We start from the raw sequence: 144179 nt of genomic DNA, 5'->3' as shown, positions 1-144179 counted from the left end.
GATAAATCAGTGGACTCCAGTGTGAGCAGTGATTGTATTGGTATTGCTATTAATAGTATTTTACTGTCAGACTATCAGGCAGATGTCTCTTCTCCCATTATTTTTGGTCCTGAAATGCATAGTCCACTAAAATTAGAAGAACCAAAATGATTGCTAAATCAAGGGAAAGTAAATAAAAAATCAAGGAGTTCTTGGTGGCTTTGACTCAGCTCTGTGATATTACAGTCCTGCTCCTTTTTGTTTATTAGAAGTACAGGAGAAAACTTAATTGCCCAAATGTCTCCTGTGGCATTAGGATATTCCTGAACTTTATGGGCCAGGGAATGTATTCAACCCTTATCTGTTGATAATGACACACAGAGAAATAGCTAAGCATTTCTAATTGCATTAAACCACTGCATTATCCACCCTAAAGTGGGGGACAATAATATAAATCTAAAGAACTGCTAGAAAGTGTGTGTCATACACAGTCATGTAAATGTAAATCTTCTTGTCTTTCTTTTTGTATATTTAATGAAATGTTGATGGTAAACACCAGTTATTAATCATCAGTTTTCATGAACACCCAATTTTATAGTCTGTATGAGAACACACTGATCTTGCCTCCAGCCTGGATGGTTTCAGGGTTTGTGTCTTATTATTAGATTAAAAATGCATAGCTTAAAATTGAGTCTGATAGAAGAACCTGAATTATTTTTGAGCACTTAAAATATACTGGACCACAATTTCCTGAGTTTCAAACTTCACTAAGTTCATACATTTCCCAACTCCCTTGAGGAAGAATGAAAACAAAAAGCCCCAGATTCATCCTGGCTTACTGCAGGCATAAGCAAGAGGTGCCCACTTCAGGGAGTTGTCAGTCTAAATCTCCCATGTATTCTGGAAAGAGAATTTAAAAAAGAAGTTATCTCCATGAAAGCAATGCTGTCTATCCACCTTATACACGATGGATTCCACCTGACTCCTTGAGGGGAAGTGGAGTCCTCTCAGCTCCTGCCTTACATTCAATCACTCAGCTAAGTTCCCACTGGATATAATGAAACTGGGCCAATGAAAGTGGAGTTTGTTGGACATAGCAAGAAACATCCACAGATATAGCTACTTTCCTAGTAAAGATGAGGGAAATCAATGGTTACCAGACCCAGGCTGTATGTGCTGCTGCATTCTTCAGACTAATTTTGGTCTGGGACATCTAGAACCTCCCCTAGGACCTATCAGAGGGCAGAAACGCTCAGTAAGTAGTCTGTGTACAGTCATCCTTTGGTGAGCAAGCAAAGGTAACAGTGTGGACATGTTTGTTCTGTGCCAGCCAGAGTACTAAAGGATAACTTTAGACACAGGTATTTTACTAGAGTTGATTTAACAGCGGCTTGGATTAGCCCCAGCTGCCTCCAGACATCCCCTAACCAATGCCAGATGCAGATATTTTCAAGCTTCTCTTTTGTTAAAATCAGTGCAATAACAGCATCTCATTTAAAAATGTGGGCAGCACTTTTGAGAGATTTTCATTGGCATGTCACCGGGTTATGATCTCCTTGTGATTTAAATGTTCTGATTGTTTTTATTTAAACCAAACAATTTACGTCTGTCTTTGTGACCTTGCCAAAGTAAACATTCCAGGGAAGAGGAAGGGTCACAGTTTGACAGACTGGCTTGCACGGCCATAGGAAATAGCTCTCAAACAGACAAACCTGACTTAGAGAATTGTTTGATTTCAATCAAATGGAAGCCTGCACTAGAAAACAGATCTTGATGCTTAATATAATGTCTAAATTAGAAAGGAAAATAATAAAGAATGCCCTAGTCTATTCTTCAGGGAATAGGATTAAGAATCCATCACCACTATACATATTTAGAGAAAGAAAAGTTTTCTGAATGACTGTAAAAATACCAATGAAACTCTACCACACCTCCATGCCATATGAAAGTCAATCAATGAATGTAAGTCAAAATGACTACTGCTAATGAGCTCAGTGGAAATATAGCTATGAACACTTGGGATGTGTAAGAACTGTAAGAAAGATCATGGGTCAAGCATTAAAAACTGCTGTTTTTTTTAAAATTATATCTGATGCCACAATGTGGGTGGTCTATAGTTTAGAAATGTTAAATCACATTCCAAGACCACTCAAACCCTCACATCATGTAGATCTTTATCTCTAAAAATTGTATCCTAATTAAGAATAACTTGAAACATATGCATCCAAAATTACAGATTGTTTTTTAAAACAATGGCTGTACCTTGCCCAATTATCCCATGTAAAATAAGGATGAGTTAGCAGTTTCCTGCTCTGTTACTCAAATAGAGCCCATCTTTCCCCACATTGCCTTCTGTAGCTCTGTCTCATGCTCAGATTGTTGGACTTTTTGTGCTTTCTCTCACAATTATTCAGTAACATTCACTAGCATCATCAGTTAAACCCAAACATAAACAGTCTTCCCTAATTTCTGAAACAACACAAGTTTCTCTGACATTTAAAAAATATATAAAATTTAAATTCCATTTTTATATTGACAAATGTGACCAGTTTTGTAGTTCTTTCATTTATTTTTCCTCAAAATTATCAGTTGACATTTTCAGACAATTAAAATTAAAGCTTAGTTATTATTGTTTTATTTTGAATAATTTTCTTATAGCCATGACTGTCTAAAGTTCTTCAGAAGGCTTTGTTTTCTTTAGAACTCTTTTTTTTCAAGAGTATTGAAATAATAAAAAGAAACTATTTCTTTTTTGTTGGTTTTGTATCTCAGCAGCCGCTCAAATATCAGAGCATTCCAAGCAGACCTCATTTCATATGTAAATTAATTTGTCTGATCTTCATTTATTCCAAAAATCTTGGGAAGAACTGAAACTGAATCATAATGTCTCATCCCTAGGCTTCACATAGCTTTTAATTTATGTCTTTCTAGCATCCTATGAACCAAGCAAAATATAATCACGTGTCTGATTTGCATTCTGAATTGCACAGTATTCTTACTACTGTAGTAAAATCTTCCTGTATTTTACCTAACGATTGCTACAACAGAAAAGTTATATAACACAGAAGTAGTTTTTGAGAATTGGGAGCAGAACCAAGTTTTTTCCCCACACCAGTTCTGTGCTGTAACCACAACACCACAATTATGTCTTCTCCTTTTTGTTTTTTCTAGGACCAGAGGTCCCTATTAAGAAGAATGGAGAGAATGCAAGGCTCACTGGCAAATAGTTTCAAAATGTTTAGGGTGGAGGAGAAAATGCAATCTGAACCTCCGTGCCAAACCCTCTACTCATTCAACTGGTACATGAAGGGAGACAAAGAGGACTGTGATGGACTCCACAGTCAGTTCACTAGGAAACAAAACTGAAGAAACCTTCTCTTCTGAGAGTCCCAGTTGGGTTGAGGTTTTGCTGCTTGGAAAGGTTTCTGTAGAGTTCAGGAACCTGCAAGCTTTGTTCCATGGGCTTAGGGACTTCATAACCTTAAATTCCATCACTATTTTACTGTCTTGTAAAACACACTTAGGCATTTCCAAAGGTGATGGGGAATATAACAGCTTTTGTGCCTGGTACCGTGCACTTTTAGATAGATACATCCTTTTATTTATCTTTCAGTTTTGTCTGATTCAACTGGGTACCTCACTGTTGCTGCAAAGGCATGTGTGCAAAACCTCATATCACACAGGACTGGCCTTTGGCCTCTCCTGGGGGAAGGAAAATTCCCTTTCCCAGGACATTCAGTGGACGTTTTGCTGTGCTGAGGCAGCATCAACTCAGTCCATGCTCAGGAGCTGCCTACTCTTCTAATATGGGTTTAAGATGCATCCCCAGATGGTTTGGCACTTGATTTAGAAAAAAAAATGTGCATATGTACAGGGATATAGGTTTCAAAAGACAGCATCTAAATGTACAAAGAGCTGTTTGAGGCCTGAATTTCCTCTTGAACTTAGTTCAGGACTTCCTAGCTTCCATAGCCAGGGTTCAGATTAAATGATTGAATCACCCTTTCTGCATTTCAGTACTAAATGGGAAAAGTACTCTGGGATAAGAACACAATCATAGAAAACCTTAGGTCAGAAAGGACTCCTGGAAACATCTAGTGCCACTCCTTTGCTGAAATCAAAGCTAACTTCCAATCTGGATGAGGCAGCTCAGAGCCTGATTTAGGGTTCAGTCACGGTCTGAACGTCCCCAAGGCTGGAGCTTCCACCATCTCCGTGAACCTTTCTTCCAGTGTTTAACTCCACTCATGGTGATTTTTGGTTTTTTATGTTCGTGTCTTCCTTATATCCTAACTGAAGAACAAGGAGTTTCCAATGATCAGGAAGACAAGTGGTGTTCATGAGAAGGGGCTGATGAGAGGGATTAGATAAATGGAGTGCAGAGAAAAGACTTGAAGCGCTGCTTGATAATGGAAACAGCCATTTGTATCAGCACTCTGGGATCCTAAGAGAAATGTCAAAACAAGAATGAAAGCAGTGGAGGATTCAGGGAATCATCCTGCCTCTCAGTAGCCTCTGAGCCTATTTTTTCACATGAAAAAATTGATCACAAGGTGAGCTTTTCAAAGCTTTCATACTTCTCAGTCTCACAATAATGCTCCAATTATCAGAATCTTAATTACCAAAATAAACTACAGGGGGAAAAAAAAATTCAGCATTCCATTTTTAGCTGCAGGCAGCTGCAGCTGGGCATGATTATAATAGCAATGATTAGTTGCCCATGGAAATTTCAATGATGTTTGCGAATCAACTTCCCCAAGTTTACATTTGAAGATTATTGAGAACAATATGGTCAGTTGCTCAGTGGGCTCAAGCAGTTAGAGGTTCCCTACAGGTGTCTTCCCAGAATCTCATCATCCAAGTTTTTAAAAAGCAATCGTTTCATCGCTTCTCATCATCTGTCTAATGATGTGGGCTTACATGAGCTCTTCAAACACAGTCAAATGATCTTCCATTTTCTATGCAATCTCTTTATGGCACATGGATTTCATTTGGTATTTCAGGGAGAGCATTTCCAGCAGATATCCAAACACAGCTGAAATGTTATTGAAATCTTTCCCTCCTGAAATACAGAGAACAACTATCAACCCAGCACATCAGTGTCATTTAGATTACTGGTGATACACTTCAAACTGCTGGGTCTGTGGAGAAGCTCACATTAATCTGTAATGCAGAGAACTTTAGGGAGATTATTTTAATGCAGCACGACCAATTAATTAACAACAGAATGACCTTAGTAATTCACATCACACAGGATAATTGATACCATGAAATCATGCCTCTGAAGGGGTATTAAAGCACAGCTCCTCTGTACTCAGTGACAGCAGAAATGCAGAGACATCACCACAAACTGATCTACAGGTGAAAGTTGCATCAGTCTAGCTGCTAATGTGAAGCCACACCTGGATCATTAAAGTAATCCCAAAGGCTCTGTGAGTATGCATTTCAGCAGCAGAATTGCTTACTTTAGACTGTCTTATGACAGGCTCTAAAAGGAGTATTTTTGGAATAGCTCTTACGCCAAAGCTATCCCAAAATAAAAATCTCCGCCGTGAAGTAAACCATACTCTGTATGACACCCCTTAAGTCCCTTTTAAACACCTCTGTCAGGCAATCAGCACTCCTTTTCATATTTCTGTCAAGGTCCAGCTGCTTTGTAGCTTGGTCTCACACTCTTAGCCACATTTCCACCTCCAAGAGACTCCTCTGGGAAGCTTTTGACCAGCTGCTGAGGAAAAAAGGGCTTTGTCAAAATGAAGAACTGCTTATTTACTCAAACAGCTGCCAGAGGAGAGAGTTAGCCCAAGAGTGAAGCATCATCAAGTCTAACTAAAGTTCACAATCTCCTCGCAAGTTTTAGGTGCTCCTTGTTGACTCAGAGCCAGGTTCATTGCCTGAAACTTCTTCATCCTCCTTTGCTTCTCTTGGGTTTACACAAAACAGCTCTTTTTCTGCCTCCCCTATGCCAGCTCTGGCTTTCCCCAAAACTGTCCATAAAAATGATTTGTAAAGTGCTCGTTTAGTTTTTGATCTTAGACCCATGAATTGTAGAAAAACCCAACATGTCTGTGTACTTGGCTGCAGACAGATAAATATGCACTTCCCCTAAGCCTTCTTTGTTCTTTCAAGGTCTTCTGATATTTTCTTTGAAGATATATTTTATCTGTCCTCTTTTCATTTCTGACTGCTTTTACCAACAACCCTTTGTCTTTGTTCTTTGCAGCTATATAAACAATACCAAGTAGGTAAATTGAAGGATATATTCAGTAGTTAAAAATTAACCAGACATCTCTATCATCTGTGAACTCTTACTAAACACTATTCCAAAAGCTGGCTCTGGGTTGAAATAATTATGGTACTTTGAAAACAAAGTAATTATTTCCAATTAAATCCCTTTATTGTGCAATTAGAGTGCCATATGGAAGAGTTTTTGTCTTCAAGACAGCTAGAAGACATCTGAAGGACTGTAAAGACACTGGTTCATTCCCCTATGGAGGCAGGAGGAAATTTTCTCTGGGACAAGCCTAACCCACAATATAGGAAAGATATAAGGCTGTTAGAGAGCATTCAAAGAAGGGCTGCAAAGATGGTGAAGGGTCTGGAAGAGAAGCCACAAGAGTTGCAGCTGAGGTCACTTAGATTGTTTAGCCTGAAGAAGAGACTGAGGGGAGACTTCATTGCAGCTACAACTTCCTCTGAGGGGAAGAGGAGGGGCAGAACTGATCTCATCTCTGTGGTGACAGTGACAGGACCCGAGGGAATGGCCTGAAGTTGTGTCAGGGGAGGTTTAGGTTAAATATGAGAAAAAAGTTTTTCAGCCAGAGAGTGTTAGGGGACTGCAACAGGTTCTCCAAGGAAGTGGTCACAGCACCAAGCCTGGCAGAGTTCAAGCATTTGGACAATGTTCTCAGGAACATCCATGGTGTCATACTGGGGATGATTCTGTGCAGGGCCAGGAGCTGGACTCAATGATCTTTGTGGGTCCTTCCAACTCAGGATAGTGGAGGTTTCTGTGATTCATCTGTTCACAGCCTTTTACAGCCTCAGGTAGCAGTACAACTGGGAGGAATTAAATCTGTTTCAAATACATTAGCACTCCCTTTAAGCTCCTCTGAGAGAAAAGTCACAACTTCTATTTCAATGTTCCCAACTTCCAGACTGCTTTAAGACACTAATGATACAAAACAACCTGACATCTGCTTCTGACTGGTAAAAGGTGAGTAGGAGCCTGACAATTTTGTCATTCTACAGTTGAAGAGGTTAAGAATAGAAATCCTGAAAAAAGAAAAACTGACATGCACAAACCTAATAAGTTTTACTGTCCTTTTCCAAGAAGAATGGGAGGAAGAATCCACCAATTCCGCCACAAATGGGTAAGAGTGAAGGAAGGAGAAATAATGAAAAACTACTAACTCCCCACACCCAAATTAGCTCATTTCCATGCTAATAGTTCCCAGGTTTCATGCTTTGCTGCAGATGTTGGCTGTGCAGGAGGATCTGAGCAGCCAGGTCTGGTGGAAGGAGTTTGGAGGGGCAACTGTGAACATTAGCAGATGGTCCTTGATGGGAAGGGGTTATCTCACATCAAAGCAGCTCTGTCCTGCCACGCACCTGCTTCAGTCCAATTAGTCTGCTGTGCCTTGCATTTCCTAGGTAAGTATCTGAGGTTCTTCTAGACTTATTTTTATCTTTCAGGATCTGAACTGAGCAGGCCATTAAAAATAATGATCTCAAATATGGACTACAGCTGCTTCTATATCTCATTAGGTGTTCAATGCAGAAGTTACAAATGGTTTTCCCTGCCCTTTTGCAGGGTTTTCCCTGCCCTTCTGGGTGAAACCTTGTTGACTGTGCCAGTGTACATCTTACAGCTGTATGGGGTTTGCATGCCAAGCTTTGGTAAGGTGGGGGGGGGTCACTGGGGTGGATTCTGTGAGAAGCTGCCAGAAGCCTCTTTCATGTCCAGTAGAGCCAATCTCTGGTGGGTCCAAAGATGGATGTGCTGTTGGTTGAGGCTGGGACAATCAGAAAGGGTGGCAAGGCCTTCATGATAACATAGTGAAGAAGAAAGATAAAGTTATTGTGCAGTTGTAATTGTGGCCAGAGAAGAGTGGGATGAGAACAAGTGAGAGGAACACCAAGGTCAGTGAGGAAGGAGGGGGTGGAGGTGCTGCAGGGGAGCCAGGATTGCTCTGTAGCCCCTGTGCAGCTCATGGTGAGGCAGCTGTGCCCTGCAGCTCATGGAGATCCACAGGGATGCAGAGATCCCCCTACTGCCCATGGAGCAGACCCACACCAGAGCAGGGGGATGCCTGAGAGGAAGCTGTGACCCTGTGGGAGGCTCGTGGAGAGAGGAGCCCAGGCTGGAGCAGCCTGTCCTTGCAGGACTGCTCCCCATGCAAGTGACCCATTCAAGGGGCACCCTTGCCCATGGAATGGACTCATGTTGCAGCAGTCCCAGGGAGATGTTGCTTGGGAGATGGAGCCATGTTGGAGAAGCTCATGGAGCTGTCTCCTGTGGGAGGCACCCCACAGTGCAGCAGAACAACTCCTCTGCCTGAGCAGCAGGAGAAACAACTTGTGATGAACTGACCATAGCCCCCATTCCCTTCTCCTTGCACTGCTGGGGAAGGAGGTAGAGCTGGGAAGGAGGGAGGGGTGAGGGAAAGGTGTTCTGAAGATTTTATTTCACTTGTCATTATCCTGCTCTGATTTGTTACTAATAAGCTCAATTATTATCTCCAATTTTGAGCCTGTTTTGCCAATGACAGTATTTGGTGAGAGATCCCTCCTAGTCCTTATCTGAACTCATGAATCTTTTGTGATATTTTCTCTCCCCTGTCCACCTGCAGAGGAGACTGAGTGAGAGGTTTTAGTGGGTGCTTGGCATCACATCACAATTGTCCAGTGCAAATGCAGTTTGCTTGTATGCACCTTTGTGTATTGAGCATGTGGCATCAGACATGATGAGCTGAGGGAAGAACTTCATCAAAAGCAAGTCCCACAGTCTGTGATCAATTCTTACCCCTGCTCCAGTGCACTAGGCTGTTAAAAACTGCTTACAGACTTTTTCCAGTCTTGCTCCACTTATATTATACACTTTCAAATTATTATTGCAGACAACTTTTTTTTTTTTATTTATGGTCATCTTTCAAAGTTTATCATGAAGAGATTTTAAAATTACAGGCTACATTAATACAGTTTTCTCCTCAATAGAACATCTTGTGGCATACTTTATAGTTCTTTGTTCCTTTTCCCTCTGTCTCAAATGAGCTTTAACAAAGAGAACTCAAAACTAGTCATGGTCTACAAAATCTTTCATCAAGGGAAGACTGATTGAGAGTTTTGCATTTTTTTTTTTTTTTGAGACGTTTAACTTTGGGATAATTGTGCTACTATGGATTAGACTGGATTATTAATTCCATTTTACCGTTCCTGATGCTAAGATTTTCAAAGAATCCTATCTTAAACAAGATTATTCCGAGTCCTAAATGAGAAACTTACTTCAAAATAACTTAGTAGAAGCAAATTTGGGCTACTGAAGTAACTAATTTTTATTTTTTTTAATATTTTCTGATTTCTGGAGAACATTCTAGCTTTTTATGGAAAATTGAGGAAAATTAAAAACTCTTGGTTCTAAAGAGCTGCTGTAATGACTCATGATGATTATAGTTTAAGTGCACTGCTCTCCTTTCTGGACAAGTTTATCTGTCAGCATCCTGGTTTCCACAGTCAAGAAGGTATTGCCAATGTAACACGGCTGTTTCTGAAAATGGGGATTAGGACTATAGCACCCAAACAAGCATGAGGCTGAAACACATAACTGGGTTCATTTTAGTCATTAAAAGCAGGGCAAAATGGAATAAGAAGTCAATTATGTATAGGCAGAGAGAAGAGGAGGCTACTTAATAACAAAACTTTTCCTTCAATCTTATCTCTGACTTGAAAATCTGACATGTAGAACAATATCTGCTAAGTTTCATTGTCTTCAGGAGGATGAGTGTGGGATTGAGTTTGCATTTGGCACCTGGAAACAGAAGCTCTTTCTTTCAAAGAGAGGAAATAAACAGTGTGGAGGATTTTTTGATTGCAGCTGAGTCAGAAAAGTTTCTAGATTTCTGTCAAAACAGACGTCTTAAAGGCACTGCAAGAGCTGATGCCAAAGTGGTATAAACTTGGAGACATATTCATTCCATCTCTCTTCCAGTCTGAGGTTCAGCCTTAGATATTCTTGTAAGACTGTATTTCCCAGCTTGGGCAAGGAGACTGATAGCGGGGCTTATGCCTTTGAGCTCAGGCTGCACATCATTTCAGAATAAAGAAAAAAAACTTTCAGTAAGCAGCTGAAAAGAAATATTTGGATAGTTTGGGCTGAGCTAGAGTTTCTACCATTTAAAATTCATGGTATGCTTAACTGTGGTTTCCTTAATCCTATGCAGTAGTGAAATTTGTGGTAGCTAAACTGGTCCTTGTTTTGTCTGGGTTCCTCTGCCCACTAGGCAGCCTGGTTGGGGTAGGTGGCAGAGATCACAGAATCACAGGATGTTCTGACTGGGAAGGAAGCTACAAGCATCATGGAGTCTGATTCCTTTGTTTGCTCCAGCCCTGTAGGGGGAATTGGAAGCTGTGCATAGGGAGCCCTGATGATGTTCCCACCATGGTGGGTGACATGCCAGCAGGTCACCACACATAAGCTGCCATCAGCAAGACACCTGGAAAGGGACTGAGTCAAGTCAAGGATGTTTCTGACCAAACAGCCCATTCTCCAACACAGCTCCAAGCAGCTCTGACAGAACCCAAGAGGGAGAAAAGCAAGAAATAATTCCTAAAAACAAGTTTATTCTAGCTATATGTCATGAAGCACTCAAACAAGAACATTCTCTTGCCTTCTTTGTGCAGCCCTTCCTCACCCAAAACCTTCCTTCCTTCTTCTGTGCTCCCAGGCCTTTATGAGAGCCAACAACTTTCCTTCTACAATTGCTCTTCTTAATGCAAAGAGGTCTCTTTCCCTGTTGGCAGTCTCATTTCTCTGAATAGAGAAACATCACCCTTTTCTTCCTTAAAAGTATGAGGCAGAAATGCAAGAAATTTATTCCATTTTCCCTGGACACTCATTTAATCCTCACAGCCCACTTCCCAGCACTTAAGTGTAGCTTTTACCTGCAACCCATCAAGCTAGGAAGGAAATATGTAGGTTCAGGTCTCATTTAGCCAAAGGGTCTCTTGAATGTTGCCTCTGCCTTGGTAGTTCAGATTCTAAGAACCAGCCTCCTCAAATAAATGGGAGAATGTAACTCTGACATAGATATTTTCACTTTTCTAATCTGCTGGCTTGAAAATCTGCCTCTGGTGTTTTTAGGATTCCACAGCTCTGATGAATCCACATACTAGATTATTCTACACATTTGCTGGTCATCCAACTAAAGTTATTATTACTGTACATTAGAATTATGCATTTATATTTCACCCTTGTCATTGCAGTGAAATCAAAGACCTAATACAACGCAGCTTCAGCCTTTCCAATTGTTGTGGGGACAGCAAACACCTCTGATGTCAAAGCTATATTTTAGGAAAGACACTGTAGGCATAAATAATCCCTGTTGTTTTTACCAAGCTTAATGGCATGAACCTTATAAATTCTTCTATCTCTAGTCCATCCAGCATTCCCCAGGTTATACTGTACTTTTAAGGGAAAAAAAAAACCCATAAAGGTCATTCAGTTTTTCTGAGGCAGCTTCTCTAATATAAATGGAAAATTTGTGAGGGCACACAGCAGGTTTTCCTATATCTAAAGGACTCAGAGAGAGAAGTGGTTTCCAATAAGACATTATCAAAATCACCTTGGTAGTCTTTACTATCTGTATGACATGAATCAGGAGCATGGGTGAATGAAAGCTGCATTCTAAGGGCCAGAGTGGATGACACTGAGGTATTCACCTGCAGCTCCTGGTACTCACCACTTCAGTGTGACACAGTCACCAGTGGCTGGGAAAGAGGGGATCGCTCTGGCTGGGTCTGTCTCATGCTCTAGTTACAGCAGATATTTGTATAAATGGTTTGTGCAAATGGCTCCACACTTAGTGGGTCAGACAAAGACTTTTCCAGCACCTGTGTGATGAGGGGCCCACAGCACTTCTGAAGACATAGCTTTAAATCTACTCTGCATCATATAGAATACAGACTAGGAGATTAATTCCCCTTATTTCAGAGGAGTAACTGAACCATTAGATCCCTGCTAGCAATATCTTTGAAACCATTTCTCATTTTGACAAGAAATGTCAATAAACCTTTTGTTGGAATAGTTTTATGAGAAAAGTAATCTTTTGCCAAACGTGACTGGCACTGCTCTTTTGTGCTAGCTCCAGTTCCTGTCTTGGGCAATACTTGTCATGCTTTTCTGATACTTCCTCACTTATGATCACGTTTTTCAGTGGTTTGAACCACACCTTCCTCAAATTCCTCTCCTAGTAAAAGGACAGTTAAGTCTGGAGTTTTTCATTTTGGCTTTTTTAGTGTGAAGTATGCTACAAGAACATATGGCTGGCTTCCTTCTCTTGAGAAGCCCTTAACACTGATTTCTCCCAAGGGACAAAGATGTTCCAATCTGACAGTGCCTCCATCCTCCAAGGTGCTATCACTGCTGTTCTCTTCCTCTGCTTTTCTGGACTCAGACAAGAATCAATGCATTACTCAGGATCCCCTTAAAGGGAAAATTTCCCTGTGTGCTTGGTCCCACCACATCATCAGCTGCCAAAGATGACATGAATAGAAGGTAACACCTACTACATGATCCTGGGCTGAATTAGAACTAAACAGTGAATGACCCTCCTTAGTACACTTCTGTGGGAAATGCCATTCCAAATTAAAAGCAGGAGGCAAAATAGAAGTTCTCTCCTAGATTAAGATTTACCCCAGTGGGTCATTCCCACAGTGTACAGTGAGGAGCCAAGCTGAAACACAGATGTAAAAGTCACAGGCATTTCCTGATGTCACTTTGGAATATGAGGGAAAATTGACTTTTCTTCTTACTTTGCAAAGATGTAGTAAAACTCTTCTATCTTTGAAGCACCCTTTTCATTGGTTATGGGCACTGCCTGTATGGGACACCTAATTCACAGTGTCCAAGCAAATGAGTTTCAGAGCACAGAGTGACAGCAATGGTGTTAATCATTCAAGGATATCAATGTCAGGACTTTATAGTTTCAGGCACCTGGAGTTCAGCATATCAGTGATACCCCATGGCTGTATAAAAATAAATTGGGAGACAATCTGTTAATGTGAATTATATATTGACTCATTGGGTGAAAGCAGTGCTTCCCAGGAAAATACAGCAAAGTAAGATGCTTGCAAGCTTTTCTTTACTGAGAAAACCAGAACAGGTGTCAGTGGACTCACTTGGCAACAAGTGAGTTCACAAGAGCAAAAGGATTCAACACTGCCATTCAGCAGCCTTTGTTCTGGCACTCCTGAGAAGCCACTGCAGCAAATGAGAGGCAGTGAAGAGAGGTCCAGCTCAATGGTCATTTTTTCTGCCCCAAGATGCAGCAAGAAAGTACATTGAGAAAATAAATTGAGAAAATACACTGCACTCTGAAGGGTGAATTCTGCCTGCTGAGTATTAAATTCCTTCCAGGCAGGGATGGGTGACTATGTGGGTCTGGCCTTATTCCAAGCAGAACTGGAGAGAAGTGGTTGAACTTCTGCCAGCTTCTCTCTTTGCTGAGTCAAGAGAGTCTCAATGAGATAAGAACATGGCCTTGTATGTTCATATGTTCACTTCATACAAAACACTGAGTTCTGCAAAAATAAAAAGCATTATGAGAGCAAATGTACGCCACCTATGACTCTGAGCTGTTGAAATATAGAAAGGTGAAGGGCTAAATTTCAACTGTTGAGAGCCTGTCAAGGATAAAAAATAATTCCTTCCTGTTTTGCAGAAATAGCTGAAATTGAGCTGCTAGAATCTGATGTTTCTTTAAAAGGAAATTAACTTGTCCCCCCCCGCCACGCGCTATATGTACAATTTAAATTAACACAGAATAAATGAAGTTTTGAAATGCAAATGTGAAAATGAGTCAAGAGTACATTATAAATAAAGTTTACATATGGTGATGACAAGTGTCATCACATTTAAGCAACATCCACCACACTCTTCAGAAAATCACTAATGCGGTTTGAATGCCTTCTTTCTTTAGTGAAATATGCATCAGTCAGATAGAAATACCTAAATAGCAATATCCTCTACAGTTATAAAACATTAATACTTGCTTTGCTTCTTTACTATTCTTGTAACACTGTTCTTTACTATTTTTTAAGAGACGACATTTGAAGGCAGCACCTTAAAACAACCAAACAAGTGTTTCAAGCTTTCCTGCTGGTTACATTCCCTGCACCTCAGATCAATGTCTCATAACCCTTTCTGGAAGATTTCTTGATATACATGTCCCAAAACTGGTGCCCATCCACCAAAGCCATCATCAGCTCTTTATTGGCTTTGATGCCCTTCTCCCAGGGCCTCTCCAACCTCTGTCCATGACTCAGGATCCTATCCCAGCCCATCTCAGGAACATCAGCCCCCAACAAGGTCATAACATGCCAGTCCTCAGGTCCACAGGCTGATGTCCCAGCCTCAGAGCATCTCTGTCCCCACAGGAGTGCCTGATGACCTGGGATGGGGCTCACAGCCCCACCAGGGGAATGTTCTCTGTACCCATCCCCCCAGAGAGTCTGTCCCTCACAGTACTCAGCTATGACCTTACCAGTATTGAACAGAGTGGAAAAGATTATTCTGCAAGAATACCTTTCTGCTTATGCACTGCAATGTTTGTTTTCCCTGCAACAACATGACATTGTTGGCTCAATTTCAGTAGCCCCCAGATAATTTCTTGCAGAACTGCTACTTAAGCAGCTGTTCCCCATCATGTGCCAGTGGAACTGATTATTTCTGCTTGTATGCAGGGCCTTCCACTTGCCCCTAGTGAATTGCATCTTCTGTTCTTTTCCTTGTTTTTCTTGTCCATATCTTGAATTAGACAATATTATTTTTAAATCTGGTTATGCCCTTCAACTATAGGTGCTATTGTTAGTCCTGGTACTTAGTAAGTACAGCGTGTATTCCATCACACAGGCTTTTAACTCTGGTAGACGTTTTAAAGCGTAAATAATGCAGTGCCACTGAAGTTAAAAAGAGTCGACAATCTATAAACACAGACAAAATGCTCCACCAGGATTTTTGTTAAGAGTTTCTGCATATAGATGGCTAAAATATGGAAGCTGAATGACCAGGAGTACATTTGCTGTTGGAGTGGTATTGGATAACTCTCAGTTCAAATCTGGAAAAAGACCTCAGTTGTCTACCTTGAATTTGTGGCACTAAAGCTTCACCACTTTGACAGCCTTCTGCTTCTGTAAAAATGATGAAAGATACTGTCTTTCCCCCTATTAATTAAATATTTCCTCGCCATAATTCCTGAAGAGATCTCAGAAGAGGTCAAGTGCTATATAACGACCATTGCTTTACACAGTGGTCACTGGTTCTTCACTATGTCTCAGTGGAGCATCCCATCCTGGGCTGCAAAACCATTGGAACTGGAAATTTTTTGTTGATATACATTTAACAGAAGAGTTATGCAATGAGGTTGTATTCACAAGCTGAATTCAAAGAAAAAATCATGTTCAAAAGCTTAGAGCAATCAAACACACTGGGCTTTCATTTCCGTGGCATCTCTCACTTTATGATGTGAACCCTTTTGGAGTAACACTTGGGGTCAACAGGCACCAGTACCCCAGAGTTCCTTTACTGCTAAAACAAAATGTCTGAGATGCTGTATGCTGGAAACATCCACTGGAAATGTCTTGATTAGAGATATGCCAAAGAAACTTAGAGCAGAATGTGGTGCAATGTGGAATTTCTTCCTTAAAAAACACTGGAATTTAAGATATTTTGCCTCCCATTATTATTCCAGAAGAAATAATTTTATGTACTTTCTCATATAACTGAGAGCAGCCACAACTATCCCCTGTGTAAGTTATTGATGGCACCATTGTAAATAATATTAATCACAATAACCTTACCTATAGCTTGATTCACATATGGAACTATTCAATTTGGATTTAGAGCCCTGTAGGTGTCATAGGCATTCTCTGTGCTTGTGTCCTTGAGAAGATATTTGGATGTTTTGTTGGTCCCTGTATTACCTGGCAATGAGACTGTGTTCTCCTTGGCTCTAAGTAACCTCACCATGTTGAAAGCAGAGTAGATGCAGGCTTTAAGATTGCCATTGCCTTTTCTTTTCATGTAAGAGAAGATGAAATTAATCTCACATGTAGTGTAGACCACCTACAGAGGATTCTTAAATCTTCACCAAAAACCTGCCATTGCTATCAAAACAAAATCAGATTTAATCTTCTACAGCAAATCCTGCAACACTAGAAAATGACAGGTTTTGGTGATTTAGAGAAATTCAATATCAAAGAGATAGCTCAATCATGAGTCTATTATCCTCCCCCTACGCCAAGCAAGATGATAGTGAATGTAAAAACAAGATAATGGAATGGAGAAACAAGTACTCTGCTGAGCCCATATCATTAATTGTATCATTTCAGAGAATGACTAAAGATTGCCATGAGTCAACGATTCCTCCTAAACATTTTGTCTAAGCACACCTACCATCCCAGCTTGACTGGCAACGAGCAGATTATCATGCTTCAGTTATGATGGCAGCTCAGTTTGAACTAAATCACTATTAACAGCAGCACACCAGGCTTCAGTGCTCTCTCTGCCATACAACCAGCTACTTAAAGTGTTATTTTGCACACTCTCCATTTCCTAATGCAAAAAACCTTCATAAAGAGGATAAGAGAGTGAGGGACAAGAGTTGTGTAGGGAAAAGAGCTGCCTAGGAATCCAATTGAATTAAACTCTGTGTTTATCTGCAGGCCAGCCAACTGGAGTCCTACACGTTCACATATGCAAAGTATCTGATGAAGCAATGTTTCAAAAACATTGTCTTCCAAAAACCTGCCTGGCACCCTGTCAACTCATCAAAGAGCTGCCTGAGAACTCAGCTCAGAGGTCTGATTCTAAGATGACATAGTGAAAGTCTATTTTGCCCCAGACTCCCAGCATTTTTGTAGTTTTACCATCCTTGAACCCCAATACACCTGGAAACCCAAGTGACAGTCCCAGGGCTTCCAGCTTCCTTGATTTGTGAAACAGGGATGCAAAGAAAGGACTTCTCAAGAGCCTAATAATTGGATTCATAATTTATTTAAAAACTGAACAGAATTCGTTCCCCCCAGGCAGAAGAAGGAGGACAAAAAAACCAAAAGGAATTTCCTTTCCCTTGGAAATATTAAGGTTTCTAGGTTCTGTTCCTGTTCCAAGGTTTAATACATGCACACTAGCACATACATACACAACCCTGACAGACTTTCCCCTCTTTGAAGTGGCTGACAGGGGGATTTCCTTTTAGGATATGTCTTATACTGCAGTAACTGCAGGATACTGATCAGGATGGATTTAAAATCTCATACAATGTAACATTTCCCTATTTGAAGCCTAATTAGATTTATTGTATACATCCACAGGAAACATCCCCCTCCATCCTGTAACAAGTAAAACACTTTGAGATCTAAATGTTAAACCCCCTAAAACAAGCTAAGAATTATTTTTTGATTGAAAAAGTTATACAGAATAGCCTTATGTGTGCTTTTTTATAGTTTTAGATTCTTTCATATGTCTCAAATTCAAGTATCCTTTCTAGTATCAATTTCAGTTGTAGTTTCACCAATCAGGCTATCACTCCTAGCACTTGCTGCTTCAAGAAAATAAAGAATAAAATGGCTGTAAATGGATTGTCTTCTGTGTATTATAAAGTTTTTACTTTAGAGGTGAATTTAATATTAATTTCCTTTTAACTTTTGTTGCAATTAACATGCAAATGAAAGGTCTTTTGTATTAAAAGGGAAAAAAATCCCTCCTTCAAAGGAAGCCCATAAAGTATCAAGAACCATCTACTGCTGTGTAAAAATATGATCCATTCAGGAGTGTAGGTGCTTCAGGGATTTAACAGCAAGAGAGGAGAGTGATGGCGTGCACAGGAGAGAGAGATGAGCCAAGAAACAGCTGTTCTCTAATACCTGGTTGGGAAAGAGTGAAAGAACTGGGGAAACATCTGGGTGGTCCAGAGGGAAATGTGAAGGACAGTAGTTTACCTAAACTCAACCAACCAAAAAACAGAAACACCCAACAATACTATCATCCACAGAAAAAATTGAAAGAACCATTTGAAAATGGAAAACTTAAATTCGCTGTCTTAAAAATGTGGGTTTCTTCTAAGACCTAAACATTTCCACTGCTTTTAAATTTCCTGTATATACAGGCCTCTTTTTTTAGTACAAAACAGCTATTCCTGGTCAGCAGCAGTGCCCAAAATGTCTCGAGTAAGAGATTTGTAGTGGTCACAGCTGCTAATTCATTTTCAAAACCTGAGCAATAGCTGGGTGGGTGAGGGAGGAGTAGACCTGGAAGAGAAAGGAGGAACACTCAGCTCCAACCATTGCTTAAAAGGTGCATTAATAATCTCAAATCCCTTATTTCTCTTCATAAAAAATCCCTATGCTTCTGACCTTTTTATGTGGATATGTGTATCTGTGAATGAAGGGAGAGATAAGAAATTTATTTGCATGTGAGGGAACTGCTGCTTCACAGAATGGGGAAGCAAAAAATTGACATATCTTGCTGCCTCTGACAATTTTTTAAATTTTTTTTTTGGGGGGGTTTCTTTTTATTTATTTCCCCTGTTTTTTGGCATCACTGGGCCATGCAATAATTTAGCTTCATTGTAAAAAAATTTAAAATATTTAATTTATATTTTTACCATATTGTTACAATTTTCAATCCGTTCTCTCATATCCTGTGCTTGTTTTTGTACAGACATCATATTGGGATATGCATTCATCTGAGGAAAGTGATAGACAGGGTTTTTAAAAGACTCAATCAGTGCCAGAAGTTTTTTTTTCTTTTTTTTAATTCTTTTTTTTTCCACGTAGTATTAGAGTATCTAAATTGTTGAATTGTTGCCAAGAAGAGGAAAAAAAAATGAAGGAGCTATGGGAAAAAAACCCCAACCCACCAAACAGGCACTTTCAAGTTAATTTTTTCATATTCTGTCAATTCTATCACTACTCAAGTTTCTCCTTTCAGATACAGTGGCTTTCTGTCAATTGTTTGCTTTCCCTTTCTTGAGTTATTTTTTTCAAATATTTATTTAAATAAAAAGATTCATAATAACACAAGTGTTCCTTCATAATGTGTTGGATATGAAGCCACCTTTATTGGAGAACCCTAGAGAGCTTTGCAGAGCATGGTGCCAGGTTTGCAATCCTGAGGACATAAATAATCCCACTAAAGTGAATGAGATCATTATTTGCATGATTAAATATCATAACATTAAACTGTACATAAATGCTACTGCTGTGGGTAGAGAGGGGGAAGGAGGAGTGTGACATAAACTTTCAGGTGACAGGAGAGGAATGAATTCTGCCTGATTTTTCATCCTTCAAAAGCCTTCTAGTGACAGTATTATTTTTAAATGGCTTTTAGTGATTTTGTGACACTGCCAAGTCATTTAGCTCTATTAAAATAAAAAAAAAAAATAAAATAAAGAGCTCCAATAGCAGCAAAAACTGAATAATGCACGGTATTAATCTAGTGCCAGCTGAGTTTGGGACTTACAGGACTTTCTGTGTGCGTGTGAAATTACCTTGTTGGACCCCCAGCTCATCCAGCCTTCATGGCAGCCAAGGCTTTGGCAGGATCACCCCTCTCCTGCTCCCCAGGATGCTTAGGCTTCTTCCTTGCTCTGCAGAGCCCAGAGCATTGCTGCAGTGGGTGCCAATGCTCAGATCTTGTCCGTTCTGGATGACAAAGGTTATCCACTCCACAGAGGTGCCCAGAACTTCTGTGACTGGCTCAGAAATACCTGCCAGAAATGAGCACACCGTTACCTAAACACTGTGCACTGCTTTGCCATCACCACTGAACAGAGAGTAGGCTCACCAAACACACAGATGGCACAGAGCTGGGGAGGGCTGCTGGCATGGAGGAGGACAGGTTTAGTTTTCAACATGTTCTATTTCAAATCTGGCATGCACAGTGGAAAAAACAATGCATTCCAGTGAGGGCAAATGCAAGATACTTCATGTAGGCTGTTATGCACATATGGAGCAAGTGACACCTGCCCAGGCCTTGAGGACAGCAAAGTTTCAGTAGGCCATCAGTTCTGACTGAGCTTGTGAAGGGAGGACAGCAGATATGTCCTAGGATGTATAAACAGGAGTGCAGATCATAAAATGTGGTCCTGGATAGAAGACAACTTTCCACTGTAGGACCAAGTTGAGCTGTATGAATTTTACAAAAAAAAAAAAAAGTGAGAAGAAAGAAAAGAAGAGAACAAAATCATGAAACAAGAGTACATAATCCAGAACAAACAAAAAATATCAGAGATCTAGAAAATGTGACCCAATGTGGGGAAAAATGACAGAAATTATGTTATGAGAAGGGGAAGAGTGAGTGGATAGAAGAGACATTCATTAAATATGTATAGACTACTGCCAGGATAATCTGTTCTCCCTGTTCATGGTGGACAGGACAAGAAGTGATGTGCTTAGTGAATGCTGCAAGGAATGTTCAGGTTAGATATGAAAATGATAAGGATGGAGAAGCATAAAAATAGACTGCCTGGGGAGGTACAGAGCCTCTATCACAGGAAAAATGATGAGAGTTCACTCTGCCATGAGGCAAAGGAAACTGCTAGCACTGTGATTCAGTGCATATAGTAACATTAGAGAACAGGGATGTCCCTATCTTGGTTTCATCTTATCTCTTTTGAATGGGTGTCTCCTTAAACTACATTATATATTTGCTTCCTTTTCCTTTTATTTGTATTATTTGTATTGAGCAATCTGAACAAGAAAGATGGTTACTTTTTGTGCTCTGGGATAATAGCACTAGCAATTATAATTTCTTTCATGAAAGAAATATATAAGTTCTTGTATAAGATTTCTCCTCTTTTAGTATTGTTTTCATCTTAAAGTAATGCTACAATTCCCATGGGCTTTATCTAGGAGTAAGGATATGTGTCTCTATTACTATTGTGAAACCCTTATTAACCCTTTCCAGGTTATCAGGATCATGCTGAACCACAGGAAAGACCCATCTCTGTTCACAAAAATGCCACTCTTTCCTTATCTGGGCTCTGGAAAACAAGAATTTCCTCTGCTTATATCTGTACAAAACCTGCCTCACACATGGGACACAGACTTGGCTGGAGTTCACAAATCTATTGTAGTGTAAATACAGAAACAATAAGTGAAATCCTTCCTAAATCTCCATGTCTTCCTGATGATGATTATGATGATGATGATGATGATGATGATGATGATGATGATGATGATAATAATAATAATAATAACAATAAAAGGTGAATTAAGCTGGATGGGTGCCTATGGAGGCTCAAACCCATTGGAAGTCAGAACTCTGAGTGGAGTAGCACAGCTCCCTTCCAGGCAGAGTTCTGCCCACACTGCTGCTGTTAGAAGGCAGCTGCATATTTATCTCAAAGAGCTCAGCAGGCATCACTCCTGTCTTTTGAAACACAAACAAAACACCTCTCCCTTACTTTGCCATAGTCTAATGTGTAGACTGTATCTCCTTCAGCTGCTTCCAGCAGCATGGCTTCAGCTCCAAAACTGGAGATTTCAGCCTTTCCCCCGTTACAGGGTTCAGACACTTTAACAAGGTTTACTTTGGGCAGAGGAGGAATGGGAGAGAGAAAGATGGATACCTCTTCCTCTCCAGGCTGTGCCACCTTGCACAATGTGTCCAGGTTTGCTGGCATAGAGTGACTCCACGAGCAGAGGAGCAGGAACAATTTTATCTGCCAGCACGGGGAGTGAGGCTTTACATCCAGGCTCTGTGCATGGGACAGTTTCTGTTATTTCTACAGTGTCTTTAATGTAAATGCTGTCAGGATAGCATCATCAAACACTCACAACACGGGTGGTTAGAGCCACAGTCCTGGCAGTGACAGCACCTTTCTGAGAGGGTCTGAACTTGCTCAGGCAGAGGTGGAGGGGTTCTCCACTACCCTAGGTAAGTGTGCTCTCTCCAAACAAGGGTCGTCCTCGTAGAAAGACAGAGGGATGCCTGGCTGCAGGATCAGCTCTCACTGAGCGCTGTGGAGGGATGCACCTGTCAGGCAAGGCGGGACAGCCCGGGCACCTAAAGAAGACCAGCTCAGAGAAACCTGAGTGACTCTTGAAGGAGCCTCCTGGCACCAGGAGACCTGCTCTGCGGCACCCCCGCCCTGTCCCCCTCCCAGAGCCGCGGCTGCGGCTGCTTTAACCGGGCCGGGGGGGTGCTGGCAGCCCCGCCGACGTGGCGGGCATCAGCTGACCGTGCTGGGCTCTGCCTCCTCCCGGGCCGCCCGCAGCTCCGCTCCGGCGGCGGCGGCTCCGCCGTGCTCGTCCCGCGGCTCCGGGACAGCATCGCCGCCGCGGCTCCCGCAGCCCCGCGGGCACCGCGCTCCCTGCGCTTTGCCCTCGCCCCTTCCTCCCGCTGCTCCTCCTCCTCTTCCTCTTCCCCTCCGCCGGGGAAGCCTCTGAGTCGGAGCACTCCCTGCCCCGGCCCGAGGAGAAGTTGGGATACTCCCAACTGGCTTCCCAGAGCTCTGAGTTTAGGGCGGGATTTTAATTTTCCGGTCTTCCGATTTTTTTTAGATCTGGATTTTGATGTGATTTTCTTTCCCGCCTTCTTTATTTCTTTTTTCCCCTCCTTTTTTTTTTTTTTTTTTTTTTTTTTTTTCCCGTTGCCAAGCAAGCCGAGTGTCTGCGATGGATGGGAGCCCCGAGTCCCCTGCGGGCAGAGGCGCCCCGTGAGCCAGGGGCATGCCCCGCCGCCGGGGGAAAGCGGGCGGGCAGCCCCCGGCCGGCGGCTCTGGCGCCGTGACCGAGGATGCCCGAGACCTGGCCGCCTCTCCCCTCCTGCCCGAGCTCGCAGCGCTGCCGCTGACCGCAGCCGCGGGAATTACAGCAGCTCCCGGGCACCAGACCTCAGAGCGGAGCCCCGGGATCCCCGGAGAGAAGAGCTGCCCGCTGTGACCGGCTCTGCAAGGCGGCTGCCCCCACCTCTCCGTGCCTCCGGCCTCCGGATGGGGCCGAGGATCGCCCACCGGGCAGCGGGGCTGCGCCCGTAGATGCTCCGCTCCTCCCTGCTCCACCTCCTCTCCGGACCCGCGGCTCGGTTTCACCCCCGCGCACCGCCCCGAGGAGGGCGCGCACCGAGCCCGCTCCCGCTGCCGGCCGCGGCCGGGCTCCGCGGGATGCGGCTCCGCGGGGCTCCGCGGCAGCGGGCACGGGGCTCGGGCCGCCTGCGCTGAGCCGGCGCAGCCGCCCCCCGGACCCCGGCGGCCAACCAGCCCCGCCGCCAGCCGCACCGCCAGACCCAGGGACCTGCCTATAAATGTGATCCCCGCACCGCCGCCACCCGCCCTTCGACATCCCCTCCCTCCTCTCCCGCGGTTCCATCCCTCCCTCTGCTCCCCTCCCCAAAGACGGTGTGTGCCCCCCCCCCGCCCTTGTCCCCCCACCCCCCCGCCCGCCGGTGCTCTGCCCCCCGCCAGTCACCGCCATGGAGCTCTCGGAGGTGCGGTGCCTGAGCGACAGCGATGAACTTTACACCATCAACAGGACTCCCCCCGGCAGCGGCAGACCCCAGCGCCTGCTGTGGCAGACGGCCGTGCGCCACATCACCGAGCAGCGCTTCATCCAGGAGCACAGCAGCAGCAGCGGCGGCAGCAGCAGCGGCGGGGGCAAGGGCTTCAGCTCGGACGAGACCTGCTGCCCCAACCACCACCCGCACCCGCCGCACCACCACCACCTCCGGCGGCAGTCGGCCGGACGGAGTCTGGGCAGCGAGCGCCACAACAACGGAGGCACCAAAGTCTTCCCTGAGGGCACAAGCAGCAGCGGAGACTTGGGCTTTCTGCCCCTGGACTGTGCCCCCAGCAACTCCGACTTCTTCCTCAACTGGGGCTATACATATCGCGGGGTCATCTTCCCCACTCTCCGCAACTCCTTTAAGTCTCGGGACTTAGAGCGCCTTTACCAGCGCTACTTCCTGGGTCAACGGCGCAAGTCTGAGGTGGTCATGAACATCCTGGATGTGCTGACCAAGCTGACCCTACTGTTCCTCCACTTGACCCTGGCCTCTGCTCCCATGGACCCCATTAAGGGCATCCTCTTGGGCTTCTTCACTGGCATTGAGGTGGTGATCTGTGCCTTAGTGGTGGTCAGGAAGGACACGACCTCGTACACCTACCTGCAGTACAGCGGTGTTGTCACTTGGGTGGCCATGGCCACACAAATTCTGGCGGCAGGACTGGGCTGTGGCCTCCTTGGGGACGGCATTGGCTATGTGCTTTTCACGCTTTTTGCGACCTACAGCATGCTCCCGCTGCCACTCACCTGGGCCATCCTGGCTGGACTGGTCACCTCTGTCCTACAGCTCGTCATGCAGCTGGTTATCCCCAGGTTTGCCGTGACTTCCCTCAACCAGGTACTGTGGTGAGGGGAGGGTGGGAACAATTCCTCTTGCTCCGTCATCCTGAGTGAGAGGAGGTGTGGGGGGATGTCCCAAAAGATCCCTTCCCTTTTAATCAGGTGCTCAGAAGTTCATTACTTGGAGGGGAGATCATAGGCAAAAATCAACCTTCCTGTCTCCTTCAGTCTCCCATTGGCCATCCCAGTGTTTCACCTCAAGCTGGGAGTTGGGACACTTTCTAACCACCCTGTCCCCTCTGCTTGTATATTCACTACGTTGCTGTCCCTTGAAACAGCACTGGGGAGAGAAGTTCCTGGGGCAAGTGGGGAGGATGGGTCATTTATTATCGCCCTCCCTGACTTCCAGCAGTGGTTTGTGGTTTGAGATTACTCTTTTTGGCCAAACTCTCCCAGTGCTCCCGTTTTACTGCTCATGCGTTTTAACTCTGAGTCTGCTGGGGCAACTGGTACTTTTATATGTGAAGGGCAGCTTGATCTGAGCTATGGGAAAACAGGAGTGAAGCATGCTTCTCTTTTGCAAGGAGAAACCAGTGAAATCTCAGTGAAGCCAGAGCAAAGCTCCCTCGGGAGATTCGGTGTGAGATCCTAGGCTGTCTTAAAGGACACTAGGAAGCTTTTTCTGGTGGTGGTCAAACACTTGTACTGAATCCTTACAAGTGATGTCTAAGACAGAATGCTGGTTACATGGTGGAGTACAGTGTGGTGAAGACTGCTGAGAGACACTGGTCAGGAGGGGTCTGAGGGGCTGAAACCGGGTCTCACCTGACTTCACACTCAGATTACTTCTTCCACAGAAAAGTGAGAATGCACCAAACTCCCCATAGGAGAGAAAGGCAAGAAAACAGTGGGTACTGGGACAGCTTAATCCCGGAGATTCTTGCTGCTCCCTTTTCCCTCCCTTTCCAGACTGTCACAGCTCAGTGTTATCAATATTTCATAGCAGATTATTTGGCTTGCTCCACGGAATTGGGGAGAAAAGAGTGGAGATACTGTCAGATAATCGCAGCTGGCGGTATGTTATTTACATGAGTGTTGGGATGTGCACCTGGGAGGTGACTGATCTTGCACCTGAAAGTTTGATGACCATGATTCCTGGGACACATCTGCCTTTCTTAGACCCCGGTCCTCCTGAAACCCCTGCCCACCCCTGTCCACCCCCTTACTACATGCACTTGATAGCTGTGGGCTGCCTGACCTCACGTCCCAGTGATTTGGCTCACCCTGTTTTGGGAAAAGCTGCCACGGTGTGTTGTCCCTGGCTGAGCCGTGTGGATGTGATACGATCAGGCTGTGGCAGAGCTGTTGCCCAGCCCTGGTGATGTGCTGATGAATGAACTGCAGCCGCGCGCCATGTCCTACTCCCATGCACTGCTGGTACTGTTAGTGACGGGTCAAAAGCCGTGTGAGTTATGCTGATTTCTTAATTTACTTCCGTGTCCTCTCCTGGAGCTATGAGTAATGTGCTGCTATCTCATTACGCACCAGCATCACAGCTGTTTAGCTGCTACACACACACAACACACACATTTCCCACAGACATTTCCCAGGAGAGATATTAATATCTTCGTTTTGCAGCCAGTTGTGTGAAAGAACTGCCTTGGAGCGGTGCACAATGAGAGATTACCAGCCAGATGATTGCCTTCATGAACTACAAATATAAATCTCCTTAACAGGATCCGTGCAGCTTGTCACACGTCGGTGCTGATTTACACCGCCTCCCGCCTGCCCAGGGACCACTTAACATAGCTCGCAGGTCCAGCTCCTGCGGCAGAGGCCGGACCCTTCCCCTTCCCGGGCTGGCGCCCACTCTGCTGCCCGAGGAGCTCGGAGGGGTCGGAGCCGCTGTTTGCGGCGCGGGGGCAGCGCGGGGTGCGCGGGGCGCTGTCCGCCCGCCGGTGCTGAACGCGGCGCGGCGCGGCCCGGGGGCTCCCTCCAGCGGCCCAACGGGACCGAGCCCGCAGAGACCCTGCACGGACCGAGTCCGCAGGGACCCTGCACGGACCGAGCCCGCAGAGACCCTGCAGGGACCGAGTCCGCAGGGACCCCGCAGGGACCGAGCCCGCAGAGAACCTGCAGGGACCGAGTCCACAGGGACCCTGCACGGACCGAGTCCACAGAGACCCTGCACGGACCGAGCCCGCAGGGACCCTGCACGGACCGAGCCCGCAGGGACCCTGCACGGACCGAGCCCGCAGGGACCCTGCACGGACCGAGTCCACTAGAGACCCTGCACGGACCGAGTCCACTAGAGAACCTGCACGGACCGAGCCCGCAGAGACCCTGCACAGACCGAGTCCGCAGGGACCCCGCAGGAACCGAGCCCGCAGAGACCCTGCACGGACCGAGTCCACAGAGACCCTGCAGGGACCGAGCCCACAGAGACCCTGCACGGACCGAGTCTACAGAGACCCTACAGGGACTGACCCCGCAGGGACCGAGTCCGCAGAGACCCTGCAGGGACCGAGTCCACTAGAGACCCTGCAGGGACCGACCGTGCAGGGACCGAACTCACAGAGACCCTGCACGGACTGAGCCCGCAGGGACCCCGCAGGGACCCCGCAGGGACCGAGCCCGTCCGTGACCCCGCGGCCCCCGCCCTCCCGGGCCATCCCTCGCAGGGCGGGCCAGGGCTCGGGGCCCCTGATGCTCGGGCGAGGCACAGTCCTGCTTTGACACTTTCTAGTGTTGCACCATTTTCTTACCTTTGGGAGAGGATTGCTGAGCCCTCCCGACCGTCAGTGGATCGGGGCTTTTGCGGCTGATGAAGGATATAGGAATACTGTTTCACAGGTGAAGACAGAGAATTTAAATGACTGTGTCATCAAGGTTTTGTAGGAAATCTTTGGGCCAACAAATATTTCTTCCTCTTGCAGGCAAAACATTCTTTTTTATCACAAAGCTTATTTTCCAGGTAAAATACAGCATCTTCCTTTCAAAGAAGCCTTACTAGACTAAATGAACTATTTGATTATGTAGCAATATCTGTGAGCATCTTGCTGTGCTTCAGGATGCAGACAGATGCTTGCACTGGACAAAATTCATGAATTAAAGTATGCAATGAAAGAAAAAACAGATGATAAAACTCTGATCATGGTACAAATAATGGATTTTCTACCGATTTTTTTAAAATCAGAATTTCATACAGGGAAAATACTGAATTCAGTTCTAAATAGAAAAAAAAATAATTCTGGAGTCAATTTAGGACTGTACCCAATTCCATGGGCAAAATAGTTTTGATCCTCCTCTCAGTCACACAGGCATAAGTCAGCTATACATCTATCTAAACTCATAAAGTTGCAACAGTTTACACAAAAGTAAAATCAAGTGCCTCTATGTGTTTTCCCCTAACCTCTTAATTAAGTTTAATTTTCACTGATAAGTTTGTTCACAAGCAGGTCAAACCTCAGTAATGCTGCATGCAGTACTGCTGCCTGGTTCACTATTTGTTGTAGTTTTCATGCATTACCGTGAATACAAATAATTCTCTCTGTTTACCTCTTTCTCTTGCAGTAACACTTAAGATGTCACCTGGTTTTTCTTCCCTAGCATCCTAGAAAAAGGTGAAGGAGAAAGGCTTGAAGCTAGATTTTCTTATAGTAACAAGAACAAAACCCCAAAGATAGACTCACCAATTTAAATCCTGCTAAGTGCTGAGTGCTTCTGGGGAGATATGATCACTCTTAAACCCAACTGACTCCAGCTTGAAATGCTGAGGAATGTGCTGTTGCTCAGTTTGAGGGAAACCATGAAAAAGGGACCGATACCATGACTTAGGTAAAGGCTGCACTGATACCAGTTAAAGATTGGGTCAGGAAGCAAATGAGAAATGAAAGATCTTCCTGGTAAATAAGTGCAGTGCATGGATTTTTTTGCCTGGCCAGTTACCATGATGGGGGTAGTGTTTGTCTCTGACATTCCCCAAAATAAAAGTTTTATTTGTATTGCATTCATTTGTACTTTTTTACATAACAAAGTATGCAATCCAAAATTTTGAAGACCACATATGTATTTCAGGCATATGGGGAAGAACAAACAACTCAGAGCTCCTTTGTGTTATGTAACATAGGCAGATGATAATATAGACATGAATTTTGACAGACTTGAAATTATGTAAGCTAAACACATACTCTGGATTTTAATCCTCTGCCTTTTCACTCTTCATTCACATGAGCAAACTCCACCAGAGTCAGTAAGACTACTCTCATTACTAAATCACGTACGTAAGGGATACCTTAAAGAACTGAGTCCTACATTATGCATATTAAATAAAACTTTAAAAATACATTTAAAAATAACCTTGAAGTGGGTAATACCAGGACTGGGCAAGCTCATTCTTTTCCCTCTATCTTTCCAAGCCTGGGCAGTTCTCTGAATTTTTCCCCGGGTTACATTTTTTCCCAGATCCTCTCTCAGGATTATTAACAGAGGGAAAGACAGAGTTTATGAAGTCACAAGGAACCCTACAGAGATAAATCTGTGTAATCGTACAATGGAAACTGACAGCTTTTGCATGTGTATTTCAGCTACATGTTTTCTAGAATCTGATCTTAGATATCAGTATACGAGTATAAGCAAAACACACTAATTGCTTCAAAATTTCTCCTAAATGCTTGTGGAAAATCTATTCTACCTGTAAAATATAAGGACATTAGCTACCATTTGAGAAGCAGAATCAAACACTCAATCTTACTTCTCATGTTTGCTTTTGTAGCATTATTTGCTATGCATTTTTCTGCCGTAGTCTTTTGTGGGTGGCTTACAAAGTGAGTGTGTGATTTTAGACTGGATTACAAACTGCTTTCCTTTTATATCCTCCAATATCACCTGACCAGTATCAGTGGGTCACAGCTTAATTAGATTAACATTGGATACACTTCTCTCTGAAGCAGCTGCATCATTGTTGTGCTAAGTAGGGCAAATGCACTAAGTATATTTACAATTTGATGATTAATTGCTTCCAATATGAAGGAACTGAGGGAAAAACATGAATGAAACCTGCTTTCATCAGTGAATTTCAGCTTACAACAGTCAGTGTGCTTGTTCTCACTAAAACTCACCTCGCTAGATTTGATGTGACTTTTTTTTTTACTGCTGTCAGAACTTCTGGGTTGCTTTCAAGGGTTTGTTTATTGCTCATTTATTGTTTTTCATGGCCTAGAAAGAGGCATGTGCTCCAAAACAGCAACAGCTACTGCAAAATAATCACATACCAGAGCACTGCACTTACAGCTCACAGTTAACAGCAGATCATGTTTGAATGATCCTTATTAGCCTGTGCAGAAGTCTGAAGGGGATAAACATCTCCAGTTCAGCTTCTTACTGCACTCCTCAGCACTTCAATGAAGTCATGGGAACAGGAAAGAGAAGAAGGCAAAACCAGAACTGTTCAAGGGATTCATCATTTTCCAGAAGGCAGGGAAGGTGGAGGGTAGAACAACTTCTCCTTACCTATTTCTTATTTCCAGAATATCTGGCTATGCATGAGATAATCTAGAGTGTTTCACATAAAAGGCAATATCTAGTAAACATAAAATAAATTATCTTTTTAATTAATGCTTGGGTTGATGGAAACTCCAAACCTGAAAGTCCTTACTCAGCTCCTGCCTGGTGCTCCATTCCTGTAGTCACTTTGTCAACATTGTGTAGACACAACATATAAAGGTCTGGGCAAGTGGTGAGTGCCATGAGTGGGGATTGGGCTGGAAGGCAGCACCCACTGGGTGCTGGGTGCAAATTGGTGGCAAATTGCTCCTTTTCAAAGTGACAACCTGCCACAAGTGTGGTCCCCAAGGGATCAATATTGGGCTCAATTCTGTTTACTATCTTTATAAGTGATCTGGAAGATGGGATCAAGGGTACCCTCACAAAGTTTGTCCATGGTCCCAAACTGAGAAAGGAAAGGAGAAGCCACCCTGCAGGAAGATCTGGATTGTCTGGAAGAGTGGGCTAGAAAACCCTCCATAGAGGGAGGTCTATGAATTCCATAGAATCCTAAGAAGTTCAACAAGAACAAGCGTAAGGTGTTGCGTCTGAAAAAATGTAATCCAGGATTGCAGCCTGGAATCTGTCTGGCTGGGAAGTAGCTTTATGGAAAGGGGTCTGGAGGTCTTGGTGGACAACAAATTCAGAATGAGTGATGAGTGTGCTGCTGGGGCAAAGAAAGCCAGCAGGAGGCTGGGCTGCATCGACCAGGACATCCAGCAGAGATCAAGAAGTCATTTCCTCACTTTGTTCAGCACTTGCCTGGCCTGGAATACTGTGTTCAGGTTTGGTCCCAGCTATACAGGAAAGATGTTGGTTGGCTTGACAGAGTCCAAAAAGAAACCACAAAGATGAGCAAAGAAGGGGGAAGACTGACATATGGGGAGAGAGAGAGAACTGGTCTTGTTCAGCCTTGAAAAAAGGAGGCTTAGGGGAGACATTTTTACCCTCTAATATTTAAAGAATGACAACAAAGATCAGACTCCTTTTTTACAAAAAGATTTAAGAAAAAGATGAGGGGTAGTCTGTAAAAGTAACTCTTGGGGAGATCATGATTGGATACAAGATGAAAAATATTTGCAGTGAGAATAATCTCTCCAAGGAAGTGGTGGATTAACTGATACTGGACAATTTTAGGATTCATCTGGACAGAGTGCTGGGCCATCTTGTTTAAACTGTGCTTTTGCCAAGAAAGGCTGGACCAGATGATCCTAGAGGTCCCTTCCAACCTGATATGCTATGAGTCTGTGATTATAAGATCACATTTCTCTAAGTGTAGCCTTCTTGCCCTTGACTGTGCTTCTGTTCCCATGCATCCCATCAAGCACCTCAATAATTCTATGTTTAAGTTACCAGGCAGCCTACCCTACCCAGCATCCAAACACTGTTCTACTTGGAACACATTTTGCAGTTGTACTATGCACACAGCACCTGTCCAAACTCAGTAGAGAAGGTTATTGTGCTCTTCCTCTGTGTAACAAATGTGGTAATAAAAATATTCCTGGGACATGGTAGACCAAATCTTTTTCCCAAGAGGGGATTGAGGTCTGTTTCTCTCACCTCACCAGAGAGTTTCCAAAGCAAACCTTCCCTCATTCCTCACCTGTTCTTCTGTGAAGATTAAATTTTAAGATTCAAGAGGAAAAAAGAAAATTTTAAAAAATAATAATCCTGACTCTGTAACCAACTGCTTATGGAATTCATCACTGGAGGTGTCCTTGCTCAACATTTCAGTGTTTATATAATGTTGTTAAATCATTCCCTCAAGCACAGGTACCAATGAGGTAATTGTACAGTCTGATCTCCACTCTGACATAATGAATCTTGAACTTCTTTTTCAGAGTGCTGAAAAACCCAGGTATATAGGGGAAAACATCACAGTTATTCTCTAAATCCTAAGGGAAAATGAGGTTTTAGACATACTCCCTGCCCTCATAGTTCCAGTCTTTTGGCACACTGTGTGAGGATCTGTAAGGGTATGGTGGCATTCAACATAGGCTTCTGAATTAAACTGAAGTAGCTGTGTGTCTGCAAATGAGATGTTCGAGGACCCTGCTTTGTGGCTTATAAACCACTTTTTCTTCATCTTACCTTTCTTACAAAGACAAGTTCTGTCACTTGCTCTGTTCTTGGTGCAGTGCAGCTTGTACCTATCATGAGTGCAGAAGGAACTGTAGAGTTTCAGTCTGACCCAAGGAGGGAGACGAATGCAAATCACTGGGTTAGTGCTGCAGTGAATCTTGAACATTTTGCTAGCAGCCTCAGTCATTCAAACCAGGGATGGAAGAGACCTGGCTCATCAAAAGTGATAAAGCACAAAAAATCCTGAGGATCTGGCATTTCTTAAAAATTTTCTAAGGGATATTATTAAGACCTGATTTACAAGCTTCCAACAATTTAATTTAGATCCTTGATTTAAAGCCCACAGAATGTAACATAAAGAATCCCATGGATATTAGGATTTTTAGGTGAACCATGAGGATGACTTCTCAGGACTCTCTTTAGGGAAAGTTTTGCTCTGAATCCACAGTTCTTCTGAAAGACAACACAAATGTGGACATCCAGCTCCTCCAGGAATCTCTCTGAATGAGCTCTGTCATGCTTATCTCTCCAAACAGCCAGGTCTGCTGACAGAGATACCAGTGTGGTGCTGCTTAATCTAGAACAAAAACATCAGGAACTGTACACAGGATGAAATGCAAAGCCAGGCAGACATTGGCTGACAGAGAATGTCTCATCATACGAGTTGTATTTATTAGCAACTATTTTAAGAAGTGCTGCTATTTCATTTGCCAGCTTCTTCTGCTGCAGAGTTTCATGCAGTTAGCCCTAGAGGAGAGGGAAAGACTGTGGAGTTCATTCATTAACCATTGCTGCAGTCTGAGAAGCAGCTGAAGTATATCAGTGTGGAAAAATCAAAACTAACACAAGCCAATTTCTTTCCACAATCACAACAAATAATTTTATTTCTTCCAAATAGTCTGATGTTGGTGTTGTAGTTTTATATGATGCATTAGTTTTAATTGAGATAACAGGAGCTCCCAATATAAATGATGTCTGAGTTCAAAAATAAAATTATTTACCTTAATTTTATTTTTCAATTTTGATTTAATCATCACTTTCCAGTTTCATATTTTCCTCTATCTTTACTTTCCTTCCCCTAAAAATAAAATTCAGAAATCCTTCTTTAATGGAATTAATGGAAGCATTCAATAGTGTCAGAACCTTAATTTTGAAAATCAGTTTATGTCTTTGGGTGGATCCAATCTTCAGGCACTTTACTACTTCTCCTTTGTTCAAACTCTCCTGCTTCATTTACCTTAGAACTACTAAGGGATGGACCTATCTATTCTGCGTGCCTTGCACTAGGTCTACCTCAGTAGAAGGCTGGTTCATAAATCCATAACCATCCTCACAGTGCAAAGAAGAAATAATAAAAAAACAGGAAAATTAATCAGCACAGAAAAACTAAATTACATTATACGGTGTAACAGAGGTTATTTAATTCTGGAGATTGGATGATAGGTAAAGGAATTATTTAGACCTCAAGGAAGTTACTCAAATAATGGCATAAAATCTAGATATACACATTCTTTTATCCTATGATCCTCTCGTCATTTGGGAAAGTACCCCCAATGCTTATTAATAGTAATAACTTTCATAAGCATACTAGACAGGATTATAATTGGCATAGAAATCATCCCACATGCGCTCAGTATAATTTAATGTGCAGATATGCATGCTCTTTTAGAGGAAGGAGTAATATTCACCACAGATTTCAGCTAGGGATTGGGAATGAGGATTATACCCATTCCATCATTAAATTAATCATTGGTCTGTGGTGACCCACACATATCTTTATGCGTTTCGGAGCTTCATTTGATTTGAAAATTTGCCTTCCTCAGCTGCAGTAATAAGTGACTAATATGTTCAATTGCTTTGAGATTTTTGTGTAAAAACATTCCAACATCTTCAATGATGCATTAAAAGAAGAGTACTGCATTGGTTTCTTTCAGCCATGCACATTTTGGTTGAAATATGAATCCATTGAATATAGTGGGAATGCGTATTCTTTCTTTTAAAGACATAGTTCCACATCATTCTCTTCAGGGTTGGAAGGTATGTCCCATAAGGAGAAGTTAAGAACTCTGCTTTTGTCTAGTTTGGAGGACACTAAGGTGTGACCTTGCTGCTCTCTAACAGCTTCCTGAGGAAGGGAAGCGGGGAGAGACATGCTGAGCTCTTCTCCCTGGGATCCACTGACAGGACATGTGCATGGGAATGGTTCAAAGCTGGACCAGGGAAGTTAGAGAACGGACATTAGGATGCATTTCTCTACCCAGAGAGTGCTCAAACATAGGAATAGGCTCCCTAGAGAGGTGATCAATGCCCCAAGATTGTCAGTATATAAGAGGCATTTGGACTACCCTGAAATGGTCAGGCAGTTGGACTAGAAGGTTGCTGTAGGTCCCATGAAATGGAAATATTCTATTCTATTCTATTCTATTCTATTCTATTCTATTCTATTCTATTCTATTCTATTCTATTCTATTCTATTCTATTCTATTCTACCCCATTCCATTCCATTCTATTCCATTCCTGTAAATTGTGGTCTTGTATTTGTCTTTGTACTCCATTCCATTCCATTCCATTCCATTCCATTCCATTCCATTCCATTCCATTCCATTCCATTCCATTCCATTCTTCTACTTCAGCCTGATCATTGATGACTCTAACATCCACTTGTACTGAGAAGATGTGGTGTTGCAGTAGGTGTCTGGAGCACAGGTCTGATGAGGAGTAGCTGAGGGAGTTGGAGGTGTTCAGTCTGGAGCAGAGGATCCAGGGGAACTTTATCACTCTCTACAGCTGCCCGAAAAGAGGCTGTATCCAGGTGGGGGTAGGTCTCTTCTCCCAGGTAACAAGAGACAGGATGAGGGGGTGTGGCCTCAAATTTCCCCAGGAAAGGTTTAGCTTAGGTAATAGGAAAAATTTCTTCATCAAAAGGATTGTCAAGCACTGGAACAGGCTGTGCAGGGTAGTGGTGGTGTCACCGTCCCTGGAGGAATTTAAAAATCATGTAGATGAGACACTTAGGGAAATGGTTTAGTTGATTTACCAAAATATGAGTATTGGTCTAATACCCATACTCAACTGTGATGGACAAAGACTCTCTAACAATTTAAAGTTAGAAAGTGTATGTTTTTTCAGCATGTGGGGTAGCCCCCTAACATGTACAGCAAAATTACAGGTGGTCACAAAGTCTATTTATTGACAAAAGGTTCAAACAAATATATATTCATAATAACAGCTCCTCCCATCCTCCACTTCCTACGGTAATTAGCTTGAATAGCTATTAAGCATGCATGGTTGGCTTCTTGAATTAAGTCTAGGGTTGTTTTTGTGGGGAGGGATCTTAAAAGGAGGAAGTAAGGAGAGTCTTCCTCGCCCTGAACTCTCTACATTTTCTATCAATGACAACAGAAATGGTTTTTGGGGCAACTCCAATTTTTCCAAGACTGAGTTTCTGGTTGCATTTGTTTGTGTTCTTTGGACCTACCTACTAGTCTCATCATTCTCCATTGCAAGCACAGCTAAGCAAACATAAAATGACAGGCAATCAATTATTTAAGTTTCAGGTAACTATCTCAAACCCAGTTTCTTCTAACTTTTAACTAAAATCCTAATTTCTCTAAGATTACTGTTTCATAGTGATGGGCTTAGCAGTGCTGGGTGAACAGTTGGACTTGATGGTCTTAGAGGTCTTTTCCAACCTAATTGATTCTATGATTCATTGTAGTAACTTATTATTGAAACATTAAGGGTGTAGTATATATCAAAATGGTCTGAGAGATTTACAGTAGATTCTTCCAGGTCTGAAAGTCCTTGAGAGAAGCCAGTGAAAATTCTTTTTTGAGATTTAAGCAGAAGTTAAGTCATATGAAATTTGCCTAAGGGCTGTACAAGTTATACAGGTTGCTGTAAAACTTTTTCAGCATTCCAAAATGTAGCCAAATGCCACTCTGAGTGATGCTATGACAATTTACATGTTCTCTGTAACCCTGAGAGTAATAGCAGTTTGCTGACAACAACAATAGGAAGATAAGAATTTATTACACATATTTAATTTGTGCTAATGGAATTGCTTTTGTCTGCTGGGTTCCATTAGTCACCTGAGAGGCTGAAAGAAATGCCAGAAGTACACATGAAGTGTTTCCATTTTCTGTGTGATGGTACAGGATGGTAGGCCCCCAATAGTCTTCTTATAGTCTCAAGAGCTCTTCCTGCTTAGAAATTATTTTTCAGTGACTTATTACTTTCTTTCCTGTAAAAATGTACTTGTGTCTGGTTATTCATAAGGTGCATTTTCTGATGACAGCCACTCTACTTTGCTAACACTGCATGGTAGATAATCTAACACAAGCATTCAGTTACTTCAAATCTCATCAACAATCAAAACAATAAAATCTAAAAGGTTTAAGTACAGAACTCTCCAAGGCAATGTGACTTTGGAGAACAAGTGCAAAACAGTGCACCTTAACACATCAATTATTTTAAAATCAAGAAAATGTCTCATATACATAAAGATTGGTTTAAGTTGTTCAATGTCCCTTAGACTTTGTACAAAGACTGTTAAGGTAGTTCCTCCTTTCCTCTTCAAGCAGTTAACAGAACTTTGCTGGCCAGATTGCTTTCCATGATACCAGAACACGCTAACTTTCACACTGAGTTTACAAATTGTCTATCAAGTAAATTTATTAAAGAGCACTTCTGATGGCGTACAAGAAGGAGGAGGACTTAAGATCACTTCTGGTTTTCTTCTGCTATCCCAAGCTTCTGTAATTTGGCAGAGTAGGTTTTTTTTTTTTTTGCTTGACAGAGTAGTTTTGTTGTTTTTTTCTTTAACTAAAGGAAATGTATACATCTAGCAAGATTTCATATTTATATTTCTAAAGGTTCAGACCACTTCATGGATTTACATATATTTTTATTATATGATGCAAATACTCAGCAAAAACAGTGCTGTGAAATCTGATGCTTTATTCCTTTTTTTTTGTAACTTGCTTTCAGGCTCAGTAATTACATTTGCAAGTCAAAATAATATTTACTATGTCCCTAAAATTTGTGTATATCTGAAGATGTTTTATAGGTGCAATTTAAAAATGGGAAATATGCACACCATTAATTAAGAGATGTTTTTTCTAATTACTATCATTAAACTATAATCTGGAAATCAAACTGTCATATTCTGGCTAACAGCAACAGGGATTCAGCAGCTGCAGATTTTAAGAGAGCTTGAAAGATGTTTAGTCAAAGCTTAGTGGCCTTTACTACAGAATGACAATTCAAGGAATCTCAGACAATGAAGAAAGAAAATGCTAGAGCATCCTACAAATATGGAAATTATTTTAAAAATCCAAATCATAAACACATACATACACTAAAAACATAGATTTTCCTACAGACTTTATATAAAAACTTGTGGTCTCCAAAGCATGTAAGGATAGGTGGTCACTGAAATTATTCCCAGGATAGCCATCTGGCCTAAATCCCATTTTTCAGAGTGATCTAGGAACTTAAAAATATAGCAAGGTAGTGAGGGAGAATTTCAACACTTCAGAATCTCCTTAAATCACTTAAGTAGTTTTAAGAGAGTCTGGTGGGACTCGCTAACTCCCACCAAACTCAATAGAGTTATGTGCAGACAGCACAAAACTGGGAGGAGTAACTGATACACCAAATGACTGTGCTGCCCCTCAGAGGGACCTCAGTGGGGACAAATGGACTTCCAGGACCATCCTTAAGGCTGGAGAAGACCTCTAAGATCATCAAGTCCAGCTCTTAATCCAGCACCACTGTTCTCACCACTAAACCCTGACCCCAAGTGCCACTTGCTTTCTTAACAGTCCCAGTGATGGTGACTCCACCACTTCCCTGTGCAGCCTGTTCCAGTGCCTGGTCACCCTTTCAGTAGTAAAGTTTTTACTAATATCCAATCTAAAACTCTCTGGAAGAACTTGAGGCTATTTCCTGTTGTCCTGCCACCTACTTCCTAGAGAAGAGACTGACCCACACCTGTCTACACCCTCCTGTCAGGGAGCTGTAAAGAGAGATAAGGTCAACTTGCAGGGGATCCTGCTTGGAGGAAGATCTGACAACATGATCTCCAGAAGTCCTCTTCAAACTCATTGATTCTGTGATAGCAAGACTGGTATTGTTTCAAGAACAGAGATACAATGGTCTACTGAGGATCTGGAGGGCAGAACTAACATGGCAATCCAGACTGAACATGGTTACATGGCCATGTGCAAGGCACATCCTCTGTGATCACAGGGCGTGACCTGGTTTACACACTGTGCCTTCTGCACACACATCAGTCCATTCTAGCCTCAAGTCATAGGAGGGACTTGCAGGCCTGGGTCATAGAACCATGCAATCATTTAGGCTGACAAAGACACTTTGGATCATCAAGTTTTACCACAAACCTAAAATTAGAGAGTCCACCACATGTCATCAGATCTCATTTCTTCATGAGAGTCGTTCTATGGGTTTATCACCATCGTATGGTTCAAAGCTCAAAGCAGCAACGTTGCATTCCCCATCTAGACACATCAAGAACTGCCACAGCTCAAGGTTACAGCAAACATCAGGCACATGTTCACTCCATGCTTCTTTTGGGGAACAATTCTGTCTCCACATCCTAGATCTCTGTGATCGGCGCAATATTACAGGTGGAAGAGTTTGAACAGTGTTAGTAATCTTTCTACTACCCTACACGTCTTCTATCAGCAAAAAAAAATTCTTCCTGGGGCTTTCTCAGCAGTCTTAAATGCCAGAGAAAGCTGGAGGCAAGTTTACCCTCAGGCAATCAGTCTATCAAAGTTAGAGTAATGTTTTGAGCAACAGATACTATCTTTTAAAAATAATAAAAGCAGAAACCAACCTTCTCCCAAGAAAGTGCTGATGATCTTTAAACATACTGTTTCCAGTCGCAGTGGATCCTGCTTATTTTCACTGCTTCTGCAGGATAGATTACTCTAGAGTAAAGGAGAATGAAGAGACAGCTGTGACAACCTTCAAATATGGAAGGGGTTGCTACAGAGAGGAAGAAATCAATTGTTCTTTGTTTCATCTATGAGCCATCATGAGATGATGGGTTAAGTTACTCTAAGGAATAGTTACATTAGATTGCAGGAGAAACCTTGAAAAAACAACCTAATAACAATATCTTAAATAACCTCATTTTGCTTGGAAGGTTTCACCCTGAGGTATAATTAAACGGTTTAGAGAGACAATTTCTAGGAGTGATTTAGGTAATATCCATTACCCCAGAGCATGGGTTAAGTGACTTATCAAGGTCTCCTCATGCCCTACTTTCTATAATTAAATGATACTTGCTCTTAATTTTGACTATGATGCAAAGTGTTCTCATCCCCAGTTTCAAAAGAAATAAACCATTTCATATATGTAATGATTGCTGCCCTGAGGCTGATGGATTATTCTGAATTATTTTCATTTATGTAGCCTGAAATGTCACAGCTTCAGGTATTTATATTTGTGGTTTGCTACAGACGTGTTGGATCAAATATTAGCCATTAATATTGTTGATGGTCCAAGAAAATGACAGAATCTGATTGTCTCTTCCAAGACAATAACAACTGGTGGAGAGACTGTGCTGCCAATAAAACCATGTTGAAGACAAAAAACCAGAGAAGAGTGAATCTATTGATTGAATAAGGGCTATTTTTGCCCACTGAAAAGTATTTTTTAGGTCATCATCAGCTCATTTTACTTCACCTTTAATCTTTCTCATCTTATGTCATTAATCTGCTCTGATTTATTTATTTTCATGTATATTAATGCATATATATATTCAGAGGAGAAGTGTTATTTTAGATTGTCTATTGTATAAATGTGCATATACCACTTATTATAGATAATAAGAATTTTCCTGGTTGTTCCTGTTCTAAGCAAATATTTCAGTAATTGTGTGCATTAAAGATATGTCTCAGAAAACTTTGGGACTATTTAGGACTATTCCTAGATATGTGGTGCACTTGAAAATAATGGCAACAATATAGGAATACATAAGCAAATATAGAGATTAATTAATGCTTACTGAATAGTTGGTGCATCATTAAGAGATGGAAGAGTCCTGTCTCCAACTTTGCATCTAAACCCATCTTAAATTCTGGGCATGCTCATGGAACATTTTGTCTCTTTCAAGTTTCTCCATGTGTGACACCCACAACTGGATCATTGGACTTGAGGATGCTTTCTGTCACTGCAGGAACAGAGCTCCTTCCCGAGGGCTGAGCATCCCACTCTGACACAGGGAACCGGGCTTTTACTTTGGAACAGACACAAAATATTCCCTTCCTTCTCCAATAACCAGAAAGGCCTTAGCAGCAGACAATTTTAACTCAGGGAACCTGAGTGAACCAGGTGTCTAATGTTCTCTTCAAGGGCAATAAACTCTGACCTTGGCAGGGTATTTTAATCAAGTTTTTCATGTTGTGAAGGGCAATTCAGTCTTTCAGCAAAATGCTTTCATTTACAAACTACAAAATCAGTACCAGCCGTTCAGGGTAATTATACAGACAACTTTAATGAAATATTTTCAGACAACCATTTCTTCTCCTGCCAGACACGGGAATCTCTGAAAAATGAATACTTTGCAAATTTTGCTGGATTTTTTTTGTTCAAGGGAGAGGATGGTGTTAAACACACAGGCAAAATACAGTTACTCTTGTTCTTTTTAGTGGAAGTCCAGCGGTAGGAAAGGGTAGGATATCCTGGGTTTTTATCATGATAATATTTTTGAAGATGTGCACATTGACAGTGCATGGATTAGGATGCATTTTCCCAGAAATGTCTGGATCATTCCATCCAAATGCAGTGGTATTGCTGTGCTCCTGACTGGACTGGCTCCTGGGCTACCACCTCACAATTGCAAGTCCTCAGATCAGTGATGCCTTGTCATCCAACAAAGAGTTTTTATTGAATACTGAGGTCAGGAGGAGCTAACACCTGCCAGAGGAGGGATTTTGAATCTCTGAGTGGCAATGACTCTTCCATTTCAGTTTTCCAGTTGAACTGGAAGCTGAGGACTGCCACATGCTTCCCACATGCTGCAGGTGTGTTCTGAATCTTAAATATCTCAGCGTAGCCACATTTTCCCTTCTGGGGGCCACCAGACATGTATCAGCCTAAGAAAGGCATTTCCACACCTAAAAATCTGTTTTTCAGAAATGCAGCAGTTGCACTGCTCTGCTACTAACTAGGGAAATATAAAAGATAAGAGGGTGGAGTTTGGGTTTTCTTTCAAATTCTGCCAAGAACTCAAAATTTTAACATAGAAACACACACATTTTTTTAAAAACATTAGCACATCATAAAACTGTTCTGGTTCTCCATATTTGTGTTGTTTTTCTCCAGATATTGTTCCCCAATAGTTGTATTTTTAATATCGTCCTGTGAGGTATTTAGTCACAGTGTTCTACTTTTATGATTAATATTTTTCTTTTTAAAAGTAATAACTGGTATGATTTAGAGACTTTTTCTTTTTTTATTAACTCTTTGTGTAAAATGCACAGTATACCTGTTCCTATATAAGAACATGTCAGAAGGTAAGAAAGAAGACAAAAATGCCTGGAAAATGTAATTTATGATCCTACTACACAGTGGTAAAAATGTGGTTCACACATTGGAAAAATATGTTAGGCTTGTATTCATATAATAATTAATCATGCCGATTTTAACAAATGGATGTGAATATTCATGAGGACGACAACAGAGAGAAATCGTTTGAACTTGTTCTTTTTCTTACCTAGAATTTAATAGAGGTTGCACACTCAGATTCTGTACAGTGTCAGCTGTGAGATATCAGCTTTATATCAAGAGCTAGTCAGTTCATAATGCTGTCTACAGACATTATTTTAATTGCTTTCAGCACCACACTATCCGAACAAGAAGAAAATAACTTGAACAATGGAGCTTGGCTGGGGCCTTGCTTTACTTTAAGAACAGAAAATATCTTTTTTGTTTGGTTTTTTTGTTTGTTTTGTTTTGTTTTGTTTTGTTTTTTTCAGTTTGAAACAGTCTGATCAATGCTTACTGGCTGAGTGGCAGAACTTGTGCAGTAAGAGCTGATTCCATCCTTGTAGGGAAACCAAAATATTCAAATTGTAATCAAGAAGGAACATAAGCAATTCCTTAGGATATCTGAAATGCTTTGTTTCATGCTTGTTCTGATATCTTAGGGGTCACGATTGTTGGAAGAGACTGCTTAAAAACCATCAGGGCTAGGATGAATATCTCCACCAAACAGATGGAGATCTGGATCAAGTGCTAAACTCAATGAACTGCCTCACCCTGTCATTACCTGTGATCTTTCTCCTTCAAACCTGTCATAATTTAACTACTAGAACTGTCTGCCTTTCAAAAAATATTAACAAGTAGGAAGATCAGTTTGTAAAAATGATTGTCTTTGGTTTTCTTTTTCAAAACTCAGTAGTAATGTTGTCTCCCCTGCCTCAAATTCCAGTTGGAAATCAACTTTATCAGCTAATTCTTGGCTGAAATTATAGGATGGTTTTTGTGCCAGAAAACACAGAACCATCAGCCTTGATATTCACACACCAGCATGTCCAAAACCACACCCAATTTCTTCTCAAGCACCGGTCTGCTGAATGCTTCTAAGAGCACAATATTTATGTATCTTGACTGCAGTGATATTGACTTAAATCTGTGGGCTAAATACTCACTAAGACCAAACACCGCTTTGCCTAAGAAAATTTCCTTTTGAAGACAATCAGCTTCTGTGTGTGCAGGTAGAGACCGACCTCGCTCCTGAGTGGGTGCCTTTACACAACCCAAACTGCAGAAATGTCCACGTCATTTGTGGTTGTGCATTGTATCAAACCCTGCACACAGCTGACCTGATGTAAATCTTCTGAGGGGCTTCTCTTGTTAGTTTATGTCCATCAAGTTTTAACAGTCTCCAGCAGCATTCCTTGTATCAGCAGGATTCATTATTCAACATCAGAGACAGAGATTGTTTTGCTTTGCGTCATTTATTTAATATTCCATGAACAGCCTGGTTTCTGTTTCTCCTGCTTATACAAGCAGGGAAAACAAAGGCATGGCTTGTATTGTCAGGCAAGGAGAACTTGGCTCACGGTAAATATCAGGGTTTGATGTTAATCCCATCCTTGTTTCAAACCAGAATAAGCCACTGCCTTCAAAGGAATTAGCCCTAAATCACACACTGCCAGTGCAAAATGAATCCTGCACTATATGTCTCCTCTGCTAGCAAAGTGTCAGGAGAAGCCTAATCCTTCATTATTTGTCTCTGGTATGTTCTGGCAGCCAAGGACTGAATCAACTCTTTCCCACAGCACTCTCTGTACTTTTGATGTCAGTTTGACTTCTTCTAGCTCACCACACTGAAGCGTTCACCATGACTAATAGCAGAACAACACCCACAGGTTTCACAAAGCAAAATGTTTGTCCTCGCCTAACTCTCTGAGATAAAGTTTTAATCCAGCTGGTCTGGAATGTTGCAACCTCCCATGGCTTTTGTCTGGTACATTTCCATTTGCTCCCATGTCCTTTCCCTATTTTCTGTCCAGAATATCCCCTGAACGATAGTTGAAAAAACTTTAAAGCAGACTTTAAAGGAAATTAGATATCAATAAAATTCCTGTTTAACCTTGAGTGACTCTACCCAAGGATGTCTTCTACTGTGCCTAAAATGTGTCCCACTCAGCCCTGGAGGACAAAGTCTCCTGGGCCCTATTACAAATCCCCAGCCATTCTAAGGTTTTCTAAAGTTTTCCTTGCAAGTTCATCCATATCTTCACAGGGTCTCAATTTCTTGAAGTCTCCCAAGGTCTTAGCACTGTTTCTCAGTGTGGTTAAGGATGCCTGAAATTCTACCTACACTGAAGTCAGACTGCAACTACTTCTGTTATCCCCAAGATTTCTCTGAAGTACAGGTGTCATATTTACAGCTCAACAAGGAGAGTTAAGAAAATAGGTGTTAGGGATTTTTTTATTGTTTTGGGGGTTTTCAAGGTTTTGCTAGGAAAGGACTCTAAAAATGGAATTCTTGAGTTCTGTCTTTTCCTGGTTTTCAGATCATCACAGTCGGCAACAAAAGGAGATACTGAGGGGAAAAAATAAAAATGTGAATATCGATTGTTTTTTATTGGAGATTTCTGGTCACTTTTCAAAAAATGATTTTAAATGGAAGCAGAGCAGCCATGATTTGGAAATTTGGAGCAGGAAAATTTGGAGAGAGAATATATTTTCCATATTATTTCTGGTCTAGAAAAGCTGAAACCTGATCTGGGGTCTCTAAGTTTATTCTTGTTGTCTCACACATCAATCAGCTGTAAATTCAAGGGGCAAACTCCATCACCAGTGATACCCATGCAAAATAGCAGCCACTTACAGGTGAAACTGTGGGGGAAATGGTAGTCTTGAGACTGGCCTTCTGTAAAAAATGTTAATAATCAAGTAATAAAGTGTAAAGAACATTTGTTTTGTTGTTTTGTTTCCATCACAGTTTTGGCTTGCTTTTTTCTTTTTTTTTCTTTTTTTTCTCTTTATTATTATTTTTTTTTTTTTTTGGTGACTAGTCTTAAAGAAGAACAGCTGTAAGGGATGGTCTGTTTAGCAGCAGGTATCACTGATTATTAACATACATAGGTAATTAGTAGAGCTTCCCATCAGAATACAAGCACATTTTGAAGGGCAAGGCTTGTTTGGAAAAGGACACTCAATATTGTGATAGCCCGCATGTATTTTTCATTACCAGTATTCTCAGTACTATTTCAGTTGAACCAATTCCCTTTTTAATAGGTATTAGTCTCACTCTAGATACAAACTAGAGTGGATTTCATAAGGTTGTCTATTTCTTGACAAAGAGTTCAAGAGTAATTTAAGATCATTACATTTTGCTATTACTTTATTTTTTTCCATTGTAATACTGAAAGGGAAAAGTGATTTGCAGAATCTTGCTTCTTTTTTTGTCCTATGGCCATAGCTTGGTAATTCAGAGGAAAATATGTGCAACCTGACCTAACATAACTAGGAAAAATAATGAAAATCTTTTCTTATGCAGTCTGTTGTTAGAGCTGCACCAAGGCAGGGTCACCTGCACACAAATTATGACAATTGCCAGTTCCAGTGGGAAGAGACATGGAGTACGTCCTGCAGGTAATTTCTGAGACATGAATACAATTCATCAGATGAAAAGAGTAATGAGGTATGCCAGAAAAGATGAACAACTGTCAGCCCCACAAACATCATTATTGGTCACCATGTTTTGACATCTTTGGATAAGAGCTGTTATCCAGAGCAATAAAAACAGCTGTGCAAAGCAACACCCTAAGAACACTTAGCAGAAATGCACAATACATAATTTACTTCTCCTTAAAAATGCAGTGAAACTTTTTCCAATGCTGTGAAACCTCTATGATGTGGGATTTTTTAAATTTTACTTCCATTACTCCTGATCGGTTGCATGATTGAATAAGGACTCTACTAGGATTTCTTCTGCTTTGGCTATCTGGCATTGACTTAGATAAAACTATTGTAATAACTTGAAGAAAATTTCCAGAAGTGACTTTCACTTTAGGCATCCTAGTTTTAGGTTGTCCAGGCTCAGTGATGCTCTCAGACTTTTCCAGACGAGGTAACAACTGCAAATTTTTTGTCAGTGAGATGATGTTTAATGCTTGGTCCTCAAATACTGGCACATTTCTGCTGGGAGATGCTTCTTTACTACTCAGATATCCATGTATATAATGCAAGGAGAAAATTTAATATTTTGCAAGGGTTGCTTTTTAAAAAAAACCCATAGGCATTACTTTTAATTCTCAATATCCAGGAAGCCAGGGGTGTACTTCCTCATTTCAGATTAATTTCTTGTAAATCTTTGTTTAGATGTTATAACTTTCAGTTAGAGCAATTTATTTCTCAAGCAGCTTTAAATGGAATGTGGCTCCTTTTGAACACGATTACTTTGATATTTGTTTTGAACAGTAAATATGCAGTTTGTAAGGGAGGAACAGGTTCTGAATAAAATCATAGAATATCTTGAGTTGGAAGGGACCCTCAAGCACCATTGAAGTGTGGCTCCTTGCCCTGCACAGGACAACTCCAGCAATCACACCATGTGTCTGAGAGCATTGTCCAAATGTTCATTGAGCTCTGTCAGGCTGGTGCTGTGACCGCTTCACTGGAGAACCTGTTCCAGGAAGCAAACACCCTCTGGGTAAAGAACCTTTTCCTAATATCCAACCTGAACCTTCCCTGACACAGCTTGAGGCCATTCCCTCATGTGTTCCTCTCTAGGTCCTTCACCATCTTCACAGCCTCCCTTTGAACATTTTCTAATAGCTTTATATCTTTTTAATATCTCTGGTGCCCAAAACAGCACACAGGGCTTGAGGTGAGGCAGCCCCAGTGCAGAGCAGAGCAGGACAATCCCTCCCTTGCCCGTCTGGCCATGCTGTGCCTGATGTCCCCAGGACACTCTTGGCCCTCCTGGCTGCCAGGGCACCTCTGACTCACGTTCAGCTTGCCATCAACCAGGACCTCCAGGTCCCTTTCCTCAGCCCTGTCCCAGGTGCAGAATCCAGCACTTGTTGTGTTTAACTTCATACAGCTGATGATTTCCCATCTTTTTAATATATCCAGGTCAATCTGCAGGGTCTCTCTGCCTTTGAGGGATCAACAGCTCCTCCCAATTTATTGACACTGGCAACAGAAAAGTATAGGGAAAATTCCAGAGTCAGACAGAGCTTCATGAGGCTGAAATATGGAAGAGAAACAGCTGCTTTGCCCTCCCTTCTGAGCAATGAACTGGGAAATACTATCTCTTTGTTTCCTAATTTCCCCTGACTGCCACAGGCTGCTTCCAGTGTTCTCTATTGCACAGGACGTTGGGCTGTGCCTCGTTTTTTGCTGGGATTTTTTTGTATTATTGCAGAATCTACTCCTGGTTAGACAGCACAGGTAATTTAAAGGATTTCTGTAGTACACATGCTGTGGTTTCAAGGTCACATATATTTGGAGAAGAGATTCCTGTCTGAGTTCTTTATGTTGGCTTATAAACACAGCAAACGAGGTGATGATTTTGGCAATGAAATAATTATGTCTGGAAGATTTAGCTTTAGATTTCTCCTTGTAATTGCCCTGCAATACAGCTGTCTCAAAGTAGAGGGAAAAGGTACCTAACTAACACACAGAAAACACTGAATGGAGGAAGTTATTCAGATCAAAAAGATAAGATTTGTTTTTTCTAAATGGGAACATTTCGGATATCTGGAGGTGACAGCATCCTGTATACAAAATGATGACAAAAGGGCACTGTGCCGCTCAGTGAACTGGAGATGTGATCACCAGAATTCATTTCATAGTTCAGGATCAGTTCCTAGGTAAGGATCAGAGAGTTCAGCCAAATACCTTATAGCCATGGAAAACAGTGAAAGTCATTTTCCCATCCCTGTTCGTTCCCCTGTATGCATGGGCTATGACCCTGCCACTGACATTGTCCCAGTCACATCTAGTCCCTTTAACATCTATAAAAAGAAAAGCACCAAAAACAGGTCATCCAAAGTACCAGAATAGATTTTTTTTATTATTATGAATATTATTCCTGAACTCTAAATTTCAGACAAACTCAAGGGGAGTCAGAGGAGATGTTCAATAGTACAAGCAGGGTTATGTATCTGCTTGACTGCCTTTGTGCATCCCTCAGTTATGTCAGTCTTTATGCATCTGATATGATATATGGTATGATTATGATATTTTATGATACTATATGGTTTTCTTGGAAGATCTCTTGTACCACTCCATGTTGCAAAAGTTTTGCCATAGTTGGTAGTTGACTTAAATTTGTGTGGCTTCAGCTATTTATATGCAACTTAATCAGACAATCAATTTTCTACATTTCTAGTGGATTCAGTGGAAGGAAGAACATAAAATGATGCAGCTATTTTTTTAACAGCAAATTGCAGTCCTGTTCTGAATATTAAAGATACATATTTTCAAATACCATTTTGAATTGGAACAATTGATTTTATGCAAACTTGTCATTGTTCAGAGGGAAAACAGGTTTTGTTTTCTAAATCACTAACAGGACAAAAATTCATGTTAGGATATTCTGCAGCAGGATGGAGAAAACTCTCTCTGAAACCAGTTGTTTTCATTGAAGGCAATCTAATAATTTCTTGTGGTACACCCTATGTTTTGATAGGGCCAACCTGCTTGCAAGTTTCACATTTCATACATCTTAAAGGCCAGGCTGTTCCTAAGTACACAGTGAAGTCCTCTGATGATGACTCTGGAAGTAGCAAGATCAGGATTCTGAAGAGGTCTCAGCTCTCCTAGAGGCATAAATAGATCAGAGTTTTTTGAAGAATCAGGCAGTGTTCCCATAGGAGCTGTGCAGAGCTGAACCACAAAATTCAGCTCTAAACATGAAATCAGACAATGACACTGCTACAAATGGCTTCTTTCTCATGTAGAAAATCAAGGGTGGGTGGGGTAAAACTCTTAGCCATTATAGTCTGTGCTTGTCTACCATAAATAAACATTATGCGATTCTCCATCCCCATGTTCCCAGGGGTATGGCATATTTCTGTCTTTCAGTGAAGTGTGGGTATGTAGATGAGATAAAAGAGTAGCACTCACTCCAGCTGTGAGTAGAGTTAAACATCTGTTGCACTTTTGCATTGGAAAATAGAGAGGATCAGGGATAGGTGAGTTTTCTGGGAAGTCACGGCAGCAGTTTGGGCACCTTTGTGGACCAGATTGGTTTCCAGTAAAAGTTAGTGAAGAACTAAAACAAACAAAACCCCCTCTTATCACAGCCAGGGGAATTTAGCAGTTAGACCCAGGAGAAGTCAGAATGAGTGAACCTTGGGAATCAGAACACTCTTTGCAAGGTGATTTAACAGTAAGGCTGCAGTGATTTCCATTTAATGAGTTGGCAGCAGTGCCAGCTATGAATGTTCACATGTTTCCTCTTCCTGTGGAGGCTGTGCTGTGAACTTAATCAGACAATTGCTCTAGATATGAAAATCACTGCCAACACCAAATGTTTGTTTTTTAAGTTGGCTAAGTTCCCTGATATAGTTCACAGTATGGGCCCACAAATAATTGATCTGGCACGACAAAGGGGAAGCTGTACTGAGGGATCAAGGTGGGCATGAGGCAGTACAGAGAAACAGGTACTTACTAGCTTTGATTCATAAAATCATACTCTCAGCGGGAGACAGAGGCTTGCTGCAGCCCAGCAGTGAGACAGCACTAGAGTCTGGGCTGCCAGATGTTCCTATTTTAGAGAAAGTAGAGCATTTTGGTCTTCTTGTGCAACTCTCAGTCCATTCCTGGTGATAAGTTCTTATACAAGCATCTTATTTTCCCTCAAATTACCCAAGCAAGACGGTGATTGAGAAGGGAGAGAGCGTTTTCTGAGACATTTTAATTACAAAAAACAACCTTGTGGTGAACTTCTATTTTTAGTTAAACAACAAATGAAGAATCAAAATGCTTCTCCAAACTTAATTATCCAATAATAATTACCATAGCAACCAGTTCTTTATGTGGCACATGCTGAAAACACTCTTTCAGAAGCACAAGTTTACTTTCCCAGTCTTTCCAAAACAGACGAGAAATACTCTAATGTAAAACCCTGAGCATGTCTAGCTGGAGATTACATTGAAAACCATTTCTTTACTTCTCACATGTGTTTGGGTGGCATTAGCCCCAATACTACTCTGTTTCTATGTGGCAGAAAAGAAGTGCCTGCTGAAGAGGATTATTTCTGCTAAACATTCTAGAGTGTATTTCTGCACTTGAGGTAGTAACACACAAGTTCACTGTCCTGGATTTCAGAATAATTTCTAAATTTAGTCAGCTTTCTCTCCTCTGCCTCCACTGTGCTTTCCATGTGGATATATGCTGTTGTTTTTTCAACTTCATGATGAAGATTGCCTGCAACAATTGCAATCTTTTAGGGCCATCTGTTAATCAACATATTTCCAATCCATTTGGTTTGTTGAATGTACATAAGTATTCACTTTTCCTCAGGTTATCTGCTCTTTGGAAGTGCTGAGCTCAGTCAATCACTATACACCCCATAAACATCTGTTAATGGCTGGCCTTATGGCCTTAAATTCCCTGATGGAGAGCTGTGTATTTCAGAAAGGGAAATCATGGTAAAACTAAAGCACAGTTCAGTTATGATTTTTGAAGTCCTGAAACTTCTGACATTTGCTAAACCTTCTTTAACTTACTTCCAGTCATTCAAGCTCACAGGATTCTGTGTAAACTCCTAAGGAAGGCCAAGTCAATTAGGTGCTCTTAATAGCAGAAATGCCCAAAAATTTTTGTCATGCTTAGCCCAGTATCTCAGCTGTACCCTTCTGAACTTCCTGCTTCCAGAACTAGATTCAACTCTGCCTTGAAAACTGTCTGTAGCTGATTACCTACCACTTCACAACAGACTTGGGAGTTTCTTTACCATCTTTTCAATTAATTTTCCTTTTCCTGTTCTCTTGCATTACTATACTGTACTTGTTTTGATTATGACTTCTTTCTGATGAGCCATTTCTGGTGCCTTTCCATTGTTTCTTTGAAACCTGGTGTCTCCCAAATCAACTCAAAATGTTTTCTTGGTTTCAGCTGTCTTGGCAAAGCCTTTTATAGGAGTGGGAGATAAAAATGATGATATTTCAATCAATGTGTTCTGTCAAATTTAAACTAAGGTCACTTGTCTGACTTGCATCCTCTCCTTTCATAACCCTTAGTATTTGCTAGTTTTTATAATGATTTTGCAGAGGATTCTGAGGTGCCTGTATGGAGGACACTCTATAAATAAAAATTTATTTGTAAAGTGATTTCTATGTGAACTGAGTTCTTAATTGCCTCCTATGAGAAATGAAGAGCAAAGTTTTGGAGAAAGAATTTTAATGGCTGCTGCTTCTTGGGCCCCTCACTTCCAAAAGGACATTGAGGTGCTGGAGCATGTCCAAAGGAGGGCAATGAAACTGGTGAAGGGTCTGGAAAACATGCCCTGTGAGGAGTGGCTGAGAGAACAGGGGTTGTTTCATCTGGAGGACACTCAGGCACCTCACTGATTTCTGCAACTACATGAGAGGAGGTTTCAGTGAGGTGGGTGTCAGTGACAGGTCTCAAATGAGAGGAAAAAAGGAAATGGTCTTAAATTGTGCCAGGATTAGATATTAGAAACAAAATTGTCTCCGAAAGAGTAGTCAGGCTTTGGAATAAGTTGACCAAGGAGGTGGTGAAGTCTGGAATTGCTCAAGAAGCATCTAGATGTGGAATCCTAGGATGTCATTTAAGGGTGATTATGGTGCTGCTGGGTTGATGCTTGGAATGGATTTCCTTGAACATCCCCTCCAACCTTGATGACTCTGTGATTTTGTGATTCTACTGCCTCACTGATCTTGTCAAGTAACTTCCTTTAGCTCTGTTCATCCTATTATGTGATTATGTGCAACTGCAGGTTCAGCAGGGGCAGTGATGATCCTGTTACAGAGATATTCCCAAGCAGAGTGGTGTAGGGTACCTTCTTTGCATCTTTTAAATATTCAAAAGCAGACCTCTTCAGAGCCCTGTTAAAAATCAAAATATATCACTCATGGCTTTTTAAGATCACTTGCTGTGCTACTACTGTTCATTATTTAAGTGCTGTGCAAGGTACAAATAGAGTTATAAGTGTTATGAAAGTATTTCCTTTTTTCACATTATGCCTCAGCTTCCCTGCTGTGTGAGCATTGATTATTTTCAGGTCAGTCAAAAAGATATGAAACTCTGTACATCTTTGAAAACAGAGTCTACCCTGGCTTGTAGCCTTATAGTAGAAAATCCTCTGAGACTTCTGGAATTGGCCCCAGTAAGCTCTAGAAAAAAAGGAGCAGCAATGAGGGACTCAAGTCTTATACATCTTTTCTATTCTTCTATAAACAAGAGCCCTAGATCAGTATGCCTCTCGAGTCAAAGTGCTTTACTCTTTGGAATGGTTCCAATCAGACCATCATGGGCCAGAAAAGGCAATTCTGCCCCCTCATAAGCTGTTGCTTTACCTGTAACATGTTTTCCATTATTCCCTTTGTCCAAATCAAATTATGTACTCATGAAATCTAATTGAAAGGCAAATTCTAGTACATTTGTTCTAAGGAGATCTGCTGAAGTGAGTGGAACAAGTCCTGAGCATTAGCAGAGATGGGTGACTGAACTAGGCTCATGAGGAAATTGGAAATGAATTTGCAAGCAAAGGCGACCACCTTGTCACTGCTTTCACTGTTGAAATGCACTTTTTAAATGTTCTGGAGGGATTTTTCTTTTTTTTTTCACCCTCTAACTTTCCTAGTATGTGTGCAATTACAGTCCAGGTTAAAGTCAAAAGTCAGTCAAAAAGGTTTGAAAGTTGACCCTCCAACCTTCCACTGCTGATTTCAGTTGTCCTGCTGAACAATTCAGTTCTGAACTAGTCTCAATCTCATGTCAGCTCATCATGACACCTCTTAGGAGCTTGCACCAGAAAGGAGTTATCTCACTGATAAATTACTGCTTCTCTGATTTATCTTGGAGCAAAGGCAGAGAGTGTCTGGGGGAAGCTGGCTGGTCCAGGGCAGCAGTAAAACAGGGTATGATAGATAGCAGGAAAACAGCAGTAAGGGCAAAGGGAGAATAGTGATACATGCAGAGCAACTAAGGAGTCTCAAATGCTGCCTTTGAAAAAGTAAAAGTAAGGGGTTGTGTTTTAAGTCAGTAAAATCAGGAATGGTAACAAGCAAATTAACTGGAAATGATTACGCACTGTTTATAAACATGATGCAGCACTCAAATGATAAAACTGTGAGTTAAAGGAAACAAAAGGAAAATTTTTATCACAAAGGACCCAATTAAATGATAAAAAATCTTTATTATTGAGAGACATAGGAGAAAAATGTACTATTAACTTGAGAAAGACATCAGGAAAAGTTGTGCAGGTGCACTGAGTACACTTCCTCCAGCTTAGAGGATCCTGGAAGACAGGGAGATGCAAGGATCATGCAAATCACGCCCTACTTCTCACAAGCCTTGTCTAGACATCTACTTCTGGAAAAGGTTAAACAAAACTTCATCTGGAGCCAGGATATGCATTATTATTTAATCATGGCACATAAATTGCAAATTAATTCCCTGTACTATAGTAGAACAACATTCCAAATTCAGAAATACGGGAATATATAAAGCTGAAGTTTCTGCCAGATACTTTTGGTCTGTGTAGTGGTTTTGGTTTGCCAAATTGAAATTTCCCTGCTGTGAGATAGGATTAGGAGTAAGGCAAAACAGGCTCAAGTTTAAATGGTACAAAGAAGAACTTTATTACAAGAAACTATGAGAAAAAATAATAAAACTCAGAATACAACTTTTAGAACACTCCTTCTCCCCCCACACACTTCCTTTTCTTTCACACTGACAATGTGCAGAAAACCAATCAGTCAGTTTACCATCTGAAAGATGGTATGGTATGATCTGAAATCGGATCTCACTTTCAAACCTGCATGACTCTGGGGAGTGAGACATGCAGATCTGAATTGAAGCATCACAATGAGATCAGGGAGTGTTGTATTAGTCAAACAACACTTGGATTTTAGGAAAATTTATTATGATGATAGTAAGAAAATATAATGTCTATCCCAAAATTTTCTACAATCACAGATTGCTGGAGTGTGCAAAACTGTTTTGACAAAACACCACTGAATGCTTGCTGTACATTTGTACATTTGTACTGTTTTATCCTTCTACTTTTGCTGAAGCATTCTCTGCTTTCCATTACCAGAGAGAGTATCCTGAACGATGAGCACTTGATCTGCCCTATTGTGGCTGTTCTGGTGTTGTTATGATCCTGTAGGCATCACCCATAACTGTCAGAGCCTTTGAAATCTCCACTAATAACAAGGATGAGATATTGGATAAAGATACTGAGGCTGCAGATCTTTGCTCTGTCTCTAGTGCAGTCAGACATTTCCAGTTTCTTACTCTCTTTCCCAACCAATCCTGATTTCAATGGTGTTGACCTTACAAACACACAGAGCACAGAGGTTGCTGACAGATAAATAATCCACTGCAATTTACACTGTCCAAGGATTCCACTCCTGTGTGGCTCTCTTGAGTTCATATGGAAAAGGAAGAAGCTGTGACACAACTTCTACAGGGAAAGCAAGTTCAGCTCTTACATAACTTCAGCAAAGTCTGTGTACACAGGCACTGGCTGTGCAAGAACTTGGTTATCCTTTCAGCTTCCCCTGTTGAATGGTTCAGAATTCAGACTGTGCAAATTTGTGCTTTAGCATCAGTTGAAAATTAATGTATTCTATTTGGTTTATAATAATAACTATTATCACTGATATTAATAATACAACAACTATTATCACTGGTATTAATTCTTAGCTAACTGACAGTCTTTGTTTTCCTTAATATGGCTTGCTTCCCAAACTAAAGCCATGGAACAAATCACAAAGTTGCTCTTGCAGAAAAGGCAGTGCAAAAACAAATTGTTAATTACATTTGTAATCATTCCTGGCTAGAGCTCTGTGAGTCAATTTTTGGAAATATAATTTGTGGTTCAACCAGAGTTTAATGCCCCCAAATACTGCATATCTCATCCTCAAGGCAGAGACAATTTACAAAGTTGATGTCTTTACTTAAGATCCAAGACATTCTTTTATGCAAACTTTCCTAACTTCTATTTTTGCAGCCTACGAAGCTGTCTTCATCTCTCTTTCATTTTTTTAAGCAGATATTTTTTGCTTCTCCTGTCTAATCAAATCCTGTTTGTTGTTCATTGCAGATTGCAGCTCAGGCAGTGTTATTTATGTGCATGAACACTGCAGGAATCTTCATTAGCTACCTGTCAGACAGAGCACAGCGTCAAGCCTTCCTGGAGACCAGGAGATGTGTGGAAGCCAGACTGAGGCTAGAGACAGAAAACCAGCGACAGGTATGGTCACCAGGAAAAGCATTCCTGGTTTTGTATTGACTGGTATTGATAATTAGACAAGAACAGGCTTTTGTAGCCTTGCTGGCTCCAGTGTGGCACCACCTGATTCGTGCAGGTTAAGCAAGTTTTGTGCTGTTACTGTGCTGGTGTGTATTGAGTTGATACGGCATCTAAAAGATGGAAACAGGAAACAGGATGAATAGAGTGGCTGTTCATCCTTTCCCACAGAGGAGGCCATAAAATGAAACAGCAACTGGCAGGTGTTTAAATATGCTTCTTTACACAAGAGGGGTTAAGCTGGGGAACTTCCTGTGTTCTGGATATTAAAACTTGCATTAGTCAAGTGAAAGATGCAATCCTGTGCCCTGTGCTCTGGGATGGCTCTTCCTGAGCAGGGAGGCTGGACCAGAGGTCCCACTGTGGTCCCTTCCAATCTGACTGTTTCTGTGAGTCTGCCAAAGCTAAGCAAATTCATGGAAGTGAACTCTAAAATACCAGACCATCCCTTCAGGCTCAGAGATGGATTTTTGCAGCTGAGAGGCCACTGCAGCAAAGCATCACTATTCTGTCTCTCTGTTCTTAAACTCTTCTTGAAAAATTAACTTTTGGCCACTGTGTGCATTAGCATACTGGGTTAGGTGCACTTATGATCTGAACAGGTATGGTTGATCTTAGGTAATCATCTTTTGTGATCCAAAATAAGTATAGAAAAAAAAAAGAAATTTTCTGCTTATTATTTTGCACCAAGGGAGCAGCATCCAAATCCAAATATATGTTACATTGCTGTATCATTCTAAGATGAATTTAGCCTTTCATTTTGCCCTGCTGTATAAATATATATATATGAATTCTCAAATTTATTTCATTTGCTCCCTGAAAATCATGCTCTTAAACAAAGTTTATAGGAAGATGTCCTATTCTGGACTTTACTGACTAATGACTCAGTACACATGACTGTGTTGAGTAATGACAAGTCATCTCTGCCAGAACATCTCTGCAGCCACTGCTGACTGAAAAGACTGAGGGATATTATCTAGGATGCTTTGTTCTTTTTTTAACCTCAGGATTATATTTTCATGACTTTTGGGGATTTTGGGGTATTTGTTTTTTTTTTCCTTTTTCTTCTTGCCTAATTTTTCATAAATCATGATTTTGTAAGCTTTACTTTGACCATAGTTTCTTGAGTTCATTGTAAAAAATGTTATAACACTAACAAAAGAATCCTTTGTTGCCTTGTCCCATGCTATTCTGAGGTTCTCCCATTAGAAATATTTTATCGTCTCATGTAAAATGAAGTTAGTGCAAAGGCAAATATTTTGAGAAATTCAATTTTGCTGAATTTGTATTATCTACCAGAAAAATGAAAACAGACTTTTTCCTTATGAGTGGGAAGATTATTTTTTTGTCTTTTTTTTTTATCTTTTTTTTTTTTTCTTTTTCTTTTGAGAGGGGGGAAGTAGTGGTTGGATCTGAAATATTTGTTTTTATTAAGCCATGTTGAACAGTGAATTTTGTCTTGGCCCTGTGCTTTGTAAGATTTCAGGGCTGTGTTGTTCCCTGAGGGCAGAACTTCCTGGAGTATTACCTCACTGCAGCTGAGATTCACCTGTGACCAAACAAAGTAGTGTGTCATGGGCATCATATGACTGGAAATGCATAAGGGGAAATGTCCTTGGGCCAAGGAAAATGCCCACAGGAGAAAAATACAGACAACAGGACATCAAATGAAAGATCTCTTCTAAAATTTAATTTCATAATGGACTAACTCAACATTTTGAAATACAGCATTTTAAAATATTTCTGATTAATTTTCTTGGAACTTTTTAATTTTTTTATTATGCACATTGCAATATATAAAAATGTTTAATAAAGTTTCAGCTTTTCATTTGTATTTGGAACGGCAACATTACAAAAATTATTCCAATACTGGGACATCTTGAGGAATGGAGAGCCTGTTTCCCTCATCATTCTATTTTTTCCATTTGCTTCTGAGGCAGTATCTCATTTAAGCAGTTTTTAAACCTATCTGCCTAAAGAAGACTGACAAGGTCATATTTTAGGTGACCACTTTTTTTAGCAGCTTGTTCATGCTCACTTAATGAGTACACAGGGAGTAATTCAGTGACCACTAGCATTTTTCTGTCTTGAGGACAAATATTGCATGATACATGGAATCTGTAGTTCAGATGAATTTAAAAAAACTTAATACCTGTTAATGGATAACACATTTTTAAAAGTAATAATTAAAGTTTACTAAATTAATTCAATTACTTTAATTTCCTATGAAGGGGGAGAAAGAGTTGGGAAAAGAGTGTGCAGGATGATACTTGTGATGTGGCTTCTGAAAATTTCTAGAAATAATGTTGAGGAACAAAAATTTTCAGAGAAAATAGAGGAATAATTATTTGTGTAATTCTTCCAGACAATAATTCCAGGAATTCAAAATTTATTCCACTTCAATTATTTTCTCTTCACTTCCCATAAACTGTGTAAACTTAAGGGTACTTACAGCAAGGACAGGTTTTTTGTTACTTTCACTGGTAGTACTGCTACATTTCACAGTAGGGGATGACAATTTAAACCTCTTGAGGCTTCCTTCATCCTCACACATCTTCTGCTTCTTAAACTGAAAGTAATAGAAAATTAAAATGTATTGACATGTCATATGTATGGCATGTCATGTGAAGTGTGACACCTTGCCAGGAAGAACCTGTAAGGTTTGTTTTCTTCTTTACTTTTTTTAAACCAGAAGACCAGTAAAATTAAAGTAAGAACAAAACAACATGAGTTTTAAACTACAAGGAGTGGTATGCTTGTCCATAAACAATTACAGAATGAGGCTGCAATTTTGTATAATCATGGAAGTTATATGAAAGCTTTAAATATACTTCTATTCATTACTGTGTATTGTGAAAACCAAGAAATTAAGTTTCTGCTCTCCCAAAATGACCCTCCCAATTTCTCAATATCCCTTGGATTCATAATCTCTACTCTTCTGTCATTGTAATAATGATAAATTTTATTGCTCTCATTATGCAGTGTTGTGCAATGCCTAAGAGAGCCAGAAGAGTCACTCAGTTGTGAGCCAAAAATTTTATAATCTGTGTTTTAGAGAAAAGCAAGAGGTACCATTAGAAATGTGGAACCATACAGGGAAACAATAATACTGACAAGGCAGGATCTCTCTTTGTCAGAGGTTTTTAAGGACCCTCTAATAAGTATTTGTGGATTTTCTGGAATACAAATATAAACTTTCTACTGTCAGCTTATGCTGCTTGTGAAAAACAAGAGATTTTTCTGTATTTCTGGAAATATTTCATATATATGAGCTGATTTTTTTTTTCAGTGAAAGCAGATTCAGTCATTCACTTGCAACCATTGCATAAGGAGTAATGAAAATAGGAGGTGAAATCATAAATATCTGACTAGGGAAGAAAAAGTTTTTTTGTTGTTATTTATGTTACTCTGACCTAGAATTTGGATGTCATGCGTTTCCCAGATATTATTTTCCATCAGTGTCTCCCTTTTTGGGTTTTCAGGGTTCAAGAATTCCTTGCACTATTTCATTTCGTTCTGCCTCGCCCATCCCCATTTACTCTCAATAAGACTTGTAGACAAAATTTTTGTGCTTCAGAAAGTGAAGAATTTTTGTTGTATTTTCAGATCATCATGAATCTGATTTCCTATCATTATCCTTTTGTTTTTAGGCATCTGGGATGGTTAAAAGCACATATTAGCATTTTCAATTACAATGAATTCCCTAATTCTAATTACTCTATTATGAAAATGAACTGCAGTGTGGCTACAAAGGAGAATTACTCCAGCAGTCATTGCTAATGATGTTTATGCACTTACCTGTATGATATTATCTGTGTGAGACCATTTGGAAATCCCAGCACCTGTGAGACTGAGGGAACATCTGTGTCCACTTATTCCCTAATTTTCATTTAAAAATTAGAATTTTTTTGAAAATCCAAAACATTTCAGAGCTTGACATAGTTAAAGGAGTTGATGAGTACCAGAAAGACTTTATCATCAAAAGATGAAAATATCAGAGAATATCTGCAGGAGGCGGCACAGACAAATGTGTTGTAAAAACAGCCTCTGTTTAGCAGCTATTGATAAAATAATGAATTTAAATATCTTCTAATGACTTGTAGTCAGCGGCCTGTTCTTAAGAGATGTATTTATGTCAAGCAACCAAATATGGCCGCCAATAAAATGTTCTCCAATTCTGTTTTCAAGACATGAATAAAATCAAAGGTGAGGCTCTCAGTTTTCATTAACCCATTTTTTTCCAACAATATCATAACTTTCTACTACTTATTTGAAATTTTGGTTTAATACTTTAATTTGATATCTACGTGGTTCAAAAATGTTGACAACCAGTGCTATACTTTTTTAATTAATACTTCAAAGACACTGTTTGTTTTTAGCTTGATTTTGTTGCAAGGACACAGCAGGTAATTCTGCTTTTGTCATATCTAGGCAATGAAAACAGATAGTCTAATTCTCTAAAACAGCTACTTAAAACCCCTCCAAACCAAGGAGTATGTAATTTCCCTCACTGTGAAAATGCTGTGAAATTTTCTTAATGAAGAACAGAAACCTGCACTAAATTTATTTTTCATTTCTATTTCTCAGGATACAAAATCCCAAAGTTTTAAATTAATGTCATATTAAATCCAGACACATATTGAAATGATGATTTTATGAAGAATTGCATTCAATATAGCTCAGGTGTCCTAACCTGCTCTTTCTCCAATCTTTAATTTTTTTTAAAATTTTAAACCCTGAAATTCTACAATTTAATTATAAAGAGCCTCTCAGATAATTTTGTCATGCTGTCTTATCCTGCACCTCACAGACATATGTCAAGTAATACATATCTGAAAACAATTATCGTGCAGTGAAGTCAGGAATATTGTTGTGCAATAAAAATTGTGTAGGAATATTTGACTAAATGAAGCAGCAAATGAAGCCTTACAAGAACTAGACAGGGAAAATCACAAAAGTTAAATAGCTAAAGTTATAGCTAGAAGACAATAAAAATCAATCCAGCCCTTACCCCTTCTCTTGTAATAAGATCACAACATTACAGGACAGCTAGTCATAGAAGAGGCATTAAGTAATAGTAAGTTGTTAACCTGTATTTTACTAACATGAATAACCTGGGGTCTGGACTAATGTTCAAAAAAAACAATGTATATCCTCTCTGAAATATTTTGTTTGCATTATTTCTAGTAGATTTAGAGCACCTCATAGCATTTTATAAAGAAGTTGTTTGAGATCAGAGGAGAAAACAGCCCATATCTGTTTGACTTTTGCATTCATCCTCTGGAGAGACGTTCGTTCTTCTTCTCAGTGAAGCAGGTTATGCATCATTCATGAAGAGAAAACTCTTTGCCTCTTGTGCAGAGCTCACCTGCAAGGCTGCTCTGCCCCTGCTGTGATAAACTATTGGGAGGGAGTGAACTCAAATCAGAAACAAATCCTCTAGGTTTTCAGTCTTGACAAGCCAAATGGAGACAACTATTCCAGTTTTATCAGTACATTTGTGCAGTTTCAGTGCAGATACCTAGTTCTAGAAGTTTACTAAATCCACAGCACATTACAGTAATTTCATGATTATAAGCCGCACCATTTTGACTAAAATTTTGGTCCGAACCCAAAGTGCGGCTTATAATCAGGTGTGGCTTATATATGGACAAAGAATGAAATGTTGCTGTTTTAGTTTGGAGGACAGGTGTTTGCTGAGAAAGGCAGGAGCTTCTATTTGAAATGGAGAACGTAAACCCCCTCCCTCCAAATTATTAAATTTTGAAATCAAGGGGCTTTCAGACAAAAATATGGAAATTTGGATTAACAGTTCTTTTTTAGGGAAATTAAAATAGAAATACAGTACTACAAAGAAACAAACTCCAAACCCTGACAAGTCACAGTACAACCTGACACCCCATCAGGCAGGGTGTTGGTAGCAGTCCCATTAAATGGTGGCTGCATCCTCCTGCAGTGACAGATGTGATTCAGTTGGAGCAGTGCTCCTGTACAAGGTGCAGTTTCCCTCCGGAGGTCCAGTGGTGATGTGGAGAAATCCGGTTTTCCTCTAGAGTCCAGTGGAGAAAGGGGCTCCCTTAGTGTCCCAAAAGCTCTGTTTTTATCTTGGTAAGAAATGTTGGGCTCTTCCCCCTGGCTGGAGCAACTTCCAATGGGATGCAGTAATTTTATTAGTCCCACAGTGGGACTCAATGGCCATTAGCAGAAAATGACTCGCTGGAGGAAGGATGGGTTGTGAAAAGATAAAGAACAATGCCCTGCCCGGTTTCAATGGATGGCCCATTAGCAGAATATCTGCCGTTGAGATAAGGATCACTGCCCCCACCCTCAACAGATGGTGATAGAATAGATACCTTTTATCACACTCTGTTGTAAAGTGTGGCTTATAATCAGGTGCGGCTTATAATCGTGAAACTACTTTAGCTGGATTGTTTAAATACCTCTCCAAGACAGTCCTCAGCAAGCAGGCTCCTTTCTCTGAAGAAATAGCCTCAAATTCCACAGAATTTCCACAGAAATAAAGGCCTTTCTTAATATCTTCCTTAATGCTTATGAAAATGTTCTTGGGAATCCAAGGCACTGGCAGAGGCTGCAGGTAGCAGAGCAGGCGGGGAGCAAGCACTGCCTGCTTCAGTTTGCAGGGAATGCTCAGGCTGGTGTCAAACCTGATCCACTGGGCTTCCAGGGATGTTCCCATTAAGGTGGGACAAAGATGGGCATCTGCAAGTTTTAATTATGGGTCGAGTCAGATCGGTGGGGACAAGAAGAAAAACTTTTCTACATTAAATGATGCAATGGGAAGAGTCCCTAAGAGAATACCCTGCAGACAATTCCTCCCTGCAAGTCCTGCCCTTGGCTTACTGATCACCTACATTCCAGGTAATTTCTTTCTCATAGGGGATCCCACAAATCCAGTAAACCTCATTTTGAAAGTCAAAGCAGTTTGGATATTGTTTTATTTGATTTGCATAAAGGATTAGAGCTCACCACCTGAAAGGACCATTTGTGCTGGTGAGAAGAGGATAGTTTTGTTTTCTAGGTATTATCACACATTCTGTCTTTCTAGTATGAGCATATCTGGGCTTTAAAATAAGGAGATAGCCCTTAGTCTTCAGAAAATTTCTGCTGTTGCCATATTTTGTCTCTTTTGCCTGTTATATTTGGAAAAACTGTAATTCTACCTTAATCTCTTTTTCCATTAAAAAACCTGCTCCGTTTGACCATTTGTTTCCTTCTGCCACTACTTCCAGAGGACTTTTTTTTCACACTTTCCCCTGAAACAATATCTGTTTGGCTTTAAGAAGCTCTCTGCAGATTGATGAACTCTGATTTCTTTTTTTGTTTTGTATTGTTTTTAATTTTTTAAAGCAGCTTACATGTTATGTAGGTTTTATCAAGCTCTTACAAATCTAGAATTTAATCAACTGTCAGTACTTTGCAGCTTCTAAAATAAGAGCAGATTGATCTGGGATTGGAAAAGACACTTTAAGACGGTTAAGCTCCATAAAATCTAGTGTGTGTATATATATATACACATATATATGTGTATATACATATATATAGAAATACACTGGTGGTAGGAATATGAAAATCCTTCTAATTTGGTATGAGGATAAAGTTCAGATTTTGTTTTTAAAAATAAAAGAATAATCTAAATTTTAGAGAGCACATGGTCTTTACAAAATAGTTTAATATGCTTCATATTTAAAAGTTATGATCACAATAGCTGAGGCTTTATTTTTAAAGGGAAAAAAAATATATTCACAATTAAAAAAAAAAATAAAAACTATTTTAACCTCTGGTTAGATATTACACTTTAGCCCCTTTTTTCCTCTTGATAAAGATCAATTTCTTGACTTTGAGATTCTAAGTAAAGCTTCACATTTATCCAGAATTTCTTTCATCTTCGTACTTTTCTCTAAAAAACCGTAGTCCCCACAGAATTTTTTTTTCTTCATGTTGCTCCATTAGCACTTAGAGGAACAAATTCTAAGTACAATATACTGGTTAATCTGAAGAATAAAGGAATGTGACAAGTTTATATTGTTCTTCACAATCAATTTCCATATTCTGATTTAGTAGGTAATCTGTTTTCTAAATCAAATAACAGACTTCCTTATTGTTGGGGAGAAGAAGAATTATTTACATGCACTTATGATTTTGTAGATACCAGGATGTATATTTACTACACCTTCTCACAAAACACCCCATTACTTAACCCATTTGTGATAGAAATCCAAACATTGGTAAGTCAGATTTTAGATATTGTGCCTTTACATTCACTGCTGGTCTTTGTTTCTTTTCCTCAAAGCATAACCTCCACATTTTTTTTCAAGTAGAAATCTTAAGGTAAAATCAAGACAAAAATTATCTGCTGCCTTCTCTTCCATTCCTTGCAAATCCAGAGTGGTCACATGGATTCAAACAGATTTATCACCAATGACAGAAGATAGGAGTCAGACCCTGAAGTGCAATTCATACAGGGGAAAAATCCCAGTCAGATCTTCAGGCATGGGAGCTTTCACTGGAAGAAATTAATGAGGAGGAAACCTCCTTCCTAGTAGATGGATTTTGGAGTGACTAAAGATAAAACTCCTGTGTGGTACTTTGATCTCTAAACCAAGTTGTTCAAATGTTGTGCTGGTCAGTAGTGAATGAGACTGACAAGATTTTGGTGGCCTGTGTCTCCTGTGTTCTCAGCTCTTTGCTAAAGAGAGAGGCGTCTAACAAAAAAAAAAAAAAAAAAGCCTTTTTCAGAACTGCCACCAAGAAGTGACCCTGATGTGTCAGGGAAGTGGGGAAGTGGACAGAGATGAAATGAGTGATGAGTAAGGGGAATGAAGTGGTTTCAGGCCCCTAAAGTGATGAGACTTCTACCAGCTGGGCTCTCATATATTCCTCTCAGTTCTCTCAGCTTAATAAAGAACTCCCAGCTCCAAACTCATCAAGTTAGTGCCTCTGCTATGAATTTCTTGTTCAGGATCAGAACTGTTAGTGTACTTTCCTTAGTGCCCTAAAAGGACTGTGGGAGGACTCTCAAATCAATATCCTTACAAGATGCTTAATTGAGAGACTGTAATCCAGGTAATGGTTTTAAATCATATACACATAAGCGGTACCAATTCCAAGATAGACAGAGTCAAGTTACTAATGCCATTACTGAGATAATTCAAGGTAAGACAGAATATTTGGATTAACATTTATAAATGGGCTAATGGTCTTTCATATTGATGAGGTTTGGGTTTTGCCTTTTTTTTTTCTTTTATATGTTCTCTGTATTCTTCACACATGTATTTGTAACTCTGGCATCTATTGTATTGTAGCTAGTTTTCCCAGTATTTTTCCATAGCCTTTCCCAAGGCAGAAAGACAAATAAAATTCCAGAGCTCCAAGCCCCAGGGTACAAGGCCCCTATCCTATCTTGGATTTTTTCTGGGAACCAAGGCTGAGAACAGCTCTTGGAGACACATCCTCCTGGACAAAATACAACTAGTGCTGAAGGGGGGCTCCAGGGAAGGGGCTTGACCTGAGGGTGTGGAGGAATTGCATCACCACTTTCCTAAAACCTATAAATGTGTGCTCATCCCTGTAGGAATGGGCTTTGTGGACATCTTTCCATAACTGCCTCTGAAGGCCTTCATTAAAGATCCCCTTTTATATTGCTTCCTTACTAAAATTATCTCGAGTTTCATTTCCAGGTTAGGAAAAAGGCAACAATATCATCAGTATTCAACTGCCCATCTACAAGCCTATTCAAAGGGGTTTGATTTTCAGGAGGTGAATATTGCTCCCCCCTGCTGAAAGGAAGTTTTATCCTGCTTGTGCTGTTTAGTACAGGAATCTTGTAATTCTCTGACAAGGTGCATCCCTTTTTTTGACCAGAAAATATGACCTTGTAGCTCTTATTCATCTTGGTGTTCTGCAGTGATTTAGTCATAGAAAGATTAACAATAAAAGGCATAAAAGCCTTCTGTCTGATATTTTCCATGTTGTTAGCTGCCACGAGTAGTCCTGAGAAATGTGTATTTTACTGAAGTTGTCTAGTAATTTTCAAAACAGCCCAAAAAACTGGACAAAGAGACAAAATGGAAAAAGAGACATATAAATCAATAGAAAATAGAACCAGTGCAGAGAATTGAATGAAGATTTAACAGCAGACAAGTCAAATCTGTTCCAGAGAAATATAGCACAATCAGTATTAAAGTCATATGTTGTCATTCTGATATTTAAGAGCAAATTTGAATTGTAGGAGCTGTTTTGTCTCATTTTCTATTCCAGTAAAACAAGGAAAAGCTTAAGATTATGCTATTATGAAATCAGTGTTGTGTCTATCTTTCTCCTGTTCTTTAGCTCTGACTCCAGAGCTTCCTTGCAAACTGACTGAAATTGATGGAAACCAATACACCAGAAGACAGTACAACGCTTTTTGTCATAATGTGGGTCTTATTTCCATACAAATGTTTTTCTTCTGAATATTTGTCTTCTCCGCTATTGTTTAATAAAGAATAAGTAGTAAAAAAATCCTCACAGTGTTTGGAAGAAAGAAAATAACAGACCTATAAAATATGCCTTTCTGTTATTAGATGAGTCTAATGGGTTACTGTGGGGCTGGAGAGCGTCCCTTGTTCAGCTCAGGGATCCCCAGCATAAGCAGGACATTGACCTGTTGGAGAAAGTCTAGAGGAGAGTCACGAGGATGATCAGAGATCTGGGGAACCTCTCCTATGAAGACAGACTGAGAAATTTGAAATAGTTTAGTCTGGGGAAGAGAAATCCACAGGGAAACCTTATAGACCTTCCCAGTACCTAAAAGGGCTATAAGAGGGATGGAGAAGGACTTTGACAAGGGCATACAGTGGTAGGACAAGGGGGAATGGCTTCAAACTGAAAGAGAGTAGGTTGAGATTACATATTAGGAAGAAATTCTTGACTGTGACGGTGGTGAGGCACTGGAACAGGTTGCCCAGAGAAGTTGTGGCTTCCTCTTGACTGGAAGTTGCATGGGACTTTGAGCAACTGGTGTAAGGTTGTCCTGCCCATGGCTGGGAGGTGAAAACCATCTTGAGCATCCTTTCCAACCCAACCATTGCATGATTCTATGATAACTGTTCATGTCTACAAGGCAGGGTGGTAACACAAATTGTTTTGTGACTCCTGCTTTTCACCACTCATCTTTTCTAACATGGTTTGGTTTCACAATGAAATGTAAATCTAATATGCTTTCATTCAGGAGATAAAAAGTCACACATAATGATTCAGAGGATCTGGAATTATTAACAACTGTGTGTGTTCAATACAGACACAAAATTTGAGAGCACTTAATCTGAGACCCATAGTTCCTACTGCCTAAACTAAAAGACAACTCAAACAAACAAAGCATTTTCAGGAGATTGTTTCATGATGTGCTCCCACCCACTCCTGTGCAAGTCAGTGGTGCTCATGTGGCCTTATGACAAGTTGATTCATTGTGCCTGTGCAGTGTAGTCACTGCCTGCAGTTAGCTTCATGATCAACTGTGTTACTTCTAAAATTAATGTTGTGAATATTTTTGTAAATATTTTGAGGAGGATTTTTTTTATAATTATTAAATATACATGATCAGAAATAACAAGTATCATGCCAAAACCAAATAAATTATGGGGAATGTTGTTCTACCAATTCCCAGTATGCTACAGGAGGAGCTAAATATTTATGAAGTCAAAATTATACTGGGAAGGCATAGAAGCCCAAACTGGCAGCCCTAGAATCATCCTTCTCCATCTCAGGAACTGCAGGGAAAGCAGACAATAAGATTGTGATCTCTTTACACAGCCAACTGGATAATAAAAAAGACACCTTCTTTTACACCTGGCAGTAGACTGCTAGAAATCAAGCCCTGTCAAGATTTATAATGTGGCTTCAGGTACTGGATCATCAAACCATCCACTTTCCAGCCAAAACAAAGGACCAGCAGTACCTTGCAGCTCCTCCCTTCAGCATGTACTACATATATTGTTTTATGCTGGTTTGCACGAGAGCATAGAGGAAACAATTGGATATCATGTCCTTCCTATAGTAATTGTGTGGAGCAAGCTTTTTCCTTCTTTCATTGCAACAAACTTTGCAATACATCTCAGTTAATTGAGATTAGACACTTTTATAAAGGGTCATGACTCTCATAAGCACTGGGTTATCAGTTTGGTCGAGATTTAGCCATGTTTCATAGACAAAAGCTAAACAAAAGGAGACTTCAAGACCTCCTGTGTGATCTGGCCTTGTTTCTCTTTGAAAACAGCAGATGCCTATATGGAACATGCAGTCAAGGATGGGATAATTTGGGACAGTAATTGCTAGAATTAAAATAAAACGAAGTTGATACAGCTCATATCACATATTGCATCAATAAGAAGTAGAGGTTAAAAGGCAGCCTCATAACCCCACAAGTCTGAATTAATTAGGCACTGCAGTTCCTTCAGTATTTTTTAATTAACTCCCTTTGTCTTGATGAGACACCAAAAAGAACAGCTACAAATAGACTGTCCATTGTACGCTAAGTAAGCATGAAGGAATTTCTCTTCAGAGCAGTTCATCATAATGAGAGGTGCTAATTTCCATTTTCTAGAGTGGCATCTACAATAATTACTTTTATTCTGAACATTGACAGATTTTCTGGAGAAAACAATACCATTTTTATCAACATCCCTTAAATGTAATAGAAGCTCATGTGCTCCAGAAAGACTAAAACTATTCCTGATCTGAATGGCCCTTTTCACATTTATTAGGTTCAGTGTTCAATACAATAAAATGTCTCTGATATTAATTGTAAATGTTGTTAAAGACAAGCTTGATGATTCTGGAAAAAGGATGCTTAAAAATCAAGATGAAAAATGTAAAACATTTCTCTGGAGCCTCTATCGTTAAACACTTCTGGGGTATGCCCACTCAGTTTTACACAAGTGTCTTGGGAACAGCCTTAAGCAGCAGAATTCCAAACCCAGACTTACTCCCACGGCATCTCCCTAGGTTCCCCCTTTTGACGGTACGTGCAGAGGAGGAAGAGCAAAACCTGAACTGACCCATCAGTCAAGAAGGGCTTTTTGTGTCTTGGCAAATCCATCCCCAATAAAAACGATATGAAACAAAGGAAAATCTGTACCCTCCAAGTGCAGACAGCAGACCCTGCAGAGGTGATGCCCTCACATGACCTGCAGAGGAACATTGTGGAGTTTGGCCTTCCTCTTAGCAATCCCCTCCAGATCCCAAATTGCTCGTTGATGTTTTGCTCTTGTTGGTGTTTTGGTCTCTTTGATCACCCTGAGTGGAAAGGTCTCTGGTTTTTACTCACAGGACTGAGGCCTTGTGCACTGGTTAATTGACTCTTCGCAAAAAGTGCTGCAAAGGTCATTATTTATTCATCAGGGACATATCCCACTTCTGCATGGATGTGCCTACCTACATTTGTGCAGTTGTAAGCACTGGTACACCCTGAATTTAGTACAAGGGACCCAAGGGATCAGTGCATGCAGACCACAGCAAAACTGTCCAACAAAGAGTGACTACTGCAGATGCACAAAACAGTAAATGGGCCTTAGAGGAGGTATTAATGTTAAATTACAGTCTTGGGACTTTAAGTAGATGTGGGTGACTCATTAAGTTAATTTACTTACTGCTGCAGGATTTGTTTCACTGTTGCTAACTTTTCCTGAAGGAGTAGATTGGGTAGGAGTCAGCTCCCTATTTGACACTTCCTAAACTAGGTGACTACACACTTTACATCTATGAGCTCCTACTACCATGGACTGAGATCTAGTCAAAACAGGCAACAGAACTCAAAGAGACCCATTGTGACACTGAAGGAGTAATTTACTTGATTATCTCTCTGGATTCATGGGATGAAATGGAAGTTTGGGCATAACTGCCTTGGAGTCACAAAACTCAGGTGTCTGAATGCAGACCTGCATTCTACCATCAATCTGTCACGTTTGGTGATTTCTACTGGTCTTTTTCCTTTACAAGGTTATTATTTTAGTTAAAGGTACTTTTTTATTTATTTACTCTAAACTCTGACTGCTCCATCTTAAAGACTAGGGTTGATTCATGTCTTGAATAGTTATTAGAAGAGCAGTTCACCAGCTCTTTTCTAGCTTCCTTTGTTGCTATTTTCTTTCTTCTATGTCTTTTCTCTTGAACAAATGTATCTCTGTTAGTTTTCAAACCACTTACCACTGCTGCTTTGAATTGTCTCCACTTAGCCCACTGCTCAACTGGAAGGCTTTCAAAAGAGCTGGATAATGGAGTTTCCTTCACCCTAGAGTTCATAACACTTCTTTTTTAAGCCTTTATCTGTAAGAAAAGGAATTTTTTCTCATGTGTTTCGCTCCTGCTCTGAATATTTGTTCCAAGAGAGACTGACTAGAAATGTGAAGATTCTTTGATCATGTAAATAGTAAGGTACAGAGGACAAAAATAAAAACCAAAAGAACAACAACTTGGGATTACCTACTACTTTTTTGTACATGACCTCCACAAATTTGTGCTGTTCTTCTGTGCCACAGTATCTAAAGCAGTGAAATAGGAACAATAGTATTTAAGTAGCTTGAAGTGGAGTTTTATTGGTAAGGATCTTCATATCAAGGAAAGAGTGACCTGACGCTCATCCTTGAATAACTGAAAATCTTTCTTAACTCTTGGATTGAAGAAAAGTGACGTGAAAGACTTCTTTAAAAGGACATAGAGAACACTAGAATCAGTTGGAGGAGAAGAAAGAATGGAAATGATCCACACTAGAGCCCACCTCAGTTCCCAGTTTGGAGAAGAAGCCTGGTTCAGCATCCCCACCATCTTGTCAGTGTGGTGTGATGAAAGAGCAGCTTGGCCAGGCAAGGGACAGTTGATACCCATAGAGGGAAAACCTTTCTGCCATATGAATGTTTCAGTACCAGAGAACTGATGGCAACTGAAGTTCCTCAAAAAAATATATACAGATACACACATACGCACCTAAATGCTGTTTTTCTTGCAGTGCTCCTCCTTAGCACAACATTCATCATGCAGAGTAGTGACACGAGCTGTAAATGAACCTTCAATTGTGATTTCAACAAAGGCTCATCACATGGTTCAGTATTAATGGAGGAGGGCTGCTACAGAGGCAAACTAATTAACCTCAGTTTTATGGGTCATTTCCAGATCTCATGTGCAGACAAGAACGTTTAACTTACCTTAATGAGTAGCATGAAGGTTAAGATATCAAATGTACTTGGCACATTTTTCTTGGCTTAGTGTACACATGCCAAGCCAAGTATGTTTTATTTTAAATAAACTTTCTAGAGGCATTGCTCAATACCCCCTTAGATGAATGCAAATAAGGAATGTAAGATTTTCCTTTTGTGAAAAAAAAAGTGCATTATCTATTTAAGCTCTATATGTATGAAGGAACTGACCTTTTTTTTTATGTTATTCTATCACATAAACAGTTAATAACAACCAAAATTTATTTTTGTTTTCTTAAATCTATTTTTTAAATTTGTATTCCAATTTCTTGTCGTATATGGGTAAGCTAGGAAATAACATATGTCTTTTACAGTGAAAAAATTTAATATTATTCTGAATGTATCTTCACACAAAGTCATTGGGCACTTAATTCATACAAGTCCCAGAAATACTGATCTGATTTGTTCAGAAGGTGGATTTATTTTTTTGTTGTATTGAGTTATGTATTTTAATAGTGAAGGAATAAGAAAATCTAAGTGCCTTTTGTCAAAGGAGGCTTAAGGACACAAAATGTTAAAAATATTTCTAAGTTATCAGTATAGACTATCAATCAGCAGCTATTTGCAAGCATGCCATCTCAAGAAATCATGGGAGATTTGCTTGTGAGTCAAGCTACCTGAGGACTAGATGTTCCTGTGAAGCCTGGGTTTACAGGAATATGAAGGATCTCCTGAGGGACTGGTTTGCTTCTTGCTATCACAAGCATCACATCCAGTGTTTACACATCAGAAGAATGAAGGATAGCAGAATTCCCAGGTGGAAAATGTGGAAGAAAGCCAAGACAAAACAGATGTGCTAAAATTAGAACCACCCTGTGTAGGGAAACAGAAAGTAAGAGCTTGGCCATTTCCCAGAACAAAGGATGATCTCACTGCATTACAGTTCACAGCCTGCTCTCTATCAGCTGTCACTCAGATAATTTTTTGTCTCTCCCTCACAAAGGCAGATCTTGATTTAGCAAAGGTTTGTGGAATAGGTGGACTAAATGTGAGGAGATTTCTCAGTTCTCCCATATTCTGTCAGCATGTTATGCAGGAAGGAGTGCCTTCTTAGAGGGAGGTGTAACACATGTGCTCCAGTGATGCAACACACCTGTGCTGCAGTGGAGAAACACTGCTGTGCTCCAGCTTTGGCAGTGTGTGTTCTCCCCTCTTAAATAAACACAGAGTTCACCTCAGCTGGAGCTGCCCTCTAGACAAATGGAGGTGTTTATCCACAAAATGTTTCCATCAGAACTGAGGGTTTTTCACTAGCTGCTGACTAAGACTGCACAGAGTGAGAATTCTTTATGATCTACACTTTGAGAGCTGTAAATTGTAATGCTAGCACCTCCTATGAAAGCTAGGAAGGGATTCCTTCATTTATTCAGATGTTACATCTATGGCAACATTTCATGACATTGAATCTTGCTGGCATAAATACCATAATTTTCATTATTGGTTTGCTTGTCTCTCATTCCACCCATCATTCCTCTTTGGTTTTTCTTGTTCCGTCTGAACAAATTTTCACTCTTGAGAAGAGATATAACCCACAGCCTGTATGCTCTGAGATTATTTTATATCCTCCTAATATCAAGTTTCCTAAAATAAAATGCAAAAAAAAATCATTTTCTTTGACAGAAAAGGCGAGAGGAGAGGAGAGGAGAGGAGAGGAGAGGAGAGGAGAGGAGAGGAGAGGAGAGGAGAGGAGAGGAGAGGAGAGGAGAGGAGAGGAGAGGAGAGGAGAGGAGAGGAGAGGAGAGGAGAGGAGAGGAGAGGAGAGGAGAGGAGAGGAGAGGAGAGGAGAGGAGAGGAGAGGAGAGGAGAGGAGAGGAGAGGAGAGGAGAGGAGAGGAGAGGAGAGGAGAGGAGAGGAGAGGAGAGGAGAGGAGAGGAGAGGAGAGGAGAGGAGAGGAGAGGAGAGGAGAGGAGAGGAGAGGAGAGGAGAGGAGAGGAGAGGAGAGGAGAGGAGAGGAGAGGAGAGGAGAGGAGAGGAGAGGAGAGGACTTTATTCATTTGTGTGTTCTGTAGTCTACATATGTGCCTGATTTGGACGTTCACATCTGGTTTTCCCTAGCTATATCCTATTCCCCAAAATTTTGTCTGAAATTTGGTGATAAGTATCTTACACAATTAACATTCTCTTCTTTAGTTCAATAAGTTTTCAGTATTTGCAATCCTGTAAAGCAAAAGAAAAGTGAGAAATTGCTTTGCTTCAGAGTGTTTGGGAGTGATATATTCCAATACTTGTCAAAGATTTCTAATCTAAAAAATAAAAAGGGAGACTGAGGGCAAGAGGACACAATAATGATATTTTAATACAGTAGGATTATTACAGAGAAAGCATCAATCAACAATTATCCATGCCAAATTTGAAAGGATAAAAAGAAAGTTTAATTTGCAGAGAAACAGATTTGGGTTAGATACTTGCAAAATATGTGAAAGCTGTTAAACTGATGGGCCACTGAAGCCAGTCTCAAATCTCTTAGGGGATGATCTAGGGTATTCATTAAAGAATTTGATTATTTTTTGAGGGTTTGCCTGGCTGTATTAAGATGTAGTTAGTTACAGCAAGGTGCTAATAACCATGATTGCAGGTTCAATCCCCAAATAGGCCAGTCACTTAAGATCCTTGTGGGTCCCTTCCAACTCAGAATATTTGGTGAAATTCTGTGAAAATTCTGGAGTTAATTATATTATGACAGGGTTGGAAACACCACTTGTGTGTATATATGTATATATCTCCTTATAAACTAATACTAGAAGTATATGTGAACTAATATGCACTGATGCACTGTGTTTGCACACTAATAATAAACTAATATACATGGATACTCTACTAATATCCATTAAAGATATACATTATAAATAAGCATGTGGTGTATGTGTGTAAACATATGCTGCAAATGTTTGCTCTTCCTGAGTGTTGTTGAAACACAGGAAAAACTAATGGAAAATATTGAATATTTTCTCCAATCTTCCTAATCAAGAAGACTAGTTTGAATGGCTGCATGTGAGCTCATTTTATTATTCCTTACCTAAACCAGAGGTGTTCTGGACTGTGGACTCAAGTTGATAGAGTGAATTATCACAAATAGCCCGAGCTAGAATTTTTAGAGAGAAGGGTCACAAATAACCAGTTACCCAGATCTTTAAACAGGGCACTGTGAAATACCAGTTCAGACTGATATTGACACTTTGGTTTCCTCTCTGTTTTAGGAACGGCTGGTGCTCTCTGTGCTACCACGGTTTGTAGTCCTGGAAATGATAAATGACATGACCAATGTAGAAGATGAACACTTGCAGCACCAGTTCCATAAGATCTACATTCATCGTTATGAGAATGTCAGGTGGGTAGAGCAGCCTTTCTGTAATGTTTAAGGTCTCAGATGTTGTGAAATTACTCTTGTCTGAGGGTTTATCTTCTGTAGCCTTATTCATTCATAAATTAGAAAATTAGTGCACCCTTTTTTAATATTTGAGCAGAGAAGCATTTTGATGCCTTTTTACTCATCAGGATGGCTGGGACGCCATGGCAATTTAAAGACCCATTTGAACTAAACACTGAGTCTGGACCATTTGTGTCTTTTATTCACTTTTTTTCACTTTTTCACACTCAGTTCACTTAAGTGGTTAGGACTGCACAGGAAAGGGAGCCCTGCTTACATGGGGACACATATTCTGCCATAACCTGATGATTCACTCCACACACTGAAGAATAAGATGGAGACTTGTAAGATGTTCTCAAAGATGTTGACCTGTTATATGGTTCCTCTGCTTTATAGCCATTTTCATTTAATCAATCTTATTATTATTTTTTAAATCCCATTTCCTTTCTTTATTTCTCCCTCTAAATTTTTTCTTTCCTGAAGTTAATTATCAAAGGCTGATAATTATCCTATGAGCTGCTCCTCAAGGTAATTACACCAACAATTAATGTACATTAATTGTACATTTACACCAGAATGATCAACTTCAACTCCATGGCATTACATAATCTTGACATTACTGTATTTCCCTAAAACCAGACTATTTTGTTAAGCCAATAGCATTTTCCATAAGCCTTTCAGAAAAACACAAGGGTAAATTATTGAGTGAACATCTTAAAAATCATCATTGGAGGAAGTGAAAAATAAGCATGGATATGATGGTAGATAGTTTGCTTGGGAAGAATGTTCTTTGCCTTTCAATGAAACCAAAATACAACTTTGTCTGGACGAGTTCAATAAAAATAATTTGCACTTCTGCAGAAGAGTAAATTGATTATCTGCTGCTTCTGTGGCCATGCAGTAGCTCAGATATGTTATTTTATTAAAACTAATTGAAAGTATCAAGGACCCTTATAAAGGTTTGAGTTGCACTAAAATAAAATGTCTTCCATTAACCTTTTTCGTATTCAGAGTAAGTGTTGCTGTAGAAGAATCAAAATATGGAGAAGGTGGTTCTTTTAATTTTAATGGAAAAGGGCTGTAGACAGGGTGAGAAGTCAAAATATATTTTGTACTTCAAAGAGATTTGAAATTAAGATTCTACATGCTTTAAAATGCAGATAGGCTTCTATGCACTCTACCAGAAACTAGATCTTTTCAAAAGTAGTAGGTTTCATTCAGCTTATTTTGTTTCCTAAATGTTCAACACTGAACACTACCTAAACCAATGCTACATGAATCCTTAAAAGTAGTATCCATTTAGAAATATTATTGGTTTGAAAATTGAAAGTGTAGAAACTACTAATTTGAAAATATTTTTATAAATTTAGTCTATTATTACTATTCATTCCTCTTTGAGTAGTTTGGTACTTTACCTTTTAATTTTATCACTTCTCACTGGTAAAAATCTTGCCAAGTTTGTGAGCATCTTGTTTAAACCTCACCCCAACCTTTACCAGTCCATACATTTGAAGATGTGTCAATCAGTTATCAACCTGATCATTACTGCATTTTTAATTGGTTACATTAGTAATTCTCAGATGCTGTGATCTTGTTCACCACAAGTCATCAGCTAAAGTGAAACAAAATCTTCTGGTATGCAGATTGTAACACCAGCTGTTAGTTGATTTTCAAGTGCTAATGAGGTTTGTGCCAGAATATGTGTCTTTTTGAACACCACTAATTTATAAGGTAGCTAATACTTTATTGAATAATAATTATTGAGTTATTATATGCTTTGTTCTGGGTGGTATCTTGCACACCACAGACTTTGTGTGTGTTAATATTTCTCTAAATTCACATGTGACCATTCTAGGCACTGTGAGCAGCCAAAAGGCAAGAAAAATGACTGGATGTTCAAACACAGGTTAGAAGTCTGTTTGAAAGTGGTTTGTTAATGGAGGTCCTACCACAACTTCAGGCACACAAGTTGATACACCTAAATTCAAATATGATCACATGACAGGACTCCCTGTAAAGTCACCAGAATGAAAAAGGAATTATCCAATTAAACATTCATATCTTATAAAGAGAGCACTATAGTTCTAACTCAGGTACTCCTGTCAAATGCCTAAAATTAGATGAAATAAAATTTCCCTTAGCCTTTTATATATCAAGACTGTCACAAATTTGTCTGTATTCTTAGGATTTGAGACTTTTATGATTTGAAAATCTAGAATAGGATGACTCCTATTTTTGACAAAACATTTTCTCACTCTTAGCAGTACTTTTTCAGTTCCTTCAATATTTATATTCAGTACTCCAGTATGTACAGAAGTCTAGAACAAAGAGAGTGTGACTTCAAAGGTAATAAAATGACCCTTTGACTAGTATAATACTAGAAGGTAACTTAAAACACTCAGTAATTAAAGGAAACAGACTGAAACTTTATTATTTTAATATTATATTTTTCTTTTTTTTAGCATTCTTTTTGCAGATGTTAAAGGATTCACCAACCTTTCCACAACTCTGTCAGCCCAGGAGCTGGTCCGAATGCTGAACGAGCTCTTTGCCAGATTTGATCGACTTGCACATGTGAGTTAAACACAATTTATTTCCAGAAAGACAAAACCAACTCCATGTTTGGGAGGTTTGGGAAATACCCTTTGGTCACTTTGAACAATATATATATCCAGATTCTCCCCACAGGGGTTTAATATAGCAATTGAGATTGGAAGACACTCACAAAGTTATACGAAAGATGGTAAGTTCTGATAGCAAGTGAAAGCTGAGGTTATCATCAGAACTTTGGGCTTCTCTGGTGCTGGGCAGAAAATGGTAAGAAAGCAGATCACCTACCACAGTTTCTAAGGAAGCTGCATATTTTGGATTTTCGCAGGAATTTTTTTTTTTTTTTTTTTTTAAGACCATAACTTTATTTTGTCTTTTCTTCTGCAAGGTGAGGAAGGTTAGAAGATGTATTAATTTGAGGTCATCTAATCAGTTCCCACAGTCATTGCAGTGGTTTGGTACAGCAGGGTTTATAGTCTTTAGGCTGGATTCTATTTAACTCAGCAATGAAATCAATTAAACACAGCAGAGGAGACTGTTACATCAGGAAAATTAGTTGCTACTTAATTAGCACTGATCAAAAGAAAAGTGAAGCACAAAAATACAAGTGGAACATGCTTAGTTTTGCTAGGCTTGCAATTTTTTTTCATGTTTCTTTGGTCAAAATTTAATTTAATATGGATATCTTTAAGTGTTATATCTGAGCTGACAAATAATGCTTCTAAGTGGAGGCAATAAAGTACATTTCATGGCGTTTATCTTACCATTTATCCAGCCAAATGTAGGTACATACTGTGGGAAAATGCCAATTGCACTGAATATCATAGACCATGTTATCTATTTACTATAAAGGGAACATAAAGTGCTTAATCTGATATACAGATTTGCACCCCTCACTGGCTTTTATACATTTCTGAATCGGGGTTATGGGGTATTTGTGCACGTATTGCACAGTATCAGTAAGATCTTTGTGGTTTTCTCTCAGCTTACACATTAAAGTCAAGAAAGGCTTGATTCCATAATTACTGAAATTTCTTTTGATTCAGCTATTTCTATCTCAAATAGCACCTGTTTTCTCTTGTACAGAGTGATGCCATAACCCATTGCCTGGGCAGTAGCAAATTAGTAAATGCAAACTACAATATTTGCTTTGCAAACAAAAAGCCCCCATGAGCTCTGGTCTACATGGTAAACCAAGCCAGGTGAAAGAATTGCCTCAGTCCTGTTTTCTGAAAGCTTATAGGAGTAATGTCTGCTTTTGTATGGCTTGACAGAAATAGCTACTTGAACTGAAGAAACATATTTTACACCAAATAGAATGTATGTATTTCACAGAAATATTTTAGGAAGATTTTGTGTATAAAATGCTTTATTGGCTTGCTTTACATTTCAATTTTGGCTACCATTCATGATCATTAACCATATTTTGTAATCATTCCATAAGCTATATTTAACCAATAGTGATTCTGTGTAGATTGACTATATCCAGTAAGGGGGTTAGGAACAAGGAAGGCATTTACATTTGAAAGTCTAATCCAGTGAATTCTTCTTCACTTGCCACTTAACCCTGAAGCCGACTTCCTGCTTGTTTTTGTGGGTTTATTTGTTTGGTTTTTGTTTTATGAGAACTGAAAGTGTTGCTTCTTTAGATACCTCAACATTTTTCCCTTCTCTGTGGCTCTTCACACATCTGTTAATTAAACCTTCTAGAAATCTTTCTCGTGCATTTCTAAATTAATAATTCTTCATGAAGAATATTGAATATGCCACCCAATACCAAGTATCCCAAAAATGTAGGTGAGTTTATTTTAAAGAAATGGCAATAAATATATCAGTCTGTCTTACATAACTAAATATTTCTTATCCAGAAATCTGTTATTTGGGATGAAAGAGCATCTGTGTCTGCAAAACATCCGGACAATCATCTCTCAAGTGAATGTCCCAGTCACTAAATTCAAGACCCTAGGCTCTTTCATGCATTTCTTTACCTTTCCTAGTCTAGGAATTTACTTCTTTTTTTAACACATCATTGATTAGAATAATCCACTGGTCTACAACAATCTTCTGAAAGGTGGAAGACACCGGAAGAATCACTGCAGAAATTGAACAGATTTTGCCTAAAAAGATTAGAGTGATATGATCAAGAATAATTAAAATTTAATTTAAAAAAAAAAGACATTTTGATTATGTTCCTTATTTGTGGGTTCTGTGATGTGGATGTCATGATATCTGTGTCATGCCCTGACAACAGAGATGCCTGACAAAGAGGAACCTCTCTTGCTTCCCTAGAAAGGGTTTGGTGTTTCTGTCCAACTCAAGGAGGCAAATTCCCCCTCCACACTTTACAGAAAACCAAGACTCCACACTGGACTCTTATGGAGGGGAACCAGCATAAAATAAAATCTTATATTGAACCTCTGCTTTTCCTCTGGAAAATTTTGGAAATGGACACTGAGTTGTCCTGAATTTTAAGGACTTGTGAATTACATGGATCTATCAACCTACCCATCTGATATTCCATAAAGCTTTCACACCTGGTAAAGATGTATTTTTGGAAAAATTCCTGGTCTTCATCTGAATGCAGCAAGAGATGGTCTTGTCTTAACACTTGTCCATCTTGGTCATCTGTTCCAGAGCCTTAACACTCGCACTGTTTATTCAGTACAGATTTTTTCTCATTTGATTTTTTCTGACTTTGAATTGCATCCATTGATTCTTGCTATAGCTTATCATTCCCAGACAAAAGAACCATCTTGTAGCCACTGACGTCCTCTGGGAATGCATCTGGATGCTTTGATCAAGAGACTTTTTTGGTTTCCTTTTGATAAAAGAAATAGACCAAACTTACAGCTAAGTTTTTACTCTGTAAGATTTATTCCTTCAAATAGTTTTGGGGACTACTTTTCTGGAACACCTGCTGTTTTTGAGGAGCCCTTTTAAAGCACTGGAAAAAGTGTTCCTGGACTAGCCTCCATGAGTGTGGTGGAGGTAGATCATGACCATTCCTCCTCATGTCTCTTTCCTTGGTTGCTGTCCAAATGCCATATACATTCTGAATATACAATAGTGATAACACTATTGTTCTGAAAAATACTATTTTGGGGTTTTCTGGTCTTGCTGTCACATGGTGACTACCATGTCTGTATGGTAATTGTTTATTTTACTGAATATTTCAAAAGGAATATTTCCTATTCCTTTAGTAAATGTTATTAGCAATAGTTTCCTACTTGCCTGTAAATCTTGGACAGGACTTTTGGAAAGTGGTCCTTTCAAGGCTTCCCTAGAAGGATCTTCCACTAAGGAGGATTATACAATCACATCTAGATTTCAGATCTATCACTTAACAGGTTCTTAATCAGCTGAACTAGAGTTGTCATAACTATTTAGAATAGTCACTCTTACTCAGATTCTTGGAATTCTCTAAGAATTGCCATCAAAGCAAAGTGGTCAATTGCAGAAAGCTTGAGGTAGTTTCTTTAGATCTTAAGGAAAAAAATATATAAATCCTTATTTCCTTCTATGTAAAGGTGTTAAATTATTATCTCGTATAAACAATTTTTGGATCTGCTTGAGCATCTTATACTAATCATATAATATTAAAGAAGATATATTCACAGCATACTGGAAACTGTAATTTGGCTAAGCTTCTTCTTTCTCTTATTAAATTTTGTTAAGCAATGCAGAAGTAATGAGAACTTTCTGATTTTTTTTAATCTTTCCTAAGTTACATCAAGTTTTGTGGCATACTTTGATGTCTATGATAATAACAAAAAAAATTCCATAATATCTTTATCATTGCCACAGAACACTCTGGACAAAAGTTAGAACTCAGTTCCATATTTTTTCCAAGGAAAAATGTAATAGCGTGTTACTTTCCATTTCTAATCACTCTGTGATATTTGTAAAAGATTTATAGTTATTAAAGAGAAAAGTGACATTTAGAAAAAAAGAAAAATAAGTTGGCATAAAACAGAACTGAAGAAAAGCATTTCCTTATATCTACTTCATCTACTGAAAGGCCTAAATAGAAACTTAATTAATATTAATACTTTCCTTAGGCAGAAATTTTGAGAAGAGATGGGAAATAAGATGACATTCAGCAAGTTACTTAAGCCTAAAAAGAGTCCTGTCTGGTGAAATTATAGTTATTTTTGATGTTTGTTTTTCCTCTGCCTTCTCTGCAGTGCTAGATGTCAGCCAATACCATGATTTAAATTATCATATTTCTAAATTCATCTACACTCTTTGTAGATTCAGTTTCAGATATGACAAAGAGGAAAGAGTAAAACCCTAAATAAAGGAGCTTATTAAAGGACTGATAGGGTTTTGTTTATTTTTTCCTAAGGAGGTAATCTTTTTCTGTAACCTTGGTTAAATTGTCTCTTGTGATGCTGTAGACAAGCTGTTAAAAATTCCTTCAATGGTGTATTACCAATTTTGTGACTGCTGTTTCCAGGGGTGGAAACCAGCCTGACTTCCCAGCTCCACAAGAGCACACAGCCCATAGTCCCAGGAAAATACCTGCACCTGCTGGTATCAGGAAGGGAACACTGGGTGGATTTGGGAGCTTTTCTGTTTCCTTGATAAAGACACTCCAATTCCAGTGCTTTACTGTCCCAGGCCACATTTCCACATTTCAGCCCTGAGCTGGTAGAGCTTTGTTCTGTGGTGAAATTATCTTCAAGCATGTATCCCACAGGATCCCAGAGACTTCCTAAAAACCCCTGTTTAAATATATGCCAGATGTGAATTTTTTCATGTGTATATGTTGGGGTGCTGTAGCAAGAAGCAGAGTTTCTGGATTACAAGTATGCATATACAATATTTAGTTCATTATAAATTTATAGTAAAGGGATGGAGTGAATGCTCTTCTGGTAGTGATTAATTCTGAGGTGTTTTTCCTCCCAAACAGTGTTAATAATTAATTGTCCAACACTAATGAATAAACAATCTTGTTCACAATGTTCTCCCTAGCTTTACAGTTTTTCAGATGGTAAAGAACCAATCAAAAGACCTAAAGAGTCAAATAGACTCCAGCTCAGAAAATAATTTTAGAAGTGATAGTGTACAGGTATTTTTATGAAAAAAATCAGATTAAAATGACAGATTAAATAAATTATTTTTAAAATGTTCCTAGTGATTTATAAACTAAGAATCACTCAAATTCAACCTCCTCCAAAAAGAAGGCCTACTCTGTAGCTAAAATGGGATTTGAATTAAATTAGGCTTCACAATTACATTCTTGGGAATTCTCCAACTCATCCTTAATAGACTCATAGAATAATTAAGGTTGGAAAAGGCCTCTAAGATTAGCCATTTACCTAACACTTCCAGAGCCACTTCCAAACCATGTCCCTAAGCAGCACATCCATGTGTCTTTTAAATAGCTTCAGGGCTGACAACTCAACTGCTTTCCCAAGCAGCCTGTTCCAAAGCTTGGTAATCCTTCAGATGAAGAAATTTTACCTACTATCCAATCTAAATCTCTGCTGGTGCAACTTGAGGCTGTTTCCCCTTGTTCTGTCTTTTGTTACTTGGGAGAAGAGACCAGCCCTTACCTGGCTGTAATCTCTTTCTTGGCACACCTTGGCTCATGTTCTAGTGTTTTTGGCCAATGTCCCGTGTACCTGAAGCAATTAAGTTCAAGAAACTCCTAAGGGGCAGATTTTCCATGCAGAATTGTTCCTGCCTTAGCTAGAGAGAAACACCTTGAATCTTTCTCATGGGGATTTCTGTCCCTGAAATCACTTAAAGCACAGTGTTCTAATTAACAGGAGCTGGCAAGGCAAATTGCTCACCAGACACAATAATCATAGCAGTGTTCTTCTATACTATGTCAAGGAACAAAGCTGTTGATACAATATATTATAAAACTCATTCACCAACGTGCCTCAATTCCTTCTGAAGCAAGAGACACTCAAACCTTTTTTCTGTCAGCACAGAGATATGCTAAACACCACACTATAGGTTATTCTAAAGAAAAAACCCCACTCCTTATATGGTAAGTTAACATATGTAGAAAGTGTTTAATATAGGGCCATACTTACATATTCTCTAGTTCAGGCAAATGAAAGACTGCCATATTTTTCTCTGTTTTTGTATAAAAATTAGAAGCCATCTTTGTAGCTGTGTACCATATCTGATCCTTTTTGCCCACATGACCAGACTTGAGAACCCCTCTCCATCTGGCTCTCTCAAGGTCCCAGTTCTGTTTTCCAAAGTGGCAGAGCTGCAATAGAAGGAATTTGGATGGGCCTCTCTCAGCAACCTACCCTAAAACAGACTGCTGATTAAGAGCTTTGGCCTAGCCCCTATTCATGCTGAGAAATGAGGTTTATCCAGGTTTCCTCTGCCTTTGGCACATGTTTCAGGAACTGAGCTATTGTACACAAAGGCCAAGTCCTTTCCTCCTCCCACTCTGGCTGCCTTTTAAAAGAAGACTTATGTGTATGACTTGTCTTTGTTCTGTAGTTCAGTTACAGTATTTTTTCATACCCAATGTTTCAAACTTTTCACTTGAAATTATAAAAATTGGGAAAAAATTTTGACTTTTCTGTGGTCTGTTTGCTGTCCTATGAGGTTCCCTTCAAAACTTGCTGGAATGATTAATTCAGCACTGGCAGAATTGGAAAAGTGACATAGCTTATAAAACAAAATCACTTTTTTTCCCTTGTCAGAAATTTAGCCCAAGGAAACAAGAAATATTAATGAAGTCTCTGACTGTGTCTTTCAGTAACTTGATATTTGAGCAACTCATTTCTGCAACTCCACCTTATGCCAATTTGCTTTGCTTCCTTTCCAGTCACTAGGGGTTTATTTAATAAGCTCAAACATAAATCATTCACCACATACGAGGTAATTATTTATGAAAAATCTGCACATTTTCTTTTTCTCTGGATTTAGGTGAATTGGAAAAAGGTTTCTTATCAATTGCCGCTGAATTAATCTAGAATTATTATTAAAAATATTTGTGTGTTTGAGTCTGTTCAATATCCCCAGGCAAAAATTCTGATTTTAAATGATCTTGACAGAATCAGGCCCCTTAATCTTCCACTTGCAGCAAATGAAAAGCTGTAAATAAGGGGAGAAAAGAGCCCCTATTTGTGGCATGCTGAGATTTTAATAGATCCCTTCAATAAATGCTATTAATGAATGAGTATTGGAAGGAGTGTGAGGCTGATGTGAATGTCTGTATAATATCAACTGCCATTTACATGCCCAAGGACAACTTCTAGAATTGCATATGAAAAAGAGAAGAGGAATAGAATAAATTAAAGAGGAGATGATAATAGCCTCACAAGTGCAAGGATTTAACACTATTATGAAAAATTTCCTGTATCAAAGTTCCTGTATGACAATTTTCTCTTATTTAAATAGTTTATTCACACATATTTAGATTTTTTCCTTCCTTTTCATTTAATATCAACTTGCCACTCTTAGATACCATTGCTGTGAGATGATTTTAGGAAGTGGGCTTGAGCTCTACAGTGTGAGGAAAATCTTGATTGCTACTAATATCTTTTTATACCATTGAAAAGTGAAAAACCTCAGTATCTGGTTTAAAACTAGGGCATGGCTGCCCACATTATCCATGTATCTAACCTTAATGCCCTCGTACAACCAGTCTGACAAAGCCTTGAGCCTAAACTGTGGATGTGATTAAGCTAGTGAGTTATCTGAGGGAATCTCAGGAGACCAGGCAGTTCTCGTCTGCCAAAGGCAGACACCATTAGCCCCATCCTTCTTGGGAGTCATTGAATTATCTTCCTCTAGATGAAATATTTCCAGTGATAAAAAGCTCATAGTTTACATTTGAAACTAGTATGATGGGAATAATTAGGGAAGAATAAAAAATGCAAAAGAAATGCACGAAGGCTGTAACATAGATCACATTTAGCAGTCATAATTAGATTGACTGATTTGATTGGGGAAAAAAATAGGAAGACAAGGAATCATTTAAAAGCTTCCTGTGGTTTCTTGTGCCAGTAGAGACACCTTGCCCGACCCCTGCAACGTTCCACAGGACATAAATCTTATGTCATATTTGTTAGTCCTGTGTGGGGGTTTCACATACCCAGGGTCTTACAGATAGGTGGTGAGCTCAGATACAGACAGCTGAACTGAAGCCTGGCCAACTGCTTTGCTGAGAGCTGAATTAGTCCCCAGGCTTCCCTGGCTGCCTTGCCTGGCTCTCCTTGGGCTGCAGTGGGGAGCCCCACTGGTGTCTGGCACAGGGACACCTGCCACAGCCACCTCCGTGCGGATATTGCACTCCCTAGATGACTTCCTGAGCTTTGGCAAACCAGCCAGGTGACATCACATGACAAAAAAGGGAAAATGTTCACAGTGTTGAATGGATTTCCTGTGTCACACACATTCACTCACATTTACATATATCAGACCCTCATTAGCAGATCTTGACATGCATTAAGATTCTTATTCTTTCAAAAAGCACATCCCTCTGAGTTGTCTGCTTTATTCTGAATTTGAGATATGCACTAAGGTGACACAATTCTCATCTGAATTTGCTGGAATCAGCACTTTAGCCAGTTTATGTGAGGCATTTAGAATCAAATAATCTTCTATTGAAGGCTATGGTCTTGAACCGTGCTGAAATAAATTCTCACTTAATAGGGGTGTCCCATATCATCAGATAGGTACAATAAATATTGAAGTTAAAAATGTAAATTAAAAATTAAAATATAATAATATTGATATACATCTTTCTTCTTTCTTTACTTCCAGTCTTTATTTCTTTACTAAAAGTTTACTGTTTTTCCCTTTTTTCCCCTCTATTCTGCTATGAGGTTATTATTTGTAAAGATTTTGTGGCTCTGAATAAAGTGCTGCCTTTTGATTTATTCCACCTCAGTCAAACCAATGTGACATTATACACGAAATTTTTGCTTTGTAGATGTAAAAGCAAACATCACTTATATTAAGAATCAATTGAATGGGACCTTTAGAAAACCAAATAACTCTAGAATCTGTGGTTTATATCTTCATCTCTTTGCATTTTGTCTAAATGAGGAACATGAAGATAAGATTAAGGAAGCTCACTTATTGTTTGATGTGCACTTATTTATGTCATTAAGTCCTACCTACCTTAACTTTTATGGTTCACAGTTTCACTCTATAGTTAAAAAAATAGGTGGGAAATGTGGTAAAATGACATCTCTGATTATTTCCATTGAGGGGAAACTGTTAAAAAAAAAAAAATAAAAATGTTGTTTTGGAGGGGTTTAGGATGTACTATTTCACTTGAAACCATAGAAAAATTCCCAGTGTTCTTGTGTGGGTCTGCAGAGGGGCTGAAAAGAAGGGGTTGAGGAAAGAGGAGAGCTACATATGAATTTTGACATATTAGAAGCCTGAGTTCAGTCTGGAATTTTGTGTGAAACTTGGATAGCAAGGCATTGCACTCTGAAAGGCAGAACTGGCTTCAGCTGGAGACTTAACCAAAGCTTCAAACACAGTCAGTTCCTACTGATGGTTTAAGGAGATTTAAGGGTGAATCAGCTTTCTTTGGCCATGTGCCCAGAGCAGATTTTACCCTTGCTGGCATGCTTAAGGCTTCAGCTGACTTCGCTAAAAGCTTTGGGTAAAACTGTAAATTCTGTGTGCCACTCCAGGACTGTGCAAGACTTGTCTGAGGCTGACTACAAAGCTTCATTCTTTCTAAGCAAAACTTTGAATGGAGCCCACACTTGATTCCAGGGAGAGCCAGTATTCACAATTGCTTCTAGATCTGACTTAAATTTTTCTTTTTAAAGGCCTGTTACTGCAGCCTTTACTGATTGATTATTAATACTACACTCAATATTTCAATGATTCTCCATCATAAAAACACTTCCTTGACACAACTTGTAATGTTCTCTGTTGCTGTGCATTGATTGCCACCAGAATACATTGGGCAAATTTTCAGGTAATCCTGGTCTCACCTGCTGGTCTGGGAACTGCAAAATTTCAGCAACTCAATTATTTCTGTTCACTAGAAAGAGATCTTCTAAAATAATGAACAAATCACACAATAATATTCTGTTTCAGTATGTAATGATACTGTTAATATGTATTTTAGAAATTAAATTCACTATTTGGTCATAGGGTAGAGGATGTCTCCTGCTGGATGCCAAAGAAACATCATTTATCTCAACATGACACCCAATGCAAGGCAGCTTCTCCGAGATCCTTGCCATGCAGATACTTGATCAGTTCCTATAGCTGCTGGGAATACTTGAATGTGAGTCTGGAAACTTTAGGTGGGAAGGGATTTCAGCAGGAGGAAAGAGGTTTTTCATTTATTTCCAGTGTAAAAAGTGGGCAGGAAAACATACCCTGGAGGAACATAACCTAAATTGGGTTATTCATTATCTCAGCTGGCATTTCTGAATCCTTGGCCTATGTTCACCTAGTTCTGATAAAACCTTTCTCCTCATCAGCAAGGACATCTCAGATTAGCATAAAAGAAAAATCACTACACTCTTTTTTGCTGCAAATGTAAAGGTACTTTATTTCAAAAGTGGCATAAATCACAATTATACTAATGGCAAGCAGGAAACATCCAGAAACAAGCTGGGGGTTTGGTAGGTTTCTTAACCATAATTTTTCAACCACTTTTACTTTCACCTTAAAATTATGAAAAAATGTGCAAACATTTTCTTTCTCTTTAATGCATTTGTGCATAGGAACATCACTGTCTCAGAATAAAGATCCTGGGGGATTGTTACTACTGTGTGTCAGGGCTCCCAGAGCCCCGCCAGGACCACGCACACTGCTGTGTTGAAATGGGGCTCAGCATGATCAAAACCATCAGGTAATGCTTTTTTCTCCTCCTGATTCATTGTAACTGGCAGTGTTCTGAACTTCCTACCCCAGAATGCTATCACTGGCCAAGTAATTATTCTGTTGGTTCAAAAATCTCAGCATTATCACTGTGAAAAGGACGGGACCTTTTTGATCCACATAAGGACGGGAGCAGTTACTAAAATGATTTTATTAACCTGTGCTACTTCAGAGATGTAACACAATAGCTGTGTGTGTAACTGAGAGGTTTCACAGTCCCTGGCAGCTCTCACTTTGTATTGTTGTGGATTTCAGGGGGAGACTGAAGAGGAGGAGTCTGAATTGCTTCCTATAATCCCTTTAATAAAATTAAACCACAATATAAACACAAAATAGACAGCTTTGGCTAGACTTTAGCTTGTAAACTATCTCACAGACAAACTCATAAGTACTGAGATTTTCCAGATGAACAAATTTTACCTGCTAAATTAGGTTCTTGCTTAAATTCACAAGCATTGGAAGTGTTTTAATGAAGGAATGTGTTCCCATCATGTAAATATAATTATATTGCTGTTAGATTATTGTATTTTGATGCAATTAGAATTAATAATAATCGTGTTTCAGCAGCCTGTGGGTAGAGCTTGTTTAATGAGTTACCATGACATTGGCTGACATCTAACACTCCAAGAGAGGTTTTGTCCATCTTTTTGAAATTTATGGGTTTTTACTGATATAACGTATCAATTTTTAAAATTACTGAGTTTGTCATGTGCAAATACTTTTTCTGTTGTTGTCTTCCCTAAAATACTGTTGCCTAAAATGATCATTGTCCTCTTTCCCTGGATATTTTGCTGTCCAATCTCTTTGTCTGCTTCTTGTCCAGACCTCTTTTCCCCTTTTATCTGGGCCTGTCTCATGACATACATCAGACAGTTAATGCACACTGAAGCTGCATTACTGAGCTCTTAATAGAGAAAGAATTTTACTAAAATTAATTAATGGAAAATGTAACTGAATAATGACTATGCAACAGTGATATCCAAGAAGGCTGGATTCAATTGTCACAGGCTAAATGTTGAATAAAGTAATCAATACTTTGCTTCTGGAAACCCCCCAGTGAAAGTGAAACATGACTTAGAGAATATAGAGATGAAAAAAAATCTACCTTTATTGTCAAAATTTTTTGGATACACACATCAGATCTTCTGCATTTCCTTGGTAACACCACCTGCAGACAACCCATTGTAAGCCCTTTTTCTTCTAAGACAGTAAATTTCTCTCCACCTGCTTACACATGGGGAAATCTGCAACACCCCCTGCCCTTCAGTGAACAGGGTCCTGAAGGCAGTAATCCAGTGGAAATTGTGCTCAATTTCCAGTATCTTAAATGACAGCTGCAGTCAGAGCTGTGACACCAAAGTCCATCAGGACTTGGGTCATCCATTGCAGACTAATTCAGTTCAGATTACCTCAATTTTATTTGATAATTCCAGTATCTAATTTCCTGTTATGCAATGAGGATGGTTCTTCCCCCAGGCGTTTCTGTTCAGAGTACAGGAGCCTTATGTTGCTTATCTTAATGTGTTAACACAGTTCACAGGGAGGACCAGTCCTGCCATGGAATATTAGAAATACTCCTGCTCACATTTCTGAGAGAATTTGGAGATAGATATCTCCAGTTAAGTAGATATCTCTCACAGTAAAGATGAAAAAAACTTTATAAAAGTGAGTTTTTTATCACACTGAATTTTACCATATTAAAAACATGATGGAAATGACATTTTGATGATTAGAAAATTTTTTATCATCATCAGAAGATTTCAGAAAATAAATATTTTTTAAGTCTAAAATAATAGGGAGGTGATCCAAGATATGAGAAACCATCGCTCAGCTTTGAGAGCTGCATTGAAGTTACACAGACAAACATTTCTCTCCATTGACAAGAGGTGGTTGGGAATGTTACAACAATCAGTACAACCCTTCTGGTGAGGCAGTGCCCAGAAAACCACTGTGATCTCAGGATACCATTGCTGAATGCTCATTCTATTGTCCTTGATGACTCCATGGTCAAAGGGAATAGAACAAGAATGTCAGATCCATTCATTACACAACATGTAAAATAAATCTACATGGACAGATTGTCTCGCAAGGGACTTCTGATTGTTCTCATACAGCTCATATCCATACAGCCAAATTGCTAATTTATTGTTAATTGAGACTCTACAACTTGATTTTAAGCTTGAGTCTTGCAGGTCCACTACTTCTTTTGCAGATGAAAGAAACTTTTCAGAACTCAGCAAAATAATTCATGATCATTATTTTCTCTGTAATGTTTCCTTGCATCACCATTCTTCATTAAAAATCCCTTAAAAGAAGAACTATTGTTGTTCCAATCTGTCTTCTTGTTCTTTGCTCCCTTAACTGTTGAGAACAATTAATGGGCAACTTATAACCACAGGAAGATCCCATGGAATCTGATATTTACTCCAAAGTAAAGTAGCTTTGTTCCACCACATTTTGGCATGAGAAAAAAATCCTTACACCACCTGTGCTGCAAAACCCAAGGACCTGTAAATTCTGTCTAGCTGCACCTGGAAATGTGAATTAAAGAAAAAAGGACAATCTCTTCACAAGGAGTTCTTTTATTCAGCTGGTTTTCAAATGCAGCAATAACTCTCGTGTTTAATTTTATTGTATCAATGCCTGTCTGTGCTGACTGTTGATGGAAATGGGATTCCAGTGGAAAGTTTAGTCACCAGCTGATAATGTTTCATTTTAACAATTATCGCCTAAGCTAAGTGCTTGTCAGGATAACACCACCTTCTCAAATGTCCTTATTCCCAAAATCTCTGTGACTGGGAGTAGAGAGGAAGGGAGATTTTATGAGGCTCAGCTCCTCAAGGACTCACTTTCATAGTGTAATGGAAATGGCCCAATATTTATAAGAGTGGAAATTCAAACAAACCTTTGTGCTGGTATATATGTTTGATAAATCAAGGAGTCCTGAGTTGTTCCATTTTTTGGATCATTTCCCACTAAAAGCCATCTGAAAGAGTAACTATTATGACAGAATAAACGGTCCCAGCATGCAATATAGGCTAAACTCCAGAAATTAGATAACAGCTTGTCTTCATTAAAAGTCTGTAATTAAGTACAAATATTAAGGCAAATTCATGAGAGAGGGAAAAAAAGGAAAACCAAAAAAGCCCAAACAAAATCCACAACTAAAAGTACATCAAATATTTCAGACAACTGACTACCCTGGCAGGTTTCCTGCTTTTAGCATGAAAAAACTGTTTTTAACATCATCTGTTGAGTATTAACAAAAATCATGAAATGATCAATTCTTGTTAAAGAAGTTACTCAGGTAGCAAAAAGCGACAGGACTTACTTTCATATTCTATTATTAATAAACTATTTAATTATATAATTATATATGAATATAATTCATCCAGTTCTGGATTCTCTCCACAGATTATTTCTCCCATGGTCTACAAGGTTCTGCCTATGATGCAATGAGCTCTGATTCACAGAAGAGAGGATGTTTCCACAAACCCAAAAACTAAGTCTTAACTTCACTGCTGTGTAGTGGTGGAAAAGGATCTTGTGACATACTCACAAGTTCAGCCAGCACTTTTTTGGCAATTCTTAGATTGAATTTTGGTTTCTCACTCAGACTTGATCATATTGTCACCTCCACCTACCCATTTCAGCCACTGACTCTGAATGGAGAGAACATCAGAATAGTTTTTCTTTCCCTCTTTTTGCAGTTGGATGATGATATGAACTAAACCAAGGAGAGATTTATGGGTTTGTTTATTTATTTCTGTGACCTCTTTTCTTTGAATGCACCACAAAACACAGTCAAGGCCTGATTGGAAAAATGGCATATGAGTGTATGTATATGTGTATATATGTATATATGTATATATATATATATATATATATATATGTATTCGTATATGATTATATAGATTTTTATAACATAAGTTTCTAATGAAAAAGCAAACTTCTAATAATATTGTGTACGGTGCCTTGTACTGTATTATTTTCCTGCCTCTCAGAGCAGATTGACATAAAAAAGAAGAATGCAGCAATATTAACTCTGCCATGTAGCTACAGTTTCTGCCTGAACTCAGAGCAAGTCAGTTGTATTAGTGATAGGTCTGACAATATGAAACTTCTCCAGGTAATAGTTTCTTCCTACATTAGATTCCAGTTCTAAATCCAAGGTAAACCTATCCTGGTGCTATTTTAAACTGGCCCCTTGGGGGAATACTGACATTAAATTGTAAATTCAACTTGTGTAAAGTTCATCTATGAAGTGTTACATCCCATAAGTCGCATTACCTGCACTGTATCATTCAAATTGTTCAGTAGTTTAGTGTATCCTGTTACCTGGGTTTTTTTTAAATAATGGATATCTCCTTCACAGGCATGACACAGTTCCCAGAGCCACACTGAAAAGATCACTTACCTCACTTCATCTACTATCTTGTCATGTCTGTACCAAAAAGCATTTGCATTCCTTTAGGAACATTCGATAATTCTGTTGAGTCCAACCAAAACGTTCCCTATATAACTGAACCTTATGGTCAAAGTTCAGTTCAGCCAGCAGGAGACACAGGAGATCACTTGTCCATTCTTCTGCTCACAGCAGTCAGCTGAGACCCTTACTTGCTTCAACCAGAATAGAAAGACTTTCATATTTCACCTGCATGATGATGACAATGACCATGTCTTGATGGGTAAATTGAACAAGCCCAGAGAATTTTAGCCATCACTATGAAAAAGTGGAACAGACTGGCCAACTCCGCTCTTCTGAAATTGTTTTGCTTCCAAACCAGGCAGTTGCATTCGAATTACCTATTAGAATGGTCTTCATCACATGCAAACTGTTGAACCTGGGAACAGATTGTGAAAGGGCTTGTTGAGAATGAAAAAGCATTCTGGGGTTAGTTTAAGTATCTCAAAGCATAGACATAACCTTGCACAGAGGCAGTCAGTGTGTCACTCTCAATCAGCAGGGCCTGAATTCCAGGGCACTCAGATTTTTAACAGCTACAGAAAAGGCTGAAAAGGAAATGTCTGACTTTTGGCTACCTTCTTCATGCAAATAAAAAAGGTTTCAATTAGCACCACAAAAATCAAATACTCATCAAAGAATGCTGACCAGAAGGAAAGGACTAGATCCAATTAAAATCACTGAATTTTTTTATCTCTGGCTAGGCTGAAATGAGATGAATGGCAAGAATAACATCAGTCACAGTTACCTCATCCTGGATAAGATATCAAAGCACTTGTGAGGCACAGAGGGCTGCTTTATAGATCATCAATAATGCATTCATGCATGTCCTTTGTCAGCGTATCTGCAGAGAGCCAGAAAAGTTGGAAAAAATACATTTTTTTAATTAGAAGCTTCATTGACAGTTGAATAAATTTAGGAGAGAGAAGAACTAAATGTGGAATACCTTTGTAAAGCTTTTGTAAAATGGTCTCTCTTAATTTTTTATCTCTATGTTTTTTATCTCATACATGCTATTATTTCTGAGAATTTTTTTCTCAATAAGTTAGAACCTCCACCATTGATGAAGGTGATCCCGGCTTTGCTATTTCAGGCTTTGTTTTTCCTGTACCTGTATGCAAACAAGACCTCCTAAAGTATGTGGTAGGCTGACTGCTAGGGAGTTGGATTTGACCATAATTAGGTCCCTTTCTGTACATAACCCAGAAGTCTTTTTCAACCCACATCACTCCCAATTTTAAATAAAAAGAATAATTAAAATTTCATTACTTTTTACATACTTACAAATCACCTCACTTTTAAACGTTTTAGTCTTTGCAGAGAAATTTTTAAATAAAGTGAACCATTTATTTTTTGTTCAATTTAGTATCTTACAACAAAACTTTTACGAAGACTATTGTTTCCACAACAGGTTCTCAACAGTTCTGCTTTCAGTCTTGTGTTGCAAATACTAAAGTAGTTTGAGTGAGACAGGATCACTCTTGTGCTTGGATTCATGTCCTGCACAGGGCTGTTTAAACATATTTCAGCTGCCTGTGGCTTCATGCAATCAGGTTCCCTTCTGCATTTTCCCACTTATCAACATAAAGCACACTGCTGTGCATGGCAAGAGGAGGATGCAGACAGAGCCCTGCATGAGCACCAGCACTGCAGCAGAGAAGCAGAATATTCCTCAGCCAAAGGCTGCAGGCAGGAAGCCAAATCCACTCTGTCTGCTGATGAGATCAAATAACCTGAGTGGCACATAAAGAGCTGCTGGGAGACTGTGAAAGACAGATAAAGCAAGGGGGAGAGGACCTTGGTTAGTGTCTGCAGTTCCCTACAGGATGTGGTGTGGGCAGGACAGCCCTGTGAGGTTTTGGACAAATGAAGAAGTCCTGTGTGGCTGATGGAGGGTGCCAAGGCCTTCTCAGGCCATCACCACATTTTTATGACATAGGAAAAGTTAAATCAGCAATTCTTAAGTGAACACTCTGGAAATAGAGGGACACATTGCTCAGTTGCACCATCATTTGTACCTGGTCTCTCCCTGTGGGTGTTAGTTCTCACATAAGATACAAATACAAGACCACAATTTACAGGAACAGAATAGAATTAGAACAGAATAGAATAGAATAGAATAGAATAGAATAGAATAGAATAGAATAGAATAGAATAGAATAGAATAGAATAGAATAGAATAGAATAGAATAGAATAGAATAGAATAGAATAGAATAGAATAGAATAGAATAGAATAGAATAGAATAGAATAGAAAAGCTATTTTGGAAGGGGTCTATGGTGACCACCTAGTCCAACTGCCTACCAATTCAAGGGTCACCAAAATCAAAGCATGTTAAGGGCATTGTCCAAATGCCTCTCGATCATGGGCTTGGGGCATCAATCACCTCAGCAGAGAGCCTGTTTCACTCTTGGCCTCAGCCATGGCAAAGAAATGTTCCCTAATGCCCAAGCTGAACCTCCACTGATGTAGCTTTGAGTTATTCCCATGCATCCAGTCACTGGAAGCCAGGAAGGAGAGCTCAGCATCTCCTTTGCCCCTTCCTCACCTCAGGAAAGTGTTAAAGAGCAACAAGGTCACACCTCAGCCTCCTCTTCTCTAATCTAGACAAACCTAGAGCCTTCAGCTGCTTGGCACTGGACATGACAGTCAGTAAAACAGAAATGAAATTGGTAAAATAGCATGTGTGTCTACATATGTATAGAGAAAGATTACATAAATATAGGCTATTAAAACATTTTGTTAAACTTTAGCCCTTCTTATTGACTGCATTTTTAAATAAAAAGCTTTTTGCTCAATTATTCCACTAGATACAATTATCTTCTATTTCAAGATAAAGAAATCAGATGTAAAATGAGAAATAATTGTCTTAGTCTGAATAAAGGAAAAGGCAGACTGGGGAAACAATTGTGATGAGTTATGTGATAATTGCCTGACAGTTCTGAGTGTCAGTTTAGATATTTTTGTAAGATATAAAAATTCTTCTAAATAGATTAAAATCTCAGTGATATCACTTCTATTAGCTGTTCTCACAACACTTACAGTGCTTCAGTGTGGAGGATTTGTTGCAAATCCCATCTTCCAGAGACAGGTAATTGTTTGTTTAATTTTGGTATTTCAAGCCCTCTTGCTGGTATGCAATGAAGAAATTTGTAAATGAAAACTATAAGCTCTAAGTATAAGAACACAGATAAATCCCTTCCCAAAGTTTCTCTTTCTTCTTTTTATGATTAACTATTTCAAACCATTTTCTCTTAGATATCTGAAATATGTTGGCTTCCTGTTGTTATAAGTAGGCCTTGTAGGCAAACTACTACTATGAGACTTGTCATACGTCTGCCTTTCTCCAAGTTTTCATAATATGAAGGGAAGAGCAATAAAGATGAATTTCTTATTTTCAATTTTTCACATTTTTGTGCAACCAGTTTCTCTCCATTTTTGAACTGTTTGGTTTGTTTTTTTTCCCCTTACAAACTGAGCTGATGCTCTGTTGCAACAATGAAAGCTCGAGTATTGAATGCAGTGAGCAATTTACCCTTTTCTCCTCTGCAGAGGGTCTGTCAAGGTCATTGCTGAGGCTTCTGAGGAAACTGTAGTTAACTTCAGAGCAGTGAAATAGAGCTGTTTACTCTTTGTCTGCTCTGTGGTGTGATCTTGCTGTGCTTTATTGACTTCAGTGACTGTAGAGATGAGGCCTTTACAGAGACACAGCAGGTTTGTGGACCAGCAGTAGCAATGTGCTTTTCCTATCCTGAGCACACAATTTAAAGATTAATGAACACAAACTCTAATACTATTTCTGGTGCAAACAGTTATTGTCAGAAAAATAGAAGAGGAAAAGCAGTCTCTTAACAAATATGTTCATATATGTTTATTTTTGAGAGGTGAAATGGTCTTCACCCCACAGAATGGACAAAACTGAATTTAAGCTCACATGGCTATCATGACAGAGAAAATGGTGTTCTGGCCAACTCTAATGAAAATAATTAATCATTTGACAAAAAGTAACTCTGGAAAATCCCAATCAATAAAATAACTATTTTTTAAAAAATTAAAATTAGCAAAAAATACACAAGAATATTAAAGATTAGACAGGTTTGATGAAAATAGTTCCTGTTCCTGAACCGTCCATTTTGTTCCTGACTGTTTCATACTGATCCTTTTATAATTCCAAGCTAAAGCACTCAATAATCCAACAAAATACTTTCACTCAGACATCTTTTTCACTCTCTATCTTTCCCTTTCTATCTAATTGGAATGATAAGTGTGCCACTGAGCCATGCATGCAATTAACTGCTTAATGATAACCTGGCTTTTAGAATAATTTTATCACAACTCCTACCTTTGCTATTTAGAAAGTTCTCTCTTAATTTACAGGCTAGACTGCACCTTACAGCTAATTGACATCGTATTTTACACCATACCCTTTTCAAAATAATATGGAAAATTGTGGCATATATTTTCATAAGTCTGGTCTTCTCTCTTTATGTGTTTTGTTTAACAGATATGTCAGATCAAGAACAAAGCATGACATTGACATGAGAATAGGGATTCATTCTGGATCTGTTCTGTGTGGAGTGCTGGGCCTGAGGAAGTGGCAGTTTGATGTCTGGTCATGGGACGTGGACATTGCAAACAAACTCGAGTCGGGTGGAATTCCTGGGTAAGGCAAAGTGAATTTCCCACAGTCAGAGAACACTGCCAGCACATTACACTGGTAACCTTGCCAAGAGATTAACTGTTTTACGTAGTTTCATCAACTATGACCTTTTTTTTTGCTATATTGCAGTTGGCAAGGATCAGTGAGGCTGTAGCCAAAAAAAGGTAGAAATGGTCAGCTTGTAGCACCATTTGGAAAGACAAGACAAAAATCTTTATTTTTCTTTGTCAGCCTCGATTTTCTGAAAAAGATCAGTTTTTGTTTTCAGCCTGCATAGTCCTCAGAGGTAGCCCAAATTTCCCAGTGAGGTGTTGACCATTCACGAGATTTTCCAGGCTTCATTCTCTCACCTCTGTCATTCAAACTATTCTACAAGGCACAAAGCTATAATTTGTTTTATTTTGTAATGTACAAAATGTGGGAAGAATTATGTGTTCATAGGTCAATATGCTAATAACAAGTTGTTATGAACAGCAGGCTCTCTAGGAAGTCTTTTGAATAATTTGATGCTTTAGTAGATGTTTTGAGATATTTATCTTGACCTGTCTATATGTGAAAATGTATGGTTTTCTACAAAAAAAAAAAGCCTAGTTTTTTTCTGTGTCTGAGTGTCTGATATGGCTGATTCACCTGAAAGTTGCATGTTATTTCTGTCTGATATGGCAAATATATCCTGCTAGTTTGCAAGCTACAAATCCTAAATTTGAATTAACAGTAGTGATTGCAGGAATCTTCTGTTCACTTTCAGTTCCACCTGCCACTGATGAAAGATGTAGAAAAGATCACATAGACGATTCCAATTTTAGCCATGGAATTTAGAAACAATAGCAGCAGACATCTTTATGTGGAAAAAAGTCTAAGTGGTGCTGTCACCTTGAATGACAGGGATTTTAAGTCATCAAAACTGAGTCATGTGCTGTCCTCCTTACACACACATCAGGATCTGTCAGTGCTGTCATGTTCCCGGGAAACTGGAAGGAAATTTGCTTCATGTGTTGTAAATGCAGGCCCCTTCCACAGTTCTAAATAGTAAACCCTTATTCTAATATATATTCTTGGAATTAGCAGAAAAGGAAATTCTGCATGCTCTGAGAGCAGTACTCTGCATATGTCACCCGTGTAGAAAATTTCAGAAAAAAATTCATTGCCTGCTGCTTACCCAATGCAAAAGCCACAGGTAACTTAAAGGATGCTTTGTTCACATGAGTAAATTGTTCATCTAAGTTTCACCCTCCACACCTGCAAAAAGTGGAGTCTATTGCTGTTAATGTGTGCAAGTCATGAATAACCCAGAAAATGCACAGCCTTGCTGTAGATAAAAAACCTGGCAGGTTTTCAGTCTGTCAGAGCAGAGTGATTTCCTGGATATCAGTGTGCCAGCAGAACAAAGCCTGTATGTGACAGCAATGAACCAAGTCCCTCAGAATAGTGATTTACATCAGAGTTTCCTAGTGTGCAGAGCAGATTTAATAGAGCAGTTAAGCTCATTTCAGCCTCTCCTTATTTCTCCCTGCCACCAGCATTCAAATCCCCCTCCTTGCTGTAATACTGAGGTCATTCCCATTCCTAGAGCAGCTCCACCCAGGAAAGCTGCCCTGGGGTTTTGAGCAGTCCTGCTCTCACAGTATAAAACAAGAGCAAAGATGAACTGCAGCATTTTCCTGAGGGCATAGTGGAGAGAGGCAGCTGAGGGTGGGAAACATCCTTTCACCCAGTCAGAGAGCAGGAAAGCAGGGACTCAGCTCTGCCCCTCGGTGCCTGCATGTTCCCTGAGCACCCACGAGCATGGGTGAGGCAGGGAGGGATTGCACCTGACAGGAGCATCAGCCAACAGCCCAGCTGCTGGGGGATAAGGCAGCTAAGACCACTGAGAAAACATGCTAATTTCTGGTTTTCTGGGAGTAAAAAATGTGTCCACAACACCTGTGAAGGAAACCTTGTAAGACCCTACAGTGTTATTTCAGTGACATTCTTCTGCCAGGATCCCATTTTCTAACAGTCTTTACTTAGTGTATGTAAGTATTAATCTCCAGCACTGACTTGCATAAATTCTAGGCAATAATAAATTTTCAATGATGTCTCAATGACAGGTATCAATTAACACTTTAGGCCTGATATGCTTTCAAGAGTAGGTCAGGCAATATTTTGACTTCATTACTCAGGTTCCCAATGTACTGCATTTGTATAAAATTAAAAGATATCTCTTCACATTTTAAGGGTTTTTTTTAAGCAAGCAGTACAAAAAGTGAAGCCACAAAATACTTACAATCTGAAAAGTATTTATTAATATTTGGCCCATTTAAAGACATTACATTAATACCTATCTCCATATTCTGCTTAAAGCTGTTATCATATCTGTAATAAAATCCATATTTCATGACTCTATAACTCATCCTTCCTAAATATTAGTTGAACCCAAAGAGAGAGAGAGTCATCTTGGCAACTAGAGTATCACTTCCTCTTTCTTTCCTTTCTCCTTTTGTTTTAGGTTAGTACTTACATAAATTTAGCATATTTAGATGTCTTTGAGCTTGGAAACACATCATCTTTCTGAGAGGTCATATGCTTTGCTGTTTAAGTCCAGGCCAAAAGTTGCTTATATTTGAGGAACATTTTTACTGGGCTTTGTCATGACTTTTGCTATTTTTCACTACAAAATTCTACTAATCTCTGCAATCATTATAACAGCATGAGTTTAGAAAAAGAAAGTTGTACAAAACCTGGGAAGAAGCAGGGAAGTTGATACAGCTTAAGAAATGGCTGGGATACAAATTTTTGATCTTTTAATTAGATGTTGAGATTTACAGTTGTTGGAATTGAACAGTTTGTGCCAAGTTCTGATACTCCTGGGCACTTCACACTGCTTAAATACAACCAACACTTGATTTTCTAGCAATGCATACGCATCATATATATGCCCTTATAGTCTTTTATTCCATCAAAATATTATGCAATTCAATTCTCTATTGGCACCCTTTGAGTTGCAGAAGAAATTTCCCAAGGGGCATGCTAAAACCATTTTCTTCACAGGAGGAAGCCAAATTGTGGTGCCTGAGAAAAGAAACTTAGCAAAGGTCATCAAGAAAAGATCAAGAATTTTAGCTCACTCTGAATATTAGGAATCTGTATGCAAGTCTGTCCTTCAGAAAGTGAGACACTCGAAGTTTAAAAAATGAGCTGGTTGGAAGGGTCACTACAACTGTTTTCTTGGGTTAGATAAATGCCTGATGAGCAACTCTTACTGCATTCATGATGCTGCATTGTACAGTGTAGCATAGCTGACCACACTGAGGTGTCTGCAATTTTCCTACATGCAGGAACTTGATCCCTTAAAAATATTTTAGCTGGAAGACATACAAATTCCTATCATATAGTTGCAAAATTTGAGCTCTTTTGCATTTAATCTCTTAAATTCAACTTTACTTCGACCAAACTTATGGAACTCATTGCTTAGTCTTAATAGAAATGATTACGTAGCTTACCTTTGCATACTTTCCCTATTTCCCTAATTCACTTCAGGTGCAATCAGACCACTAATTTCAAATGTTTAAGCTACCTCAGGAAACTGAAGGAAATTAAAGACCTTCACATAAACTATTCTAATACTTACCATTTATTTTTTTTCTCAACACACTTCCCTGAAGTACCATTTTCATTCACTGAGAATAGGATTTTACTTGGGAAGATCTCCCAATAAGCTATTAACTATGAGCAAAGGCATCAGTTGTGAATGTCAGTGTTTTTCCTGTGACAGAACTTTGTGCATTAATGCCATTTTATTGATGTAAACATATCTTGAGATTACTTGACCACGAATAAATTCATGTTTTTAAATGTACTATTTAATTTTCATTGTTTGCAATGGAAAACCTTGTCTTTATCCGTGATGTTAAACGATATACGGAGTTCAAAACCTCCTTCTGACCTATGTGTAGTAGAGCACAATCAGTATTTGCTACTACTTATTTCACTTATGCAGGAGGATTCACATCTCCAAAGCCACTCTGGACTGCCTGAACGGGGATTATAAAGTTGAAGAAGGGCACGGCAAAGAGCGCAATGAATTCCTGAGGAAACATAACATTGAGACTTATTTAATTAAACAACCTGAGGAGAGTCTGTTGACTTTACCTGAAGATATTGTGAAAGAGGCTGTCAGCTCCTCTGACAGGAGAAACAGTGGAGCTACGTTTACCGAAGGATCCTGGAGCCCTGAACTTCCATTTGATAACATAGTGGGAAAACAAAATGTAAGTCAAACTTCCTTCAATGTCATTGAGATGAACGCATGATTGAGTGCACTTCAATAATGGAGGCCTCAGAGGAGACAAATTCATCTTTAACCTTTATTCTAGCATGTACTGTAACAGCAGAGGATTGAACAAACTGTTTCAAGGCAGAAAAAAATCGCATATCTAAACTGGGAAAATGCCAGTGTAACAGAGATTTTGGATTCATTGTGTTTTCCCTTTTTCCCAACTGAAATCAAATACTGCATAGCTTAGTTTTAATTTAACTCCTTCACAAAGAAGTAATTAAAAATAAAGGTAATGTTACTAAATCAGCTGGAACATTCTAGTCAGAGTGCATATCTCATTGCATAGCTTCGCTGTAGAGCCATCAAATTAAAGGGATGAGGGAAAGGATGCTTTGCCAGAGGAAAAAGCCTAAAGTAGTTTATTGATATCTGAGAAAAGGAAAAAACCAAAAAGGAGCACCTTGTGAAATCAAGTTCTTCATTTCTCACCTTTTTAACAAAAAAATTAAAAACTCATACTCTAAGATATAATTAAGGTTTACTGGCAGATGAATTAGATTCTAAAGACATCTGTAGCTCAATAGAAATAAGAGATAATAGCAACTTCTCCTGATCAGATGTTTTTCCAAAAGCACTGCATGGCTTATTGCCAGCAACCTGGGAACCAACAATTCTTGTATGGTAAAAAAATCGTTTTATGAAGTCTGCTTGTTTAGAGGAATTAAAGATAGAAAGGTTAAAATGCCCTCAGACTCCACTCTTCTCACTGCACTTGAAAGATTGATGAGTCTTTATGAAGCAAGGTCAGCTGAAGCTTTCTTTCATTTTCTTTGGGGGATCTGTAATGACGTGATATCCTTTCTTCTGCTGCACATCCTTATTCCTACTTGTCTGAACTGTCTGTTGAACCTCAAGCATTGTTGTGTGGAGGTCTTGCTTCTGTCAACCGTCTTCTGCTTCTTACAAATGTGCTCAGAAGTGATAAAATTTCACAATCAATCAGCCCACAGCAGTGTCTTCATCTCTTCAAACTGGATTTGAGCATGGCACAGTTTGCTGTTATATAAAACACCTGTTTTATATATTCTCTGTACATCTGTGTATCTGCATGTTCACTGCCTTACAGCATCTCTGTATTTTGTTGACCTGTCTCTATATTGTCATTTCATTAGGAGTAGAGATATGGTGCATGCTGCTGTGAATATCTTCTGGTCTCTCTCTATTTCTTTCCCTTTAAGATATTCCACTTTCTATAGTAAAAAAAAAAATCTATGCAGAGTAGGCTCTCATTTTGTTGATCATTTTCTCAGCTAAACATGACCTTGATGCTAACAAAGAACAAACTAAAGGATTAGTGGATTTATCCAATTACTGGTCAACTCCTGCCCAGTACTAGTAAAAAGGCCTTGAAAGTAATTGAAATAGGCATAGCTTAACAGTTCCTTCGAAACATTTTTTTTCTTATGGCAACAAGCAATCTACTTTTAGAACAGTTTTTCACTGTTTTTTTAAAGAATTTGAAGCGGTGTTGGGAAAAGCTGTAATTTTATATTACACAGTTTTACAATAAGCCTTTCAGTGGAGACAAGATTTTAAAAATCTGCTGTTCCATGTATGATTCAATTATTATGTAATTTTTAATTTACAGCTGAGACAATAGGCAGTATTGCTCATAAATAATGCATTTTAGCTAAAAGATTCAGATGATAGATTTAAATTATACTAGGATGTAGTAGCTTTTTCCAGAGGTGTGTCAGTCTTGGACAGAATAAGCATTTAATAACACTAATTAAGCAGCTTAAAGGTCACTGCCAGCAGCAGGCTTTGAGAATTGTAGTAGCAGCAACCCAGCAATGAATCACTCTGTATGTTTGAATATTTGCCAATAGAATTTAAATTACTGCTTTACCCAATATAAATTACAACAAAATTTGAGCAACTGATCACATGTATCTTACTTTTGACTCTAGTTATGTTAGAAAGCGTGTGAAAAGAAATCTCTGGGGTGTTCTAAAGCCAAACTCAGATTTATCCCAATCCATACTCATTACCTCAAACTTATGTTCTATGAGCAACCTGAATCAGTGAACTGCAAATGTGTTTATGTAAGAAAAAAATAACCACTTTTTATGCAGGCAGTCACAGAAATTAGCAAAATCTACACCTGTCTACAACCCAGTTATCACTTCATGCTCTTGCTCTGATCATGAGGTAAGCCAAGGGTGGAAGCTCCTGTCTGAAATTCAGACATGCACACTATAAATGGAGGTTTCTGTTATTGAAACAAGTGTCTGGGCTTCTTTATTATGGCAAAGAAAATTGGACAGAAATTATTTTACTTCCAGAGAATAAATGCCTCCTCCTCTAGAATGAATTAATGGCTATTTAAGTTGGATTTCTTCCATGTACCTTACAAAAGGAGGAGTTGAAAGCATAACATGGTCACTTTATGTGCTGGTGGAGGCACCTGATGGGCCTGTCAGGATGTGAATTAGGAAAAACAGCATATTAAAATGTCTGTCTTCTATAGGTGTACCTTAGTAGTGACTGCAGTGAAACTTAACAGTGAGCACAGAAATTACAGCAAAAGACTGCCCAGGTGACAGACAAGTCTAAACAAAAGGGTGGAATTCAGTTCCTTCCAAAACCTGATGCTTGCAGTATGGAAAAAATAATCTGAAACCTTCCAAAGGTTTTCTAAACGGCACAAATTAAAAGTTTCCCTCCTTGTTGAGAGCAGGACGCTTGGACTTTTTGCAGGAAAACTTCCCAGGAAGGAAGTAAAATCTAATCTATGCTACCTATAAAGTCTCTATAAAATGTGTCTAAAGTTGGAGTTTTATTATTTGTTTGTTTTAATTCATCTTCTTTCAGTTTCAGATGCAAGTTTGGCTAGGCTTTTTATTGCTTTTTTTTAACAGAACTTTTTTGTTTGTTCTTGTATGATGAATGGTTAATGTCAGCATCAGAAAACTTCAAAAGCCCATTGCAGAATTCACAACTGTGTCTTCCATAGAGCTTCTCTCAAAAGTGTAGGAGAGATAATAGGAAGAATCAATATTTCTTTGTGTTTGAATAAAGAAGTCTTAAAAGATGCAGAGCAAATAGAGGGATAAGAGACAAAATGTGGTTAGAAGTTATTCCTGAGACAATAATTTGCATGATGTTTTTTCATTGGTTTTATTTCTAAATCCAGGGAAGCTGTTTTCTTAAGTATGTGCATGTATGCAAAGGAGAGAAAACAATGAAACACAAATATGAATTTCTTTGTTATTTTGGGAATATAAATGCAAATTCAGAGTCAATTTTTGCAAAATACTACAGGCACCATGGCCATAGTGGTGATATTATGTCATGTTCATCTACCATGACTTATAAAACACTTCATACATTCAGCAAGGAGACAAGCCTTCATATCAATCACAGATTAAAACGGAATTTTAACCAAAACATAGTGCTTATCAGGATTAACTAAGATTATTTTCCTAATATAAATAAAACAAAATGCATATCAAAAACCTTAGGGACATTCTCCACCCTCGTTTCCAGTGCAGAAGCAGAAATACAAGATAATTCTGAGGAATCAATTTACACACCACCATCTGATGTGATCTTATCCTTTAACAGGGACTTCAAACACACTCATACCCTTTCTGCCACCAAAAATTGACAAAAGCTTTTCTTCCTAGCTCATTTTAAAAGAGATAGGAGTATTTAAACTAAAATATTGTCACAGTGTGTAATAATACAGCATTTATCCACTTGCCTTGATTGTTTTCTCCAAGGCCAATATATAAATTCAGACATATCTGAAACCTAAGGATGAGAAAAATTTCTTTGATGCTTTTGATGCTATTTTTTTCTCCTAATATTGATGATACTGATTTGCTAGACAGAAGAAGGGAGGATTCGAGCAAAGTGTCTTCCCAAACCTTCTCTACTGAAGTCCTTTCTCTACTAGAGAAACAGGAAAACTGCTTTTCACTTAAACAGAGAGATTTCAGTCCTGACATGCTTTTCTGCCTGTATTTTGAGATCTTAAATTACTGATAGTAACATGGAAAATGAAATACTATCTGTGACCATGGAATCCATGGACTTGGTTTTAGGATTGTAAGGACAGTTGTCACCTGGGCTTTGGCAGTGGGTACCTGAGACCCTTCCTGTGTTTTAATGTGTTGTCCAAGATTCATTGGAATATGTTTGTTGACTCTAGTTTGAATATCAACAAGGGAAACCTGCATTTGCCCAATGTAAGCCTGTGATACAAAAGAATTGGCTTTCCAGGGGCATCTGGTGACAAAACATTCTAAGCTCCTGTTTCAACAATGCTCAATAGGAGATAGAGCTGAAGATCTTTTCAGGAAGGACCTATGGAATAACTTTCCTCAGGCAGAATTTTATTTTCCACCCATAATAATGCTGAAATGTCTTATGCTATGATGTATGAAGTTTCACATCCTTTCCATTCATTAACATTTCTTAACCCTTGGGAATATTACAGTAGTAGAGTTTATTTTCCCATTCAAGTGGGAAAGAGCTGCTTCACTGTGGTTTGTTCCATGAAACGGCACCATGAGATGGGAATGAATTATTCTCTTTATGAAAGCAAACTAACTCTTTGCTGAAGATGAAACACCCTTCATACTATATCTGCTAGATTTCCTTTGTGAAGCAAAAGTACTTTTATTTTTTCCTTTGATTAGTCATTGAAATACCAAAGGAACAATGCATTTGAGATGATATTTTAAATAATAATATGAATTACAGTTACATTAAATCATATAGCCTAACTGTAATCTAGATTGGCTAAAATACAGCAGTAGTGAAGAAGAACATATTATCTGAAAACCCATGCTGAAGTAATCAGAAATGTCACCTTCTTCACTCCTGACTAAGTGATCTGTTCCTTAACTACACACATCCAGTAACTTTGAGATAAGAAAAACTTCATTACTTCTGTTTTGTGGGTTTTGTTTTATATGGCTTCCATTCTTATTTATTAAAACACACCATTGATTCAGATACCCTGCTGTGATTTTGGTGTGTGTTCTCCCCTCCTGCATGCTTGAATAATTCAAGATCAGATTTGGAAAGCGGAATAAAGTCCTAATGCTCAGTGCAGCAACAAACTTTCTAGCCTGTAAAAAAGAAGGCATTGAAATGCTCCCCTTAATGTTCTGTATGTGTTTAGAGGAACAGACTTATTATTTTACATTTCTACAGATTTCATTGGATTAATTGCATGGAATGCTGTAATGGTTTGCAATGCAACATGAACTAAAACATTGCACTTTTAACCCAAGGGGACCAGCAGGTTTATTCTGTTTGCATGTGCTTTCCCCTAGACTCTGGCTGCCCTAACAAGAAATTCAATAAATCTGCTTCCAAACCATCTTGCACAAGCTTTGCATGTCCAGTCTGGGCCTGAGGAAATTAACAAGCGAATAGAGCACACCATCGACTTACGGAGTGGCGATAAGTTGAGAAGAGAGCATATCAAGCCTTTTTCACTGATGTTTAAAGACTCCAGCCTGGAGCATAAGGTAGCTGGGGCTTGGTAGCTGCATTGTTCACAATTCAAATTGTAATAAATGTTCACTGAAGTAGAGAAGCTGTAGGTTCTGGCTTCTGTTGTTTTTTTCTTGCTTTGTTTTCCTTTTTCATTTGGTTTCAGTTTTCAGCAGGTGGGGCTGAGCTAGAGTTCACATACAGTGACACGATGCAGGTGTTATAATACTGAAAAGATTTCATCTTGTTGTTGGAAAATATGTTCAGTGAGCAAACTCAGTTTCTGAAAACAATAATCACTGGCCAGGTTGAACTTGGTATCGAGTACAAGCAGTTTTTGTCAGATGACAGGTTGCTTTGGCACCAAATATGATTGAGCATATAAATACATTGACATTTCTATTCAATAAATACATATCTATATTTATATAGATATGTTCCTTCCATTTAGTCATAGAATCCCTCTGATGTCCTCTGTGCAGCTGCAATATTTATTTGAAGTCAACAGTAATTTTTCAACTCTCTGTTTTAAACATCCTTCTTTAAAAACCTGTTTCTAAGAGCTAAATATGGTTCATGTCTTTGTTGCTTCTCAACAGCAATATGATCTCATTAACTTCCCTTTCAGGCTCCATCCAGATGTAAGTTATAAGTTTTAAAAGATAAGATAATCAGAGAACACTCCTTGAAAGCTGATGGCACAGGGAGAGGTTGCCCAGATCTCAAATAATTTCATTGACTTTCATTGATAATTTCATATGTTATGACAGTGCAGCAACAGCAAGTCTGCAATACTATGTGCACTTGTCTGAAAGGAAATAAAAATAGTGAGGAATTGGAAGCATGGAGGCCCACAATTCCATCATCACTCTAACTTCCACTGGAAAACAGATATTTTTACTTGATTTATGAGAGACTAGTCCTCAGGAAGATTTTTATCAAGACAACTGGAAAAGAAAAATTCTGCTTAAAGTATATCTAAGCCCATATTGCACTAGTAATCTTGTAGAAGAAACAAGAAATGTTTGCTAAAACAAAAACACAAGATTGCATTTCCCCATGCTGATATTTACACTGAGACACAAGGTAGAACCCCCAAAACCAAATTATCCACAAATAATTATCTTGTGAAAAGGAAGATATGAAGGCATTTCTTTCAGTTCAGTCATCATGCAAATCTGGCAAGGACTCAGAGGAAGCAAAATTCAAGATCTCCAATATCATGTAAATTAATACATAAAGTTCCAAAAATCAGGAATAATCTTTAATCTTTTCAAGACACAAGATAAAAAATTACGGTGAAAGAATCTGAATTTTTTTGTTCGAAGGAAGAAACAGCCTGGTCACAAAGGATTTGATGAATGAGCAAACTTGCCAGTGGTTCACCTGGCCCTACTACACTATTTAATCACATGGACTAAGCATGAACTGGGGTAAAGGGGCACTGCCCACAATCAGATCCTATATCCAGAATATAAATTTTCTTATTATTTTATATTTCACAATTGTCAACCACAAAGGAAAAGCTATAAGAGAATTGTAGAATTCAATTTAAATGCAATTTAAGGAACTTACAGAAGATCCATGCCCTAATCCATCACATTACATAGGTCAGATTTAAAATATTAATAAAGTTCTTAATTGCACCTGAATGAAAAAAAATCGATTTAAAAGTCAACATTGTAGCAGGTTTGATACATTTTCTTCCCAGTAGGCCGTTTCCAATATAGAATTGAGCTGCAGTGTTTGGAGAATTATGCTTTCATTCAATATTTCCTTAGGTGTTAGTCCCAACCAGTAGGCACAGGGAATAGGAACATAAAATCCGTTCAGCAAAGTTGACTGAGTCTTCTTTCTGTTCCATAAATTAATCTGGTTTCTCATATTAAAAAGGAGTAAAGTTTTTAAAAATATCACCACTGCTTTATTTGTTCTGGTACATTCACCTCCAACAGCTGGACAGCCTTTGGTCAGCAACCTCTTTGCTTCTGTTCAGGGTGCTGGGACATCACAAATGTGTTCAGATGGGAAATGTACCAGGATACAAAGGAATGATGTGGATTAAGGACCATGAATCATAGTGTCCTTATTTTGTAAACAGGAGAAATTGTCTTGTAGTATGGGAAATGTCCCTTCCTTCCTGCATGCTCATACAGTAATTGCAGGTTTGTCCTTACAACCTTAGCTATCAGTCATGAGTTACAGGAAGTGATGGAGAAAGTAATATTTGAATCATTAGATAGTAGTAGCATTAGATAGTAGCTATTTCCTCCATGCTATCTTGTTACTACCACTTTCTCCCTTCTTCCAGTCCATTTGGAAAACTCATCAAACTCAGGTTTAAACTAGAGTATCACTAAGCTCTTTCAGCAGCCTTTTCCCTCTGCTCCCCCCACCCCTAACCTTTCAGTCTGGAATGATGGGTTTTTGTCTAGCCATTAACATTTTGGAACTGCTTACATGACCTTCCACACCAACACCTTGAGCTGCTCCCCACGGTGTGGCTGAGAGCCAGCCGTGTCTGTGGGCATCCCCTCTCAACCTTGGCTGACACTCACCTTCTGCTCAGCAGGGACAGCTTCAAGCCAGAGGGAGCTCTGAAGTAAAATAACCTCCCCCATGTAAAATCCTGTGCCCTCTCATTTAGCCATCACACTTTCAGGTAGCACTGGCATCTCTAAATACTCATTTCTATAATCTGTAAGTGCCTCTCACCCCAGACTTCACACTTTAGAGGAGACAGAAACACCAGCACTCATAGCCGAGATGCTGGCCTGGAAGTGTTACCTTTACTTTTTTCAGTGAGAATTGTGTTAATGTTCTCCACTTCAATTGACAGAAAAGTAAGTACCCACATGAACAATAAACCATATTTCTTCCTCCTGCATTAGTAACAGGACTACCATGATGCAGGATCATGGGGTGACATGAATGGATCTGAAATGTTCTGCTGGACTTCTGTTTGAACTGTCTGGGTTGGTTTGAATTTTTTCACTATAAAGCAATTCCAGATATCGGGTTTACACCAGCCATGAAATTTCTGGTTCTCTTCCTCTAAGACTTCAAAAGGTTAGAAAAGGATCCCAAAAAAAGTCTGGAATCAACATACAAAAAACTACCATGGAGGTAGCACAGATCCTGGTTCACACTGGTTTAGAAAACTGCTATGTCACTGCAGTTTAAGCCACCGGAACCTCTTGCCACTCCTCTCTTATCTCATTGCTCTTTGTCCTTCTCTGGTGATAGGATAAGAGTGTATTCCACAGCAAGCGGTAGCAGTTGCATTAGAGAATGGGTTATCTTTCTGAGGCTTTATGTGTAATTCCATATATTCTGCAATATTTCATTTTTCAGAGGATTTGTGCAGGACCCCACCTGGTATATTTTATAGATTCTTTACTGAAACAGACTAGTCATTACTAACCTGTGTTTCAATCATTAACACTCAATATATTATTTAGAAACCATTCACCCTCAATTTTGCTAGAGGTTTGTTTTTGTTTTTGTTTTCGTTTTTGTTTTTTTTTCACAAACAGCATGTAGGCAGATAGAGCAACTCACCACAGGAAAGTAATTCTGATGGTAGCATGAAAAGATACTAAAATTTTCAAATATATAACAGCTCATAGGAAAATCTGATACAACTTCAGATTTTTCCAATAATTAAAATGTATCAGCATGATGATCTCCCTAAATATCAGCGAAAATATCCATACCATGTACTTTCATACAGGGTAAAGCAGAGGCACAGGACAGGGAATTTTACATGCTGGTAGGGATTTATTAAAGGAAGCTTCCAATGTAAAGATTTGTATAAAGATATTCAAAGTCTTCCTGCATATTTGTACTTGGATTAGAAAACAGGCTGGGCTTAGACATGAAACATTTACGTATTTTCTGTAAGGTGAGCATACTGGAAATATCAAAAGAGCTTTGAATTTCAAAGTACACATTTTCTTAGTTCAAATATTAGACCAAAATATCTGAGTTTCTCTCTTTCAAAATTTCTGACTGGTAAGATAAATAGAAATTACATGAGTAAGAAAACAATTTTGCTCTTCCTGCTTGCTGTATCTCAGCAGACACAGGCATCACCTTCTTCCTTCAACTCAGAAACTTCCATTTGCAAGGTCTGCAAGAAATGCTGGGCAAACTCTGTGCCTGTTCAGCAACTTTTCTGTCATTGGTCAGAAATTGGATCTCTGTCTACTCTTTGGTCTTCTCAAGAGTTCATTTTCTCTCTTTGCTTAGACTTCTTGAAACTTATTCTTCTGTCCCTCTCCTGTACTGCAGAAACTTTTCCAACATTACTTTGGTGAAGAAAAAACCTGGCCTCCCTTTTCATCTGTAAGGTCCTATCTGAGTCAAAGGGCAGCAGTGAGGATAAGACCAAAATCCTTCCTCCCCAGTGCACAAACATTTTCTTTAGGGGAAGATGTGAAGCCTGTCATATTGCTGGTGCTCCCCTTTCAAAGAGGCTTTGGAAGACAGAGGTGAGGAGTAAGCAGCATTACTCAACAGAAGAAACCAGAAGAAACCTTTATCAGCTTCAGCCAGCAGGCTGGGCAAGCACATGGATAAACTCTTCCCTCCCAACAGTGCAGGAAAATTGCCCAAGCCCCATGGGAGCCTTCACTGTGCCCTGAGCAAGCCGTGCCAGCACAGGGGGCTCTGTGGGGTGCTGCAGTGAGGCTTTGCACTGCAGACAGGGTCACATCACAATTCTTCCTAGCACTCTGCACACCTCTGGTTGGCTACAAACCTCCCCATGTTTTTTGAAGGGCCTTGAGGCTTAGTCAGTCCTTCAATTATTTCTGCAAGTCATTAAGGGGTAGACTGCTACAGAACTGCTACGTTTATCATTTATGTCAGTGCTGCCAAGGGATGTCAACAATTCCTCATCACAATGTTGTTACTGATTAGAACACAGCATCCATCCTTTTGGCATAATGCTCAACACAGCAGGCCACTCTATGTTTGTGTTTCATTCATCTAGTTTGCCTTAATTTCCCTATGGAACAGTTGGGATTTCATGTTATATTTTAAGGAACATACCTTTCTTTTTCCCTATATTTATGCAGACTGATGCAGCTCTGTTTCCTTGCACATGAAATCAGGGTCAGTGCCTCCGGGGCTCCAGCTGCAAAATGAAGTGGAATTGCCTGTGAGCACTATCAAAAATCATGCCAGTTATGCTGCCAACAGCAGACACACGGAGGAGGAAAGTTAAAATGAGAGACACCAACAAATAAGCACCCTCTTTTACCCATGAAAAATGGAGCAGGGAAGTGAGAAAGCTTTTTCCCATCTGGGAGCTTGAGACTGTCTTGACCAGATGCTTACAGCTGAGATGATGTCCTGACCAAAGTCCATGTAGGGAAAATACTCCAAGTCTAGCTAGGATCTTCCTTCAAGAGCAAATTAGCTATGAAATCCAGTTCATAGCTGGGCTCTCTCAGTGTATGTTCTTGACACATTTATTTTTATTTTTTTTAAATGTTATAATGCTTTCTAGCCATTTATTACAACAGTTTTCCCTATTTCCAAATTTCTCAAGAGAGATTCTGGTATCTGATATTGCTTTGACTCTTATAATCTTTTTTTCAACCCCTTTACAACTGAAAAGGTTTAAAAAAAATGAAGTCATTTTTCAGAGGAAGAAAAATGCCTGGGAAAAGCCTTTGCAGGATTTCTTGTAAGACAAAGAAACTTTGGTGGCATCCATAAAGGTTATAGAGAATTACAAAAAATATTCCTATGGACTAATCTTCATCTGCTGTAAAAAGCTGCACTTTAATTGAATTAGCAATGATAGATAACAGCTGAGGACTTGGTTAATACTTCCACTTTAACTGATCCACTGTGGTCTATCCATATGTCTGTTGCTGCATTTCTTAGTAATTCCCATAAAGAAGGAACCTGATAGCATTCTCAGTTGTTTGATATGTTGGAGTAACTTTTTCAAGAAATATTTATAATAATGGACCTCTTTTACATTTGGAGAATGCCCATACCGTCAAGTTTCCACACAGCCTCTGAGTAATTTAGGATACAGAGTTCCAGCATGCCAAATAGTTACAGAATGTTCTAACTATGTAATTTTATTTTTTAAAAAAATTAGAAAAATATAGCAGGGCAGCCTCAATTTGGTCATCATGGAGACATCTCTGTGCCATCATGCATGCAGAGTCACAGATGACTCTAGTGCTTGTCTTCATGCGAGGAAATTCATGGTTTCTCTGGTTTTAAGTATTTTATTAAGCAATTAAATATTTAGTATTCTACTCAGCTGTACAAGATCCTGGTAGCTACCTCAGGAGTTTTAAAGTAAATAATTTTGAACTAAGCAGAACAATTTTGTACTGCAAATTACAGAGTTTTGCTCTCTTGGTTAAAGTATTTTACTAGATTATTAACAATTTATTTGATGGGTTTGATTTTAAAACAAAAATTCAGGTTATTGATTTTTTTGGTGCATTGTGCTAATTTTCCCCATGTCTCCTATATACATCAGCCATAATGAAACTACTGCATATGTTAACAGCTAATTTACTTTTCTGTGTGTGTTTTGTTGTGTTTTTTTAATTCTAGTATTCTCAAATGCGGGATGAAGTATTCAAATCAAACTTGGTGTGTGCATTTATTGTTCTTGTATTTATCACCGCTATCCAAAGCTTGCTCCCTTCTTCCAGGTAAATACAGAAATATATCTTTATATATTTGAAGGCACTCTTGGCGTCACAGTGGAATAACATTTTTAGGATTGATGTGCAATGAACCAGTAAAATCTGCTTGCTCCTCAGAAGTGTTTGGAAATATTTGTTGACTTTTTTGCAATATTACTTTTTTACCACATCATCTGCAGCTATATGTTTTCAAGTGAGATAGCAGCGTGTACTGATGTTATGTTGTTATGTTCTCAAGTAGAACTACCGCCAAGTTAAGTGGAAATTTTGGGTTACAAAAATTTGCCTCAGTGTGTCCTGGTGAAACACGCTCCAGAACAGTAGCTGGGCTTCTTTGCTCAGTGATTGATAATTATCTTGGGTATCAGTGACTCTCCCGGTTTTGTTTCATAAATGCTTTGTAAGAGAATTGTACTGCTTGCTCTGCTGCTGACAGTGTGATTTGCCCAGCTGGGAAAAGCAGTCTCAGGCCATTAATAAGCACAGAGGTGATCTGGTAGATCTGTTTTCATTTCTGCTCTTCTTTGGGGCTGACCAAGCAATATATTCCTATCAAGGTGATGAAAATGTGACATAGATGAGACCTCGGTGTCCACATTTCACAGACTCAAACCTATCATTTGACATTTGTGTCTACAATTTAATAATGAGATCACAAGAGTATGTGCAAGGACTGAGGTCAGTTTTCCAGAACAGGACTGCCACTACAACAATTCTCTGGTCTCATTTGGTCTTTGACAGAACAAATGTTAAAAGAGAAATGCCCAGATGAGCAAATATATTTCTCAGGTAGTTTCTAGTACTCAGATGAACCTTAACTCATGGCTGATGGTAACTTTGAAAATACATTATTTGTACAAGAAATAAGATATTTATTGTGTTACAGTAGTGCAGCAAGATTTCTTGGATCATCTCTGGAAGGCATGAGTTACCAGTTGATGTCTGAGAACACCAGTGGTGGTCAAGTGCAGGCAGGCAGCTACATTCTGCAGCAGTGGTGTTTCATATGTTTGGTAATTCTCAGTTGAGACAGTACCCAGAGTAGTACATGAACTTCCTTTCGTGCTATATTGCTCCTAGTAAGTTTGCTTCCTTTAGAACAGCTCCCAATACACATTTAAAGTTCTTCACTTCTGGTAGATGCTTTTGTTTGTGTGTTTGTTTATTTTTTTTCCTCCATATGTACAAGAAGATTTATGGGTCTTATTAACAGAACCTGTTTTCCAAAGAGATTTCTGCTGCTATATCAATCACTGACATACAGTGTAACAACAAAAAAACAAAAAACAAACAAACAAAAAAAACCCAAAGCAAAACAAAAAAACACAAAAAAACCCAAACAAAAAACCCCTTTTTTTTTTCTATCTGCACAGATTCACAGATTCATCTCTGTTAATTCTTGTGAGGGTGTCTAGTGCCATTGGAATGAGGGGGGAGGAGTCACACAAACACATTGCCTGCAGCTGTCTCACCTCCTAGTTTCTCATCTTGCCAGTAGTCTTGTGTTTTTCCCTGAGGACCTTTTTGTCACTGAATGTGAGGGAGGCTGCAAATACAAATAGGTCAAAATGAAGAGTAGATAAATGCCTACAAGAAAAAATCTGCAGAGATTTTTAAAAAATATGATCGTGTCTTCAAGAGTACCCTGAAAGGTTGATTGCTGGAACCTGGGCAGATATTTAGGGAAAGGATATTTACCAGTACCCCTTTTGTGAAAGAAATTTTGGAGACACCTGGGTGTTTTATGGTCTTTCCTATGTTCTGTCAGGAGCTGAAGATGACTGTCAAGGCTTAAGGAGACAAATTTTGGTCTTGTTTTTTTTCATGTTCTCTTCGAAAAGTGTGTTTCAGTTTTTTAAAAAGCATGCCTGTCAACAGATGAGCAACCCTAAAATAACAGGATAGGGGTTTTGAGTGAGAAGGTTTCAATATGCTTAAACATATTGGATGAGAAAATAATGTGGAAGTTCAAATTTCCTAAGTTCCAGTTTTAAAAGCAGTTCAAGGCGTGAGCAATTGCACAAACTATCACAAAATTAGACAGGATTTGGATTCAGAGAATCCTTGAAATAACTGCATATTCACTTGTTACACCTCTGGTAAATATCAGAGAAGTAAAACACTAGGGTGGAAAACCATGGAAATAACTTCTATGAAACCACTAACAAACTATAATTCAGTCCCCATGGTAACTTACCCATTTCTTAGAAACATATGTAAGAAGTTTTCAGTGAATGCTTCAGATTTCTGTTGAAAAATAATGAAATTTTGTATTTGCTTAAGTAGGTGTGTGGATTTTTTTGAGCTGAGTCTTTTGGTTTCTGAAAATTTGATGAAAATACTATTTAAATTGTCATAGAACATATATTACTAAGGTTCTTCGGGGAGTTTCCCACAGAGTTTACCTTATTCTGTGTGTTAGAAAAGGAAATCATATCTCAAATCTAATGTGTATGGAAGTTTCAGAATTTTATCTCAGTTTATATCTATCTCCCTAAGGATAAATATTTGATCCATTCATACATTTTTCCCTGACAGGGCAGATGCCCTGAATTTAGAAATCTTTGCAATAGTTTTTATTCTTTGAATTATGGAGTTGGGGAAATTACTGTAAGTCAGATAAATTAATGCCACATTTTTTATCATAATTGTCCTCTATGAAACCATTATATTACATTGCCAACCTTGCAGTGATTCATCTTCTCCATCTGAGAGGCCTGGGAGTTTCATTAATTTCCTGCAATGAACTATTTATATTCCCACATGGACAGAAGGCTTTACTAGAGTAGACTGCTGAAATACTTTTATTTCTGCTCGTTTTTCACTGGGTTATTCTTGTGAAGGAGAAAAGCAGATTTCAAACTGTTATTAATTTAAACACTTGCATCTTCTGTTTTACATAAGTTTTCCTTTTAGCTTAAATCAGTTGATTTGGGACTGTATAAGAGGAAGAGTGAAGGGAAGCTCATTTTAAACTTCACTTGATCTTGGCAATAAGAGAACCCCTAAAAAGAAAATCAATTGGTCTTGAATCTCCTCTTGAATGAAGGGGTGATCCAAACCAGGTGTCTGAGTTCTGTGAGAAATTCACAGACAGAAAATTATTGTGGTTTTTTGTTTGGTTTCCTCTGACCTTGTCTATGCATTTTATTGTACTTGTTCCTATCAGCATGCTCCCATCAAAATCTTAGCAGAGATACTGGATTGTTCATCTGAGAGGTCATATTATGCCACCTCCAGTTTTGTTTTTAAATCAAGCAGGCTTAGGCAAGAGACAAACACATTAATCTTCCACTGAACAGCTAAAGTGGAAAGAAATTTGTTGCCTATAAATTTATTGTGAACAAATATGAGGTCTCAGTTTCTCAGGCACAGAAGCAGGTTATTCTGCAGTTTTGGGTTTATATGCCAGACTTAGATGCTTAGTGTGTAGATGCTCCCTTTATAGTACCTCAATTCAATAACATGGGACTTACATGTAGAGTTTAGCAGTCCAAAATAAGAACTAATGTTTAGTGTCCTCAGGCTGGACCTCTTGAGGCTTGATCCTAATTTTTGTGAAGGCCTGAATTTGCTTTTGTTCAGAGCCAGATCAGGCTAGGTTAGCAGAACTGGTAGGCTACACCAGCCTGTATAGACTGTCTATATATATCTGAGCTATAGTTAGAACTATCAGTTCCAAATCGGATCACAGGCACTTGGATTTGCAAAGCAAGAAGGCTGCTGCAGAATGCTGCTGTACTGTGGGAAACCAAGGGAATTAATCTTGCATGACCTCTGTCAGCGCCCATAACCTGGGATCAAAGTATAGCCACTGGAGAATGAGTCAATCTGAATCTCAAGGTCTGCATAGATCTAAGAGATGACAGCGCAGGGAGGTGAATTGTATCCAAAACTACACAGGGGATGAGCCCTCCTGACTGCCTTGGCTAGTTCTACATGGACATGTTGTCCAGCTTTTCCCCTGGTTTATTGATTGTGTGGAGGTTTAATGCTGTATTCTCTTTTTTATTTTTCCTCAGAGTGATACCAATGGTCATTCAGTTTTCTATCCTGATTATGCTGCACTCCGCTCTCGTGCTGATAACTACGGCAGAGGATTACAAATGTTTACCCTTAATGCTCCGGAAAACTTGCTGCTGGATTAATGAGACCTACTTGGCAAGGAATGTCATTATATTTGCATCCATTCTGATTAATTTTCTTGGAGCCATCATCAATATTGTAAGCTTATAGTGAACCAAGGAATATTATACAGGAAAAGATGATTTATGAATTACTAAGATTGCTACAGGACTTGCTAACTATGTCTATAAGCCAGCTGTGATTTAGAGAACATAAAAAAGCAACGCATCACAGCCTCAGGAAATTCAATCCATCGCTTAATCTATGTATTTCTGAAATATCTAAATATGTCTGCCTCTTGAGTATCATCTATTTTTGAAACCTGTTGTCGACTTTCTATTCAATCTATCCACCCCTTGAGGACCACTTATAATTTTCTGAAGTGCTGAAATACTTTCTTAGAGACTGTCAATCCAAAAAAACACTTATGGATATTAAATTCCTCCTCTCATAAGTTCTCAGCTCATCTTGGAGTTCTACTATTATTTAGATTACTAAGAAAAATAAAACAATTGCTAAAATAATAATTTCCAAAATTCCAATACAGCCCTGATTATTCTGATGTATTCAGCAACATGAGAGAGCTTTGTATAAATTATAATGTCAGACAACCTGGCAGGTGCTGAAGTCTGAGCCAAGAATGTGGTAAATATCTCACTGATAGATTAAAAGTATCACTGATGTGAGAGTTAGTCAAAAAAAGAAAAATGCAACCACCTAGTTCTATCATTACAAAAAAATACAAATACAGTAAATGTGAGGAAGTTCAACTGGGCTGAAAACATCCTGAAGAAAAGGACAGTAGTGCATTACAAATATAAATCACTAAGTGGTGTATTAGAATTTAAAGGTTTTTAAATCATGTCTAACAAATAGCTTTCAGGAAAGATTTTGTAGAATTACAATTTGTTACTTCCCCTGACTTCTTGTGCATTTTTTTTTTCTTTGAGACTGTGTCCTCAGCAATTTTCTGGGTTAGCTAATCCAAAGACAGCCAAAATAAAATTATTACTTTTTTCTGTCACATCAGTTTTCTATAAAACAGCAGTCATATGTATTGTCATATATTTAGCTGGACAATGACTTGAGTCACTGAGTCCTGACTTCTATAGGAAATGACAACATTAATATAATCTCATTGTTTTATGCATTGAAGTTCTTCCATAATAGTTTGTTCAGGAGGGAGTTGCATGCATTTAAGAACAGGCAGTGCATCTCAGCCTTGCAGCTTTGTGTGCTTGCTGAGTTCAAATGCAGGCAACTGGAGGGGTCTAAGAATCAGAGGCTTTCTAAGATCTATAAAGCTTTGGTTTCATTAGGGAGGCAAATGAGTCTCATGAGCCTTAACTGCATTCTTATTGCTATAAATTTAGGTTTCTGATCCTGAAAGTCTTTTTAAAAAACACCTGTACTTGTTCTTGTGACATTCTTCCCTGCAAAGAGGTGCTGTATACCTTATAAATTTTTAGAAGGTACCATTAATTGTCTGGTGTCACAGAAGAGTGCACAGCCAGCCAGGTAATATTCCTGCACTGCAGAGATGGCTGAGTGGGTAAAAGAACAAACAAAAGAGTCTCTAGATCAAAATTAATTTCAATTTAATGATAAGAAATTTGGCCTCATTAAATGAACTCTCTAACTATTGAAAAAATAGAGCTCTAACTAGCTTGTACACACCAGGTTGATGGCATGACCCATTATAATCATCCAGAGTAAATAAATATATATGACAGGAGACTCCATCTGCTTTAATTGTCAAAACATGAAATAATTATTGATTTTTTCCTTCATTCTAAAACCATAATATATTCCAAATTGACACTGCTGTTTTCTTTTTATCTAATGCTCTTGGTTGGAAATACCATTAAAATGAATGCAGATCATAACAGCAAATTGCAATATTGCATTATCAGAACCATTGTTTCATGAGTGAATTTTTATTCCCTTCCGTTCTAAGCATCCCAGTTGCTGTTCTGGGACCACATCATGTTTTGGTACAAACAGGTTTGTGTAGTATCATGAAAATGAAGGATGGATGTCCCATATCCAAAAGGATAACACTATCCATAGCAGATGAAAACAGCTTGCAGAAAGGGCACACATTTAATGTGATTTTATGCTCCAAATTAAATAATTTTCTCTACAGTTTATAGCAAAGTCTAAGCACTTTGAGAGGTGCTTCTTAGGGGTCCAATATCACTCCTCTGGAAATCCCAGAGGAGCTCTTCTTTCTGCTCTGGAAAGAGCCCATAGGGAGGCTCTTCAGATACTGAATGTCTGCAGCACAAACACCTCCCCCTGTTCCATTTCATCTCCACAGTATTCCTTCTTACCATCCCTTTATTCAGTCCTTGGAACCAGCTGGGGGCTGGTGTGGAGAGCAGCAGGTCAGCCAGTCCCACCCCTGAACCCAGCCAGACAAGAACTAGTCACCAGTGCACAATACAGCCCTGACTGTGTTTTGTTTCTTCACAGCTGTGGTGTGATTTTGACAAACCAATAGCCCTGAAGAACCAGACCTTCAATTCCTCTGCTTCTTTTACAGACATCTGTTCCTGTCCTGAGGTATTTCTGCGGGTATTTTTGAATCTGAGGTGTGGCTCCACCAAGGTTCTGTGGCAACCACTACCTTGTGGTGGAGTCAGGGGTTCTGTGAAGAAGGGAACATTTTCATCCAACCATGTGTTGATAGAAAAAGCAGAGGCTTAGTTACAGAGGAAATAACTTTATGACCTAATGGGGCGTTACAAACAAGATTTAACCTTTGAACTTTATACAGAATCTTTATTCTGGGAACACACCCAGCAATGATTCAATGAGCCTAGTGCAATAAAACACGCTGCCTAATTTGCATGAATGTAATGGAGAGCAAAATTTCTTACATGACAAAAACAGTAGTTAGACTGGGTTATTTTAAGATTGGTTTTGGAGTATAAAAAAAAAAGGAAATCTTCCCTAAGATGAGCAAGCAGGCAACAAAATCAATGTGTTGGTCATGTGCAGATAAGAGAAGTATGTTGCTTAGAAAGTCATATGGCAGTGTCATGATACTGCCAGCAATATGCTCTAAACAGCAGGGATGCAGACTTTCCTACAGAGAAACTGCACTAAAGAGAAACTGTACCCAGAAAAATTAATACTATTGCTCCTAAAGCTGTGTGATTGGAGTTAATTTAAACTACATTTGGACTGTGGGTGTTGATGCTGCTATTTTCAGTCTGAACAGCTCATGACCATGATTGTCTCTTTCTGTCCAGTATCAGCTGCATGGATTGCATTTGGCAGATGACTAATCATTGAGAAAAATTAGGCAATGAAAAGATTAGAAAATAAGATATGAATAAAACTTCCTGGCATCACATTTTAAGAGAGTAATGTAACCAAGCTAGACCTACAATATTAAAAATTAAAAAAAAAAATGTTGAAACCTGTGGCTTTATCTTCTCTCTTCAGTAGCATGGGAAGAATTAAAGTAGAAATGTGATTATCCCATCCTGAGTATTTTGTATTTCTTGTGGAAATTTAGGCTCCAAAGGAATATAAATTGTTTTCTCCCAGTTGACTTTTCAGTAGCAAACTACTGCATGCAGCATCTCTCCCTTTCCTCTTTTAACTATAGAGGATGCCATTACACTTATAATGCAATGAAAATGCCATAAAAACATGGAAAATAATCTCTGCTGACATGGACATAGCATGAAAAATAGAGAATTTGTAATTCCATATTTCAGCAAAAGCCTTATTTTCAAAGTGCCCTGGGCCCTAAGAAGACTTAGCTGAGCATTGAAATCCAAAATAATCTTTCCATACTTCTGGTTACATAGATGCTTATCTTTGATCTCCAAAGTTAACAGTTCTGTTTTGTGTTCAGTATTTTGTCTTCACTGGTGTGCTGGCAATGGTGACTTGTGCAGTCTTTCTTCGCCTCAACTCTGTCCTGAAGCTGGCAGTACTTCTCATCATGATTGCAATCTACTCTCTGCTGACTGAGACCATTTATGCTTCCCTTTTTCTGCAATATGACAACTTTAACCACAATGGAGAGTAAGTGTTCACACCCCCCTTCAGGAACTGCTTTTTCTTAAGGTGCTGGTTCAAGCCTTGCCAGAGTATGAGTGTATTGGATAGCAGCATAGTTAAATATGGAGTGATCATTGCAACAGGCAATGACTAATTCAAAATTATTCATAATCTGTTTATTTCTCAAGCTTTTTAATTAAAATGTTCATTTCATAGGGAATTTAAATATTGAGCAAGATTTGTCTTTTATGTCTCCTATAGTCTATCAATGTTGACTAAAAATATGCATTGCACTGCCATACCTTGGTCATTTCTATTCTTGAAAGCTCCAGAGATACCAACTGAAAAATTCCTCTCAGATTAAAAAAACCAGGAGTGAACAATTGATTTTTTAGATTGAAATCCAAACAAATAATGTGCAGTTGTGAAAGATATAAGGAACACATGAATGATCCTGTTTAGTAGGAGAGTGCTTGGAAGACACACTCCTCCTCCTCCTCCTCCTCCTCCTCCTCCTCCTCCTCCTCCTCCTCCTCCTCCTCCTCCTCCCAGGTTTCTTTTCCAGAAAGAGGAACTGAAGAGAAGAACAGAAGAACCACAAAGATTTGCAGAGTCAGAGGTGCACTTAGTGTTGCAATGACTGAATCTAGAGCAGCAGTAATTTAAATCATTCAGGAAAGCACTTCTTCAGTCTGATACTTGAGCAGTGTAGAGCTGCATTTGCTTGTGCTTGTAAGGGCAGAGGAAGATGCTCAGAGTGAGAGAAAAGCATGGATTTACAGCACAATTAATTCTCACAACAGCCCCATCCTTACACACAGTGACACATATTTTTTCCTTACTTGCTTCCTACAGTAGCAGAGATTTGGGGTGCAATTCCTTTTTCTAATGCTAGTTATCATTGTACAGACATATCATATATCCAGAGCAGACCCTGCAAATCTGACAAATGGCAGTAAGCTTTACATTGGCTAAGTAACTAGAAGTAGAAATCATGATAATTGTCACTAACCAGGCATGGCAAAGAATCTCATTTGTGTGAAAATCTCGAAGAATTCAAAGTAGCCTCTATTCCCTGTATCAATGAAACTCTCTGGTGACTGTTATCACAGAAGAGGGAGAAAGAGGCAGGAATATTCCCTGAGTACCCAACACATGGGGAAATCAGTTTAGATGGTCCACTCTCACAACAAGGATATCAACTTAAGCTCTGATATTAGGGAGAATGAAGTTCAAGGTTGTGTGCCCTGAAAATGATTTGGTTTTTCAGCTATATAAATCAGTTGAATAAAAGGGTTTGTGGATGTAGCTACACAACCAATAACAAGTGAGTTTATAACTGAGACCTTTAAGGCTCTTGTCTCTAGCCAGTGTACAAGGGGTCCTTTTTGGAATGTGTTCAGTTGGAGCTGCATTTAGGACAACTTCAAAATAGAAAACATTTGAATTCCAGCATATTTGCAGATGACAAGGATACTTCCTGCTTGCTCTTGCTCTATACTGATGACTCATCCCACAGCAGCACATTTCCAGCACAGTAAATTCATTAGGAGCACAAAGTCAGTTCAGTTATCTCTCTCACTAGAAAGTCTCCTTTTGGTTTAGTCTCAAGTTCTGTTCTTTCTCTAATTTCTCTGTCATAGGAGTCCTTCTCCAACAAATACTTCTTTTTTCACCCAATACTTCTTTTAAAATTACTATGGAAAATAGATCCAGTATCTGGACTTTGCTTTTTCAAGGCAGACTAAAGACTGTCCCAAAATCTTTTCCAATTTCTGGTTCTCCTTTGCTTATTTATTTATTTATTTATCTATTTATTTATTTATTTCAATGTTTTATCACCACATAACAACTTATTTTTCTCATCTCCCTTCACCAAAACAATTGACAAGTATCCATATTCAATTCACCTCCAATTTTTTTTCTCTCATTTGCTTTACTATAAGTTTGTCTCTACCAGTTCCCCAACCTCTTTTGTCTCTTCCCTGGGAAACATGCTTTTTTTAAAAAAACCCTGGCATATAGAGATACTTTCTTCAGTTTTTATTCATCTTTCCACATAATTATAACTTCTCTCAATATTTGAAACCCCCTGTTACTGCTTTTAACCCCTTTCATTTTATTTTAAACTTTGTGCTCCATACACAGCACCTCAGTGATTTCATACAGTAGATTTCACACAGCCAGTACCTGCTTGGTTCATCTTCTCTGCTTCCCTGTGGTCTGCAAGGGTTTCCTTTCCCTCCCTTGTCACAGGCTGCTCCTGTTTGTAGTTCAGTAAAACCAGCCCTAGCCCCTGCTTGCCACTTTTTTGGTCATCTTTTAATCCATGCTATATTCCTGTCATCTCCAAACCCTTCTCACAACAGGGGATATTTAATTTCAGCTCCTGCCCTGGAGTTCCTTTATCTCTAGCCTTATTCACTGGGCTTGTACTTTCACAGCCTGGAAGTTTCCCTTTGTCAGCTCCACCTCAACCTCTCCCCCCAAGCCGCCTCCTGCACTCCACAGGGGCTGTTTCCAGGCTCCCAGGAAGAGACTGAGCTGACACACAGCTTGCATTTCACATTTGAAAGTGAAAGCTCATCACCTCCTGTGTACCTCCTGTAGGCTACAATTTAGTTGCTTAAGATGTGTTTCCAAACAAGGAGCTCTCCAATTACACTCCTGTTCTCTTGAACTAATTACTGCTAAATTCAATTTTCAAATACTGTGGATTTTTTTAAAAGAACAACAAGAATTACCACTTATGAAATGAAACTTCTGAACAATAACAACACTGACAAATCAATAACTGTATTTTACTTTGTTGTGTGTTTGGTTTTTTTTCCAGCACAGACTTCCTGGGTACAAAGGAGGCATCTTTACTACTGATGGCAATGTTCCTTTTAGCTGTGTTTTATCATGGTCAACAGGTAATGCAAACATTTCCTTCAACCTTTCCCTTTGTCCCTTGCAATTACAAGATGTGACAACAATTATTTTTGAAATACCATCTGCCTTTTTACCCTCTTGAGAACATGACCTTTTGCAATTTAATAAACCATATGCAGAATCTGATTAAAGAAAGCCCACATCTGACACTGCCTAGCATTCTTAAAAAACATGTGCAATATTCTATTCAGCAATACTCAAATTATATTTGATTCTCAATTTGAAGGAACAAACAGCACACCATTATTTTAGACACATGTGCAGTTCTGGAGGCACCTGACAGCTTCAGTGCACTTGAGCAGGCATAAGCCCAAAATACAGAAAGGGAATAAAAACCAGTTAATAATGAAACAACAGTGAAATAGCTTATTATGTTTATAAATTTAAAAAAAAAACAGACTTGAGGAAATGAGGAAAATTTGGGTAAAGCACCAATACTTACTCATCTGTGTCATGGACCACTTACAAGACTCCTTTCACATGGACCTAGATCTTAAACAGGATTCAGGGGCCTCAGAGCTTTAGGACCGATATCCTCAATCAGGAATTCCTGAGTATTTCAGGAATATATACACAATGCACAAGGAGAGAGAACTATGGAAAATTTAGATGTAAAATGCATGGAACACCAGCTGAAGCAGAGTGGTTTCTCCACAGTGTTTCTGGCTCTCAAGCTCTGGAGATCAAACATGCTGAGTTGAGGCAGTTTCTGATCACAAAAAGCAAGGGCCATGCTGTATTAAAGAAAGCACCAAGCACAGTTGCCTCTAGACATTACTGACTTGCCTAAAGATTTTCCCCTCAAGACCATTAGGCTGAAAAACTCCAGCATTTCTCAGCCCTCCTGGAAAGAGGCAGTAAGAGAGGAATGATGCTGTGATGAATAAGACAATATTATACACTTTATTAAATAACTTTCTAAGCTGTTCCAGAAGTTAGAGCCTCCATTCCTTCCAGAGGAGAGCAAAAAGAAGCCAAAATTTAAATATTCTATTAATTTTCCTGTTGTTTATTTTCTTTTTGAGGGAATGAGGAATGAGTGAGTAGGGGAAGCAAGGGATGAAATGAGTTTTGCACAGTGCACGGATTTAAATTAGATGGAAATTAATGAACTGTGACATATCTTTATCAAGACAAAGTCCACTTAGGAGAAATATGGAACAAATAAGAACTGCAATAACTCAAATTTGTGATAAGCCTTATAGTATTCCCAGTGATTATTAACATATGTCAAGATAAAAATCTCAGGCTTGAGAATCAGCCAAGGTACTAAGAAAAACAGCACTAAAGGAGTTTAGGTGGAGTAATAATCAGGCAGAATTCAAGCAATGCTCTTCAGGATCCCAATGCTGAGTGTAAATGTCTGTCTTCTACAAAAACCTGATATGGGGTGTTTAGGAGTGTTTTCCAGCTCAGAGACCTGTAAGCAAAGCATAAGTTATTTTCCATTTTATTAACCTTTCTTGGTCCATAAAACAGGATGGCTGCATTAAAGCTGCCCTTGGAAATGGTCCCTGAGATGTGCTCAGTCCTGCATGTTCTCCCAAATGATTCATAAGGCCAGTCTATCAATTTAACAGCATCCAATGGCAGAGTCCAGGAACATTTCATTGAATTGTTTAATTTCTTATTATAGAGTTTACCTAAAGATCTCTCTATAGTTGCCAACTCTACATATATATAAAAATATGGGTTTCATTCAAATGACATTAAAAAAACAAAAAACTCTTCAAAAGTGTAAATTGAGGAGCAATTAAGTCCAATAAAGCTATCCTCCAGCACATCTTCCCATCTCACAAGCTGCAAAAGTATTCTGAAGTAGAATAGCTTAAAACTTGTCTTATTCTAAATGGATTTACTGAAAAGGATTATTTTTGTAAGATAATATTTATGGACCTTCCATTTTTTAATAATTGACCATTGGTTTTCATCCATTGTGATTTAAAGTTAGTGCCATATTTAGCACCCAAAATTAAAAATTATGTTTGAGAAAAGGGTGTGTGGTACTACTTTATTAGATTTAATTTTTTTTGCATGTGGCAATTGTCTGCAGAGTGGTTGGTTTGTGCAGCATGTAGTGAACATCATTTTAGGTTTTCTGTGTAATACATCTCCTTTCTTCACTAACTATTGTAATTAGAGGTGCTTCTTAAAGCTACATGTCAGGGCAGGAAAACATGGACACTTTGGGATTTAAATCCAGAATTATTTCTTTAGACAATCAAACAACAAACCTTAAACTAACCCTACAATTCTTTTTGTTTTAGCAAATAGAAGAACTTAGCAAAGCATCTTCTTAATATTTTCTATTTTGAAATTTCATTTATATCACTCCTTTCTTTCTGAGCTGACAGTGTCATCTTGGTAGTCCATGATGAAAGAAAAGCATTTAATATTAAAATGTGATCATAAATAACCCCAATGATGTTATCTAAAATTTAAAGATTAGCTGTTGCTATTCTGAGCTAGGCTTGGAGATGTGACATTTCCCTGTAAAGCAGCATAAAAAAATCAGCTCTGAAAAACTACCACAGTTTCTTGCCAAGCTCTTATTGTAGTAGAATTAAATATCTTGAAGCATCAAAGAACTGAAAATCCAGCAGCAGCTCCTATTTGAAGTCAATCTTTGAGATGCTTTTAGAACTCCTAGCAAATTTATAGTTCATTTTTTTCTTATTAGCTAGTTGGTAGAAATAAAAGTCAGTTATCTGGTATGGCTCTGTCTTCTAGCATAAAAAAAGGGCAAAGGAAACTGAAAAATGTTGATTTTTTTTTTTTTTAATATTCTTTCATGACAGGCTTTTTTGTTGCCATTAATTCAGGGAATTAATGGCTACAAGATAGAAGACCAACATCAGTAGAAAAAAGTTTGTTTATAAAGCTGGCTACAGCAGCCAGAGGGCAAGTAAATCACTGCCAAGTTGCATACAGGCTTTGGAAGTTTCTATTGAGCCACAGGCACTTTCAGCCTTTAGGAAGGAATGCTCCCTAGAGTACAGCCAACATATAAGGTCCCTTGCAAAGTGCTTTGCTTATTTTCTCCTGAAGAGTTTGCCATTCATGACTGCTGCTGACTAAAACTGTGACCAAGATGAGTCACTAAACAATGCCTAAACCCCCTCTTAGTCATTCCCACCCACTGCAGGCTGCTCCTTTATTTTAGTTTGGTACATGAATTGTATTTCAAAAAATTCCTCTATCCCAGCACCTTTTGATGTCTCTCAAAATTGTAATATTTATCTATTTGCTGGTATAATATATTTCTTTGTTGGGTGTTATTATCTCTGGTTGGAGCACCTCAGACCTCACAAATATTTTTCTCTTTCAGTTTCATCATTTTCAGTAATACTATAGCTTAATAAGTCACCCCTTGTGCAAGTTACAGTATCAGCTGCCTTGAAATCTGCTTAAAAGTGCTTCAGAGTAGTGCACACAAAATCTCAGGCAGTATTGGGCTTGTCCATGTGCTGACACACATGTGCCTCTCAGGCAAGGGACACGATGCTTCAACATGGTCCCTGCTTCAGCCAGAAGGCAACTGCCATTCATGTTTAAATGAATATGAATTTATATATATAAACAATGGATATATGTGTATGCATGTATAAACTCTGCTGTGCACAGCTTTTGTTCTGCACACACACTGCACTGCACTGGCAATCACTTCAGTTTTTAGCCGTGGGTATCAGGCAGTGAGAATTTGCATGTATAAACTGATTGTAGATTCTGATCCCAAAATACAGGAGCAGAGTATTGCAGGGGATGACAAATAGAGTGTTTTCCTTTTTTCTTTTTTTTTTTTTCTGCAAGATTAAAATTGCAACTAACTGCATGTCCCAATGGCAGAACTATATCATTTTGTGCCACAGATTTGGATGTTCTCTTTGTGCTGTTACACAGAGTTTTGCTGAAAGATGTTCATTCTTGAGAAGGACATTCTTGGAAGAGTTTAGAGTTAGCTTTGTGCTAATTTTCTCATTTAATTTGAAGACACCTATGAAAAGGGGAACATATTTATTTCATACCAATACCTGCCAATACCTTATCTCCTGTCTGACTCCATTATCCAAATAATAAAGATATGCTTAAAGGGAAAATAATTTGGTGACAGTTTATATCCACTGACCATAGCAGTAACATGACAAATATTATTCTGCTCAAGATTATTCTGAGAGTCTCACTGTACATAAGGCAAAGAAATAATCTCTTTTTTCTGGCAAGAAAATCAAATTGTTTCAAAGACAGCACTGAAGCTGGTTACATGGCAGCAGCAGCCTGCCAGGATGGCAATACAATCTCTACTGTTATCTTGTCAGGTTTTATTTTTGCCTCATTTTTCTTTCTGAAACTACAGCTTGAATACACAGCAAGGCTGGATTTTCTGTGGCGTGTTCAAGCAAAAGAAGAAATCAATGAAATGAAGGAGCTAAGGGAACACAATGAAAACATGCTACGGAATATTTTACCCAGCCACGTTGCCCGTCACTTCCTGGAGAAGGATCGGGATAATGAAGTATGTGTCAGTTTTCTGATATTTTTGTCTAATTAATGAAGTATGTGTCAGTTTCCTGATATTTTTGTCTAATTAGAAAAGTAGATCTGGCAGGAAATTGCTGAAACATTTCTCGGCAGGATTCATCGCACAAACACTGACAATGTTTGGTATCTGATCAATATTGAAAAATAGCCATGTTTTGAAATAAAGGTTCTAGGACTTGATTCTACATTTGGAGTGATGTTTCCATGAGACTCCCCAGTAGGAAACACATGGGCCACACATAGAGAAATTCTGGCAATAAATCACCAGGATGGCAATGGGACTGGGGCACATAATGTGTGAGGAGAGGCTGAGAGACCTGAGATCATACAACTTTAGGAAGAAAAGATTAAAAGAGCATCTCATTTTTGTCTTCAAGCACCTAATGAGTGTTTATAAAGAAGACATTATTAGGGTTCTGGAGTATCTCTCTTATGAGGAGAGACTTGGGAAGAGAAGAATGAGAAGGGATCTCATTAATGTATTTAAATGTCTCCAAGGCAGGTACCAAGAGGGTTGTGCCAGGCTCTTTTCAGTGGTGCCCAGGGACAGGACAAGGACCAGTGTCCATAAATTAAAACACAAAATGTTCCAACTCAACATGAGGAAGAAGTGCTTTACGTAGAGGGTGGCAGAACACTGGAACAGGCTGCTCACAGAGGTCATGGAGTCTCCCTCTCTGGAGATATTCCAAACCCCTCTGGATATATTCCTGTGTATCCTGCTCTAGGTGATCCTGCCTGGGCAGAGGGCTTGGCCTGGATGACCTCCAGGGATCCCTTCCAACCCCACTAATTCTGTGATTCTGTGGTTTTGTGATTCTGTGAAGGCTGAGAAGGGCTCAACCCTCAAATCAAAAGGACTGTGAATGATTTGATCTAATTGGTCCTGCTTTGAAAGAAAACTGTATTAAATGAGATTCAGAAGTCTGCTCTAGTCTGAGTCTATGAAAACCTAGTATTTATAAAAAAGATAAGTGAATTTAACAGAATCTCTGTGCAAGTTTATGATAGCCCAGTGTTGCAGAAGTATTATTAGAGGCCTGACAATGACTATGGAAGGAATAAACTGCAACAGACCTGAGGCTCTCATATCTTCAGACACAAGAGAACATTTTTGCCATTTCATATTGCCCCTGAATTGCCTGTTTGTGGCAGATAACAAAACACCCATTTCAGACACATAGTTAGTGAGTCTGCTCTGAAAAAGTGTTTGCAGTACACAAAGAAAAGCATAATAATGAAGTCTCTGAATATTCCTAAAATGAAGATTGAAGATGGATAAAGGAAAGTCCAGAATATGTTTCAGAAAGCAGCAGTAAGTCACTCCTTATTTGAAACAAAATAAATGTATATTATAATATTATATAGATAGATAGATATTAAGGTACTGTATGATGAAATTGGAATTTTTCCATGTAATGTTGGAATTATCTTTTATAATGGGAAGGAATGTTGCAAGATTCACCTTGCCAGCATTGCCATATCTACTGATCGTGCAGCAAAAAGGAGTTAAGGCTACAATTTTTGGTTGTACATTTTGGAAATGGATGTAGCCAGACAAATTAAACTGCACAATGAGGAATCATTATGTTCTGATTTCAAGTAACACCTAGGGAAGGACGACACAGTAAGAAGCTACAGGAAAAAGCACTTCAGAAATCACTCTTGAGAAATTTTACACTCTGCAGGTATGAAAGTGCCATAGAAACCCTGCTAGGCGCATGAGAAAATGTGAGTGTGGAAGCAACCAGGTTAAAATGCCTCATTGCAAATGGAGCAGACCTCAACACCAGCCAGGAGTGTGTTCTGGCATATCTGCATTATGGATTTTCAGAGAATAAGTTTCCCATCTTACACTTTCATTCACATATGCTCACGTGCATAATAATCTTCAGAAGCAAGCAGATGCCCCATGGATCACTGCTGATGCTTCAATAATTTGTCACTGAATTAAATTCCACCACCCCTGCTTTTTGTAAGGCCATTTCCAGAGTAGCCATACTTGGGGATGATTTATGCATGAGCTGGCAGACAGTAAGATCTACCAGATTTCAGTGCAATCAATCCTGCAGTTCATGTCTGGCCATTAAGTTAATTTCTCTGCTCTCAAAAAAATGAATTCCCAAATGTGTACTGTAGTATTTTCTTATGGATGTATTATTTCTGTCCTTATTCTACTTACCAAAAATAGAAAAAGGGAGCAACTGAAGGCTCAGGCAGTTGTCCTCTATCTTCATGATCAAAGGCAAGAGTATGGCTGAGTGTATTCCTGCTTCTCCTAGCACACATTGTCAAATATTTCATAAGCATCCACCAATTAATGTGTGTATGACCTTTTTCCACACCCACAAAAGGGAATAAGAATGTTCTTAGAGTATGGCTTCCACAATCCTGAAGATGCTCTTCAGTGAAAGAAAGGGTAAGGCAGTAAGGGAATCAATCAGGTTTCCTCAATCAAAGCTCTGCAGTGGCTTTGGGAACTAGAAGAATTTCCCCACTTTAAGACACCTTGTAAAAGAGCCTGGATAAGTAGAAGCATTAGCAGCCTATCAAAGAGCAGAGCAGAGGTTCAGGATGCTTTTCTGAGGAGAAGCAGGATGAAGAAAGAAGAACCTGAATTGTTCATGTCAAGTGTATGGCAACCAGCAGTAAATATTTTTATCATGAAATCAAAGCATTAAAATTTCTTAAAGCCACTAACAAGAATTTTGAGAAAAAAGTACTTGAGGTCATAACAACATAAGACAGGTTCATAAACAGAAAAGGAAGTGTCCACCATTAGGCAAAACTACAGAAGTTGAAGCCAGGAAAAAAAAAATCAAAGGAGAATACATATGATGGGTAATGTGCATTAATATATTAATATTAATGTATATTAATACATTATATAATATTATAGGCATTAATATAAACATTATAGACATTAAAGCCAATATGCATTAGCCAAAAGAAAAGCATACCAGGAGTTGTGGTAGCACTCCTTGGACTCTTTAAAGTTGAAATTAGGGGGTTTTTTACCTAAAAATTAGCTTCAGTTCAAACAAGAGCTGTCCACATTTTCACATATGGAATGGCACAAGCCCTTCCATAAATAAAGCTGTCATTTAGTACCAGAGAGAATTATATGAATAATATAAGCTTATTCCAGGGTATACTTTATCCTAATAGCCTTCTATGACTGATCCCTTATAAGCTGCTTTCTGACCCTCCCAATAACTCTACTATCAATCCCACTTCTATTTCTCCCTCGTTTTGAACCCTAGGAGCAGGAACATCTCCCAGAGCCAGTCAACCAAATTGTTCCACAGCCATCTTAGGAGAATCAGAGTTTACCAGAGAGTAAGGGTTTTCTGAAAACTTGGGAATAAACAAAATTGTAAAGAGCTGCAATAGTGTGAAGTACAAATTATCCACCAGAAAATGTGATAACTGGTATTTGTACTTGGCAATGAATCTTTCATGTCTTCAAGTCATTCCCCATACAAATCAAAAGCAAAGTTTTTATTTCACTTTTGCTGGTGTAGCTCCTTGACTTGAAACGTAGCACGAGCAAGCATTCAAAGAAAGGGAAAACCCTGCATATAATCTGCAATAAAAACATCAAGAGCTGTCAGCCTCCTCCTGTTGAACCTGGCTAACCCTTAATATATTAATGCCTACATCAGATGTTAAGGTATTATGCATGGAAAAATTAAGAAAACTATTTTAATTGCTGCCAATTAAGTTTTCTCCCTTATGTTACCACTTCATTTTTCCTCATTGTCTTTTTAGGAATTATACTCTCAGTCCTATGATGCTGTTGGTGTGATGTTTGCTTCTATTCCTGGATTTGCTGACTTTTATTCCCAGACTGAGATGAACAACCAAGGAGTAGAATGTCTGCGCTTACTGAATGAAATCATTGCAGACTTTGATGAGGTAATACCAGCTGCTGATAGTGTTTAAACTATGAGTTTCCAAATGGCAAATATGTCATCCTAAATTATAAAATTTGGTAATTATTTTGTTTCCAGTAATTTTGATTTTTTTTCTTTTTTTTTCTCATATTACAATTGTCTTGTTTGCTTTTTTGCCCTTCATCCTGCCAAACATTGGTTTGAATTATCTAATGAGAGACTGAAAATAATATTCAAGTATAAACATCCATAAAAGCACAAATCTGCACCAGAGTGTCTGAAAGTAGAAAATGCTTCAGTTCTATAGAAGAAACAAGTATGAACAAATCTACAACTTTTCTGGAAAACAGTGGTCTAAATACAAAGAGGTCAAGGTGTTGCTTTAAAGGAGTTGGTTGAATGGACTCAATGGATATTAAAGGGTAAAACAGTGTCCAGTTAAATGTGAAGCACACAGCTCAGAAGCAAATGTTAGGTAGAGAATGAAAGGTGGGGGTGACCTGACCTGAGAAGATTTGTAGGCTTAGGAATTTTATAGAGATAAATGAAGTTCAGCTGCTTGTTTCATAGAGGAATTCAGAGGTGAAGGGATTTTTTTTTGTGTGTGTGTTAAAAGGACACAGAAAAGGAAAATAATTTATTAATTTATTTAGGTATTCTTTTGTCCAGGTATTCTTGTCCAGGAGTGGACAAGGTAAAAAGGAGAAGTCAGGTCTCCAGTGTAGCTAGGTGGACTCAAAGAAAAAACTTTGCATATTCTGCAAAGTAGTTTGTAAGGAAGCTTAGACAGGTGGTATCATGCCCAGTAATGAGCCCAACAGGAATTAAGAAAGGAGACAAGGCATAAGCCAGTGAAGAGCTTTAAAAAAAAATTCAAAACTAGGAAGAATGAAAAAGTACTGCCAAAATTACCTAGCAGAGAGAATTTTAAGCTCTCTCCTGCAGGCAGTTTTTAGGAGTGTGGTAAAAATAGAATTGGAACTACCTCTACTTATCAATGAGATTGGACCTATGCACCAGACTGCAATGGTCCAGACAGAAAAGGGAAGGAGAAAATATGGTGTCATTGGTCTGTGACTTCCATCCTGGGCGCCTGCATGGGGCATGAGTGGCTGCTCACAAAGATTGTACCAAGGCTAAGATTACTGACATGAAATTGGGAGTTTATCCATATAATTGGTGAGATACTAAAACTACAAGTGGGAAATAGAAGAATTCACAGCGATCATTTCTCTGTGCATTTAAACAGAGAACAAAATTTCCCCCTCATGAGAAGAACTCTGTCACCTGCTAAGCTCCTGCACTGCCTTCCCCATGGGTATAAATGCCGGCTTCTTACCTCCAGGATCTAGCACAGCTGTCAGCATGCTTCTTGATTAATAGTTTTGTTTTTATTTCCAGATCTGATTAAAATGATTACCCCTCAAACTTAAATTAATTCATAGCAATAGCCTTTGCATTAGGATATTTTGTCATGCACATTCACGTAACCTTCGCAACAAAATTCCTTTGCTGCTGTGGCAATTACTGAAGACAAGGTTTTAATCAAAACCCTAACACAATATTACTTTCAGGCCCCTAACACCTGCTCTGTAATTAATAAAAGACCTAATTGGAGACTGTATTATGTCCCAAACACATTTAGTTGAAGAATAGATACGTTCTTGGTACAGGTAGCAAATGAAATTATGGGATCCCCTGCTGACTGCTAACCTACTTGCAGCACGGCCATGCCATTAGTTTACTCTGTCTAAGCAATCTGAAAAGTGATATGCCAGACAGAACAACTGAAAGGAGTAACCTTATCCATGGAAAAGGAACCAGAAATCATTCCAGGTGCAATGTTTCAGGGCTAGCAATGTTTCCATGTAACTATTGATTTACACTATACAATGTCACTATTCTTTCTTTTTTTCCCCATGTTCCTTGCAAAGATTGCCTGCTACTCAATACAGCCCCAGGAGCAAAATGTGCAGATGTGCAGCTCAAGAGCAGAACAGCTCTGTTATCCATGGGGAAATTCTGCCTCTCAGCATCCACCTCTGGAGAGATACCCTAACGTAGAAATCTTAGCACAGCAGTGTAGGACATAGGCACCTGATGCCCTTTGTACATCCTAGGTGATTTGGGACACCTGCACAGGGGTGTCAGCTCCCACACTGCATTGTCAGAAAATTCATCTTCTGGAGCAAGCCACTGGAAGTTTTCGAGACAAGAGTACTCTAGATCCCACTGCACATATAAGTTTAGACAACTGAACTGAGTTCGCAAACTCAGATCAGATTCTACCCTGTAAATTGCCTCTTTACAGAGATAATAATAATAATAATAATAATAGTAATAATAATAAATATATACAGATCCAAATGATGCTTCTGAACAGAAGCTGTGGTAAAAATACAAATTGACCTGGTTTGGAAAATGTGATAATACACAAGAAAGAACTCTGGGTTATTTCTTCTTTTAAGACGGTTTTCCTTGTTAATGCAACACAGCAAGGTTACAGTCTGGATCTGTTACTTTGCTTTCCACGGAATTGATCTATGTTAGAGAGACAAAGTGAGTTACAAAAAAGTAGGAAATAGAAAGAGAAACTGTCACAGACAACTGCATGGGGTAGGTGGCCACAGAGGAGTCACATTGTGACAGGGTCTTTCTTAGGGAGTGGGAGAATGTGGTCCAAAAGTCATTTTTGCAGAATAGGTAGTCGACTACTGCCAAAATACAGCTTTCACTCAGTTGTTCTTTTCACCTTATAGTTCAAAAATTCTTTTACTTCCAAATTATCCAGTCTTCCCACCAGCTGAGGCAGAACAGGAGGTGCTAGTTTCTGGGCTGGCAAAAAGAAACAAATATGAACATTGAACATTTATAATTACTTGCTTTTTATATGACTGTAATTTTAAGACACATACAGGGCTAAACTCCCTTTCTTAGAGATGTTAGACCAAAAAATTAACAATATAACATTTCTGCGGATAATATGAGTTTTGAAAGGGGTTTTTTTTTATGTAATATTCTTTCTAGGCTTTTAAATGTCATTTATGTATGTTAATGTTACAATTGGGATTTGTGTTTTCAGAAGAGCTTTCTTGTTCACAGATTTTTTTTACTTTCTTGTATTTTATTTATTCTGCAATGATTTACACAGTGTATATCACCACAGATATTAATATTTTATGTTGCCACAAGCAGAGGTTTTAAGAGAACACTGGATCCTGCTTTCAGATTCTTTGATTACTTTGCAGTTGTGTGCCATGACCTGCAATATCCTCTTTTGTACAATTTTGTATATGTGATCCCAGGGTCTGACCTCCACACAGCCTTGGTTGTACATGGATTGCAGCATCAAGCCATTAGTTTCTTTTTAGATATAAACCACATTCTCGTGTTTGAAAATGTGTCCCTGGACTATCATGTTAAATTAGCAGCCTAGTTAAAATGTTTTAACAAATGGCAGCTGATTTAGGACTGAGTTGGAATATCATTCCCTGATATCAAAATCCATCATTCTGTCATACTGTGAAGAAATTAATTAGTAAATAGACCATTATTTGAAGAAGGAAAGAAGCTGTTGAATAGGCCATATAATGCAGGGGGGTGGGGAAAGAAACAAACAGGAGATTTGGAAACAATAATGAATGAGGAAAAAACCCATAACTTGGGATCATGTTTTCTAAATTGCATCACTGCCAATTTTTTTTTTCTTTCCTAATAAGAGTAATTTTAGATATTTATTATAAATTTTAAATTAATGTGCTGTTTTCTGTTGCTTCCAGCAACCATCTGGAAATGAAAATATGGACTGTTTTCAAGCAAGGCCATTTTCTCCCCTTGCCCACACACATGGTGCTCCCAGACTGCTCGCAGAGGCAGAGCTGCAAGAAAAGATCTTTTTCTTTAAGAGAGCAGTTGGAAGAGCTGCCCTTGTAAGAGGAAAGGGTACACAATGGGCTGTTCTAGCAGTTTGAAGAAAAATGAGAAGCAGGTTAAGTCTTTGGACTTTTCTGGCTTGGACAGGAGCCATTAAGCATATGGCTTTGTATTCCCTCCGTGCAGGCTGTGCAGCCTCCCTTTAGGGACAGATGGTGCCATATCTGCACACCCACAGCACAGCTCTGGCTGGCCTGCACTGGGGTCACAGTGCCAGGGGATAGTTCATGTTATGCCTTTGGTGTGTTTCTCCCTTTGAATGAAAGAATCCCTTTAGTGGACAGGAAATTCCAGCACATAAGATGGGGAAAAAAGAATGCACAGCAGTGTAGAAAAAAGAAAGGGGAAAATATTTCATTACATTTTTTTCCTGACCACAGAAAGACTTTTTTCCATTTAAACCCCAACTAAATCAAGCCTTTAGAATTGAAAGTTTGAAATTCCTTTTTTTTTTTTTTGTGAAGTGTTTTTTTTCTCCCATGACTTTATAATCATATTGATCCCTAAATTTGTTAGATACCATACAGCTTACCACAGTTTCACAGGGTATTTGGCATTAACACCAGCAACAAGCATTTTCCTGTGATGAGGTGATTAATGCCCATATCCCACACCCTGTTATCACTGATAGAATCCACATCCTGAACTCTGCTAAGGTCTTTCAAGGAATGTAGGGCTCTGGTTTCTATTTCATGGAAAGTCTTAAGTTAAACCATAAATATGGACTTGGAATAGGGACCAAACTTTCACTCCCACCTCATTCAGTGCTTTAGTCACTAGACTAAATTTATTCTTCCTCTTCCAGATTCTCAATCTGACAATACCTACTTAACATCCACAGCTATAGCAAATCCCAAATAGATACAGGCATTTACCATTTCCCATTGGTTCTTGGAATTTTTGTTAGAAGGGGAAAATACATAACAAATAATATAGACTGAATGATCCAATGGACATACTGGTGTCCAGTCTGACACTAAGTAGAGGGAAGCAGGGGATAGAAGAGGACTTGGTCTCTTACAGGATTTCTTTGGAGGCATCTACCTCCATCCACTGACTGTGTAATATCATAGAATTACAGAATGGTTTGGGTTGGAAGATCATCTTACTCCAGCTCCCCTGCCATGGTCAGGGACACCTCCCACTGAACCTAGTTGCTCAGAGCCCCAACCAGCCTGGTCTTGAACACTGATCTCATCACCTTAATTGTTGCTGTAGCAGCACTTAATTTGCAAACCGAGTTCCTCCAGCAGAGTTTTAGGAACTCTGGTAAGTGATCAAGTCTTCTATTCACACATACATTCACAGAGAGTTTGTGTTCACTGATATTCAGTGATCATACCTCAGGAAATGCAAGACTTGGATGCTTTTCTCTTAGGCTGGAATATGCATGTCCTGTATTATCCATTGTGGAATTTACCAAACAGCACAACAGCTTGCATGCACTCAGTGAGTAGATGATGTTCCAGAGTTCCAGATCAGTGTTCCCCAAAACCTAGAATACATTGTGTGCCATGACTGACTCAAATTTGGATACCACAGGTGTAAATTTGCATTCTCACATCTTTAGAAGCATTTTGTGTTAGGAATTACAGAAGTAACAGTATTTTTATTTTTACATATGTATTAGTTACTAGGTGAAGAGAGATTTCAAGATATTGAAAAAATTAAAACAATTGGCAGCACGTACATGGCCGTGTCAGGATTATCACCTGAAAAACAGGTAAGAGGATAATTTTCGTTAAGAAGCAAAACTTGTGATTATTCTGACCATTCATATTCGAAAATTTGTTATCTCTGTGTTGTTCATAAAACTTGTTTTGCTAAAATAAAATAGACATTTGGGGCTTCTGGCAGACAGCAGTTGCACTTCTTGATGAATTTAAAAGCCATCTTGTGCTTGGAACAAGAACCATATGGATTCTTTCCTCAAATTTAGGTTTATAGGAGAAAAAAAATTTCCTTTCAGTCACACCATTGTGAATCTAGATCAGGTCTATCTATATCTTCAGACATACTCCAAAGCCATCTCAGTAACTCACACAGGAACATGACTGACAACCTCCAATAATCAATGGAGAGGATCTATTAACTGACAGTGTATTTATGCAAGTGTAATGCTGCATTTATACTCTTTTTTGATACAGCCTATCTACAGACAGCATGATAACTACACATCAAAAAGAAAGCAGATCATCAGTTCAACTGAAGAACAAGCAAACCAAGCTGAGGGGATAAATAGTCACAGAGGACACGCACAGTCACAGCCATAAACCTCACATAAGACAGATGACAGAGATCCATTCATAATTCCACACAAGAATTTGCCTGGAAACAAATTAGATGAAGCTCTAAAATACATCCAATGAGAAGTCATCTGTTGCTGAAATCTGTTTCTTTGGCAACTGGTGCCTGTCCCCAGGAAGAGCAGCACAAAAAGGGTGTGCTGCCCCTGACCTGTCACAGGCTGGGAGCCACACTGATCACAACCTCTGAAAAGCAGAAGCCAAATTACCATGAGCTTTATAAATCAGAAAATTGCCATTGTTTGTTAAGAATACATTATAAAACACATGGAGTGTAACTAGCTGAGCATCTCCCGCCTACGGAGTAACAAGTGATGCTGACAGCTAGAAATCCATAAAACTAGATATGCATGGCATTTTTGATTGTCAAAATTCTTCTGTGGAGACATGAGAAAAGAAGGATAGAACACCAGGGAGATAGTTGGTTATAGCTATACAGCTCCTAATCACTTCCTCTGACTCTTGATGGGGGTAAAACTTCCAAGGGAGAAAAGCTTCACTGCCTTTCCAAGACTGATTAACTCTTCTCTTTTCTTGAACTATAATATTGTAATGGAATTTTAATGCATGTTTTAAATATACTTGTCATACGTACGTGTCTGTCACCTTGTCAGCACCTAAGAGGTGCAGGCTGCTGAGGGAGGTTGGCATGCTGTGAACAGAGCGAGTTAAGGATAAGGACCAAGCGTGGTGTGAACAGAACAGGGTGATGCCAAGGAGATGTTCATGTTCAGTATTAAACACACAGCAAAGGGCTGGACTGCATAATCCACAGGGAGAGACTTACAATCCTATGTACTATGAACTGGAAATTTGAAGAAAGAATTACCTTGCTTCAGAAGAGATGAGAAGACATCATACAATCATTGGGCCAAACCCACAGCTGTTCCTTACTCTGCTGTCTCCCTGGAGAGTCCCTGCCCCATGATCTCTTCTGTTGGTGCACTAGGTTGACTAAAACCCACTGCTGGTCCCCATCTGTATATCCACTGCTTTGTAGGAATGGAAATGGAAGGGAAGGAGCAGGGAGTGACTTGCCTCCCCTAAGCAAAGGCAATTAATGAAAAACAGAAGATCCTTTCCTTTCTCTCTTACCCAACACCAGGCAAGCAGGCTTGACCTGTTGTTCCTGTCATTGTTACCTCTCTGAGAGCACTTGATTTGATGCTTTGCCTGGGTGACAGTTTCAGTAAAGGAGAATTACACATCTTTCACTTCTTTCACTCTGCTTCCTGCTTGTGTGGGTCATAAGCACATGCTCTCACTTGATTTTTACCCTTGAGTCTGAACAATCTCAATCCTCTCTCTACTTTCTTTCTCAGCCTTAGACATGTTTCACATGCCTTGTTAATTCTCATGATTGCCTGTCAGATTGCTGACAGAAAGTTACTTTCTCTGGCCCTTTAAGCTGCTCTCTATCCAGTTATACAAGTATAACATAATGGGAAGCATTACCATTAATTGCAGTGTACCTCTCTTTCATCTAGAATGTTGAGCCTGGATTCCAAATGCAAACACTTGGCACTTGTAAGGATGGGTGGCAGCTGGGCTAATGCAAAACTTTATAAACATATCAATGTATAACTTTTTCCTCAGCAATGTGAAGACAAATGGGGACATTTGTGTGCCCTGGCTGATTTCTCCATAGCTCTGAATGAAAGCATACAGGAGATCAACAAGCACTCGTTCAACAACTTTGAACTCCGTATTGGTAAGCATGGTTCAAACACGAGAGCTAAATTGGGGTTTTGTCTGCAAGCATGTGACTCCACTGATTGCACTCCAGGAACATTGCAAGGACATGCACAATTTAGGAGAGCCCAAGTACTGTATCCTCTGTTTTCAAATTTACTTCATCCCAGGCAAAGTCAGAAATATTAAATACTCCATTTGCAGAATGATTTGGGGACTGCAGAAGTTCAAAGTTTCAGTGAATTGTGAATGGGGAAAACAATTAATTTATTGTCTTTAGTAAGTCTGCTACTAAGAACCCACAGATGTAACACAGAAAGTGAACAGGACAACCTAGATCCAACCCCAAGACTGATATTCACACAGTCTCTAATTAATCTCCCTGTATAATATTCTTCTTCAGTAAAGGGACAAAAGCAGTTTCTCCTAAACCCTGGGAGTAGTAATTATGTTTTGCACAAAAATTTAATTCCATCTCTGACCTGACCAGTGGCAGCATCTTTGAATTCTCTCTGTGATGGGTAAGCTATTGTTCTAGCTGGAATATCTTGCATGGCTTGTGGAATGGGACATAAAAAAAATGTATGGCACATAGCAGGAGCAAATTTGATGACTTCTCATGCTGAGTGGATCATTGACCAAAACTAAGGGGGAAAAAAAACCCACACACACCTGGAAGGGACATGTTTTTTATAGATAATCCTGCCATAGAAAAACTGAAATATATTCATCAGCCACAGCACGGAGGGTCACAGCATCACTATCTGATCTACACTTCCTAACAGTTTTAAAGGCAAAGCTCATAGTTCCCAAGATTTCTCAAGGAACAGGCACCCACACTTAGTAAGCATGTGCAAAGATTTCATAGAGCATGAATGCAAGACTATTTGATAACATTTTTATCACTATTTTAAAAAAAAATCTTTAAAAAATATTTTAAAAAACCTAAAAAACTAAAATGTTTTTCTAAAAGATATCTTACACTCAACAAAAATTATTCTTAAATCATTGTTATAGAAAAAAAAATTGCTTGTCTTTTTATACAACAATCTTGCAAAATTAAATCTTTCAAGAACTTCACAGAATGCTCTAATATTTTCACTTCATGGAAGATAAGAATGCAATTTCTTGACTGTATAGCATTAACAAGGTTGTCCTCAACAAGTGTAGTTCCAGAAATCTTTCCTACTATCTGCGAATAAGTTTTCAGGAGCTTTGGCAATAATGTGCAGAAACAGATAACACATAAGTAACACAATTCCACTGATATGGGTGTCCCATAAAATAACTCTTTTGATATCACTTTTCAAGTTTCCTAGCTTTTCCAGACTTTTTTTTTTGTTTAATTTCTCTATATATGTACCTCTTCCTTAAGCCTGGAGATAAGTGTATTTGAACCAGGCTTCATCTGGTTCTAAGTGCAAATATGGGTTTTAATCACTATTGTATACAGTTTATCTTCTCTTTTTCTTTCTTTTCTTTAATTAGGGATTAGCCATGGCTCTGTTGTAGCAGGAGTTATCGGTGCTAAGAAACCCCAGTACGACATCTGGGGCAAAACAGTGAATTTAGCAAGTCGAATGGACAGCACAGGTGTTAGTGACAGAATACAAGTGCCTGAAGAAACGTATCTGATCCTGAAGGACCGGGGATTTGCCTTCGACTACCGGGGAGAAATTTATGTCAAAGGTATCAGTGAACAGGAAGGAAAAATCAAAACATATTTTCTTCTAGGAAGAGTTCAACCAAATCCTCTAATCCTACAACCAAGAAAACTGACTGGACAGTATTCATTAGCAGCTGTTGTATTAGGACTTGTACAGTCTCTTAACAGGCAAAAACAGAAGCAAATTCTTAATGAGAACAATAACTCTGGAATCATAAAAGGACATTACAACCGGAGGACTTTGCTCACTCCTGGTGGATCTGAGGTAGCAGTCCAAGCAGAGGGGGCTGACAAAACTGAATTGCCATAATCAGCATTGTTTGTGGGGTTGTTTTTGTATTTCTTTTATATATAAAAATAAATATACAAATAAAAAGGGTTTAATTTTTTTTAGAAGGAGTGTGATTTTTTTTCTTCTGGTGTCGTATTTTGATGAGATTCAAATTCCTGTATTTTAACAAATAGTGCCAGCATCTCTCTCCAGCCATCTGTGATTAACCTCTGAATGTCCAGACCCAGTAGTGGTGGACACCACTCTGCTGTGTCATCTACCTGCAGAAAGGAAAAGAATAAACCCCTGACTGGAGGGATTTAGAACATGAATTGGGTAGGGAGTTAATGATCATGAAAGGAGGAAATACTGTCCACATTTTTCAGATGAAAGCAAAACAAAAGGAGATTGAGTAGGTTCTTCTTACCTTTGCTTGCCTTCAAATAGATTTATACAATCTAAGGTAGATGCCTTGTCCCCATAACTACAAGAAAAATATTGACAATACAGCCAAAGGGTTTTAAAGTATGTCTCCCACCCAGGTATGAGGATCTGGAAGACAGAAGAGATGAATCTTGTCCTAAACTCAGTGATTCCATTGAGTTCACTCTTAAAATAGACTAAGGCATCCTCTCACAGCTGGGTGGCTGCACTGTAGATAAATTGTATGTTGATATCCAACTGACCTCCTGCAGCCATGGCAGCAGGTCAAGGCTCTCCTGTGAGCATTATGGCACATCCATCAGTCCTGTCTGGAGGGCTCAAACACACTGTGGTGTCTTGACTGGCAAACAGACAAACAACAGAGTTTCATCTTGAATGGCATAGCTGGAGTCTACAGTTGAATCAATTGTACAAGAAATTAATTGGATACCCTGATGGTGTTTTCCAGAGCTTAACTCTTCACCCTGTCACCAGAGTTGTCACCAAAACAAGGATTCTATGAGGCTGTAAAATGAGTGTGTGTTGAAGTTCTGCAGGAGACAAAACTCACTGCTAAGCTCCCACTCAGCTGCCCCAAGATGAGGGGAAGCCAAGACTGAGAATACCCTAAATTTGTGTGCCAGCACAGACGGTCCTAGCAAGATGCTACAAGGGCACACCTCAGTGCTACAAGTCCTGCATCAAAAGGAGGTTAACATTTTGGGGACTGGATGTTCAACTTCACCTTGGAAAAAGTAAATATACAGCCCAGGTTTGTATATGCACTCATGCCATGATTCACACTGGGCATTGAAGCGCACGAGTGAACCTCTCATCAAGTCTGTTCTCAAAGGAGCTGGGCTTGTTTCAGTAAATACTGTCCTTAAAGTAAATCACAGACAGTAGAGCAGAACCTGTAATCACACAGCAATCCCCAGATGAGCCATGCTCAAACACTACAGTGCAACATACAGATTCTTTGTAAATACAGGCTTGCTTTTTGCAGGCTGCTGTTACCTGGCCCTGAATAAAAACTCAGGATTCTTAGGAGCACTGCCGCTGGATCAGCCTCATTTTTAGAAAATGGCCAATTTGGCTGGAACATCCTGACTAATATATTTTAGAAGACACTACTGTTCACTAAAAAAAGAGGTACCAAAACATGAAAGTGTTTAATTGTAATGAGCGCATTTCAGTGTAAAGTGACCCAATAAATGAGTTTGTAGGGTAATATTTTATCAGCAAAGTGCCATATTCTGAAATAAAAAATAAGAAAGACAGGTAAACTCAACAGAAAGTTGTATCACTGAATAGTTCTGAAGAAAGAAAGCAATGAGTAGTCTGAAATGTTATACCCAGTGACGTTTCAATCAATAACTGAGCTCTCATTCTAAATATTCCTCCTTTCAGTCCCCACAAATATCACTTTTGTGCCATGCACAGAAAGTCAAACCCTTCAGCTCACCTAGGCAAGTGCTGATACTGTAGGAGATGAAGACATGGAAGTGATGACAGCTGAAGCATTAAATTAATTTCATGTTTACAGTGGTATTTCCAGAACTAAACAAAGAAGCTTTGGCTGGTTTAAGCAGTTCATTAACAGTTGTCCTCTC

At 39.0% G+C, this 144179-nt stretch overlaps 1 protein-coding gene across 1 annotated transcript; it reads left to right on the top strand.

The window, feature by feature from the left end:
- The first annotated feature begins 23625 nt into the window (after positions 1 to 23625).
- Positions 23626 to 142265, top strand: LOC116998025 (adenylate cyclase type 8-like). The gene is made up of 18 exons (XM_033063319.1): positions 23626 to 24598; positions 54968 to 55117; positions 73620 to 73750; positions 76252 to 76363; positions 87025 to 87152; positions 96151 to 96309; positions 100286 to 100556; positions 105913 to 106110; positions 112667 to 112767; positions 116784 to 116985; positions 119362 to 119451; positions 120758 to 120930; positions 123740 to 123821; positions 128195 to 128353; positions 132151 to 132297; positions 137839 to 137931; positions 140111 to 140225; positions 141695 to 142265. Exons 1-18 carry the CDS (start codon positions 23672 to 23674, stop codon positions 142180 to 142182), a joined length of 3726 nt encoding a protein of 1241 aa, XP_032919210.1. The 5' UTR covers positions 23626 to 23671; the 3' UTR covers positions 142183 to 142265.
- Positions 142266 to 144179: the final 1914 nt, after the last annotated feature.

The sequence above is a fragment of the Catharus ustulatus genome, chromosome 1 (assembly GCF_009819885.2).
Source record: "Catharus ustulatus isolate bCatUst1 chromosome 1, bCatUst1.pri.v2, whole genome shotgun sequence".
In the NCBI taxonomy this organism is placed as follows: Eukaryota; Metazoa; Chordata; class Aves; order Passeriformes; family Turdidae; genus Catharus; species Catharus ustulatus.
Note: the sequence above shows the minus strand (reverse complement) of the source record. Positions and strands in the feature narration are given on the sequence as shown.

Coding starts and splice junctions, on each gene's coding strand:
- LOC116998025 (XM_033063319.1), top strand. CDS start 23,672: ATGGAGCTCTCGGAGGTGCGGTGCCTGAGCGACAGCGATGAACTTTAC. Junction 87,153..96,150: donor AGCATGATCAAAACCATCAG/GTAATGCTTTTT, acceptor TTTGTTTAACAG/ATATGTCAGATCAAGAACAA. Junction 140,226..141,694: donor CAACTTTGAACTCCGTATTG/GTAAGCATGGTT, acceptor TTCTTTAATTAG/GGATTAGCCATGGCTCTGTT.